The sequence below is a fragment of the Phoenix dactylifera genome, chromosome 12 (genome assembly GCF_051530095.1).
Source record: "Phoenix dactylifera cultivar Ajwa chromosome 12, Ajwa_hap1_PhDact_Kaust_v1.1, whole genome shotgun sequence".
In the NCBI taxonomy this organism is placed as follows: domain Eukaryota; kingdom Viridiplantae; phylum Streptophyta; class Magnoliopsida; order Arecales; family Arecaceae; genus Phoenix; species Phoenix dactylifera.
Genome location: NC_143201.1, coordinates 28,438,434 through 28,574,884, shown reverse-complemented (window position 1 = coordinate 28,574,884; position 136,451 = coordinate 28,438,434). Strand labels below are relative to the sequence as shown.

The 136,451-nt window shown below is 37.6% G+C and overlaps 8 protein-coding genes and 2 pseudogenes across 20 annotated transcripts in view; 5 read left to right on the top strand and 5 right to left on the bottom strand.

Moving 5' to 3' along the window:
• The window catches only part of LOC113461809 (BTB/POZ domain and ankyrin repeat-containing protein NPR1-like), an 8,340-nt gene extending 444 nt beyond the window's left edge, over nucleotides 1-7,896 (top strand). The window contains exons 1-4 of the mRNA XM_088707978.2: nucleotides 1-1,486; nucleotides 3,036-3,783; nucleotides 5,631-5,831; nucleotides 7,461-7,896. The exon at nucleotides 1-1,486 is cut by the window's left edge and continues 444 nt beyond it. Of these exons, the coding sequence (XP_088564104.2) occupies nucleotides 941-1,486; nucleotides 3,036-3,783; nucleotides 5,631-5,831; nucleotides 7,461-7,687 (1,722 nt within the window). The 5' untranslated portion in view covers nucleotides 1-940 and the 3' untranslated portion in view covers nucleotides 7,688-7,896. The remainder of the gene's footprint in view (nucleotides 1,487-3,035; nucleotides 3,784-5,630; nucleotides 5,832-7,460) is intronic.
• An 11,618-nt stretch (nucleotides 7,897-19,514) lies between these two features.
• On the top strand, nucleotides 19,515-22,641 carry LOC103709621 (IQ domain-containing protein IQM1-like). Its single transcript, XM_008795064.4, has 9 exons — nucleotides 19,515-20,242; nucleotides 20,350-20,464; nucleotides 20,583-20,648; nucleotides 20,922-21,010; nucleotides 21,107-21,194; nucleotides 21,336-21,473; nucleotides 21,718-21,810; nucleotides 21,917-22,018; nucleotides 22,189-22,641. Exons 1-9 carry the CDS (start codon nucleotides 19,773-19,775, stop codon nucleotides 22,639-22,641), a joined length of 1,614 nt encoding a protein of 537 aa, XP_008793286.4. The 5' UTR covers nucleotides 19,515-19,772.
• A 1,100-nt stretch (nucleotides 22,642-23,741) lies between these two features.
• Nucleotides 23,742-27,116, top strand: LOC103709563 (protein IQ-DOMAIN 6-like). Of its 2 annotated transcripts, XM_008794992.6 has the most exons (5): nucleotides 23,742-23,962; nucleotides 24,056-24,319; nucleotides 24,781-25,008; nucleotides 25,773-25,886; nucleotides 26,024-27,116. In XM_008794992.6, exons 1-5 carry the CDS (start codon nucleotides 23,897-23,899, stop codon nucleotides 26,744-26,746), a joined length of 1,395 nt encoding a protein of 464 aa, XP_008793214.1. In that variant the 5' UTR covers nucleotides 23,742-23,896; the 3' UTR covers nucleotides 26,747-27,116. The 2 variants fall into 2 exon arrangements, with proteins under 2 accessions (XP_008793214.1, XP_038986329.1); XM_039130401.2 differs by lacking the exon at nucleotides 25,773-25,886 and having other exon boundaries at nucleotides 23,781-23,962; nucleotides 26,024-26,884.
• Nucleotides 27,117-32,867: 5,751 nt separating this feature from the next.
• On the bottom strand, nucleotides 32,868-36,557 carry CYP711A1 (cytochrome P450, family 711, subfamily A, polypeptide 1). 2 transcript variants are annotated; one of them, XM_008794990.6, is made up of 5 exons: nucleotides 36,183-36,557; nucleotides 35,106-35,258; nucleotides 33,934-34,702; nucleotides 33,546-33,641; nucleotides 32,868-33,324 (listed from the first exon to the last, which is right to left on the bottom strand). In XM_008794990.6, exons 1-5 carry the CDS (start codon nucleotides 36,416-36,418, stop codon nucleotides 32,989-32,991), a joined length of 1,590 nt encoding a protein of 529 aa, XP_008793212.4. In that variant the 5' UTR covers nucleotides 36,419-36,557; the 3' UTR covers nucleotides 32,868-32,988. The 2 variants fall into 2 exon arrangements, with proteins under 2 accessions (XP_008793212.4, XP_088564102.2); XM_088707976.2 differs by lacking the exon at nucleotides 35,106-35,258 and having other exon boundaries at nucleotides 36,183-36,548.
• A 13,882-nt stretch (nucleotides 36,558-50,439) lies between these two features.
• LOC103709559 (casein kinase 1-like protein 2) lies at nucleotides 50,440-68,261 on the bottom strand. 6 transcript variants are annotated; one of them, XM_088707974.2, is made up of 15 exons: nucleotides 67,803-68,261; nucleotides 67,594-67,695; nucleotides 67,429-67,469; nucleotides 64,215-64,284; nucleotides 63,979-64,127; nucleotides 63,806-63,901; nucleotides 63,647-63,717; nucleotides 61,464-61,525; nucleotides 61,208-61,271; nucleotides 61,037-61,121; nucleotides 60,824-60,950; nucleotides 60,660-60,742; nucleotides 60,329-60,392; nucleotides 59,936-60,078; nucleotides 50,440-51,412 (listed from the first exon to the last, which is right to left on the bottom strand). In XM_088707974.2, exons 2-15 carry the CDS (start codon nucleotides 67,667-67,669, stop codon nucleotides 51,359-51,361), a joined length of 1,185 nt encoding a protein of 394 aa, XP_088564100.2. In that variant the 5' UTR covers nucleotides 67,670-67,695; nucleotides 67,803-68,261; the 3' UTR covers nucleotides 50,440-51,358. The 6 variants fall into 6 exon arrangements, with proteins under 6 accessions (XP_088564100.2, XP_088564101.2, XP_008793207.4 ...); XM_088707975.2 differs by having other exon boundaries at nucleotides 67,594-67,679; nucleotides 67,803-68,260; XM_008794985.6 differs by having other exon boundaries at nucleotides 50,440-51,420; nucleotides 67,803-68,255.
• Nucleotides 68,262-76,410: 8,149 nt separating this feature from the next.
• Nucleotides 76,411-81,464, top strand: LOC103709558 (uncharacterized). 2 transcript variants are annotated; one of them, XM_039130399.3, is made up of 3 exons: nucleotides 76,411-76,997; nucleotides 79,716-79,834; nucleotides 81,157-81,464. In XM_039130399.3, exons 1-3 carry the CDS (start codon nucleotides 76,636-76,638, stop codon nucleotides 81,177-81,179), a joined length of 504 nt encoding a protein of 167 aa, XP_038986327.1. In that variant the 5' UTR covers nucleotides 76,411-76,635; the 3' UTR covers nucleotides 81,180-81,464. The 2 variants fall into 2 exon arrangements, with proteins under 2 accessions (XP_038986327.1, XP_088564096.1); XM_088707970.2 differs by lacking the exon at nucleotides 81,157-81,464 and adding an exon at nucleotides 79,926-81,150 and having other exon boundaries at nucleotides 76,413-76,997.
• An 870-nt stretch (nucleotides 81,465-82,334) lies between these two features.
• LOC103709557 (diacylglycerol O-acyltransferase 1-2-like) lies at nucleotides 82,335-109,926 on the bottom strand. The gene is made up of 16 exons (XM_008794981.6): nucleotides 109,261-109,926; nucleotides 105,664-105,744; nucleotides 105,418-105,491; nucleotides 105,261-105,336; nucleotides 100,559-100,626; nucleotides 97,168-97,291; nucleotides 94,581-94,679; nucleotides 91,306-91,407; nucleotides 91,039-91,175; nucleotides 90,588-90,669; nucleotides 90,465-90,485; nucleotides 85,905-85,967; nucleotides 85,275-85,322; nucleotides 84,273-84,335; nucleotides 83,056-83,109; nucleotides 82,335-82,866 (listed from the first exon to the last, which is right to left on the bottom strand). The coding sequence occupies exons 1-16, from the start codon at nucleotides 109,771-109,773 to the stop codon at nucleotides 82,762-82,764; spliced, it is 1,710 nt and encodes a 569-aa protein (XP_008793203.1). The 5' UTR covers nucleotides 109,774-109,926; the 3' UTR covers nucleotides 82,335-82,761.
• Nucleotides 109,927-119,131: 9,205 nt separating this feature from the next.
• On the bottom strand, nucleotides 119,132-119,960 carry LOC103709620 (eukaryotic initiation factor 4A-6-like; annotated as a pseudogene).
• Nucleotides 119,132-126,057, bottom strand: LOC103709556 (glycylpeptide N-tetradecanoyltransferase 1 pseudogene; annotated as a pseudogene). 3 transcript variants are annotated; one of them, XR_015971632.2, is made up of 4 exons: nucleotides 124,551-126,057; nucleotides 121,695-121,764; nucleotides 120,988-121,581; nucleotides 119,132-120,588 (listed from the first exon to the last, which is right to left on the bottom strand). The product of XR_015971632.2 is annotated as a glycylpeptide N-tetradecanoyltransferase 1 pseudogene, transcript variant X1 (transcript). The 3 variants fall into 3 exon arrangements; XR_015971634.2 differs by having other exon boundaries at nucleotides 119,132-119,852; nucleotides 121,719-121,764; XR_015971633.2 differs by having other exon boundaries at nucleotides 119,132-121,581; nucleotides 121,719-121,764.
• Nucleotides 126,058-127,270: 1,213 nt separating this feature from the next.
• LOC103709555 (RNA methyltransferase family protein) lies at nucleotides 127,271-136,227 on the top strand. 2 transcript variants are annotated; one of them, XM_008794976.6, is made up of 11 exons: nucleotides 127,271-127,674; nucleotides 127,759-128,001; nucleotides 128,079-128,243; nucleotides 128,575-128,684; nucleotides 130,140-130,248; nucleotides 131,542-131,697; nucleotides 132,924-133,039; nucleotides 133,170-133,336; nucleotides 134,216-134,346; nucleotides 134,448-134,589; nucleotides 135,923-136,227. In XM_008794976.6, exons 1-10 carry the CDS (start codon nucleotides 127,339-127,341, stop codon nucleotides 134,553-134,555), a joined length of 1,641 nt encoding a protein of 546 aa, XP_008793198.4. In that variant the 5' UTR covers nucleotides 127,271-127,338; the 3' UTR covers nucleotides 134,556-134,589; nucleotides 135,923-136,227. The 2 variants fall into 2 exon arrangements, with proteins under 2 accessions (XP_008793198.4, XP_008793199.4); XM_008794977.6 differs by lacking the exon at nucleotides 135,923-136,227 and adding an exon at nucleotides 134,934-135,336 and having other exon boundaries at nucleotides 127,274-127,674.
• The last annotated feature ends 224 nt before the right edge of the window (nucleotides 136,228-136,451 follow it).

Sequence of the window (136,451 nt, the reverse complement as noted above, 5' to 3'; positions counted from 1 at the left end):
CGTAATAAGGATGGGCCTGTATGTTGTTACCTGTATATATCAAAAAGGAACATATATTATCAAATATATCCATCATTGTAGGAAAATGTGCCGATAGTTTTTTTGCTGTTTATAATCATGATTAACAACTTAGAATATCAGTTAAATCAATATCATGATCATCCAGTCTAGCTGCATAAAAATATGAATTATGTTGCTCCGAGGAGTAATTGGAACTTATATGTTCCAATTTCATGCATGAAAATGAATGCGATGATAGAACCAGTTAAGAAAATATGAGAAATGATCTATATCTATCATTTGTGCTTACTTGCTAAGTTGCATATTTTATTTTTTAAATATTTTTTATTTGTTTTAAAGCATTTGATATGCAAAAGTGTGGATAGGATGAAGTCCATTTACCACCAACATTGCACTTTCATTTTATACTTACTAATTAGTCAGAGAATATATCACATTAAATAAAATAATTGATTGAGCTACTTTCTTGGATAAAAAGTGCAATCTATCCAAAAAGCATCAGAATCTTACATGGCCTCCTTCTATATAGCAGAACATTTTGATGAAATGTTGTGGGTCAATTTGGTGATTGCCTCTTTATATTTTATCTTCTTATTTTGTTGGATGCATTTATCCTACATCAAGGTAGGAGCGGGCTTATCAAGCGAATGGGAGAAAAAAAAAAAAGTTATGAGAATAATTAGTTAAATACTTAAATAGGCTGACCCCTTTTCCGGGTGCCCATGCATGCACTATCGGTTCATCCTTCCCTCTTACGTTTTCTGTCCTTAGCTCTTTTCTTTCTCCGACCAAATAAATCCAAATCGTTTCCGTGCTCATTCTCTCCAATCTCCCCCAGTTTCCATTACCTTCCATCCCTCTCACTCGCTTCTCTTTTCCTCCTGTTCCATACAAATCTTCCGCTGTATAAACGCCGCACATGGAAGTGAGCCACCTCACCGCGGCGACGGCTTTCTCGGATTCCGACAACGGCAGCACCGTCTGCTTCAGCGACGCCATCCCCGCGGCGGCCTCGGTGGTGGAGTCCGCCACCGCCGACGTGGAAGCCCTCCGCCGCCTCTCCGACAACCTGGGCTCCCTCTTCCAGTCACCGGACTTCGACTTCTGCGCCGACGCCAGCATCGCCGTTGCCGGGAGCCCCCTGCGCGAGGTCCGCGCCCACCGCTGCGTGCTTTCCACCCGGAGCCCCTTCTTCCGGGAGGTGTTCGCGAGGCGGGAGAAGGGGGTGCCGGCGAAACTGGAGCTCAGGGAGCTGGTGAGGGACTTGGAGGTCGGGTACGAGGCCCTGGTGGCGGTTCTTGGGTACCTCTACCGCGGGCGGGTGGGCCCGCTTCCCAGGGGGTTTTGCTCGTGTGTCGACGAGGAGTGCTCCCACGAGGGCTGCCGGCCCGCCGTCGATTTCATGGTCCAGGTGCTCTATGCCTCCTTCACCTTCGAGATCTCCGAGCTGGTCAACCTCTTCCAGGTGAGGCCACAGAACTGGTTTGTTCGATCTTTCTCTGGCTTCTTTTCCCTGTTTTCTCGAAGTTTTTTCTTTTTTGTGTAGCTTCGAGCAAAAAGATGAGTTCTTGATTGGGTTCGGAGTCTGTTTTGGCTGGACATGGGTTCTCTAAATATTTGATCTTTACTTCTTGCGCTCGCAAGGTTCTCGGCTGTGTTAAGTAACGGTTTGCTTACAAATGAGTTCTTGATTCGAGTTTTAAGTTATCTTCCTGTTTTCTTGAAGTTTTGCTAGGCTTTAACTTTAGATTAATTGATTGTATGCTTTCTCTGTCGGGTCTGAGACGACCATGGAGTTATATTCTCTAAAATTTAATTTTTCTTTGCTCTACGCTTTTATTTACTTCTTGATTCTTTTGTGTGTTGGGCGGTTCGAGATTTTAAGCAATGTTTGCAAAAATGAGTTCTTGTTCTGATTTGCTTTCCCCCCCCCCCCCCCCCCCCCCCTCTATTTTCTTGATGTTCCCACTGTTTCTATGAAAATGTTGTCTTGAGAATGAGTTCTTGATTTGGTTTCGGTTGATTTTGGAGGCGGGTTGTCTTAAATTCGATCTTTGCTGCTTGCTGCTACTTGTCTTCCTTCTTTTCTTGATGTTTTAGTAGTTTTAAAATAATAGGTTAGCTTAAAAATGAATTCTGGATTGGGTTTGAGTTGAATTAGAAGGTGATTTATCTGAAAAACAATTATCTTTTTCTTAATTGGATTTTAGTAAACAGTGTTTAGATGGAAGATGATCTATTTACATCTTTGAGGATCGAAAGGAGGAGGTGGACATTGACTAACAATCTTTACAATGAATTGGAGAATGAACTTTATTGATAGTTCAATTTGTTTCAACTTTCATATTGCTTCATCATTTATATAAGCGCACTCCTAACACTGGTCACAACCAGCAAAGATTATGAAATTGGCATCGTGGCCCTGCAAACTTTCCTATCTGAGATATATGCTCTGTCACTGCAAAGTCTTCTTTCTTTTTCACAACTTGTATTTTTGTTTAGATCTTCTTTTTCTTGACCCTTCTACATCTGAACCCCTTATCAATCTGCATCCTCCTCAAATTAATTGATCAATACATTTGGATCTGAAGCTGATTGCAGGGCTGTTTGACATGGCAATATCGTCGCTTCTGGATTTAAGCTTGACCTTAAGGCAAGCTTTGCAAGCTCCAAATAATGTCCTTATGAACTTGTATTAGTGAAACCTATGTTGCAAGTATGTCTTAAAAGATATTGAAATGACGTTGTAATTTACTGAAGCTGCACTATTATATGGAAATTGCAAGTTTGGTTTTGACTAAGGTTCTAGTTTAGCAAAGCGTGTGTTGGGCCTTCCTGGGTGGGTTGAACTAGCTTAACCCTATTCCTGGAACGTAGGTTTCTTGATTGATTTTATTGTAGTGGTTAAGCTATTTTACAATGTCTATAAATTTGAGCAGTAGTTTCTCTTTTTGATTGTTGTTCAGGGCTTTGAGAAGATGGTAAGCTATCATCTTTTTTTTGTTTCATTGCAGAGACACCTTCTTGATATTCTTAAAAAGGTGGCTATAGATGATATACCAGTGATTCTAAATGTTGCGAATATGTGCAGTAAATCTTGTGCCAGATTGCTTACCAAATGCATCGAAATAGTAGCCAAGTCAGACCTGGATTTTATCACACTTGACAAGGCATTGCCTCCAGATATTGTCAAGCAAATAATGGATTTGCGTTTAAGTATTGGAATAGTTTGGCCTGAAATCAGTGGCTTTCCTAATAAACATGTCAAAAGTATACATAGAGCTCTTGATTCAGATGATGTTGAATTAGTCAGAATGCTGCTAACGGAGGGACACACCTCTTTAGATGATTCGTATGCACTGCATTATGCTGTAGCACATTGTGACTCAAAAATAACAACGGAGGTTCTGGATCTTGGACTTGCAGATGTTAATCACAGAAATCTGAGAGGTTATACCGTACTTCACATAGCTGCGATGCGTAGAGAACCACAAATTATTGTGTCCCTGCTAACAAAGGGAGCTAGACCATCTGATCTAACATTAGATGGAAGAAAAGCACTTGAAATCTCAAAGAGACTTACCAAGTCTGTGGATTACTATAGGTCTACTGAAGAAGGAAAGGCTTCTCCCAAGGATGGGTTGTGCATTGAAATATTAGAGCAAGCTGAAAGAAGGGACCCACTAATAGGAGAAGCTTCTGTTTCTCTTGCGATGGCAGGTGATGACCTACGTGGAAGATTATTGTACCTGGAGAACCGAGGTGATTTATTTTTCTGCCTGCATAATTGTTTTGCATTTTTATCCTTTGGGGAGGAGTTTTGCATTTTTATCTTATAACTGCAAACTTATGTTTTGATTGTACTCTATTAAATTGATACGCACACATTCATGTAAGTTGTTGCTTTCACATTGCATGTCATATAGGATATAGTACTAATATCTGTTATTTTTGTTAGGTAACATTGCAAGCAACCAGTATCTTATATTTCTCATCTGTATGATTCTGAAGATAAGTTAGCCAGATATTTTAGCTCTGTTTTCAGATTGTCAACTGAGGATTGGCAATCTTTGATCCTTGCAAACTACTGTTTGCAAGTCCCCGCACTAACTATACCGCATATGAATAACAAGAAATTCTTAAATCATATCTTGGAGCATAAAAAGTGAATTTTACATAAAGAAAATTGATCACCGATTACCGATTAAAACTAACAATATTTGTATGAACATGAAAAGTAGTGCAGTAGAACGATGGAGAGCAGCGTAAATTATGATGTTAGGTTGGTTTTTATTGATTGATGATGCACTTGATTATTCTTGTATAATTAGTTTACTAATAAAATGTCGAATTGCTTATGATTTCTATAGGAAATAGTTGTCAAATGTGTGGGTTAAGTGTGGGAATAAACATGCTTTAAGGTGAACAGTGTGATGGATCATACACTTAAGCTTTAGGTCTTGGTGTTTGGGTCAAGGATCCTGAGCGAAGCATTTTGTTTCTATGAACTTTGTGTATTATGGACCAAAGTATGAATACTAACAAAATCATTTTCATTTACATGATCAGGCAAAATTATGATATTTTAAAGAAAAAATGGCAGATTATGTAATAAACATATGGTACATAGGGTGGCTATAGTTTGGGTCAGGTCTAGGTTTGAATGGAGTTGATCTCGCATACACATAATCGAGTGCTTCACCCAAACCTGATCCAACTGGCTTGTGGGTTAATACTTTCCACCTTGAACATCTAATGCTCCATGAGCACTGCCTGACCCATCTGTATATACCTGGTAGACTCAACCCATAGTTGGATCTTAAAATTGAACATGATACTCAACAGTAAGTAACTAAAACTCTCCTATGATTTATATTATCAAAAATAGAAAGAAATATAAAACAAAGTATAAATCAGTTTGTAATTAAAATCACATGAACAAGCTCCTACTTATTAATTATAAAAGAAAACCTCTAATATCAAGCGATATTTTGAAGCATTAACAGGGGTGTTCTTTCCCAAAACAAACTTCTGAGAAGAGGAACAGAAAAAAAACTGCTATAGTCTTTTTTAGGCTTTAATGGATGCAGGGAGGCCATTTAAACATAAATCAAACCACATACTTATCATTGTATTTGAGAAATCATACACAAGACAATTTTGCTGTCTATCTATAAACTAGTGGGAAAGGTGAAACCTTCTCTCTCTCTCTCTCTCTCTCTCTTCCTCGATCTTATTTTTGTAAATGTCCCATCGCTGGCGATCAAATCAATTTTGAATAACAAAAAAGTGTGTTAGCTAGGAATTTGAACATCGTGAAGGATTAGTTATGGTGGAACCCTGTGACGGTAGTGGTCCAACATTGTGGTAATGTGGAAAAGAGTGAGTGATCCATCATTTGATTTGTCACCAAAGTGGCATCGTGGAACTACATGATGTGCTATGTTGTAGTAGATGGGGCGCAGGGGTCAATTGGGAAATGAGAACATATTAACAGGAGTAATGACTGCTGCAGAACTTCTCTAAGCATATAAAGGCATCAGCTATCTGCTGTTATTCAGGAATCCAATTTTGTGATATTTTTTAATGTTTGTTGCATGACCATGCAGTTGCTCTTGCAAGGGTTTTGTTCCCCATGGAGGCAAAAGTTGCCATGGATATTGCTCAAGTGGATGGCACTATGGAATTTACCCTAGGTTCTACTTCAAACCATACAACTACAAATCAGAGGACATCAGTGGTTTTAAATGAAACACCTTTCAGGATCAGGCAGGAGTACCTAGCTCGAATGATAGCACTCTCTAGAACAGGTACTTATATCAGCATCTTGATCCTTTTCTCAATATTCTTTCTGGTTTGATTCCTAGAAAGTAATGAAATTAGTAATTAATTTATGGTTATCTGGCTGACAACTGGTAACATAGTTGGCTGGTTCCTCAGCCCTAATGATTTGCCTGAGGTCCAGAGTTCAAATCCTGAGCATTGCTCTCTTAAAAAAAAGGATTCTTTGATAGGAAGAGGTGAAACAGTATATAGTTTACAGGTGCCACATTAGCTTTTAACATGTACTCTCTCTTTTTCATGCATACACCGTACAATAATGTGCCAACAAATATGTCACTTGTATAGAATTTGCCAACAAATATGTCACTTGTATAGATTTTGCCAACAAATATGTCACTGGTATAGATTTGTCGCCGAGAAACTTTCAATCAATAGAAGGAAAGCATAGGCCACACCCTGATATCCTAAGGGCATGGCTAAACTATAAGGAGGGTTACTACTCTCATGGTGAATGACATATAGGAATAGAAATTGTCCATTTTAGACCAGGTTGGCTGAGGCTGCCACATAGATCAGAATTTATCTTGGAGGGAAAGAATATAGACGATGCTCGACAATGAATGTTTTTTTTATTTTTTTCCCTGGAGAACTTGGACATCTTTAAAAGAATATAGGCAATTGTCATGGACAGACTAATCCAGGGCCATGTAATGTTAATCAGGAAGAAGGAGAATGTTGTCTTTAGTGTGTGACTACACTAAAGCTTCAGACTGGAGCTGCAGCTGTTAAAGCAAGCAGTTCTTTTGCACCATCATTTTCATGCTTAAACCAAAATCTTTTTTGATAACCTTTATTCAATCAACTGATCTGAATTGATAGTGTATTAAAATATATTTTAGATAATAGATGTTCACCAAATATCTTATTTCATATCCACACTTGATCTATTGGCAGAAGCGACTTAATAAGAGTATGTTATGTTCAATATGTCGTTTGTGTTCTTCAAAAGATAGAGTCTTATAAGTTTTGTAGGGGTTGAAAAAGGATTAAAACCAAGGAATGGTTTGACAAACTTATGAACTCATACCTCCGCTTGCCCGACTCTCTAAGAAATTAATTGAAAACAAAAAACACCCACAGATGTTTTAACATTTCATCACCACCGGACTCAGAGACAATAATTCAAACAAATTAGGATGATCTAGTTCTTTTTGAGTTGGAGTTTGAAACTGTATTCACATCACATAGAAGCTGAGGAACAAGTTTCTAGACCATTCCTCTGCCATCTTCCTGCGAGACAAACGGATAATGGACGTATAAACACATATACGTACAGACATAGATACACACATACATGTTCTACATACTTGCATGTATCTGTTTATTTTTTTATTACATTAATTTACACCATGATTTTATTTTGATTTTTCTATCATTCTAGGACCGAGAATAGATTAGAGTAGATTTCTTTTGGTGGTAAGGTCGGATCTGATACTGCAGCTTGTGCCAAGGGTCTGTTCTTAATGCATGAGTAGAGAATAAACAATTGTTCCTGGTCAAACACTCGCTGTAGAGTGCATAAAGCTTAACTGAATAATGGGGGAAAATAATCCTTTGATGAAACTAATGACGAGTTAAATAATGACGTTTGCCAGTGGAGCTTGGCAAGCGATTCTTCCGACGGTGCTCAGAGGTTCTTAACAAGATCATGGATGACGACTATACAGAGCTCACTTCTCTTGGGCAAGACGGCTCAGAAGAGAGAAGGAAGAGATACCTTGAACTGCAAGATGCACTGATAAAAGCGTTTAGTGAGGACAAGGAGGAATTTGATAGGTCTGCACGCTCATCTTCATCATCAAAATTGCGGTCGAGAAGATGATGGTGTTCATGTCGCACTGATCTTGTTTGTTATATTTGTAGTACTTTTCTTTGTTTTTTTTCTTTGAACCATGCTTGTTCATTGGCTTTTCTTGCCACGTGAAGGGGATTTTTTTTTTTTTCTTTGCCCTTTCCTGTATTCAAATAACTTGAGCCTTCGCTCAAATGTTGTAAATATATTTGTTCTCTAACTTTACTCACTTTTAGGTAGATTTGAGTAGTTACATATGAACCTCTACCCCCAGATTTGCACCTTGGGCTTCTGATTCTTTCTAAAATAACTGGGCTGGGAATGTTTGGTGGACAAGATTTGAACTGGCCCAACAAATATAACACCTATATTGAACTGGTCTGTCCTTTAGGCTGGCCCAAGGCGCTATAAAAGCACATCCGCAGCCTAATCAGAACCCAAACGCGTGGCAAGTGTCATTGCCAATTTTAAGCTGCTCTCTCTCTAAACGGGATGCGAAATTTTGAATTCAATCTGAATTTGATAAATAAAGATCCTCAAAGATTTGGTTATGTTATGTGAAATTGTAAATGGGTTATCAATCACATTATCCTTATCCTTCTTGCTTCTGAATACTTGTTATGTTTCATGAATCATGATTGCCTCATTTTGGCCACACTAATCCTCGGAAATCTTACATAAAACTAGCTTATATTTCTTGTCTGCCTCACATTGATCTTAGGAAATCTTAAACAAAATTTGTTCTCCAAATAGATCCTCCAATAGGTCGGCCTTGGCTGGGCTGCAGGTTTTATTACATCTGAAAATAATAATTAGATATGCTAATTAAATTATTGGACCATATTTGTGCAGGATTGGCTAAACGGGATCATTATCGAAAGTTACCGCATAGCTCGAATTATTATAGAAGAGTAATTTCAATAAAAATTGATAATAAGTCATCCAGATTTAATATACAAACTATTAACATGATTTATATTATAAAAAAGATTTACAAATCAGAATTTATATATTTTGATGGTTCTAACCTAATTATTAAGTATGTGATGGACACTCCTCATCACGATGTCCTATGTGACCGGAAACAAAGAAGGGGGACATTCTCAAGCGAACTTTCGCTAAAAAATCTTTTTTTTTACCCGCTAATCAATTTCCCGGATTAAGGGAGTTCGAGATGGTAGGTTTTGTTCCATATTACTTGTGACGAGAGATGGAAATGGCCAAGTTCTTACTCTACCCAGGGCAAGGCCAATCAGGAGGTTAGCAAAAAGTCGAGTACATAAATGTTCACCCTAACCAACTCTTGATCAACTAGGACAGCTGCACCACCGAGTCCTCATCAATGAAGGAATATCCAAGCCTTCATCTAAAGTAGATTGATATACATAATCCCAAGAAATCAGATGCACCTTTTTTATAATTACCATCAGAGAAAATTGGAATGTCTCCATGTAACCCATGTCCAACATTTTGTCAACTGACAAAAAGGGGGATCGAAAAAGAAGGGACCGGACATTCCTGCTGGTTCTTTTCTTCAAACTACTGCCTACAGGTCAAGATATGCCATTATCCAGCAACACTACATGCTTACCTCAGATACATGTTTAACTCAACTAAACATTAATTCCAAACTTTCATATTCATGCAATATTGTTGCTGCCTACCTAAATCTTAGGTTGCTGATGTGGACCATTTTCGTGAATCTGCAACATAATAGGAGAAGGGTTAGAGAACTTATCGAATTGGCTCCAATTGGACCCTCCGATGCTTAAACCAGAAAGGTTTTTTTAATGGAAAGTAAGGAAGAAGAGAAAAATGCCGGTATTCAGTAGTAGGGAATTAGACGTTAGGGCAATAGGACATTAGGAGATCTTACCTTATGCAGAGGGTCTGTGGGCTTATTTATATCTGGAATTCTGAATCTTATGGTTATGGGATCATATTCTAACAAACGTAGAATCATGTTGTAACAACCTGCTGATGTGGTGTAATAACCTAGGCACATGATGGAATTGTTGGACCATGTGTGTTCCTAGGTGAGGAGATCGAGCTATCTTCACTACAAGGGGATTTTGCTCGGCTCCGATTGAAAAATCCTTTGGTGCCCACACCAATGAAAAACTATGAGAACATTCTCTCCATCTATCACATACTTTTTCTCATATAAATCCTAAAGCATGTGTGGGAAACAAAGGAGAGGAATTCTCTTACTAACAAAACCCCTGTTGAACGGCGAGAAGGGAAAAAACATCCCAAGCACCGATATCTATCCCATTCCCTCGTCTCTCTATCTCATCCCTTTGTCTCTTCGAAGCATCACTCTCTCAAGTCTCATCTCCTCATCTTTTCGATTCTAACCATGAAAGACAAAGCTCTAGACAATATGTATTGGTTTACTTGGAGGTGTATATTGATCACTGTCAAATATATATATCAAAGAAGCTTTTGGTATATAAGTGCATCGACTTTACAAAAAATTTGTATCACATACATATTTGAAAGCCTGCGCATACATCCTATAATTTGAGAATTATATTTAAACATTCATTCTTTGACCATGGTTTTATTTTCTAAATGTCAAATTTCAGCTCATTAATAATATGTATCTTTCAATACATATGAGTCCTTAACATCATGCAGGTTATAATGAGAAGGGAAAGTGATAGAGAGAGCGGCGTTTCCCATAGAAAGGGGATGGGATACAAAGAGTGGCACTTGGGATTTCTTTTTTCCCCTTCTTCGATGGAGACTCCATTAGTGAGAGAATTTGTCCCGCTTCTTTCCCACACATGTTATAGGATTTGTATTGAGAGTGGGACGTGGCAGAAGGGGAGAGGGTTCCTGGAGGATTTTCTCTGGTATGGACACGACAATTTTTGCCTGAGTTGGGAAATCAAAGGCCCTAAAAAGGCCTAAAACAACGAGGCTGCCCAAGCAGAGAATAGGCCCAAATCACAGGGCCCAGTGCTGCGATGGTGTGCCCATACCCTGCTTGAGTCCCTTGTTAACTGAGAATTATTTCATGCACTGCATGCACCATGTGGCCGCACACACAGCTAATCACAGCCATTCATTTCTGCAGTAGTATACCAAAATGCGTGCTTGATGAATGGGGTTTATAGTAGTATACCAAAATGGTGCATTCAATATAGGAAATGATCTTTCCTTATTAACTGAGTGAGGCTAAAGATGGGGATAATTTTTTTTCAGAACACCCACCTTCCCACAACTTTTTCTTCCTCTTCTTCTTTTCTTTTGTTTGTTCTCTGTTTTTGAGAAGAAAGGATGGGGAAAATCCTCCAAAATTTGATCTCCATGAGAAGATGAAGGCAAATATAGGTATAAAACCCCGGCCTCGCTTATGTTGCTATTCACATGATAAACTATTTCTAAACTAATATAAAATTTTAATGTTTCTCAAATGAAATCACTTGAATTGTACTAAAAATAATAGTTGGTTAATTATACTATATATATATATATATATATATATATATATATATATATATATATATATGTTTGTATGTATGTATGTATGTCTGTATATGAAAACCATTACTTCTGAAATTTTAGACCATGGCAGCACCCATTTAGGACCAACGTCATCCTCCACAGCCCCTGGCCACTTACTGCGGACATGAAATGATCACGCATGCATGTGCTCATGCTCATGGTCATGAACTCACAAAACTGGGGTCGTACTCAACCCTACAATTAATCACACCAGTCCACGTGCTACGACTTTTATAGACAAAATGGGAACTTGCTTCTTACTTTCCTACCGAATCAAAGTCTCAACCGCGTTACAAAACTGAAGAAAGTGTGGTTCTTCCATTCGCCGCTGGTACCAGCGCGGTCGCCGCGGTCTCAAACCGAGAAATTATTCTCCACGCTGCATGCAGCACGCAGCGAAAAATCACAGCTATTTATTTTTAAAATAAAATAAATTATAAAAACTTTTTTAAAGTTCATATTTATTACATTTATACTCACTAGTTTATAAAATTTATATTCACACCCAATTAAATTAACGGTATTAGTGAATCCGTTTACCTCATATAAAAAGTCAAAATTGCTCTTGTATGATGAGTAAATTACAAAAAGCCGCTAGAATTAAGGATAAATTATATTTATATTCAATAGTTTGAAAAATCTATACTTATCTTTCTGAGGTTTATTTTTATCCAACACTTTAACTTATAATTTAACAAAATGTTAGTTAAACCATTAACTTAAATGGAACTAAATGCCACGTTAGAAAAAAAATTAAAAAACAACCAAATTATCTTTAAGTGATATAGCATTCACCCAAGGAGGAGAACAGTCGTGAGGCGCCATAAATCTGAGCTTGATCTTGATGAATTATCAAAAAATAGCCATGTGCCAAGGAACAAGCAATTTAGATCTCTCAAGCAAGTAGATGCCTCTAGAATTTTCTGCCGCAGGAAACTAACATCAAGAATTGTTGCTTGAGCCAGCCTATCCATGGTCCAAGCCAAGCTATGGAACCGCAACTGATGCACCTTCCAAAAAGAAGAGTTCTCATGCACGTACTGATTTGGATTCTCTTGATGATAGGTTGCCAGTGCTATTATAGCTCTATGTAGATATAGAAATCCTCACTCACAGGAATCATGTCTACAGTATTGGACAAGTAGAACTCAAAATTAACAAATAATACACCAATATCTCTGATCTCTATGATGTGGTGGGCTGAAAAACGAGAACAAAACCATATCAAGAAGGATGAAGGTTGATGGAGAAGGATGCTCGTCGTTGGATGTCAGTTGGAAAGGAAGTTTGTTGTTGATCGCTCGTCGGAAAAGAACGCTCATCGGGAAGAGACACTCGTGGTGGGGTGGTGAAGCAGGAAAGAACCCCTACCCACTTAATCTCGAAGAGAAGAAGACTCTTGAAAATGTAATACTTTGAAGAATTCCGAGAGTCAAAAAGGTAAAAGAGGAGCTTTATTTTCTTATAGAGGTAATTTTAACTTTTTTACAATAGATAAATAATTTCACTAATGTTGTCAATTTAAATGGGTGTAAGTGTAGGTTCTTACAAAATATTAGGTGTAAGTGTAATAAACATAAACCTCAGGAAGGTTTTTATAAGGATATGTTGGTCTTTTTTTTTTCTGATGTGGTATTTGGTTCCCATTAAAAGTTAACGGTTTGACTAACTTCTGTTAAGTTATGGTTTGAAGTATTTGATAAAAATAAATATAAATATAAATTTCTACATCAGACTCATATTTATATTTGTATTTTTTAAATATGAATACACTAATATTTGACCAGATTTTAAGTTTCAGCTCTATCTCAAACACATGCCAAGGAATCCACCGACCGCAATCACAAACCAAACCCATAAAGTACGGAACATTTCCCATCTATGGCCAAGTGGTTGAAGGTCGGTCATCTCCTTTCCGCGGCCAAAAGACATAAGAAATCAGGGAGTCAGAATGACCCTTCGTGCTCGGTTTGTACTTCGTATTGCTGCCGCGTAAACGTGAAGAGCCTTTTTAATTTGTTCATATCCGCCCACACCAACATTATTTTAGAAATAAAATAGATTACATCATTGTAAATTTTGAATTTTCAAATACTTGAAGAATGATTTTATTCTATAAAAATTAATAATTGAAACAATACTGCCAACTGAACTTGTTCCCACGAGATGAATCTTGAGCATTGAAACAATCTATTATTTTATTGTTGCCATCTATTATTATTATTATTTTTTTTTGCAACATCTACGATGAATCTTTATTTTATTTTTGAAAGTTTATTTATAATTAAATTGGTGAATAACAGTAATTACCTTGGTCTAGCGGCTAATGCAACAATTATCACTACTTTAGCTGCCGATGTTGTTGGGGGATGCAGTAGTTACTAGATTTTTTTTTTTGTTCTATATCCATGCAATGCATTGTTGAGAACTATTAACAAATCAAAAAGTAAAAAACATCTATGGCCATCTTTACATGAGGGATTACGCTTAATCTTTGACCTTCATGAGTGGTATGATCGGGCTTGCATTGAATCTTTGGAGGAGCCACACAATATGGTCGTGCATTATGTCAATCGGCTCATCTTATTTCCGTAGATCCTATTCACTATACGCCTATCTTGGAGATTGATCTATATAAATGAGGCAAGATAATTGGCATGGTGCATGGCCATATTGGTGCATGTGTTGCATTTTTTTCTACTATTCTACCGAATTTGGCTTGCTCTTCCCTTCATTGGTCTTCTTTTTCTGCTATGCGAAGGAATGTGACTAGCTTCTTCGTCTTTCTTTGGTAGTATTGTTTTGAAAGCGAATAAATTATTTATCAGGGACACTTCGTTGGAAACAAATATACTAGAGGTGGGTCCTCCAAGCGGTGAGTTTCCAGCTAGGCACGCACTTATAAACATATCATAGGTTCTCATAAAGGATTACAAAAATAGTTTTGTTCAAGTCGTGAATGTGGGTTGATACATCTCTTTGCTTAGCAGTAGTCGCTGATTCTAGATATATTTAACATAGTAATTATAGCATAGATAGATTTCCCTCACTTTTTCTTGTAAAAAAAAACATGAGGTGATTTTTGCTCCTTCAACAATACAAACAAACAATTGAAAAAATTGCATTACCTTATGTACCAAAACAAGATTGCATCACCTTCAATTATAACAATCACATTTGCTCTATTCAGCATTGCTCGCCTCCCTCTCAACTATTAAAATATTTGCAGAAGAAGAGAAAAATAAAAAAAAGAGAGAGCGAAATCTCTGTTCCGTTATATTCGGTATCTTAGAGCTTATATGTACTCAAACTACATGTAAGAAAAATAATATAGGCTGATATATAATTAAGCTAACAAAAAAAAATTATGAGTGATACAGGTTATTATGTGATCCCTAAAATCATCCTAATAAAATCATGCTAACAAAGAAAGATAATACAGGATGATGCATGATCACGCTAATGAACGAAAATATTATAGATAATGTAGGTTGTCATGTGATCCTTAAAATTATACTAACACCAACTGCTCTCCAGCTACTGCAACTTGGTTTGGCGATTCTTCTAGCGACTATCTTCTGTAGCTGGATGACACACGACAAAATCGCAACAAACACCACAAGAATAGTAGCTATATCAACTTAATCTGCCTTGTTACATGTGACTAAAGACACCTTGCGTGCAATTTCTGATATGTTTGAAACATTCAAGGGAGTGAAAGTATAACAGCAATACTTATCAGCCGTGTTTGGTACATGAGAATGCATGGATTATTGACTTATACATGGCAGTGAGATTAGTCTAGTTAAGCTCACGAACAATTCAAAATTTCATGTGAATTGCTTCTAGGTGGAGTGTTTGAATCAGCTCCTTGATCAATCACTACTATGGTGTTCCAATATAAGGCTCGCCAAATAGTTTCCTATCTAAATTGGGTGAAAGGATGAGCGAACAAAAGGTTTATGTGCAGCCAATTCACAACCCTGAAACCTCTACTTCTGTAGAACACCTGAACTTGGACCAAATCCACGACACTTTCTTGTTTAATGAACCTTGTCTGATTTGAGCGGTTGCCAGAATAATGCACAGTATAAGATACAAAACAGACTATTTCTTTTTTCCTAATACATTTTGAGTGGTGAACTCAATCTGATCCATCATCCCATGCTTCAACAAACAGTATGTTAAGCTTCCTAATTGATATACTACTTCTAAATTGTCCAACTAAAACAAAACCAGGCAACAAAAGTATTCTCAAACTAGTCTCCCTTTTTGAAAGATAATCTAAAGGGATTAACCACCCTCACCTAAAAGTTTTTCTTTAAATAGAATAGGGTTGTTTTTGCATGAATACCCTATTAAATATCGAATTTTGTATAAATATCCTTCCAAAATTGATATTTGCATGTATTCCCATTTGAAACACTTGTTTTGCTATTCTATTTTTTTTTTTTTTTTTTGCATATATATCCATGCCATTTAACGCCGTTAAAAAATTAATGATTTCAAATAAAAATGACTAAAATACTCTTAATGGGTAGATGTGCAAAAAAAAAAATTTAAGTATAAATTTTAAGAGGATAAAAAATAAATATAAATTTTAAGAGGGTATTCATATAAATTTAAATTTTAAGAATGTATTTATGCGCAAAAAAAACCCAATAAAATAATCAGTTTCCCTATCCTTATCGGACAATCCGGATGCAAACTATTATAATATGCTGATGGGGCATCATGCCGTTGGTCCAAACAACGCAAAATGGATTAAAGTCAAGTCAAATCAAGGCTGCGAGTTTACCAGTGATATGAAATAATAATAAAGAATCAATATAACACCATCAAAGCGTAGGACGCCAGATTCTGCTCAAATATTCTAGCTAGTTTGATCTTAAGATGATGCCGTGGGTTCTTGCAGTACTAAATTGAAAGCAGAGAGCTTATACAGTGATGTAGGTAGAATAATTTTAATTTTCGTTGGTAGCCTTCTTCCTTTCCTCAATAACGTATTACGTGGGAACGATGTGGGAAAATCACCGTCCTCCAGTCCCACTGACGTGTAGTGATCGGCGACTCGAATCACCGTCCTCCCTGCCGAGCTTCACGTTTATTCCCCGGAAATACGCGCCTGCCGTCAAGTAGATCAGCCGACAGTCGCCAGTCAAGCTGGACCCATGCACCTGGGGCCCTCGGTGACCGCAGCGTGTCACCACGATTTGCTGCGGAGCGTGCTCGTGTACAGGCTTCAGAGATCATGCCCACCCACTCTTCAGATAGGCCTTTGACAGCTCAGGGCACCTGGGGCCCCCCTTCTGCTTCGGCAGCTCATCAGATGGTGTTTTTTACCTGGGAGCCCCCACCCCCAAGCTTCCTCAAGGTTAATTTTGATGGGTCGGTGCTGAATGGTGGCACGCGAGGCGGTGCAGGCTTTATCATACGAGACTCGCACTCCAGGGTAGTGGCAGCAGGTGGCTGCCAGTTGTTTGACATATCAGTTCCGGAGGCAGAGCTTCGAGCTGCCTGGGCGGGTGTGCGCCATGCGAGGATGGTCCTGCAGGCTAGCTCGATCTTTTTGGAGGGTGACTCGGCCACGGTCATCAGATGGATCCAGAGGGGGGAGACGGCTGATGGTACAGACCACCCCTTGATTCGTGATATACGGATGATGATGGGAGATGGGAGGGCTTTTTTGGTTAAGCATGTATTTAGGGAAGCTAATGGGGCGGCCGACTGGGTGGCGACCTATGCGGCCCACCACTCAGGGTACACTCTGTGGGGAGGAGAGGGGGAGCTTCCACAGGCTCTCCGTGAGTTATTGTATTTTGACTTTCTTGGATGTATTCGTACACGTATTGTATGAAATATCCGTTTTCAGCACAAAAAAAAAAAAGCTGGACCCATGCAACGACGTACCGGCGCTCAACGGTAACGTCTTGCCTTCACTTCCGGGTTTCTATTTTCATACTTATTTAAATAAAAATTTTTAAATATATTATCTATATATTAGTATTATGTTAGTATTATGTTAGTACAGTATTGATATATCTAATATTGGACTCAGGCCAGCCTGCATTGAAACTCAGTATATCCCGATATAATATCGTAGATGCAAAATGCACGATTAATCTTTTGCACCACCAGAATGAAACAACTTTGGTTGCTTCATAATCTTTAGTATATTAACAATTCCTACTATCACATGGTATAAAATGGTTAGCGCCTGTTTTATATTTTTCATACTTTAGTTTTGTCTTTCGAAAGGGATCTTATTCGATGGTCTTCACTTTCGGCAACATTGACTGAAGGACTTTTCTTTATCTCAAGATATGATAATCGCCAATTTATAGGCCTCTTCTCTTCTTATAGGCTCTGTATGGCTTCATGCATTAGGGAGTGAAGAGAAGTCGCAATATTCTGATAGATGCTGGTTTTTTGGTATTGCATTACCCTTTCTTTATGGCATCTCTTTTATCTATATAACTAAATTAAAGTTAATATTCTTTTCTCTTCTGAAAAATTAAAGCTATTGTCATGCTAAGATTTGTGCATCTTTATCGGTAACCCTTTTGTTTTTTTAGTTATTAAACCAAAAAAATTCCGATCGACAACATTTTATGAGCATGGCTTCATTTAGTTTTGATTAGAGTGAAAGGGTCTTGTTGGTAGGAAATGTATGTAGTTGAAAATTTTTTTTCTTTTAAAGTATATTTTACGTAGCAAGAGATGTTGACCTGCATGGATTACTTTCTTTTTTTTTTTTTTCTTTCTTATGCACCCAAATTATGAGAATGCAACTTCGTCCCTATATTTTTCAAGTAATATATTTTCTTTTATACAAATAAATAGTTTTACCACTGTATAAATAAAAATACACGTGTACGCCATATAGTAACAATAACAACAAATAACATGAACCACTTACTTTCATCTCCATGCCATAAGCAGTAGCAATTAATTAATAGCTATTGTGTTAATCGTGCATAAATAATGCTCTAACATTAAAAAAAAAAAAAAAGGAAACATGAGTTATAATTTAATTTGACGAGTAGTGGCCTTCTTCAGAAAACGGCCAGAAGAGAATGCTTCCAATAACCGTTGGACACTCTTCCTCAGTGGTGTGTTCTTCTAGATTTCTTGGGAGGTGGAAACCCGAAAAACAGTGGAAAATCCAAAAACGTATAGATTCTGAACGAGCATGTTGACTACCAAAAATCAAATAAAGGACCGGCATCATAGAAAGCCTCTCTCTCTCTCTCTCTCTCTCTCTCTCTCTCTCTCTCGCTCTGAGATCAAAATCTTGGAACTGTTCAATGGTTCAAATCCTCGTGTGGGCTTGTTCTCCATTCTTCCCACCAAGGAAACTACATCTTTGACAACCAAGTCAATCTTTAATTCCAAATTCAAGAACTCGAACTATTTGATTCGTAGGAAATTCGCTTCATAGCTACCAACTTTCTCGTCCGTCTTCCTCGTGTTTGAAGGGTCCAAAAGACTTGTTTCCTCTTGGCCCACCCTCAGTTTTGGGTGTATATATAGGAAACGGTCGGCCCCTGGCGGAGCATCCAGTTGCCTTCGCCTTCAGTGTGCTTTCTCAACTGTTCTCTCTTCCCCCGCGACTACTAAATTTCTCTTTTACGAGTACCTGCAGGTACGAAGAAAGGAGCCCATTTTTTTTTTTTGCCTCCACAAGATTGGATTTTTATTGCTTTCTGTTTTGTTTTTCTGGGTTCTAACAATTATACCATGAGTCCTGGAGTTCTTGTTTTGGTTCCTGCCTTTGCTCTTGTTGTTTTTAGGCTGACGGTTTTGGTTTATGGATGTTCCGTATTGCCCTTGTTTCTTTTCCTTGGCACCATTGATATCTTGATCTTTGATATGGAAAATTTCAAAAGTGCAATCTTTATTAATGCCTGTTTGTTTGGTGTTAAGATTTGGATTTCTTCATTGACTTTCGAATGAATTGTGGTGAAGAGATACATGGTTTTATCGATTGGATCATAAAGATGTTTCTGTTTTAAAATTGATTATAGATTCAGTCAAGCTATATTCATTTCTGCTAAGAGACAGGATTGATGTTTCGTATGTATTATTTTTCCTTGAGAAAGAGACGCTTCATGTGTTTATCGTGCCCTTTACTACCACCATCTGTTCCCTTCGTCTTCTAAAGAAAAGGCTTAGCGGTATCCCTGTTTTAGATGTAAGAACTACCCATACTACTAAGGCTTGCACCATCTTCGGAGAAATTTTACGTGGCAGGTTTATCAACGCCATGTAAAGACAATCTAGCCATAAAATAAGATCACCACTTAAGTGGTAGATGCCACTTTTGTACAGCTGCCAGTCTCATAGATACAATTGACAGATAATAAAGAATCCTGCTTCTTATCTAAATTTTTTGGTCTGTTGGCTGGAAACTTTGTGACTACTTCATAGGAACTGTGCTATTGTTTGAACTTTTGACAAGGCTATTCTTGGGAACACTCATATAGACTGGAGGCATTAATTTAACTTCTGTTGGATCACTAAAATTTGGTGATTTGACAATATATTTGGCAGGTTGAGTTCAAGTTCAAAAAACTAAGAATTGGGAGTCACTTCTATCGGTATGTCTCTCTGGGCACGGGTCATAAGGAGCAAGAATGTGGGCTTGACAGGAGATGCAGAAGATGTTTTGGTGAAATCTTTTAGCATTGGTGACAATGATGTCAAGATGACTTTGAGATTAGATAGTTTCAAGAGAAGCAATTCAGGGACCAAGTCATCATGTAACGGTTCCTGCAAAGCGGTCCCGGGAGAATCATTAAGCTTTATAAATTGGGAATGTGAGAAAACTAAGCTGGACATGACTGCTGCTTTCAAGATTCAGGACTCTGAATACTGTAAGATGGAACCTACTTCTATGAAGAGCAAAGGGAATGTTAGAGTTCCTGAACTGAACCCGCCCATGCGTCCTTTAGTATCCCCGAGGCCTAAGTGCGAGCTTGATGCCGCAGCTGTTAAGCTTCAGAAGGTATATAAGAGTTACCGGACCCGAAGAAATCTGGCGGATTGTGCAGTTGTAATCGAGGAATTATGGTACTTCGTCTCAAAATCTCTTAAACTTATATCATAACAGATTATGGCTGGCAAGTCTTTGATCCTATTAACCTGTTTTCTCCATTTATTATTCATTTCAAACACAGGTGGAAAGCAATGGATTTTGCATCCCTCAAGCACAGCTCAATTTCCTTCTTCGATGTTGAAAAACCAGAGACAGCAGTTTCGCGCTGGGCCAGGGCACGAACAAGAGCTGCCAAGGTAATATCAATGAGATCAGATATTGAAAGCTTTGGATGCTTTACAGTGAGTTTAACAGAGGATTAAAGTTTGTCTTTTTGGACTTTCTGTAACAGTCCATTTTCCTCTTTTTCTGCAGGTTGGTAAGGGTTTGTCCAAAAACCACAGGGCTCAAAAGCTGGCATTGCAACACTGGCTTGAGGCAGTATGTTATCTTCTCTGTAATGAAACTGCATGTTTTTTTTTCTTCTGTCAAAATATCAAGTCCCAACTACCATCATGCATAGGATAGAGGATTTATAAAAGCATTAAGACAAATCAAATGCAAGAAAAGAAAAATAGCATGGAGGATCTTGTCCTGCCAGAGCAACGAAATAGTAGAAATAAGATTGGTTGTAAATTGTTGAACTACTTTGTTAGGTGTACCTGTTGGTTAATCATCTGTGCTCATTATTTTTTTCTCTATCATGCTGGACAGATCGATCCACGCCACCGATATGGGCACAATCTGCGTTTCTACTACGATGTCTGGTTTGAGAGCGAGAGCGCACAGCCATTCTTCTATTGGTAGGAGCTAGAATGCAATTGCACCTGTTCTCTCATTGTTGTTGAGATCAGTGAATCTTACACATGTACCAATATTCCTTTTGGGTGAGAATGAAGGTTGGATGTTGGCGAAGGCAAGGAAGTGAATCTTGAGAAGTGCCCAAGAAATAAACTCCAACAGCAATGCATCAAGTACCTTGGACCGGTATAATCCTTAATGCTTAACCAACTGAAAACTTAAATTAGGACCTCAGCTATTCAGAATTTAATCTACGTGCATTTTAGTTCAGTATATTATATGTTATTGAAACGTCCATTCATTCATATCTTCTTATTTCTCCTGCAGAAGGAGAGGGAGGCATATGAAGTCATCGTCGAGGATGGGAAACTCATATATAAGCAAAGTGGAGTGCTTGTGAACAGTAGTGAAGGTTCTAAGTGTATATTTGTTCTCAGCACATACAGGGCTTTGTATGTGGGACAGGTAAATATCACAACTAATATCTAAAATTGTATCTTATAAAACAACCATGCTTCAAGCTAGTCATATGCAAGCTGCATTTGCGTGCATGCTTCCATGTCTGGCTTGATGCATGCCTCATTCTTTTTATCATGTTAATTTATGCATTTGGTCATATCAGGCATGTAGGTTGAAAGCCTTTCTTTATGTTGCAGCATGTTTCAATTTATCACCTCTCTCTTTTTCTGTCTTTTTTTCGCACGAGCAGAAGAGGAAAGGCTCGTTTCAGCACTCAAGTTTTCTGGCTGGAGGCGCTACAACAGCTGCTGGGAGATTGGTTGTGACACAGGGGATTTTGAAGGTGCAGTATATTGATTATTTCCTTGATGAGTGCAATTTTATTACGATTTTTCAGCAAAGTTCCCATGGTAACAGACAATGTGTGAATTATATGTTTTTTTTTTCAGGCCATATGGCCATACAGTGGTCATTACCTCCCAACTGAGGAGAACTTTAACGAGTTCATCAGCTTCCTTGAAGAAAACAATGTAGACCTTACTGATGTCGAGGTATAATCATCAATCCTCTTCTTCTCGACTCATATCAGCAGAAAAATAGCTGGTGGGACTGACTGATAGCTAGAAAATAACTTGCCTAGATGTCCATGAGTAATGGAAAGGTGCTTCCTGTTTCTCACTTTGACAACAAAATGAACTGATGTACATTCGTTGTTCTTCAGAGATGTTCAAGTGAAAAGGATGATGAATACCCTCCACTGAAGAAGTCTAAGACTGAGGCAGTGATGGAGGTGGCAGAGGATGCTACAACATCTCAACCAGGAGACTTGAGCGACACCGAGGAGGAAGAGCCTCCTACCGAGCCTTCAGAGGCAGAGTTCAAGGGCAACAACTGTCAGAAACCAATGACGATCGAGTTGAGCAAGTGCTTATCATGCAAATGGACAACTGGGGCTGGGCCTCGCATTGGGTGCGTCCGGGAATACCCCACAGATCTCCAGTTCAAGGCACTGGAGCAAGTTAATCTTTCACCAAGGATCATCCCCTCGCCGGTGGGGAACAAGGGTCCCATCCCTTCTCCACGCCCCAGCCCTGGGATGAGGCTTTCCCTTGCAAACATGGTCCTTCCTACCCGCACCATCACTCTAACTCTTCCCAAGCCCGCGAGAAGATGAAGGCATTTCCTCATGACAAACTGGTGAAGGAAATAGATTTAAGGGGAAACTTCGCTGCGTCCAGCCTACCAATAGTTTCTTTTTATTTTCAATTCTTTTTAACTTACATACATACATACATACATACATACATATATATATATATATATATATATATATATATATATATTTTGATATGATTCATATCTCATTTTTTTACTATTTTTATTGGGCTGCCATGGAACTGAGGACTTCCATGAAAGAGTGTAAAGTTTGCAGGTAGCTCATTCGTTTTTGTAGACAAGGAGATATATACATGTAACACAGTTAAATTGTTTTGAAGAGAAAATAAAGTTCGCCCTTCTTATCCTCCGTTATCTTTTATTTTTGGTTAATTATTACATATATAGGCGGCGGCTTCCCTTGTCACTAACACCAAAAAAACCTACTGGCGTGAGAATGGCAGTTTATCTCGAACTTACTAATAAGATGAAAATGATAAGAGAGTTGGAAAGCCAAGATAGAATGCATCTCCAGATCTAATAACTCAGCTCTAAGATCAAGACTCAGATCTAAATCAAAAGAAAGAAGAAGAACAGGCAAATGCCTGATGTTAGATTTCAAACAGCGCAGCATTTGGAATTCATAGTCTTCTTGGGATTCAATTCAATTCAGCCAATTAATTTGGTTCCGAGATCAAGATAACAGTGACTTCGGTTGTTCCAATCATTAAAGAAGTAAAAATCATACACGTTCATGTAACATTACACTGGACAGGTAATTGTGAGGTGAGAATGTAGGTTAAGCATGATCATAGCCATCAACACGGTAGTGATTGCAAGACTGCAAACTCGACACCCCCGTCCAATGGTTGAAAAGTGAAAATAAATAGAATGCAGCATTTTGACCTCTTTTTTTTTCCCCCATCGGTGAGTCCATGCCAGAATAGGCAGTCATACGAGCAGAAACCGAGGGACACAGGGTGGCAGCGACGTTATTAACTCTGTAAACCCGTGGTATAATTGCGTCGCACTCCCCAACAAAAGTGCGAGTAAAGCATCCAAGGCGGATTTCTTGTCGCTTTGTTTCCCGTTACCATTCCCCAGCTTCTCTCTCTCTCTCTCTCTCTCTCTCTCTTTTGAATTTCAAATTCCAAACGGCTACAAACTCCAATACCTCTCCATACTCTCTCTCTCAAACCAGCATTCTTCAGCTCGCAGGTGTTTCGGAGGCCCCAAGCGGAGAATTTTTCTACGGAAACAGAAGGATTCAAGATATGGGTGGCTCCGGGAAGTGGATAAAATCATTGATAGGCCTCAGGAAACAAGAGAAAGAAGACCACGTAATCATCTCAACACCATTCTTTACTTCCTTTCTTTGTTTTTCGTGATTTATTACTGGCTTTTAGCTGAAGTGGTTTTTGCTTCCCTTCCAGGAAAAGCTTGGTGGTGGCGGTGGTAGGAACAAGAAGTGGAAGAAGCTGTGGAGGAGCTCCTCGGGCGACCATCTATCGCTGTGGAGGGGTTCGAGGGGCAGCAGCCACAGGTCGGCTACGTCGGAGGCGTCTGATGTCTCGTCGGTGACCGATGCTTTCAGCGCCGCGGTGGCTGCGGTGGTCCGGGCTCCTGCGAAGGATTTCATGGCAGTGAGGCAGGAGTGGGCCGCTATTCGGATACAGACCGCCTTCCGGGGCTTCCTGGTAACCAAAAAGAAAGGGGCCTTTTTCTCTTTTCTTTTCGCAAGCTCCTTCTAGTATTTATTAGATGAGTTTCTAGTGTATTCTGTTATATGATTAGAATCGTGTTTTTGTTTGATTTCTCCTATGACCAAGTTTGAGTCTTTTTGCCTCCAAAACTATTTACAGAGGATTATCTGTTCTCTTTCTGCTACATTTTTGCCCCATCTATGACCGTTTGCTACCTTCTTTGCTTCATTCTGTTCCTTCTTGTCTCTGATGTGTTCCTTCCGCTGTTATCGTTGCCGGTTTCCTTCTAGATTGCTGTGTTTTCTCGTCCAGTATGTGCACCTGAGTACATGCTAAATGCAACGATATCATGCTTCTCTGCTGTTTTCCTTCCTCTGTCCTTGGATTTCTTTTTCGAATGTAGAGTGCTTCTTTCTAGTGGTCTATAAGCCATGTTTCATTGATTGCAAGTGTAGGCCAGGAGAGCATTGAGGGCGCTGAAAGGATTGGTGAGGCTTCAGGCGATAGTCCGTGGCCGCCAGGTGAGGAAGCAGGCTGCGGTGACACTCCGGTGCATGCAGGCCCTTGTTCGAGTCCAGGCGCGTATCCGCGCACGGCGTGTTCGTATGTCCACTGAAGGACAGGCAGTGCAAAAGATGCTGGAAGCCCATCGAAACAACATGGATCCCTTAAAAGAAGCAGAGGTATTCGCCATTTGATTTTCCTTGATCTCAGACGTTTCATACTCGCCTCTTAGTCTAGCTCCCTTTGCCTTTTGTTCTGTTTTCTTTGTAGAACTGCTTCCAGTACCTCCCAACTTTTCAATCTTTTAACACTTAAACCTCGGTTCGTTCTCACATAATTTAGATTTCCTATTAAATCAACGAGGAAAACAAAATTATAGCTGACAAACTTTGGATGTAATCTGGTGACAAGTTGAATTATAAGAAACCAAAATTGATATGGAACTGGAATCAGTTGCTCGCATATCAGAGTGGAGAATATATGCTTATGCAAGTGATTTCTTTCGATTTCTAGTGACAGAAATTAAGATGATAACAAGCGGAAAGATATCAGACTATTTTGTATTTCTCTCAATAAGCTAAAAAAACTTTTGATTGTTGGACGCATGGAACAGATTGAATTTGCATGTTAATTGCAGGTGTTCATGGCATATGGACAAGCTAATCTATGCCATTGTCCGACCATTAACCGTCAACTCGATGTTTGGGCTACGCAATGGCAGTTGCATTGTTTAGGATGTGGCATTGCATCATTGTAACTCAATTCTTCTTCTCTTTGTTTTGAGGGGACAAAATTACCTAATTTATTCTTTGGACATCATAGTATCTGAATCTATACGTGTCTTTTTTTTTTTACAATTTTCCTCCATGTCAGATTGCAAAACATGGTCGATGAATTTGTATAATACTGGTAACAGTTCTTGGGGAACTTATTGCTTTCTCAGGAAGGATGGTGTGACAGTCAGGGCACACTAGAAGAAGTAAGAGCAATGCTACAGATGAGGCAGGAGGGAGCTATTAAGAGAGAGAGGGCTCTTGCTTACGCTCTTTGTCAACAGGTGGTTATAGCAGGCATAGAGTTTAGCGCACTGATAACTACTAGGATTTAGTTTACTTTCTTTCTTGTTGCTCCACTGATAACTAGCATTTAGTTTCTGTCATTGAGTGACTAAATCCTTTTCCTGTTCTCCTTCAGCAATCGAAGTCAGCATTGAATGGAGGATCATCCCAAAACGTGTGGAATCTGAAACACCATGATTTTGATAAGAACAACGGAAATTGGAGCTGGTTGGAACGATGGATGGCTGCAAAACCTTGGGAAAATAGGTTAATGGAACAACAAGCCCGGACCGACTGTTCTGAAGTCCAGTCCTCTAAAACCTGCAAAGATTCTTATTGTATCGGCTCCAGGTATTCTGAACCTGGTATGGTACAAATCAAGAAGAACCATGTCACTACTAGGATTTCAGCAAAACCTCAGCCTATGCTTAACAACCATCATCGCTGCAGAGCTCTTTCTACTTCATCTCCAAGCGCCGAACTACATTATGATGAGAGTTCTGCATCATCTTCTTCTATCTGCACATCTACACCGCTATCTGGCATGACCCTCTTGACATCAGAAAGGACTGAAGATAGTAAGAGAAGTAAGCCAAATTACATGAACCCGACTGAATCTGTTAGGGCAAAACAGAAAGCTTGCAACACTCATAGAACAACCATGCAGAGCCTGTCATCAGGGGAGGTACCCCATCATAGGAAGACTTCATCTAACATCGACTCGAAGAGCTGTATAGATTCAGATTCTTCAGTTTTTTCTTCCAAACTGCTGGATGCGATGCCACCAAGGAATAAAAAGGTGATCAGACCCAGAGAGAAGAACTACTATTTTGATGAGCAACCAGTTTCTGAGTTCTAGTGTGTACTTTGGCAGGTGGCTTCTTGTTGTATCAGTGTGCACGAGTTCTTTGTATGTGCTTTTGTTGTTCAACGCCTTGTTGTCATGTGTGAGTAGATTCATGTTCCTACGTCAAAAGAGAACTGCATTGCTTGCTGCCAGTATGTCTTTTTATAACATACAAGTTCTTCAAACAGAAGAATCTGCTTGCCGAATTTAGAAATGGAGAAGGTTTTCTACTTTCCTCATTTCAAAAAAGCTTGTTGAATTATTGGTAAGTGAAATTTTGGTTGTTCCAATCTAAGTAGTAATCGAAAATGTAAGCCCACAAAAGCTTCAGAAATTAAAGGGATTCAAATTGCTCTTTGGATTCTTTTACATTCCTAGTCAATATTTTTCTTTGTGAAGCATGAGGATCCCAAATAACTTGCATATAGGAATAGTTACATGATGATAGTGGCTGCGCGCAGCTCTGTGCATGCATATCCTTTGATTTCCTAAGTAGGACTGACCTGACTCGGAAGGAAATTCTGCTTTGCGGATTTTGCATGGAGGCAGGGGAAAACTAATATCACTTCTAAAACATTAAACCAATTTTAGTCATAGACTAATCAATTCTTTCAATGCAAATTTGGCTGAAAGTACTCATAAATTAATATTGCATTCATCTCATTCGTGTGAGAGAGAAAAAAATCTGTTGCAGTGGACATCCTCTGCATGTTTGTTGAGCACGTTACTGTTCATGCCAACTTATTTTCTTTCGCATGGTGACGTATCTTTTCAAATCATATTCGAAGAAACTCAAAAAATCTTGCATAATAATGATAGGGTTCTCATATTGATATTATATCTAAAATACGCCAATTTTAAGTTATTCCTTATTCTCCTATCAAATCCACCTTAACCAACTTCCACGTCCGGGTTGAATACAAGTACTTGGTTCGTTCGAGACTTTTGATTTATAAAAAATAAATTCTTTACTGCTTCTTCTTACGACGATCAATATTTTATATCTCAATTATCAAATATTTGAATTGGAGCCATTTAGCTTTTTTTTTCTAGCATTTGTTCCTCTCGTCCCTCGATAATATAACTCATTTCTACCCCTCATCTCTGTTGTAAATATGATTAATTTTCAATAAAAATTGGGTAACTCCTTTTTACCTCCCTTTACATAATTTTTTTTCATTAAAATATTTTTTTTTAAGAAGATGTCCGAAAATATGATACTTGAGAACTAGTTTTTTTATTTTTGTTTAGTTGAGCATATACTTTTTAAGAAAAGTTGCAAAAAATATCTGTTATATTCTTAATAACAAATATATTTTATCTTATTTTATTTAAAAGCTGAAGGGCACAATTAAAAAAACAAATATCTTAATTTTTAGTTTATAAAAAATAATTATTATCTCCTACATAGATTTTTTTAATAAAATATAAAAATTTATTTATAAAAAAATATTTTTTATTTTAAAAAAATAACCAAATATAAAATATTTTTTTATATTTTTGTTCACCACTCCGCCGTTTTTTTTCGCAAATCAAAAGAGTCCCGTGAATCTTCTTAGATGTGGTAATAAATTCATAATTTATTGGTGGCTGACACGATGGATAGTCAATCTTCTTAGATTTAGTAATAAATGCAAATTGATTGATGGCTGACACTAGAATATTATTTACCCAATAATTAAGGTCCTAACATTTATGTCTCTCTTAATTCTTAGTCGGCCCCTCCACCCTCAAAAAAAAAAATACAAACAATCATATGCTCATAAAAAAATTTATCAGTCTGAAAGAAGCCAGGCAATTTCATGTGCAGGGATTTTGCTTTACGCAAGGAAGAGAGAAAAAAAAAATCAGAATAATTAAGGGAACCCTAGGTTGAAATGTTCCACTTGCAAATTTTGGGCTGGATAATCTTAGATTAATGGAATTCCTCACAAGACTCTCCAATCCGCTCTTCTATTGGGCAATTTGTGTTTGGCAAGAGTAGAGAAGAGTCATCAAACTCTTAAGAGGATCCGTTTGTACTTTGTTGACAAGAATCTGTCTTTAATTCTTTCTGTATCTTCTCCTTTTCTTCTCTTGTACCATAATTTTCATTAATAAAATTGATGGGGGAAATCCTTCTTTTTGACTTCTCATCAAAAAAATAAAAAAAAACACTTAGACTGGTATTAAACAGTAGATGAGTTGGAGGTGTTGAAAAATAACTGATAGGAGGACTTAAAAAAACTAAACCAACAATAAATAAATTTAAAAAAAAGATTTAATCATATGAACAATCAATGTCTTACTATTAATATAAAATGGCAACTTTTCAAAGTCAAATAAATTTACTACAAAATTGACCAGTGGTCCAATCCATTTGCACAGGTTATCTAATCAGTAAAGTTCAATAAGACAAACGCATGAAAACACTTTTCTGGGAAAGTAAAAACATTAAAAACCTTTATTCATCTGCATTACAAGTAGATTATTTGTCTCTCTTCTTTTTTTTTTTAATTTTGAGCAAGACAGGTAGATTATTTGTTTCGATGGTGCAAGGGTCAGCTCTGCCGTTGTAACAGAGGAGATAATGGGAGCTATTGATAACTGAGGGGACGGGCAGGATGCTGCAGGAATTGGGTGTCTCTACTCTCTTGTAGCTATCTTTTGACCAGCTCAACGTGTCAGGCTGCTAGGAATTTGGTCTTGTTGCTTTCCTTGCCTTCCCCCTCCTCTCTCTCTCTCTCTCTCTCTCTCGCTCGCTCGCTCTCTCCCTTCTTTTCTGGATCATTTCTTCCCCTCTCTTTATCTTTCAGCCTTTATTTTAATACAATGTTGGTATTCGCTTAAAGAACAAAGAAAGAAAGAAAGAAAGAAAGAAAAATCAATTAGATTATTTGTGGGATGCCAAATATCTGTACTAAATAATGGATCCATATGCAGTGATCTTTAGGCTCGAACTATAATATGGCAATTGAATCCTGAGTTGGTCCATAAAAATCAGCAATGAATATTATTATCTTAGGGTGCAAATTGCTTTGATGAGTTTTCCATGTTTTCATTACATTTTTTCATAAAATTACATTTGTTCTGAGGTCTAATTTGGAAGAACATCAATGAAATAGAAAAAGAGAAAGCAATATTGAAATTTAATGTGCACTCAAGATTATTCATTGCAATACATAGATTTGTTATTGTTCTTTACAAGAAGCTGAACGCTATGCTTACATCAATTCAGCATTGTCGCTTAATCGCCGGTAGCTTGACTCCATGTTTAAATCCAAGAACCCAGCCATACTCCAGCTGCAGGAGGGGATTCTATCTTTGAAGCATACCCGAAAACATAATGTTGGCAGAGATGGACGAGATCAAGCTTGATTTATAGAATGCTGAATCTCCGCCCAAATAGAATGTGAATTTCAACTTGCCAACATGTTTCTCTTGCAACCAATGGGGAGAATCTCATTGCCTCTTTCACTCCCTGCATGAATACATTCCTTACCACTAATTAAGGTGTGCAGTCTTTGCAGAGAATGGAACCTGGAAGCATCATTTTTCAGATTCAGCTATAGGAAGTTACTTCCCTAGTGATTCCCATCCATGAGTATTTGCTCCGGAAATATATAGTTAGAAATTATATTTCTCATCGCCTCCTTGTGGAGAGACTAATTAATTTCATGGTTGTGTAATGGTGCAGATGTTAGCTTCATTGCAAAATAGAACATTGCAACCATCTTCATAAGTCTCCAATGTGGAATATATAAATCTAGTACTTGATATATGCGGTGCATGTAAAAGACTCCAATTCCGCATGCAGAAAGTTCTGCAAAGGATTCTCATAAATGGCCGATGCAATTATTTTGTAACTATTGATTTGTTCTAAGATTAAAAATGGTGCATGAAACTCCTCTCGAGAAATCATTCATCCACATATCAATTAGGTATTAGTATGCGTCTTAATTAGCAATATTGATTTAGGGTTTGTTCGATAAGAGATATAGAGACGGAATGTGACTTTTACTCTTCATTCAAGCTGCCAAACATTATTTTTAGCTTGTTAGAATTATATTCTTACAAGAAATAAATAGGGGAGAGAGTATAACTCTATTCTACCATTTGGGGATGAAAATTACCTCTTCAATTATATTTTATTTTTTAATAAAATCTGAACTATCATAAAATTTAATATATATTAAGTACATGTGATTATTCTTGTAGTCGAATATATAAATTTTTTATCTATAAAATAAAATATATGCCTTCAAATTTATTCAAATACTTTTTTTATCTCTTCAAAATTCATTCCGCAGCTAAGCCTGCATAAGCCCCACTGGTCAACGGAGAAACGGACAAAACACCATCAATTTGCCGTCAGCTTTAAATGGATTCCTGTTTGCGAGTCTGCGTGTTAGGTGTTAGCCCAAGCCCAAGGCCAGGTAGAAGCGGACCACCAACGGGATCCTCACAAACTGATGTCGCCATCTAGGGTTGCCGAAGTCAAGAAGGCAAGAAGGGTAGGACCCACTTCCATTATGTTCTGATATAATAAGTAACTTGTCATTGATTAGTACATGGACGGTTACAGGTGATTTAAATTGAGCAACTACGGAGAAAGATCTACTTCTGCCTTGGATGTATAATCTCTTGCTGTCAGCCACCTTGAAACGTGGTATGGTTGGTTGAAAGAACAATACACATTTAGCTAGAGTAGCAACATCATGATACAGTGTATATATAAGAGATATGGTCAGAGAAATTAAGACCGTTTTATCTTTGAGATCTTCTCTACAGTCGACTGGTTTAAAACGAACTCATAGAAATTTTTTTTTTATTTTATTTTATCTTTGAAGTCTTTTCTATAGTAGATTTTTTTTAGATTGGAGCCTTAGAGGATCATCTCATAAAACAAAAGCCTCCCACTTCCATCTAATAAAAAAAAAACATCTCATAAAACAATGATGCACCCTATACTTGTAGGCCTTTGTAGCCTCTCCTGGAAGATGCTATTGTTTCCTTCAGAAGTGATTCATGAGGTGATGGGTGACGCATTTAGCTTGGATACATTATTGCTACTCTTCCCTATAGTCTCTTTTATTAAATTGTTTGTGATGTTTTGGTGTGTGCCCACCCATCACCATGGATGTACCTATCGATCCCAGGCTGATGTGGCAGAGAGGAACATTTTGATTAAGAAGAATGTGGTCTCGTCTTCCGTAGAATAAATTAATGGTCGACTGTTGATTCCATTCAAGGTGGTAATCAGCAGTTTTTTTCTCTTTATCATATTTATGTGCAGAGTAGCACACAAATCTTTGGACTGGTATTTGAGTGATAGATGAGAATAATATACAGAAGATCACAAATATGGTGGCCATGAAAGAGAACTTACTTATCATCGGTCGAGTTACTCTTCAAATTAAATTTTGCGATTAATTGCAGCCTGACATTGATTAGTTATCCACCATAAAAGAAATATTTCGATTTGGATTTTGGATTGTGATGGGAAGACTGTCTAGTGCCTGTTTCTTTTTATTAAATGTTATAGAAAGCTAACCTGACAATTTGCATTACACATTACTTGTATAGTTATATTAGTTATAGCTAACTAGTTAATTCATAATTCATAGGATTTGTTTTATAACTGACACAATTGACAACTGCATGAGAAACTTATATTAGACATAGGATTTGTTTGCCAACTGCAGTAGTATTACAGTGCTGGCTTCAGATTTAAATCATCAAAGTAAAGCACAAGTTCAATTACGTCAATCTTTCTTATGAAACATTAGCAAGAAACGTAAGGATGTTTCTCATGAAATGAGTTTTCAACGCCAAAACTTTGCCAACTTAGGTTAGATTTATTTGAATTAGGTTTCGTTGTTCAGTTTCCTATGCAATTTGGTCTGGTTTACTCTGATCCCATTAGATTGCCTTGTTGCAAGATATAGCTCTGTGAGCTTCTTCTCTTTCGTTTTCTTTTTGTTTTGGCTGTGTATATATATATATATATATATATATATATATATATATATGCAAGAATAAGACTGAAAAGGCCTTATGATTCAACTGAGAACTTTTTCTCCTTTTTTTTTGCACAAGGACCCATGGATTTACGTCTAAGATGTATTTTGATTTGAGTATAGACACTCCTACGAATCAACAAAAGCCTACTGATGATTACATTGATTATAGGTTTAAGAACAATAATACTGAACAAGTTGCACAGTCTATGATCCCAGAATCGAGCAACAAACAACCAACCACAAATCCAGATGCTACAAAGTGGATCTCTTGATGACTTGAAGCTTGACGCCGTGCTTGAAATTAAGCACAATGCCATATTGGAATTCCAGTGGGCTTTCCATCTGAGGGGAGTGCCTGAAAACAAAGTTGCGGTAGAGATGTATGACTGACAGCTTGATCTCCTGCAATGAGAACTTCTGCCCAATGCAGGCCCTCGGTCCGATCCCGAACGGAATGTGTGCGTAGGGATGTCGTCGCTTTTCTTCATCGCAGGCAGGGTCGAACCTCTCCGGCCGGAACACATTGGGCTCCGGGAAGTTCTTGTGGTCTTTGGCCAAGACTCCCAGTGCTAGCCAGACCCATGTACCCTGTAGTGTTTACACAGACACCATAACATATAAATTGTTGTTTTGGAACATACTCCAAACTTGATTGATTATATGTAGCATGGTCCATAGAACCAAGCCCAAGTAGATGGGATAACAGTTGTTGACTAAGATTGAAGGTTAATAAGACATTGCAAAAGCTTCTCTGAATGTCTTCTTTCAATTTTAAGCAAATTTTGTAGATTTCCTTGGATTGCACATACCTTTGGGAGAACATAGCCGCCAACTTTCACTTCCTGAGATGCTTCCCTTGCAACCAATGGTGACACTGTAAAAAACCTCATTGCCTCTTTTATCACCTGCAAGAACAAATTCCTATCTGTCAGTCGGATCTTTGACGAGCAGTCCATGCTATGTTTCTGGCATCCAATTAAGATCCATCTGGACTAGTTCTAAATCCACTAAATATAAATCTTTTTTCTTTTTTCCCATGATTGATACTTGTTCATGCACATCGAATAGTTACGACTGCAGGCATCTAGATATCAGTATGACAAGTGATGGTATTTATCAAGCTTACGCCATGCTATAAGTTGACTCAGCTTAAACCAGATGGCAAAGAAACTACTTTTAGTTTGGATGGATCTTTGCCTGATCAAGGTAGGGGAATTTGTGCTGAAGGTCCTCCGCAGCAGGAATCAGATCACACGGCCCAAATGCATCAATTTCCTGAAGCAACTTTTTCTCGACTTCTGGATGTTGGGAAACCAAGTAAAGAATCGATGACAGCGTGAAGGAAGTGGTTGCCGACCCGGCAAGAAGGTGCTCGTAAGTCAGTGCACTGATGTACTCAGAGGTGAAGAGGTCCCTCGATGCACCGTCCGACTCCCTGGCATTTAATATGGATGACAAGAAGTCGTTGCTCCCTCTTTCCTTCTCGCAAGCCCTCTTTGCGACAATCTTGCCCACTCTGTTGCTCAGTTTTAGGTTGGTCTGGTCCATCTTCCTGTCGGCGGCTCCTGGTATTCGTCTGAGGAGTTGCCTGAACGGCTCTTGGAGGATTGGGATAAGTAGGCCCAATATGATGGAGAAAGAACCAGAAAGATCCATTTTGAGGGAGGTGGTGGAATATATGTGCTCTTTGATGAAGGCTGAGACTTCATCATCTCTGTTAGGTTTACCAGGGGAGCCTTCTTTGGAAAGGCCGAAGTCGACACCGAACGCTGCCTGGCCGATGACGTCGGTGGCAAGTTCGAGGGAGAGATCGGAGAAAGTGATGTCTTCTTCTGCTTCTACTGCTTTGGAGAGGTTTCGAGTTGCAGACTCTATGTAGGATTGCATAGTGGGGATGAGGCTAGCTAAGTGGGAAGGTTGGTACATGGAGATTATGGTGTTTTTCATAGCTGACCACCTTGAATCCCTGCAGACAAAAATGAATTCTTGTTCATTGGCTGGCAAGCTTGAGAACTGTGGTTATGTTTGGACCGGGAATAAAGCAGGAATAAGGTTCGGAGAAAAGTTCTATTCCCGCCAAATGGATTTAAAACAACAGGAATAAAGAAGGAATAATTATTCCGGTCAAACTTGTTTATTACTGAAACGAACTAATTTAAGGGCGAACTGGTATAACTGTATTACTAGAATAAGCCCTCTTTTCAATCTAGCTTTTTCTTTCTTATGGTCAACAACAGCCTCGGACTTGAGCCACTCCTCAAGTTTGAGCCAAGAAAAAAAATCTGGAAAAATTTGTGACATAACTATTCCCATAAAAAGAGCTACTCCTATTCCTATCCTGTGCGAATAGTCTCTGGAAGGTGGGCTACCTTGTGAAGAAAAGGCCTTTTTGGTGGAGAGGAGATCCAGATATGGGAGAAGGCAGGCTTCGGTTGGAGAAGCTCTTGAACTTCTTAATCCCGACCTCTTTGCACAGTTCTGCGTCCGCGACTATTATCAAAGGCTGCCTACCCATGTGGAACCTAAATTCAAAATTTTCAGTAAGTTTAAGAAAGTTCTGAAGAAAAGTTAGAGAAAAAAAAAGAGGCTAGACGTCAGATAGCATATTAATTAACATACCCTACAAAAACAGAGCAAGAATTGAAAAAAAAAAAAAAGGAGAAAAAGAAAAGGACTCACAAGTGGTGAGTAGAAAGGAATACACTCCAGAAAACCACCACAAAGTCCAAGAGAATTCGAGGAAATCAAGAGTAATAGCAAAAACTAGGAGCAAAATGGACTCTTTTGCGCCCAAATGGGCTGTCATTGAATTAGATTCTTGCCTTCACGACCGGTCAAGTACAGTGTTAAATCCTACTTGAATTTTGGCCCGTTAGTAGAAGACTGCTTGTTCAGCTGACCAATTTCTTTTTGGGATAAATATGGTCCGGATGCCACCTTCAAACCAGCAGACCCAAGTCTTGTTGGCTTTTCACGTTAAAAAGCTAGGCAAAACCTGGATACTTACATCTATTCCTCTTGTTGTTATTCTTAAAATAAATCTAAAATTTTGTTTGGTTGGACATATGGAAACTCAAGTTATTGTAGAGAATTTCTTTTTCGAAAATTTAGAGGAATTGAGACTTGAGAGGACTGGTGCTCATCCAATAAGTCGAGTATAGCTCTTTGGCCTCCATCAGAAATAGTGCACTTTATCTGGGTTAAAGTGGTTATTCGAATTATAAGTGAAAGACTGAAATAAACCCCTTGTTTATCACTCATTCCAGACTTGCTCACAGGCTAAAGAAAGGAAAGGATACAAAAGTGTACAATAGTTCCTCCTTTTTTCTTCTCCCTCAAAAATAAATGATCCAATTTCCAAGAGAGGAAGACCATAACACAAACGCAAACAAAGGCAGATATAGAGAGGAGGAGGGAGTGAAGGAGGGAGGGAGAGCATCATATACCTGTAGATGGGACCATAAGTCTTGGCGAGGATACTGAACACATCTGGTCCATGCTTGGCGAGCAAGGGAAGGTGCCCAACCAAGAGGGTGGTGGGAGGTCCGGGCACCTTCCTCACCCCCCAGTAGGGAGCATAGAAGTACACCAAGAACCCCACAACCAAAGCCACCAACGTGAAGAGATACGCTGCCCCTGACTCCATGCCTCCTCCGAGGCTCATCTCCATCTCCATCTCCATCCTGGCTCTTGCCCACACCAAACAAACAAACAAAGAGCTAGAGGGAAAGACGCACACAGGGCTCGGCTGATGGCAGCCCTGCACTCTAAAATATATAGGACGGTGAAATCAACTAGGGGCGCCGGAGTTAGAATCGCCTCCTTTTAGAGTCACCTCCCTCCAGCCTCTCAAAAAGAGCATCTTGCCCTGGCCTTATTGATTTGGACCGGCGTTCTCTCCATAGCCACCCATTGTGCTTTCTCTTTCAAAAAGCCCGTACTTCGGTTGGATGTTTATTTCGTTGTTTGTCGGAACGAGAGGCAGGCTGCCGGCTTGGGTGGTTGGATGGAAGCATCGGTGCACTGCTTCTAAGTTCTCACCGAGAGGTGCGTATAGCATAACATATTCTTTCTCTGGCTCTCATGGCCAACTTCTTTTTTTTTTTTTTTTTGGCGCATGTGGTTCTTGAAAAATATATCTTTCTCCATCCAAATGATGTTGGGCATGACTAATACGTAGTAACTAATTACGAAAACTAATTAATAATATTGTAGGTATGAATGCCAAAATTGAAGGGGCGAGATTCTCATGTTGCCTGGTTTTGGCCTTATTAGCTGATCACATCCCCATGAGAGATAGTCCTATGGATTTGTTTCGGGGATATATTAGCATGTTTCATAACGTACGTTTTTGATTAAGGATGAAAATAGACCGGATAACATATGTTTGCATCCATGTTTCATCCGATTTTATTCAAATATAGATAAAAATTTGAGTATTTGACTAATATTTATAATCTTATCCATACCCATAAAAAAATAAATATGGATATGGATAGACAACTGTTCGGTTATAATTCTATTTAATTTTCTATAACATTCATAAACTTTTAAGAAAGTAAATGATCATATTAATATACTATTAACTTGATTTATCTCCACTTAATAACATCTTTGATTTTATGGTTATGAAGTTTAATTATCCAACTTATATCCATATTATATCCATGCTTCCACTATTTGATTTATAATTGTATCCGTTTAACAAATAAGGATGTGAATTTTGCATTCGACTAGAATCTATATTCATATCTGTATTCATCAAATAAAATAAATATGAATATGAATATATTACTATCCGATTCTTATCCAGTCCGGTGTTAGTCATGCTTTTGATAAGGTTTGTGCCTGTACATTTTGTTGGGAAAATGCTTTTTGAACTATGAAAATCACCACTGGGAGCCATAATTATCATGGCCATGCATGCCAATCTCAACAACTAGTTGAGTCGGTATAATCTTGGATTCTTATTTTTCAATGCAATCTTTGTCTTGTTATATGACCAGCAAGCAACTTTGAATAAATGCACAATTGGACCATATCAATTATAAATTAGAAGGTCTTGAGCCATGTCGCTGCAACCTAAAGGTAGATGCACTTGGATAGATGATGGATAGTTTCTATAGATAACATTGAAAATCATAATATTAGAATATATTATATTTTTTATTTATTATATATTATTATTTTTAGGTTTTTTCTATCGATTTAACGAAGGGGGAGAGTCAAACCTGTCAAACTTCCTTGTTCTAGCCCCAGCTGCTGGCTTAGATGTTCAAGAACTGGTTGGAGGGGATGAAATTTTATTTTTGATCAATTGAATGTCGAAGAGAGGCTTCTAACATTAAAATTCATACCTCTCCTTTTGTCCCACATCAGACAAGAGAAAAAAAAGAAAGGAGACTCACTTATATGGGTAACAATTTAGGTTAATAAATATTGCAGTTAGATAGGGGCCTCGATTCCACACCCCTGACAATTATGGCTTCCCCCTAAGTATTATTACATTAATACCTCTCACCCCTAAATCATGTTTTTTTTCCTGGTTACCATGTGCAATAGTTTCAAATTGACTAATAAAATGGGTGTCATATGCATGTATTAACCTAATTCGATCCTTCTCTCAACATCTTAAGATTTTGGACTGTGAATTCTTAACAAATAGTATCAAAGTTAGGCCAATTATACGTCACTACCTTTATCAGTCTTATGAGGAGGACCTAGTAGGATCCATGCCATTGATGGGCCTCCTCTCTCGAGTAGAAGCTAATCATGACGAGGATATCACAAGATGAGGTGGAAAAAATTGTCATAGTCCTTCATTAACTAATAAAAGAAGTGCTATATGGATTTATTATCCTGGACTTAAGCTTCTAAACTTAAGCTCTCTATATTTCTCTTTGGTCTATTTTTGGCCAATCATCCAAACCTTTCTATGCATAGGACCTTTGCCTAGCCTACCATCTCATACTTGCACCTGATTCTACGGATGATTGATAAACTAACTCTCGCTCTTCCTAACTAAAGAAAATCTTTTTTTTTTTTTTGCTGGAGTGGGTGGATCATACTAACGAGTATGAATGCACCCAATAAAAAAAACAAAATGCTCCGAAATGCTCGGGGTATCTCACCATCTCCAGCCCATAGGGTACCTCCGGAGTGACTGGCCATATAAGTAGCTACCCAATCCGCAGCCCCATTGGCTTCTTGGAAGGTATGCTTGGTCTGAAAGGCCTCCCCTCGCTATAGCCCAAATGTCATGGAGCAGTGGGTGGTCACTGCCGTCACCCCTAGGACCCTCCTGAATCTAACTAATAACTGTGGTCGAGTCCCCATCTAGAATAATAGAGCTGGTTCGTAAGCCGCGCCGGGCATAACGAAGGCTGCCCACGCGGCTCTCAACTCCGTACCGGAAACCGAGATGTCGAATAACTAACTGTCCCCAGCGGCCACAATCCAGGAGTCTGGATCCCGAATAACAAAATTCGTGCCATCTCTCGTGCCTTCATCCAAGATAGACCCATCTAAATAGCAAGCTAGTCCTGTCCTCCATGACTTCCTTTCTTCTTTTTTTTTTCCTCTGCCATTCATTCTTTTGCCCCTTTTTTTTCTTCTTTATTTGGATTTTTTGTTGCAAGCCTTCATTTAGACCTTTGGACCATCTCTTTTTCATTTGCTTTTATCAGACGCATTAAAAGGAAAAAATGCTGGATTCGGTTATTTTGTACTTGACCCGAATTGCGGTATGGGTTCTTGAAACGGGTGAGCCCAGGCGGAGCGATCATTTATTAAGCTACCCGACCCGATTCGGAGAGCCAAAGTACGGAGGAAGAGAAAAAGGAGTGGAAGGGGCGAGGGAAGGTCTTCCGTCGCTAATAATTTCTTCCCTTTCGCAAGGCGATCTGCGATTGATCTTTTCTTGGTTCGCTTCCCTTTTCGAGGCCTTAATTTGGTCTGAAGTCTAGGCTGATGAGGAATTTAGCGATGCATGCGTATTGTTTGGCGATGCGAGTTCTTGTTTTTCCGTTTCTTGGTTTTTTGATTCTTAACGCGACTTATTGCTCTCCGCTTCTTGGTTTTCTTAGACTCTCGCTAAGAGTTTAGAACTGGTATTAGGTTTCTTGATTTTTGTTTATTTTTTTCCGATAATAAAAAAATTAAGATGAGAAAGCTGTTTCTATGTTCCATTTTTTTGGGATTTTCTTTTCTTGATGCTTTTTGTTCCTTTTCTTGGTGGCAATCATGGGTTCTTTTTGTTCTTTTCCTATTTTCAGATACTTTTGGGGTCGGCGCAGTGGAGGAGTCTTTGAATAAAGGGTAGCTAGCGGGCGCATTGAAGTTTTTTGAATGCGATCAAGAGTTTAAAACTGATCGAAAAGTTTGATTCCTCTTCTTTTTTTTTTGGCACTAAAGGGCATGGTTTAGCCATTAATGGTCGGGGTCTGCTCGATTAAAGGGCATTCTTGATTTTAATTGCTTCCTGTAAAAGGAACAAGAGATGAGATAAGGCTTGCCTTGTGATCTCCTTTTCAGGATTTTACTTTCTTGATATTTTTGCTATTTTTCTTTGTGTCATTCATATTTGTCCTCCGATTTTCAGATGTCTTTTTGGGTTGTGAGCTTAATTTATGAGGGTTATTCGCTAAACAAAGATTCATTGGGTACACCTAGCATGACTCTTGGAGAGCAGGTAGTGAGCACATCAGAAAATCGATGGCAATTAGAAATTTAAAAACTCATAAAGAAGTTTGATCCTCTTCCCGTGAAGTAGTGCAATTGATCATTGATGTTCTGCTTCTATGTTGGTTAAAGGGGGTTTCTTGACTTGAATCCTTTTTCGAACAAAGGAATGAAGTAAGAGAACCTTTTAGGATGTTCTTTCTCTTGAAAATTAGGCATCTCAGTTCTGAGCTTTAGGGATATCCCTAGCACATAATCTATTTCAGAGGTGCCTTGGTAAGCAAAATTTGGGTCTCTTTATTTTGGAAGAAAGCATGAAATTGGTTAATTGTCTTGTCCCAAAGGCCACGCTCTTCCAAGTTCGTTCATGGTGATGTATTCTAAATTATGAAAATCTCTGGATGTATATTTTAGAGGCTCAGACCAATATTTTTTAAGTAGAAGAAAATAGAAATCTAGAGATATGGATAGATAGATAATTTGTACTTTTTAGAAAATAGATTGGACCTTCAGACAGCATTTTTGTTGTAATTTATTTTATGGTGAAAATTTTATACACAAAATATATGGTTCAAGTTGGAATTTAAGGAATTCCTAGATTGAGCCATTTGAAAGTGGAAAAGAAAATTAAATACATATTATTTTTTGTGATATTTTCCTAAATTGATTTTATTATATATAATATAACCTTGCTTGTATCCTATCTGAATGTACTAAAATGGTCTAAAGTTTTTCATCATATGAAGCTTTTACAATTACATGTGTTTATGCATGCTTTCATTTACATGCATATTTCTCCATCAGATATAAAAATTTGTGGTATGCATATGCATCCTAGACATTTCACAGAATATAACATCATCTTATTGAGCCCTTTTCAAGTTATCTACATTTTATTAGCCTGCTTTTATGCAGCTAACTACTATATCTCTTTTGTCTTTCTCATTTCCTCGAGGCTTGTGATTTTTTGTTGATTTTCTTTCATTAACAATTCACATTCCATTCAGATTAGTAGAACCGTAACTTTTAAAATTAGTGTGTATATACAAAAGAAGATTATTTAGTACATCTAGAAGAGATATATTTTTCCCTAGGTCTTATCTAAAAATAATCACAAAAAGAAACCACCTAAGAATGATGAGTAATTCTTGTAATCTATGAACAGAAAGCAAAAACTTTTTCCCATTACCTTGTTATCTATTGTTTGATTTAATCTGCCAGTCCATATTTCTGCCATTTATTTGTTTCAACCCGAGAAATGCAACCATATTTGTTACTTCATCCAGCTTGTCGGTTGGACATCACTCATAGAACTGAAAAAGATCATGATACAAGAGGAATAGACTTTGGTTGGTTGGAAAGATTGTATCATACCCAACCTCTTTCCCCTGTTAAGGATCGTGCTGCTCTCATATTTGCGAGTGAATAATCTACCTATTCTTTTTTCTTTTTTTTTTTTTTGGGGGGGGGGGGGGGGCACACAATCTTTTTCTCTAGGGACCACTTTATTTCTAGTCTTTGTTATTGTTTTTGTAGCACATGGTTCTAGCTTGGAATTTCATCTGTGATGTTTGTTTTTCTAATATGTGTATTTGAAGCCTTTATCTTATCTTAGGTCCTCTTGCGGTCTGAACCAGTGGTATGTAGATCTAAATTAAAGCCAAGCTGTTAAACATTCCAGGGATAATTAAACAAGATTAAAGGAAACTATTATCAACTTTCATGTTGTATGGCAGAAATTGTTTCAGAATTTTCCCCAATGAGACATCACCTTACTCTTAATACTTAAATGTCCTTTATGCAGAGCATATTTACTAGTTATATGTTGGTTAAAAGATTAAAAATTTCATGACTTTGACAACCAATTTATCTTCTTTGCACTTTTTTTTGGAGCAAAAGTGGCAGGTCCACAAGGTTACATTTCATGAATTGTCATTCCATTTGCTTTTGAGTTTTGACGTTGCAAAGATAAGCTCTAGTTATTCTTCTAATGTTCTGATTCTAGTTTTTCTATTGAGACCTTTCTTTTACGTGTTTCCAGTATTCTAGATCCTTATAAATCAGATACCACCTGAGTTCATTCAAAATCTTGTATGCCTTGAATCACACAAGGTGCACTAGCATTTTAGGATGACCAGAAATGTAGGAATAAAAGGTGGTTATAGAGTATCTGGAACCTTTTTGTGAATTCTACTGACTTAAAAATCTAGGCCAACTTGTCTTTGACCTCTTCTCATGTTTGGGATATTTTGTACTCGGACCCCTTGAGTTGTATCTATTCTAGGGTGATTTAGTCCACCCGTCTTGTAAAAAAAAAAAGAAAGAAAATGTTTGCCATAATGATTGGGATGCTGGTGAGAAGTTGAAGACCAATAGCATAGAAAATCTTGGTGAACCATGGAAACCTTTATTTTTTTTTTCCTCTGTTCTTACCCTCTTTGGTCACTATTTGTAATTCAAATTTAATGGAGAGTTGTCAAAACCAGAAAACATGCATAAAGTACTTGTGGAGACTTTATGGATTTTTCAGTGCTAGTTGGTCTTTTTCTGAACATTAGTTACATACAAGCTATTAAACATGCAACTCTTTTGCATCTACCTTTGAGTTGAGGTCTAAAATACAATAAAAATTTAGTCTAGAGATTCCCTCGACAGAGCATCTTCACTACCTTGAAACGAAGAAATGGAGAGGGGGAGTGGAAAAGCAGTGAGAAAGCTGAATTGTTAGAAAGCAGTGAGAAAGCTGAATTGTTAACATTATAAAACCAAGAAAAATAAGGTTGAAAAGGATTACATTAGCGGAGATCAAGGGTGCAGCATAAATAGAAATTAAATATGGACAGTTAATTTTGATGATTTGTCATATATTTCTCAGGCCATGAATCACGCCATCCTGAAGGAAATTTACCTTCACGAAAAAGAAGAGGGGTAGAGAAGACTTGCATGTCATCGTCTAAAATGTTTTGAAGACACTTTCTGGTTCAAGAGCTTACGTTCATGATGATGAAGGCTATGTCAGACATAAATGCAACACTGTTAGGTGTGATATAATACATATTCTGCCTCCTTTTGTTTCAGCAATCCATTGGAAATTAACAAATTATATCGGAATAATGTACTATAGAGTGAACTGAGTGAGAGAAATCATAAGGTGGTTGAATGCAGAGAAATCTAGAAAATATAACAAAAGCTTCAATTAAGGGAGGGACAAGCACTTTGTGGTTGCAAATGTTTATTGAAGTGCCTCTGCTGCTATTGGTTGGATGTAACTAGGTGCTCCTTTTTGTTGTATGAAGTCTTGTTTTGCATAATGATAGAAAATGCGGAAAGAAGGGCCTGATTACACCTGGTATTACAACATTAGTAGAACCAGCTAGCGGAAATCTTGGGATTAGTTTCACATTCATTGCTGTTCAAAAAGGTTACAGGTTCGTTGCAGTTATGCCAGCTCATTTTTTACTTGATAAATGGATTTTGTTGAGATATATGGGTGCCAAATGTTTCTGACTGGTAAGAAAGCAGACCACAACTTACTTGAACTTGAATGGAGGCTTGCTTATCAGCATATATGCCAGTTTAGAAGCTAGTTTAAGGGTTGATTTTATCATTTCCTGCAGATCCTGTTATCCATTTTTCACAGTTTGACTCCTTACTGTTCTTCTGACTGAAATGTTTAGAGGCTGCAAGTAGAGAGGAAAACAAAGGGAAGATGATTGTTACAATGTTTCCAAGTGGTGGTGAAGGATACATGAGCACAGAACTCTGACAGATTGAAAGAGGAAGTGTATTAATCTGAATTTTTTGCAGATAATATCCTTGGGTCATACATCAAATCACTACATTCTCCCCCACTGCCACATGTATGTAGACATAGTTCATTGTAAACTTTGTATTGGATCGAGGTTTAATAAGAAATACTACTTTCAACCATCTCATGGCAACTCATCGTTTTTGTTATTAAATGTGAAATGAAAACTTCACCTTTCGCAAGCTCTAGATTGTTCTGATAGCTCTACTCTTGCATAAGCACATGGTGGGAAAAAGGATAACATGGTATGCTGCGATTTAGAAAAACCAAACCAATCTTCTGGTCTACTGGCTATGACTTTATGATTTGTTTAGTTGTTGAGTTTTTTTTAAGGAGAAGAACATGGAGGAGGAGAAGCAGAAGAAGAAGGAGAAGCAGAAAAAAAGTAGGAGAGGGATACCTTCACCATTCTCTTCTTGGTTCGCTCCTCATTGAGCTGATGAAAGATTTTTAGCAATGTATTATATTTCCTAATGAGGTTATTCTTGAAGAAGAAGAAGAGAGGAGAGCGATCCCTTCACTAATTTCTTCTTGTTCTGTCCTCTTTAAGCCGAGGAGAGATTTTTAGCAGCGTATTATATTTTGATGAGGTTCTTCCTGCTTTTTGTTTCTTGTTTTGTTTTTTTGAATGCTTTTGGTCACTTTGTTGGTTGGAGTTCCATTATTTGAAGTGTTTCCAGTATAAAGAACAAGAAGAGAGAACCTGTTCAGCTTTTATTTCAAGAATCAGAGAAAGCAAGTTGGTGTTTTAGCAAAAAAAGCAAGTTGGTGTTGGTGGAAGTTTATGACCTTTTGTAATGATTTTTCCTTAATGCTTATTACTTTTATATGTTTTGTCTTTCTCATTTCCTGATGACTAGTAAGTTTGAAGAAGGCGGCTAATGGAGGCGATGATAGGGATCCCTTTGCTATGCTCTTCTGAAGAGGAAGACGGGACAGAGGACATGGCCTCTGATATGGCTCAGGTGTATGTGGCTCATCGTATTGCTTCCATTTTTTACTCTTAACCTTTCTTGGTTCACTCCTCTTTAAGCTGAAAAGAGATTTTTAGCAATGTATTATATTTCCTGATGAGGTTCTTCTTTCTTTTTGTTTCTCAGTTTGTTTTTCTTAACGCTTTTCATCACTTTGTTGGTTGGAGTTCTGTTATTTGAAGTGTTTCCAGTATAGAGAACAAGGAGAGAGAACCTGTTCAGCTCTTCTTCCGAGAACCAGAAAAAGCAATTAGGTGTTGGTGGGAGTTTATGACCTTTTGTAATGATATTTCCTTCATGCTAGTTATTTTGTATGTTTAATCTTTCTCATGTCCTGATGACTAGTAAGTTTTTATTATACAAATACACATTCTATTCCCCAATGACTAGCTAGTGATCTATGTGTGATTGTTGATGCAAGGCCATACTTCTGCCATATTAATTTCTTCCAAGTGGACAGACAGACTTGCTTGTGTTACTTTATTCAGCTCAGAGTTTGGGTGTGTCGCTCATAGAGCTGAAGCAGATAACAGTAAAAGATGGGATAAATGTCCAGTTGGTTGGAAAGTTTTAGCCATACCAACCCCTTTGCTTTGTCAAGGACATTCCACTCTCCAGTTTGTGATTGAATATTTTCGCATTTCATTCTGTTCAAAAACAAACCTTTTTCTCCAATTATCTGCTCCTTTATGTATTCTACCTTGGAGTTCTGTGTAATGAAGAAGCAGATAACAGTAAAAGAAGGGGTAAATGTCCAGTTGGTTGGAAAGATTTAGTCATACCAACCCCTTTGCTTTGTCAAGGGCATTCTTCCCTCAGGTTTGTGAGTGAATATTCTCGCATTTCCTTCCGTTCAAATGCAAACATTTCTCTCCATTTATCTGTTCCTTTGTATTCTTTTTTACGCTAGCAGTTGATGTATTCTACCTTCGAGTTCGTGTGTAATGATGTTTAGTTTCTTTCTATATGTTTGAAGCTTTTATCTTATCATGCTAGGTCCTTTTGTAATATGAACTAGCATAGACTTAGATTAGAGCCACAATGCTAAAATTCAAAAATATTTAAATGAGACATAAGGCATTTGGAAGCATGTCTTCAAAGGTAGAATTGTCACAAACTATGCCATAGGAGGATGGTAGAGGGGATTTATGAATAAAATAACTAGTACAGGAGGTTGAGTTGGTTAAAGCTCACAATTAATTTTTGCTGGCTAGATTTTGAGCTTACTAGAAGTTTTGATCGTACCATCTTGTGAACCTTAAATTTGTCTTTCTCATACATGATTACTTTTTCTATTTTATCTATGTTAACTTTTCTGAGATCTTATCTATGATTCCATTCATATGTATGTGCAACTTATATTCATATGATAGTAGTTGTTTTTTTTTTTTTGCTAAGATAGGCGATTCACACTAGATTCACACTACTCTAGTATGAATACATTCAAAAAAATCAGAAAACAACAGGTTCTGAAAAGCTCTTGGCATTTGCGCCTCACTGTACCAAAGAGCTCAACCGGATTAATTAGCCACAAAGGAAGCCATCCAATCCGCTTCTCTATTCGCCTCGTGGTAGATGTGCCTCGTCCCAAAAGAGATGCATCCTCTCGCCAAACTCCAGATGTCCTAAAGTAGGGGTTAAGTGCATACCTCCGTCACTCGTCCTTGGCTCTAACCAATCACCGTGGCCGAGTCACCTTTCATGAAATTGACGTTGACTCTTAAAATGTGTCGGGCGTGGCAAAGGCCGGTCTAGGCTGCTCTCAACTCTGCTCCAAAAATTGAGATATTGAAGATTGGGCTCCCGCCAGCTATAATAAGTCTAGAGTCTGGGCTTTCCTCAACCTTTCTTGCCATCATACATCCATCGAAGATGACCTTGAAAAAACTCGAGGGTGGGGGCTCCCAAGGGATAAACACCATTCAAGACGCTACAAGAGCAGAGGTAGAGTTTCAGGTGCCCCGAGTTATGATAGATTCTCCAAAAAGATTTGAGTGGATGATTTCAGTAGCCTGCGCTCGAGATCTCTCCAGGATTATCCTTGGTGGTGGAATGCTCTTTTCAAAGATTCAGGTATTCCTGGCTATCCAAATGTGGTAGGTAACAAATGCAGTCATAACCGCCTTGGATTTGAGGTGAGGCCTACCCAACCAACTCCTTAGGAACTGAAGGAAGGAGTCAGCCATGGTTGTCATATGGAGCATACACGCCCTGTTCTCCTGCACTGGAAGAGAACATGATTAACAGACTCCAGCTCACAGCAAGGGCAAGTCCGTGGGATGCTCAACTTGCATTTGAAAACATGTCTTAAAAGTAGAATTGTCACAAATTATGCCATGGAAGGATGGTAAATGAGATTTATGAATAAAATAACTAGTACATGCAGGTTGAGTTGGTATATAAAGCTCATAATTAATTCTTGTTGGCTAGATTTTGAATCCACTAGAAATTTTGATCATACCAGCATGTGAACCTGAAATTTGTCTTTCTTGTACATGATTACTTTTCTGATTTTATCCATGTTAACTTTTCTGAGATTTTATATATCATTCCATTCATATGTATGTGCAACTTATATTCATATGATAGTAGTTGTTTTTTTTGTTAAGATGGGCGATCCACACTACTCTGGCATGAATACATTCAAGAAAATCTACAAACAAGAGATTCTGAAAAACCCTTGTTATTTGCGCCTCACCGATCCAGAGAACTCCATCAGAGTGATCGACGACAAGGAAGCCATCCAATTCGTCTCTATTCGCCTCTTGGTAGATGTGCCTCATCCCCAAAAAAAAACATCCTCTTGCCAAACTCCAGACGACCTAAAGCAGGGGGTAGGTGCATACCTCCCTCACTCATCCTTGGATTCAGCCAATCATTGTGGCCGAGTCACCTTTTATCAAATTGGCGTCAGTTCTCAAAATACACCGGGCATGGCAGAGGCGGCCCATGCTGCCCCTAACTCTGCTCCAGGAATCGAGATATTGAAAATCGGGCTCCCGCCAGCTGCAACAAGTCTGGAGTCTGAGCTCCCCTCAATCCCTCTTGCCACCATCCATCATACATCCATCGAAGTTAATCTTGAGAAAACTCGAGGGTGGGAGCTCCCAAGTGATAAACACTATTTGAGATGCTACAAGAGTAGAAATAGAGTCCCAGGTGCCCCGAGTCATCTTAGATTCTCCAAAAAGATCTGAGTGGATGATCTCAGCAGCTTGCACCCAAGCTTTCTCCAGGACTATCCTCGGTGGTGGACTGCTTTTCCTAAAAATTCAGGTATTGCTAGCTATCCAAATATGGTAGGCAATATATGTAGCCATAACTGCCTCGGATTTGAGGTGAGACCTACCTAACCAACTCCTCAAGAACTGAAGGAAGGAGTCAGCCATGGTCGTCATATTGAGCACCTTCGAAGGGATGGTGGTCAATCTCCACGCTCGCTCCGCTCTCCCACACCAAAAGAGGACATTATCAACAGACTCCTCCACCTAGCAGCAGGGGCAAGTCCGTGGAATGCTCAACTCGCGTCTGCTCAAGACAGCCCTGGTCGGAAGGTGTCCTTAAGTCATCTTCCAAAAAAGCAGAGCAACTCTCGGGTGAATACTTAACTTCCAAATTCATGCACAATCACGTTTATGAGTCTGCTCTCCTTTGAAGAGGCCAAAAAGATTCCTTACTCTGACTCTCGGACTGCATGTAGTACTCCATACTTTCACATCAGGAGTACTGCACTCTGGAAACTCAAAAGACTGCACCCTCTCGGCCAAGTACATTCTAAAGAAGCGGCCAATCTGGCTGATATCCCACCTCTTTCCAAGAAGAAGCGGCCGATCCGGCTGGTAAGCCCACCACAATAGTAGTTGTTTTGATTTGCGTTTGACTTTATCATTTTGTGTCAACAGTCTTTTATTTGACATTCTGCTTTGATAATGTGTACTAAAATGTCACTCTTGCAATAAATTGGTGTATCTAATTGTTCTTTCTTATCATCTGACGTGCATTTGATTTCCAAGATGATAGGGGATGCAGAGAAGGGCCTGACTACCCGACATTACTACATTGATAGAGCCCCCTAGTGAAAATCTTGGGGTTGGTTTGGCTTATGTTTCTGTCAGAAAAGATATAGTTCCTGTCATGCCAGCTCATTTTTCACTTGATAAATTGATTTTGTTGAGATTTTTGGATTCTGAAGTGTCACTGGGTGGTAAGAAAGAAATCCAGAATTCATTTGGCAATGGATTGTTATACTAGTAGTAGTTTCATTAGATGCTTCAGATGGTTATGGGTCTACTTCTGTACTATTTGGTGTTTCAAGTTTCAATAACTGCACATCTTGTGGTGTTTCAAACTACCATATGTGGGGTTCTGTGATGCCTATATTGTTTACTCAGGATATTGCTTTGGATCTTACTGTTGTTTTGTTCTATTTTAACTTTCTTCCACGATGTTGCCAATCCCTTTGAAATGCATGTAACCAAAACTAGAATCCATCAAAACAAGTCCCAACCCTTAGAGATCCAGAAGGAGGACAACAAACATCAGGCACATACGGTAAATATTTTTCTGTAGCTTGTCGTTGCCCAGAAATAATTTGTTGGTATGGCGCAGATCCTGGCCTTTCCGTTGAAGAAAGCGGTCTTTATAATTGCACTCGAGACGGAACAAGGGGGGCGGCTATTTTGTTGTCACTTTTGTTCCCACTTGTAAATAGTAATAATGCTTCCATACATTGCAGTTGAATATGTATAAGAATATTTTTATCATTTAATAGATATAATTAGTACACTAAAACATAAAATAATCATTACAAAAAAATTGCATTCATCAAATGATAAAAATAAATTAATGCATATACAGCTACCTTGTAATATTATACATATGGAATATTTTTATCATGTAGGTGAGAACAATTAGTTATTTCCTTGAAATTAATCATCTCTTGGAATGGTTGTGTTGTAATATTGATCCGATAATGAATGTTAATGTTATCTTAAAAGGTCTCAAGAATTGGCTTTCCTTCCCCATTTGGAGAGATTTTCTAAGGCGTCAGTACTTTCGAGTCAAGATCAAAGACACTGCAGAGTGCCCTCCGGGACCTCCCAGATCACACTGCCAAACCAAGAGCCTGTCATCGGCATTTGGCCAACGCTCTTCTCAGAGAACCATGCGCCTCGCCCTTCAATTGCTAGCGTCCGATAAATAGAAAAAAAAAAGAAAAAACAGAAAAAAAACACTAAGACATAGTATCTAAAAAATCTTTATTCACAAGAAGCTTGAAATCAACACTTTGAATAACAATTCATTCAGTTTTCACAACACCAAACTTGGAACTGCAAATATAATGGTCTCAATCCAATACAATATATATGACCCTTGAAAGCCTTGCATCCCAAGTTTTTCTCGCCACTTGCAATAATTCAAGGACATTGCCCCGCAGTATTTGGGAACTACACTTTGCTCTTAGAACCAGCTTCCATACTCTTTATGTAGGTGTACAAAACAAATAACATTACGAATGCAAATAGCATTAAACATTTCCAACCAAAAAAAACAGTCCTGAATTCAGACTATGGCTTTCCATTGACAAACATAACATCACCGGTAATACAAATGACAAGATTTACAAACAGAAACAAAGGAGCCACAGGGCAACTCGGTACACATATGGACTAAGGCTTATCTAAGGCCTTGGCATGGTAAGGCTTAATACCTCCTTAGACCCCCTTAAACCCCCTTTTTTAAAAAACATTTTTTTTATCAGGGGGTATTTTCCTGAATCAGCAGTTAAAGAGTGCTTGCCCATGGTAGCAATATTTTTCTTCAACCAAACTTGAGAAAAGAAAGTTTCCTGGTTGCTTTATCCTACAGATTTTGAATTTTATGGAAAGAAAAACAATATACTGCAGAACCTCATTAGCAGCCTCACTACAAAAGCCTTTCATCATTGTTGAAATTAAGGCGCTCAATGCCTTTAAGAGTAGACTCATAATTCTTGATTTTAGACAAGTACCTGCCAGAAGAAGTGTGCCTCTGCTGTGCTGATGCGACAGGGGAACTTCTCTGAGCACTTGAAACTTTGTGGAAAGTTCCAGGGCTAGCTTCTCTGGTGCGAGGGCATGATAGTTCCACCACGCTGCCCATTATCATCGCATCTGCAGTGCTAGAAACAGCAGCACGCCTGGATGATCCGTTTGACCGGCCCAAAATAGTTAAACTGGATAACTACATGGGAGATGTATCCATGGTCAGGAATGGAACAACAAAAAAATCTACATATTTTATTTCTTTAAGTATTTTTTTATGACAAGATCCTAGTCATGATTCATTGTATAATGAACAGGATGATGCAATAAAAACAAGTGTTCCATCACTAGAACAGCTCAAGACCGTCCTGTAAGAAACAAGAAATCGTGCAAATGAATCTCATCCCTCCCAGGGGCGGCAAACCACGTACATGAGAATGCCAGTGCACATATACCATTATCTGACAGTAAGTAATGCAAAACTCTGAACATCATATGAGGCTTAATGAAAAAAGGCCCTCTGCCCTCCTATCAGTCCCAGAGGTTTACTGAAGATGCATGGTCAGACCATTAAGAACAAATAATATCATCGTCAAGATTTTCTTAAATTATTACATCACAAAATTTAAATATGTTATCTTTTGGAAGTTGAATAACCACCTGGAGCAGAATCGTTGAGCAGCTTTGCCAGAATTAAAACTTAAAAACACCGCTCATCACATTTATATTTGATACAAGATGGAAGCCAGAAATATGACACAATCTAAACGAGACATAAGTTCAGTAGCCAGCTGCAAATAGTGCGTACTCGTTGCATGCAGGTTTCTTTATTCTTGGATTTCATATCCAAGGTTGTAATATCATATTATATTCTATTATATTCCAGAAGTTGTAAGTGGATGACCCCTTACCAATTATACCTTGTAGTGTTGGAAGAGCACCAAACAGGAGTAAGATGTATCATAGAACATGTCCAAAAACAAACCAAAAAAAAAAAGAAGCAGTGTAGGTTCAAGCAAAGAAGTTGATGGAAGATGATAGAAATATAGTCACATAATATACATCTCCCTATATTTCAACAGGCCTGGCCTGAAACAAAATGATATCAAGCTTTGGACACAAAATTAGGTTTCAGAGTTGGACTTTGGAAGCAGGTCACAGATCTTGTATACTACAAAGAATTGTTAACTTGCACTTATTTGTAATGATTTGCACCAAATGCATGTATGGGCATATTTCTGGTTTATACAAATATCCAAACCGGTGAGGGCAAGCCTTGGCACAACAATAAGATTGCTCGATTGTGATCTTGGTCCCACGGGTTCGAAATAGAGCTGATCATAGGCCGGGCCTTGAGCCTAAACTATATTAATTTTTAATCAGGCATCGGGTCAGGCCTATTTAAAGATATTTTCCATGCCCAAGCCTGGCCCATGATCAGATAGTCCGAAACACGGAAAAGCTCCATGCATCTGACCTTCCATGGACCCCACAGTGGTGGGGGCCTCATGAAACGCCCTTTTTGTAAATATCTATACCAGTATCCTTTTTTGTAATCAAATATTAGGGCCAAGCAACAAATAGCATAAAAACTAGGAAACATTCATCATGGAGAACATGACTCTTCCATCAAAACATGTCCATTAGAACCCCACCACCATCTATGGATGGTCATAGACATTATCATTGTTAAAGGTGCGACAGAGGCACCAGGCGCAACCTCAAAGTGAGGCGGCTTCATCATACACACATGCACATTCATATTTACACACATACATATACATATACATATAAACATACATATACATATATAGATACATACATATATAAATATATATACATATATAGATAAATAAATATATACATGCATATACATATACAGGTACATTTATGTATACACATATATATACCTACATATATATACACATGTATTTACACACAGTTAGTTAAAATTTTCAAAATAATTATTCTGACAAAATCATGGTCATTAATAACAAATTATTTTTGAAGGTTTTGCGCAAATGGATTGTTATTAAAGGGTGTCTGATACGATCCAGGTTTTTAGGTCCATGATATTGTATGACTAAACGTTTGAAAGTATATTCTTCTCGATGCTCATATGAAAACACTAGAATGATGTGGGACTGAATTGCAACATAAAGCTTGTGAAGGAATAGGAAGACCATCTGGTCTTACCCTGATTCACCAGAAATCCGGTAATGCAATAGAGGCACCATATCCTTACGTTGAACCGATTGCTGATGTGTGGCAATGGCAGACCTGTACAGGTCTGTAATTGGTGAGCAGGAACTTGACCTGACTTATCCCAGTAATGTATCTAGCACATACCATGAATCTCTAGGTTATTTGGAATAAGATTCCAATCAATTATTCTCTCAATAGATAATCTTTAAATTGGATCAAGAAAGATCCGAATTTAATTGGAGAATTGATTGAGCTCTAATTGGGCTAAAGCCTAAGGTTAAGAAAGATCATACTGGGGTTTAACCTGGGCCAACTTGGACAAGGTCCAAGTGGACAACCAACCGTGTGGGGCCACCCCTCCCTTATTTTATTTGCCATATGATGGCACACTCCCTATAGGCATAAGGGCGGCCCCTCTCTTATTTGAGTTTGATTGGGATTCTAAAGGGCACAAGTGGAGGCGCCCCAGGAACCCCTAGCGCCTCCTATATATAATCCTAAAGGAGGCACCATAAGTTGTAGCAGAAGTGGTGGCAGGGGCCAGAGAGAGAAACCCTATCATGAGGAAAAATAGAGGGTGGCTAAAGAGAGATTTTCTAAGAAAAGAGAGGAAGAGAAGGCTTGTCTTTTAAAGCACCTGAACAAGTTCTTGCAGAGCAATCCCTTGGCCTACGATGTAGGGCTAAGCAAAGCCTTCAAAGATAATGGATGTGGATTGAAGCGGCCATGAGTAATAGTATTCAAAGGGTCATGTACTTTTGTAGCTTTAGTCTCTCCCTAAGAGGATAAAATCGACTCTAGAGTAGCCATAATGGGAGAGTATAAATTTTTTAAAACTCGTATGCATGCTTTGTATATGAAAATATCATGACCAAATGTTCTAACATTTCGTTGCAAATCTCTAACAATCATCCACATGTTCATCATGTACATGATTACCAAACTCAAAATATTACACAAGTATTTTTTATTTGAAAAATTACATGAATTTACTTCTTAATAATGACTTTCTAGAAAGTAGAAGCAATGCCAATGTACATCCTACATCTCAAAAACCAAATTCTAGAGGTAAATTCTGCAATATTTTTATACCTTTGAACCTACTTATCATGGGCTTATCATCTACTGTGAGAAAGGAAAGGAAGACATATGGATACATTCCCAAGAAAGTTGGGTACATAAGATGAGAAAGTTTCGAAGTACTGGCATGTACCATAACATATGCAAGATGTTCAATATCATTTTTAGGCTTACCAAACTACCGAACAATAACCAACTCCCCCCCCCCCAAACACACACACAACCCAATCATATATTTTTCGCTTCTTCACCTCAAGGTTGGTGGAACTGGAAATAATCAATAGTAACAATATGTTTAAGGAAAACATAAAGAAGGTTAATAAAAAGGAAACGAACATGGAAAACAATGACACGTTAAACCCAACGTTTTAAACACTGTGGAATGGGGTTGTCTAAATGGGGCTCTAAGGGCCTCTTCGCCACCAAGACAACTCGCAAAATGATAGAGTGGTGATGAGTGATGCAGAGCAACATTCTTTGGTGCCCCTAAAGACCAAAGTTTCTCGCTCACTTTTCAAAAATATAATACTAACCACAGATAAATTCTCAGATGCAACAAACAAAACCTCCGTGATTTGTTGATCATGTGGAGTAAAAGTTGAAAGAGCCTCCATCTCTTCCTGAAATGTCGCTTCATCCAACAATTACGTAAGGAGGTATCCAAAGCTTTCAAATTCAAAAATTAGTGTTGGAATGCTTCAGAATCATCAGAGAGAGTAAGGTGAGACCTAGAATGCACCCCACATGGAGCATATGGCTTGAATAGGACACACAATCTTCTACAAGCAAAACAAATGTCATAGAGAGCCCGTGTAGTCTTTGTCTTCCTCCTGGATGTTGGTGATGAGGGAGACTCAAAACAAGATAGTACAAACTCCATGTGAAGCATCGCTTTTCCATAATATTTCCATCTTGTACACTATTTACACCTCCTTCCTCAGCTCCCTTATAAAGGGGCTCTGTAATTTTTTTATGTAACCATTTTCATGATTCCAATGAATTATGTTGACAGGATTTCCCATTCTTGCACAACAAGGAGCAAAGTCCAACACACTTATAAAAAGATAATAATAATATAGAAAATAAAAAAGGCTTAAAAATAAAAGAAATAGAAAATAAACTAAAAATAGTATAAGAAAAAAACCATATATACATTACCAAAAAAAATGCTGAGAAATAAATTACAAAGCAAAGTAGAATAAAATTAAAAACAAAATGAGATTAATACTTGCTTGATATGTTTGATCCACTAAATTATTGGCATTCTGGAGTATTATATTTATATAAGTAGTTAAATACACTCCCATATTCGTTCGACTTGCTTTTCTTATGTATCTTCGAGAAAAAGAGGGAGACAAAAAATTCATATCTATAAGAGAAAAGGGAGCTGATAGTAGTGTACTAATTAATAGTGCTATAAAAGAGAAATCAAGTGGCAAAGTAACAGAAGGGCAAGATCTATTGAAGAAAGAGAGAGCTGAACCAATTAAAATGAAAGCACAATATCAGATAAGAGAAAATAAGCAAAGAGGAACGTGGATTAGAAAGATGTGGCAAACAAAGCAAAAAATTATAAAAAGATAGACATGAGAATTTGGAAATTGGATTACATAAGGACTATTTCAACTCTTAGATATATTTTTTAAAAAAATTTTAAGATTAGATGGTCTTTAATCAGGAAGGACCGAGAGTAATTAAGGGTAGGATATCATTAGTTAAGATCTCTTCCAACCACTGGTTAAGGGCTGGAGAAGATTTAATAAAATTCCTTTTGTTTTGTAATTGATTTTAAAAAAATTTCATATATAATTGGTTGAGAGAGAGTGAAAATAGGGGCGAAGGCTATAGAAGGAGCCCATTTAGTTTAGGGCTTTCAGCATATTGCACCCAATGTTTTAACAATATTACGTATTAAGCCTTCCCTTATTCCTATTTACAAATCAACCTAGATGATGTTATATTTATTTGCAAAATGACTCTTGGGTTAGCTTAACTTTAATGATTAGTGGATGGCTTCTTCATTCATAGTTTGCTGACAGAGTTACCCCTTCCTATCTTAAAAGAGATCTCCATGTATCTCTCTCTCTCTACCCTTTCCTTATCTTCTAACACTAAGGGTAATCAAAAGAGTAAAGAATCCCTCCCACGACCTCCGTACTCCCCCTCCATCCAAGGTCAAGAGCCTCTGGCATAGGCCCCAAGTTTCCTCCACCAGTGAATCATATACGTTGCCACTGTTTGCCACCATGAGAAGTCTCCCAACAAAGACAATGCTACCATGCATCCACTTCTCAGAGATTGTGCAGCAGACTAGGGATGGTTCTGCCCGCTGGGTCCATTGTCTCGGCCTAGGCACCGACTGGAAGGAGGCATCTGCTGATGCCGTAGATCCAGCCAACGAGGGCACCTATGATGGCAAATTGACAGAAGGCAAGCATAAGGTGTTGAAAGACCAACGGCAAAGACTGTGTTGAAGAGCTGAATGTTGGCGGAGGGGATGTAGAGAGGGAGCAACCAAGGACGGCACAAGCAAGGCTGACGTTGGGGAGTGATGGAGGGAGGGATTAGGGTTTCAGTGGGAAGCAGGGTCTAGGAGGAACTAGTGAGACTGGTCAGGGTGCAGACATTGAAGCAAAGGTTCGGCTAGGCAAAGCCAAGATGAGATTAGACAGCGAAGAAGCGTAGGGAGTAGAGAAACGCCATGATTGCTACACAAGGGCTAGGGCGAGGTAGGAAAATCAAGGACCTTGGTTTAGAGTGTACCCACGGATAAGATAGTTATTTCTTATCCCTGGTTAATTTAACAAGAAACCATCGTTAGTATGCAAGATGGAAACCTAATTACCATTTTGCAAACAAATATAACATTATCTGGAAAAAAAAAGAGAGATAAAAAATTAAAATACTTTCCTCATAGAAAAGGCATGCACATCACTCATTAAAAGAAAATCATAGTGAATGACATATCAATTAATTTCATATTTTCTTATTCTCAATATTAGCCAAATAATAATAATAACATAGAAGGCAAAATAGTTCTACTATAAGAGCTTGAGGTAATTGGCAATCATGAACAACATTTTGTGCTCGCATCACGAATATATGGAGGGACAAAAGCATAGCTGATGGTGCAATGAAGAGGACAGGTGGGAAAGGGAAAAGAGACAAAAGTTGAGAAAACTTCAAACTGGCTGTGTTTATTAAAGGAATGGATGGATAAGAGTAGGCCCATTTAAAAGTTTCAATGGACATTAATAATTTTGCTCCTTTGTGTGTGTATCTATACACATGCACACACTTAATAATAGGGAATCATTTTAGTAAATTGTCAAATTTATTAAGTACTGCCTCCAAAAAATGGAGATATCCAAATAATCTGGTATCTAGGGTGATATAAGGGTTGAGATTAGCAAAAATGCAAAGATAGAGAGAGTAATGACGGAAAAAGGGAAATGATAAATGATAATAGAAAATAGTGTGGTAAATTTTCAGTCATGCAAAATATTTAATTAGCCAAATAAGACCGGAGAGATCCACAAAATAATGCAATGTATAAGATGATAATATATAAGAGTATTTTGGGAAAAGGTTTTAACCAACATTTGCCAAACCAAACCAAACCAAACCGACCAGTCTGGCACATACCGCACTAAACCGACAAGAAATCAAGACGTTTCAGCCATTTGTATTAAATTCAGCTTATAAAAACCCTCTGACACTTTCTTCGGCTGCTTCAATTGCTCTCGCTCACTCTCCTCTTTGGTGCCGATCGATACTGGCTGACATCAATGCCATCACCCTCAATCGACGCTAAAGACGATGTTGTTGCCTTCTATTGAAGCGAAGACAACACCATCACCCTTGATCGACGCCATGGGGGCCCTCACGGACATCCCCAGCCATGATCAACAGTTAGAGCCTGTTTAGGAATCCAGTAGGATTGGATTGGATTTTCCATTAGATCATGAATTACACAGTCTATTCAAGTAAGGCTCATATCAAACCAATCCCCCTCTAGCTCAAATCCTGTAGGAGAAAAAAAAAAGACTTCCATACATCCTTTTTCATCCTACAGTTCAACAGGCCCATAAATAGAATTTAGCCCAAAACTAGAACGGGTCTTTAGAAAAAAAATGAGTTGGGCAGGCTAACAAGCTAACAGGTCCAATTTCTATAGAAATCCAATCCAATCCTACTAAATTTTCCAAATAGGCCCTTAGGGCTACGGTTTTGGGGCTCCAACTACCACCACTAATGAGGTACACCTCTCTCTCTACCCCCTCCCTCTCTTCCTCCCTTTCCTTCCTCTCCGTAAGCCCCCCCCCCCCCTCTTTCACTCCTCTCCCTCCCTCCCTACCTCCCTCTCTCTTCCTCCCTCTCCCCCCTCTGCATAAGCCCCTCTCCTCCCTCTGTCTTCCTCTCCACTCTCTCCCCCCTCTCCCTTGCACGCACCCTAGTTCTGTATGCCTTGGGTATAGTCTGTACCGGTACCATACCAAACCGGTTGCTAAAATGGTACGACCCATGACATCGGTCCAGCGAACCTTGGTTTAAACAAATGAAACCTCTTGAGGTGTACTCCAAAACTCAGAGCTCCCTACTTATAAAAATGTAGATGTGCACCTTTTCAATCTATAGGTTTGTAATCTTGAGACTAAACTTGAAATCTACAAGTTCTAAGAACATTTCGAAGCAACATGACAATTTCTAAGATATTCGAGCAGGTCGGGTTGGGTCGGGTCATGGGTCAACCCGACCCATTTGCAGCCTTACATATCATACAAAAAATAGCTTTAAATCATTTTGAAAGACATTCTTGCAAAAAATGTTGCTCTATAAAGGAAATCACATATAAGTAGTTATACCAAAGGCCACAGTTAACAGCCAACAAAACCTGTCATATACAACAAATTTACAATGGTGCAGTATATGTTGATGCAGGTGATGATCCCCTTACCCCCAGGTTCCATTCCATCAACAAGTTATATTCCTAATTTCCTACCCCTTCGTATTCATGGAGATGGCCCAATTTCAACTATCAAGAAAATATGAATGCTGACGATAATTAATCTAGATGATCAAGTTAGCAATCAGGCTCCTGCTGATCGCATAACCATGTGCAATCTGTGAGCACCAACATTTTCCATGCAAATTCAAAATATCATCAACAGGTCTCTGCGATTTTTCCTGTTTTTCTAATGACCTTTTACTCCAGCATGCTATGGTACAAAACAATTAATGGTTCGGCATTCACAACAACTTTACACGGCATTTAAAGTCTTTCTATATGAAGACTAAAGCAATAATCATAAATATTAAGTGACCCTCCAGAAGAATAGATATGCTGACCAAGAAAACCTTTATCACACATTCAACCATCTGAAATCAGACAAAAGTTGCATGACAAAAATGAATGAAAAACAACTCACCATAGTTTCCTTAGTAACACCAGGATCATTTCCTTCTGAATTTTTTTGTCTCGATAAGCTACTGGCATTAATAGCAGGTGCTGAAATTCGCCGACGAGAAGGATCCATTGCTGACCAACCACTTGGTCTTCCTTCCTCACCACCTGAAACATTGTCATAGGACAAATTACCACTGGGTAAGAAACACCAAGAGGCAGATTCATTCAGAAAGAAGCAACGCAACTAACATTAAAGCAGTAATACTAAAGATTTGTGATAAGTCGATCCTAATTATGATATGAACATGATTATAAGAGATAGGTCTGGATGATATTGGAACTGGGCAGTTCAGCAAATCTGATAAGGTTGAGCAGAAGGCAACATTAAACCCAGCTAAAAAGGTAAACAGATTACCTGATTGCCTATCAGCATGCACAATGGCCGGGGCCAACCCTGAACTAGGTCCAGCACCAGGTCCCTAAAAAGAAAGCATAACCCACTTACTGCTAATGAATAAAAAAAAGCTTTTTAAACCATGGTACGTTATACTAGCCCAAACCGAGCGGTACGGGACATACCATACCGGTTCGGTATCGATACCCGGTATAGGTGGTGTACCAAGTACGCAAAAAAAATTCTGTACCATACCGTACCGACACTGTGCTAGTGTGGCACCGGTATAGGGTCCGGTACCGAGATGGCGAACATTGTTTTAAACAACATATTTTTTTTCTATGCGACTTACAAGAGCTCGTGGAGGAGCACTTGCAATTTGTGATTGTTGATATTTCAAAATGGTCCAGTCGAACACATAATCAAATTGAAAACCTGCAAACGTAAAGGTTTGGATATCAAACTTACAATATCCCAGCCAACATGGATCTATTAAATAAACACTTTTAAGCCTACCTTCACGAATAAAAAGATCACGAAATATTCTCTTAAGATAGGCATAATCTGGCTTATCATCAAAACGTAGCGAACGACAGTAGTGGAAGTATGATGCAAATTCTGAAGGATAACCCCGACACAAGGCCTGAAAGAACAGACCTCTATCATAGTTTTATCAAACTGAGCAAAAACTTGTAGCAAATAATCTTAGTTCATAAAAAGCAAGCTCACCTCAATCGGTGTGGATACTTTCTTTTCACTAATTTTCTCATACTTCTGTTTCTTGGTTCCTGCTTTAAGACCCTGCCATGGAAGACTGAAAAGAAGACAAAGGTTAAGTTTCCAAAATGGAAAAACAGTGGGGACAATATCCTTATTAATCTTTGTCAATGGAAACCACACCTTCCTCTTAAGAAATATATGAGAACATATCCGAGAGACTCCAAATCATCCCTCCTGCTTTGCTCTTAGCAACCAAAATATGCACAGCAGTCAGATAAACAATCAGGCGTTTCAAAAAATAGCAGAAAGTATATATGAAGAACATTTTCTGAAAACAAAATTCTTCTATCAGCACTGAGACACATAACAATATCAAATATCTTAAAGAACAAAATATTATTTTTGAAAATAAAGAGTGGGAACATATTTTATATACCAATGCCAAGGTGTGTATTCATGCTTGCATATCTTGCTGTCCCAGTCAAATTCTTATTCTCCCTGTAATATTAATTAACAGGTCAGAATGTAGGAATAGAGAGGCCTCCAATTTCTATAAAACTTGTTATCATATCAGGGAAAAAGCCTCGTGATAGAATTCAAGAATAATGTCCCATGAGGAGTTGCAAGCCAGCAGCACTAAAAGCTTCTAAACAGCAAATGCAGGCTCAATAAAATAAAATGGACCGTGATATGGAGACATAAGTGGATATAAGCCAAAAAAAAATTCCGGAATACTAATCTCAGTATAGAGTCTGTGGTAATGAAATGAAAATTAGAGCAGAGTATCATATTTCAGGCTTAGTTAACAATATATTCTTAGCACATAAAGCCATCACGTTGGACTTAGTTATAGCATATTATGTTGAGCAAAAAATGATCATTTTGGGTATAATTAACGTCTAATATCTTCATTAACTGGCTAAACACTCATATAGATGAACATCAAAATAGAGTGCATTCCTGCCATCACTTTATCAAATAAAAAATAAAGCAAAGATGGTTTCGCAAAACAAAAGGGAAACAAAAATGCAAACTTACAAAATAAAAGCTAAAGTATCCCCTGCCTCACCCATCCAAGAAGGACATAACATGAGCGTGGCAACCTTGTTAAACCAATATATGGAAGAACTTCTTTCCAGCTCATACTCATAGGTGCAATAAGTTACTTTATCAGCACTGCCATGTTAAGAAACTAATACTATCTCTGCTAATTCAAACTCATTGCAAAGTTTTAGGTGCTAGTTCAAACAGTCCAGATTTGCTACGTCGGGTCATTTTCTTTGCATGATAAAGTTCTTCCCCAATAACTCTCTTTGCGTCTTTCTTTATTGTCACTGCAGAACTAAAATTACAGTCTGAATCAATTACAGGATGAATACAAAACAGGATTGACTCCAATACTTCCCACACAACCCTCTCAAAGAACCAATTTGAAGTGAAAATAATAGTAGTATTTATAGCAGCAGCAGCAGCATAATATACCATCATCTCCCTATCTCAAATCTTACCCCAGTGACCCTTTCATTAACCATTTTTCATCTAAAGTAAAAGCTTGGTATTCTTACCCCTTTATTCAAATGTATCTACTTTCTCCAAATTTAATTCCAAACCAAGGACTTAAGTCCTTGCAGGATGTCCCGCAGGACACGGGAATGGGGTACCATCCTGAGTGTCGGGACAGTACCATCCCACCATTATCTCAGCATCCTGATCAACACATCTTAGAACATCCTCTATCCCAACCATCGAGACAAGGAGGGACGGTAGTACATCTTGTTCCATGGGAAAACCAGGACAACCCCGTCCCGCAAGATTTAAAAGCTTGTTCCAAAATATTAATCAACTCTCTATAATCCAAATTTATCTCTTCAACATCTCATTATAATTTATGGATATTTTGCTATCATTCTCATTGGTCGATCTCATAGATTTCAAGAAAAATACAAAAAAATGTTAGCAGATCTTGACAATTTGAAAATGTGATGATTAAATCATGTCATCTCAAGAAGGATATGATCTCTGACCAATCTTTATTCACTGTTGTGGCTGCCCCTTGTTACCAATCTGCCATCTTAAGGAAATGATTAATATTTTTGCCCCTTTCATTCATAACTACCAAATTAAATATTTGCTACTTAATTCTTAACTATAAAAACCTAGTAATTTACTTATAAACCATGTTTATTTATGTATTAATATGTACATTACACAGCATTAGGCACCAACTATACTGGGTAATGGGAATCCATACATGTCAGGTACAGTACCATTATGTTACAGGGGCTCAATACACCCCCCTACTGAAACATGGTACGAGTGTTATGGGGGCTCCAACAGTGTGGCATGTATCATTAGTGGGGTATACTATACTGTGCCGTATCAACCCAAACACTGACTGGTAACGGTACCAAAACCAATACTTGAAACATTGCATGTATGTGTATTTTTGAATTGTGCTTGTCTAGGCAGGTATATTGAGAAAAAAAGCACTACACATCCAATTGCAATAGATTCTGGTCAAATGACATGCCACTCCCAGACACCCATACATCAACCCCCAAATGTAGACACCTAACTGTATACGCAGATGAGCTTCATAATTAATATTGAAAAATTTACCTATATGGGATGTGTTGGTGAGTTGAAGTGTCTCTATACTTCTTGGCAAGACCAAAATCAATAATATACACCTAAAGTAAAAGACATTATGTCAAATGATATGCAGATTCTGATGTAATCCTTATAAAAGAACAGCATAAGAATATTTTTGTGGTATACCTGATTTGCTCGCCTTCCCAAGCCCATCAGAAAGTTATCCGGTTTAATATCTCGATGAAGAAAATATTTAGCATGAAGAAATTCGACTCGGTTGATCTGATGTACTATCAAGGCAGATTAGGAATGGATGAAATAAGTTATGATAAAAACTATTAAAAAATGTAAAATAATACCATCTGATCTGCTATCATAAGCACAGACTTCAAAGAAAGCTTTCTACTGCAGAAGTTAAAAAGATCTTCAAGGCTTGGTCCTAATAAATCCATGACAAGAACATTATAGTCACTTTCAACACCAAACCACCGCACATTTGGAATGCCAGCTGCCAAAATAAAAGGAAGAAAATATAATGTCTCGGCGAATAATATGAACATATTTTCACAAAGGGTTAACAGGAATTTCTAATTACTTCCTCCTTGTAAAATTCTGTACAGCTTTGATTCATATAGCAGCTGCGGATGCTTTGTCTTGACATTTTCCTGATAAAAAGATGATGCATCATACCCTACTCTATAATAATACAGAATTAACTAAAACATGAATAAACATTTCATTAAATGACATATCCACTACTAACATGTAGTAACCTATTCTAATTTCTGGCACTGAAGATGGAGAAATCACATAATCATACCTTCAACTGATCAAAATAAAAAAAAAAATAACAAGCATAATATTTTACTGATAAAATATATACACATGTGTTGAAAGTTTATTAAATTCAAAGTACAATTAAAGGCCTCAAATGGAATCTCAATAAATCAAGTATGCTGTCTAATAGCAGTGCTCGTTATAAAATTATCAGCAAATTAATAAAAAAATAATCTCTATCATAGGTTCTATACCACTTCTGTACATTTGAAGGGGTCCAATTGATTCTATAAGAAACGGCAAATGGAACATGATGTAAAGAACTAACAGGAGATCAAGTTAGAGAAGAGGCTTTTTTTTTTGGCAGGGCCGGCAGTGGGGGCTAGCAGGACAGCAAACTATTCAACATACTGCTTTCTTTTAATATGCAGAAAAAAAAGGGTTTGAAAATAGACAGTCCAGCGCAAAAGAGGATTTTTTTCCCTGCCCCATACAATAACCATTGATTGAAGATCCAAAACTTGACTTTCCCACCAATGCAAGGATCCAACTAGCACTCTTGCACTCCATCTTAAACACTCTTCCAAGACTGATAACTACAAGGCATCCAGTACTAGGGCAACTTCTTGGGCAAACCAACTTTTCCATACAAGGAGTAGGTCAAGATTGTATTTCAGCATCCTCAGGAGATTCTAGAACATCCATATCTTCTCCATATGGTTCACACTTCCCAATTCCCTAAAAGAATACTTATCCCTCTAAAGAAAATTGCAAATGAAATTTTCCTAAGAAAAACACTTCAGAAATTCCACATAAACCTCAGGTTTGCCAGCACCATGACATGAAGCCACCAATGCAAATCTCATAGCTAGTGGATAACTCACTCCAAACAGTGTCATTCACACTCAGTCTGCTCCCCAAATTTGGATAATGATAAAAACTTGAACAAGAAATCAGTTCTAAACAATTTAACTTGGAATTTGTGGGTCAATCCAAAACCCCTGAACGCTAACTTCATGTTCCAATTTCATGGCAGTTGTACCTTCCATAAGAGACCATTAAAATGAAGGTAAAGAAGGGACTTAATTGAATTGCTGAAACTAGGGCAGAAGACTGCTCAAATTTCTTAAGCAAACATCCTACAGTTCATGTTGCTATGCTCAAGTAGACCTCTTGATTCCAATAAGATTTGTAGAAATGGAAAATAAAAGGCCATCAAATTTCAGTCTCTATGTAGCTCTAACAATACTCGATACTGCCAACACATTATCACCAAACGAACCACCATATTGCTCTCATTCAGTAAGTTGCTACTTTGATTTTGCAAGCATTGTTATATTACATGTAAACATCCCACTAGATGGAGCAGGGTTTGTTGAATCACATAAATGGGTGTGATCTATTTATTTGTAGATTAAGTTACATTATACTTGGTCATCATTGAGTAAATAAGAAGGCAGTATCACCAAAGGAACCACCATATTGCTCTCATTCAGTAAGTTGCTACTTTGATTTTGCAAGCATTATTATATTACATGGAAACATCCCACTTGATGGAGAAGGATTTGTTGAACTACGTAAACAGGCGTCATCTATTTATTTGTAGATTAAGTTACATTATACTTGGTCATCATTGAGTAAATAAGAAGTTGCAATATTTACTTCTGCACATCTTCGACTTTCACTGAAGGTCCACCTTGCAAAATTTTTTTTACCTAAATGCTATTTGATAATATAAAGTGGGTATTTTCATTAAGTTATATGCTAATAATCAGCTAAATATGCCATACTTATGCTAGGTTACTTGTTCTTCATCTTTCTGCAATTTTTTAAGACAACACAAAGCCTACAGCTAAGTCACATATAGGTCTCAAATTCAAGTGAATAAATGTATGCTATGAACCAACAGCATACAAAAATAAATGTATAGAGACACAAAACTGTCTGCTAGTCCAACTAAATTCAGTGCATAAACATGATGAGGCTTCTAGATCAAAAACATTCAAATTTCAGCCAGCTACGGATTTAATCGAACCTTTCCCTGACCAAGTTTGCCAAAAACAACATTTCCAAATCTCCAGCTATTGCAAAGAAATTGATGGCAAAGCAGATTTAATATAACCTTATATAGATAACATTTGGTGTAGATTTACTAATTAGGAAGACCAATTATAGTCAAGGTATGACCATCACGGCATGATACTTATTATGAGCAGAAATTAACAATATGACAACCCTCCAGCAGATTGGTGCCCAATTAATGGAAAAGGAAGCTACATGCAAGAAAGGATTCCAATATGTATGCAAGAAAGCTGGTGAGCATGTTTAAGGCCTATCTGTAATTCTGTAACATAAGCTGATGTTAACACGGTAAAAACTCTTCAAGGCTCCCTAGAGTTGATAACAAGTTTAGACAGAAGTGGGTGAAGTCAAGTATGACTTAGAGGATTGCACTTTATAATTGATTAATTTCAATTCCCGGGCTTGAAATATCATTACTTACTTTCATATAAATAATATAACCAAGCAAATAACAAGCATTACCCTTGCATGCCTCTCATGTTTATGTCACTCAAGTTTGACACCACACATCTTCCACAAAAATTAAAGTAAGCCTATAACAGAGAACTATTTGTCATTTTGAAAATGAGCAAGGCTCTTAAATAAGGCTAATCCAAATTGCCAGTCTGCACTTAGACTTCCACAAAAACTTTGCAATTCCAAATGAGTTTCTCATATTCAACTAAATAAAAGGCAACAAGTATCCTAAAGGAGGGCCAACAAAATTCACATGAACCTAATGGCTCAAAAGAGGTTCCTTGTAGCTACCAGAAGAGACTAAAGCCAAAACATTCAATGACTTGTAAAACCTAAACCTCCAAGCAATTTCAAATTTGATAATCATAGCAAATACCAGATAAGAACACTATCAAATGCAAGAAACTCAGTTACCCAGAACAGCAATGGCATTAGCAGACCATGATTAGCCAAAAGCAATAACACACGAAGGAGAAAATCGATCAGCAGCTTACAAGCTTAATGGCGACTTCTTCATTTGTTTGGATATTAGTTCCTGCAAGCAACAATTCAAATATAAAGGAGGGAAAATCAAGAACCCTAAAAGCAAGAAAGAAAATCTTAATCTTGATAAACAAAAATCAATAAACAGACACAAGAGTGGCGTAACGATCACAGACCTAAATAGATCTCCCCAAAGGAACCACTCCCGATCTTGCGACCGAGCCGGAACTTGTTCCCGACGCGAGGCTCCATCACGGCAAAACTACAAACAACGAACCCTAAACCCAAATTCACAAACCAACCCGAAAAACGAGAAAAACATAAGGTGGAAAACGGAATCGGAGAAAGAAAAGGAAAAGGAAAAGGAAAAAAGAAAAAAGAAAACCTTCTCCGATCTGATAAAGCCTTACAGCTCACCCCCGACCAAAAGAATAAACAAAGAAACGAGTTGCTTGGGAGCAAGAGCTCAGATCGCCTCCCATTGCTCCAGATAATCGATCGCAGATAAATACAGATCGATTGATAAACTAGCGTATACAAGAAACGAAATGGAGGGATTCTTTTCTAGGGCTTGATTCTAATGGAATGGTTGCAAAAGAGAAAGTTGGGGGGGTGGAGGGGGGAAGACGAGAAGGGGAAAATAATGGGAAGAAGAGGTCATGATATCATGCTGGGGCAGGCTTCAATCCAATCGATAGCCAAAAGATATTCTAAGAGCTCTTTCTCGCGCTCGCTCTCACTTCGGCCTCGACCCTCTCGCTTTCGCTCGCCGCTTTCCCTTTCTCTTTCGGCTATCTCTGCTTTTAATTTGTCGTGTTCTTGGCCTTGGTGAATTGACGTTGGGACCCGGTGACCCCAGAGCTCGGGGCAAACGGGAGGGAGGCACGACATCAACGCCCCCGAGCGCTCGCTCCTCCAGTTTTAAGGCTTCCACTTATTTCCCGTAATACCCCTCGATGCGTGGCTGCCGTCAGATCTATCGGATATTTCGTGTGGAGTGTGATTAATCATCCTACACCGCTAACGACCCTCGATATTTGGCCTGACGCGATCCCGATCGAGGTACACTGTGCCGCATGGACTACTTGACCTGGTGGCGGTAGGCAACAGGGATGTTGGGCGTTGAAATCACCAATTATTTCAAAACTTAAATTGGTAGGATTAGATAGAATTATTTATATATTTTATTTTTTTTTACTCATCCCTCCATGTGGGTTGGATTTTTGTTTACTGATATCATGTTAAAATCACCACTTGTCCTAAAAATTTAAGCTGATAGCATGAGATAAATTTATTTATATATTTTATATTTTCTTACACTGAAAATGCCATATGGAAGGATATGCATACCTGATGAATATATCATGCAAGTTTTTTTTTTTCCTTCTACTTCTTTTGCCGTGTTATGTTAATGGCATTTGCAAATGACTTCAGCTAGCTAGATGGAGCAGTAAGTCAATTCCAGCACAGTGATTACATTGACTGAGAATCCACGCCAAAAAGTACTGGATTAGTTTGGAGATTGTTTTTTAACCTTAGCATTAGTTTTGATTGCAGCTCTCTAAGCCTAGGTTTCCATCATAGCTCTTTTAAGTGGCTTATTTTGTTGCAGGTTCTGCATTTTTCCCCTTAAAATTGTCGTTACAGGTTCATGTATCAGGTTAGATCCACCAGCCACATACACCAGACCCCATCAAAATTAGTACAATTTCGTACTTATGGTGATAGGATGTATTTGAAAAAAAGAGACTTTCAATTTGGATTTTACAAAAAGTGGAAAACTAGCTACTTAGAAAAGTGACCAAAGTTTTTTTTTCTGAAAGTGGAAATATCAAACTACAGTGGTTGTCTTTATGTTCGCCATGCATGCCTATATATTAGGGACCACCATATAGAAAATTGACTTGTGGAGGATGGCATTATGAATAAGAATCGAGAAACAAAAAATCAGTCTGATGGGAGGCAAAATGGACCGTCCTGATCCAGCATGGAGCCTCTCAATTCCGATTAAGCAGACTTCAGAGTCGAGCAGGCTAGACCTCGGTCTCGCTAAGAGTCAAGCCGACCTCGAACCCCGCCGAAGGCTGAGCCGACCTCAAACCCCACCAAAGGCCGACTTCAGCCCCCGCCGAAGGCCGAGCCGACCTCGCATGCAGCCGCACTCGCTCGCGCGCCCACGTCCGCACATGTGGCCGAACATCCCAGCCATGCTTTCTGCCAAAAGCCATATCCTGCCATACTTGCTAAGAGCCATACTCTGCCACACTTGCCAAGAGCCATACCCTGCTGCAGCAGTTAACACCATGTCATGCACAAGAACTGCCCAAACCGTATGCCTTAGCAAGCTCTGGCCTTGGCCACACGCCACCTGGCTAAGATCATCTCCTTTCATGATGAGGACGGATCATACCTCAGCCACCTGAGCACCCTTATGAGGACTATTAATAAACCATATTAAAAATACGTAGGGACTTTTTTCCAAAAACTCTGCTAACGTAGCCATCGGAGGGCCTTCACCGAAATTCCCGGCCAAGACTTTGTGCAGGTATCTCCGAGTGCAGGAGGTGGCTCTCTTTCCTCCTTTTTTCGGTCCCAACTGGTGTCTTCTCGGCTTCCTCCGGCGTGGTCACCCTCGGGCCAAATTTCAACCACAACACGGTCCAAAATTTCCAATGGGTTTCAATTTCTATGTAAGAAATTTATTTCACAACACAACAAAGCCAAATACCCCAAAATAATCATTATGAACTGTTGGCATCAGTTGTATAATAACGCTCAGTTGTATAATTTCGACAAGCTCACCGACGGACGTGAGACTGGCCAAGGAGCGTCTTCTTTGCCGTCTTGGCATACTGTGTCGAGGGTGAAATCTTTGGTCCCAAGTGATTCAAAAAGTCCGCCCCTTCCATTGGGGGGCTTCTAAAGCGATCGACAACGAAATCGCGACGCTTGAAGCTCGTTTCAACGATGTGGTTGTGTTTTCAGCGAAGGAGATTGAGCGCTCTTTCCGTCTCCATTGGGTAAGTTCTTTGGTCGTGGCTTTTCTTTGACTTTAGTCACCGCGAGCAAAGTAGGATGTGGAAGGCGACTTGCATGTTTCACTGCTCTCGAAGGGGCTGTTTTTTTTTCAATTTCCAATTGAAGAAACTAAGGAACGAGTCCTAGAAAGCCTAGAAACGTTAGGGTTATGGGATAAAGTAAAATATTTTGAAGATTGCTTCGCTTACTGGAACTCCTCTATTTTTGGTTGAATGGACGGAGACATCGTGTCGGGGGGTTTGCTATAGAGTCTGTGCGCTTTGGGGAAATTAGTTGACTCTTGTGGTTGCCGGGGCAGTAACCTTGATACAAAGCCAACAGGCTGACCGTAGACCATCTCCTACTCTGCCTCGCACTCAAAATCAACCATCGGGGAGTTGGGTCCCACCAAAAAAACTGTTAAAAATATTTTATCTAAAAATTTTATATTTTATTTTATAAAAATATTATAAATAAATAGCCTACTAAAATAAAACAGAAAATTGAAAAGAGCTTATATGGATGGAGATATGTGATATACAATGCCCTAACAACATGATTCGCCTCCTACATGCAGGTTTACGATGATCTCATCCCTAAAGTATAATAACTCGACTCAGCTCAGTACTTTTCTAATAAGCACGATCGCTGTGGAAGCTTGACCCGACTAACTCCTTCAAATATCTAAAAACTAAAAGAAGACGGAAAGTAGAAAGTTGAAAAGTGAAAGAACTCTCTGTCTGCAGAAGACTTAGGAGATGAGAGACAGAGTACTAGCAAGAAAGAGAGATTGGATTGAATTATGAACTAATTCCAGATTCTAGCCAAAAGATGTATAATATTTCGGAAATACCATATTTTTACGATCTTTTCGGATAAAGTCTATAAATAGGCTGCTATAAAATTATTTCAAAAACAATCTGATCTCTCTCTTTCACTGGTACAACAGGAACCATCTGAGAGATCTTCTCCGACAATGCCACTGCAATTAGTAGTTGTATCACACAAGACATTTGGGTGTCGGTATGCGCCATTGGTTGTTGATCACCATGAGGAGGCTTTGGAACCTCAAAAAATGGAGATTGTAGTGGCATCAGCAGGTGGTGGGGCTTCTTCACAGTGGCATCTCCTGGATCTGAATCCCCTCCTCAAACAAAGGTGATTATACTGGAAAAATACAGTGCAGGATCAAGCTAATCAGAAGTCCATGGGCTCTACATCTGTTACTTCTCCGCATTGTCTCAGGTAAAGTTCAGAAAGCAAGCTGGCGACCGGTGGAGACAAAGACTGGTACATTGGAGATTAACTCGGCTGAGGGCACAATGGCCGGCTCTTGGAATCAGGAATCTGGTGAGTCTTCTCATTCTCAAGATACCTATGTTCAGCAACTACAATCTATGCTCAGTCAAGGTACTGGTCAGCAAGGTCAGTCTATGAAGCCTTCTATGGTTTCGGAGGACTGTTTCTTGGACCTTCAATGTAATGAAGATCGTAGGGCCCTTGTTATGGGGCCAGTTGATCCTGCCTCAGAATCACCATGAAAATTCTGGTTTGGAATTGTCGGGGGGAGATAAAACCCCTTTTGTGAATCATGCAAAACTTTAATTTGACATCATAGGAGTCAATAGATTGTTTTTTGGAAACTAGACTTTCTGAAATGGTCCTGAGTTGTTACAGGCTAAAGCTAAGGGTTCAACTTCATTCAAACCTAATCAGAAGCACTATGATCGACCCGTAGTCTGCCTCAATGGTTCCGTGCTACAGTGTCTCGTAGTCTGTATAAGTTATGTGCCAGATCTATTTTGATATTATTTGTAACAACGTAGGAACTCATCAAAAATGGCTAGTCGGAATGTATTATTTGGATTTCTTGATCCTATATAAGTATCCAAGATCTACCCAATGAATAGCTGATGTGAGACTAAATATACGCTCGCACGACTCCTTGCAGAAATACATTTTAAGCTCTTTCAGGTATTATAAATTGCTTTCAGATTTTCAAAAATGTATAAGCTTGCAAAGTCATGAGGAAGTTGAGAGAGAGAGAGAGAGAGGATGAACGGTACCAAGAACTATACTCCCATTCCAAATGACAAAAGTTAAAATCACAACAATACCATGACAATTGGTGCAAAGCAAATCAGGAGTTTCCACTTTAAACACCATAACTTTAAAGCGGTAACCATGATTTCAATAAAACCTGCCACATGCCCCTCAATTACCAAGATCCATAATATCAAATAAAGAATGACGAGTGCACTTTTATGAGCTGAATGAATAAATCGAGTATGCTTTTTATCTGGTTAAAAGAGTCAACATGAATAAGATTATAGCTAGTAGAAAGTGGAGTGTATCAATTGAATTCAGTGTAGAACGCTGGAGAGGGAAGTGAAGGTCTCAAGTCTAAGCAGTTAAAACAAATATTAATTAGCATACTATAGAACTAACTTTAGCTCAAAACTAACAATGCAAACAGAGTTTTGCTGTTTCCCATAATGCACCACCTATTATGCTTCATACAAGCTGATGACCAATGAAGATCCAAAACAAGGTTCCTTAAGAAATAGGTGGTCAGATAAAAGCGAAAAAGACTATTATCAATTGATACAAAAAAAAAAAAAATGTTCTAGTTATAATCAGAGGGCTTGCTTGGACATTAACATGCAACTTATCTGTCCTTCTGAAGGGTAAATGTAACACTATTTTGATGATGAGGTGAAAAGCTTTCATGGGAAATGATATATAACACATAAGGAAGGAAAAATAAATTTGTTTGAGGAAAAAATCATGTCTTGGGTACAATAATAAAGAAAATTAAACGGATCCTGTATATCACATGCAGTTCTAAAAAAATTGTAGCACCGAACACACTGTTCGTACGCCCAAACTCAATTCTGAAGCAGCTGAATAGATAATCCAGAGCAGTCTTATATTGGCACAGAAATGAGGGCCATAGTGGGACAGCTATGTTGACTTCATACATTACCTAATTGATGCCTTTTCGACAGCACAGATGTTTTGATCAAAATGCAGAAATTGAAGACTTTTAAAAGTTTTATTGATTGGGCTAACAATCTAGGGAAAGGCTCCATATGGATATGCCTCTGTATGAAAAGAATCTTTTTTGTAGGTGATGATATCTTCTGTAGGAGAAATTATACTCGGCAGAATAATAAATATAAAATAATTTTTACTGACCTCCGGCCATCGCTGTTCAGGTACGAAGACGCCACATGAGAGAGAGAAGAGACTTGGATCTTTTAACCTATGTAGGACTTGAATGCTTGAGGTGATGGATCCACGGGCTATTTATAATGCTAGGTTAGAAACCCATATTCTTATCTATAAAGTTTATCTATAACAATTTCCATCCACCACGAAACCACCAGATAAGATAACCTCTTTATTTGAGTAGATTTAATCCCCATTTAAATGAGGTTTATCTTGATGTGGGATAAACTGATCAAGTGGGCCACATCAGTCTCCTAAAATTAAGGAGACGTGCTAACAATCTCCAACTCATTGACTTAGTAATGCCAACAAAATGGGGGAAAATTGCTTAAGAAGGTTTGGAAAAAAAAGAAATATACACACTATAATCTACTTTTTCTAATTATATAATGTCGAATTAAACCTGCCACTAAGCAAATGGAAACGCGGGAATGAATTACATATTAAAAGCAAAGAAAACACATATTCATCTTCATTATCTCGAATAACAAGTTCAGATGGCATTTCAGTTGCGAAAGGAAGCTGATTCTCTAGTAGGTGGGGCAATGCTGAGATGCTTGATGTTCAAGAAAGTCAGCACTTTAACAAATAAAATAGAACCGGATGCTATAAAATGTTTGATGTTACAAGGCACCTTGGAGCGCGCAAAGCACAACGCCCACCTTTTTTTTTTGCTAAACAAAGGGGAAGGGAGAGGAAGGAATAAGCCCACCCCGCATAGCAGCTTCCACTGGGCCTCCACCCTACAAGGAGAATGTTCGATGCGAGCAGAAATAACCGTATAGTGGGCACTCCAACCGGTTTTACTCATACCCTCCCCACCTGTGGGTCCGACTCGGTTACTCTTCTGGGCTCCGGCACGAACTTTCCGTATGAGTACGTCACACTTAGTACCATTGAGGCTATTAGAGGACTAATAAGCCCTCCCGCCCCATGTGTCCGAGCAGGAAGCATTCGGTCTCTGTATTTAATCGACGTCCGCGCTTTTCGGACTCAGACCGCGTGGATGAAAGTAAAGGCTCAGTTCCACTGAGGTGGCAGCACTACGCCCACCTACGAGAGATGAATGATGCTCCATGCCCGTGCTGGTGACATGATGCACTTTTGCAATAGCACAGCTCACGAGCAAATGAATTAAATAAGACCCATATCAATCCAATCCAGCTCTAACCTAAATCCTATAAAAAAGGAAATAAAAAAATTTCACAGATTTTTTTTTTAATGTCCAACAAACCTCTAGATGGGATTTAGGTTAAAACAAGGACGGGCATTCAGAAGAAAGGAAACAAAGGCCGAGCAGACTAACAGACCTAATTTCTATAGAAAATTCAACCAAATTCTGCGAGATTTTCGGATGGACCCTTTAGCAGCTTGGAGGCCTGCAAGAGTTGTGTAGATAGAGAGTGGAGAATGCAATCATGCATGTCAAAAAGCAAGAAATGTAAGTGGAAGCATAAGCATGCATTATATCCAGCGCCAATCTTGCAATGGAAGACGAGTTGAAATCCTTCACATGCTTTACATTGAATGACATGAGATATGTTACTCATAAGAGACTAAGCCAGATGATTAGCTAAGATTTTCATTTGCTCAACATTACATGTTAATAAAGATTTAACAACTCCATTGAATTATTAGTTTTTATCTAGATGGAGCAGTTAGTAGAACTAGTATGCGGCATACGTAATGCGTTTGACCTAACAAAATGAAATGCCAATTCAAGCAAGAAAACAAGAGGGGAATAACGACCATAATCCCCACAATTGACAGTTTATATTACATGTAAAAAAGATATATTTCTTTCCTATAGGGAAGTTGCTGGGTGATAAATAAGGGCCCTATTTATATCACCAACTACTCTCAACTGACAACTATTACAACTCTTGACCCATGATCATCTCAAGGTTGGGTTGGGGCAAACCAAACCATAGTTCAATTAATCTTGTTACAATCGACTACTACATCCCAATGTGTTACTATTCAATTAAAAGAAATCAAAGTCTTGCTACTTCATTAGCCATATTAATATCTATAAGCTGCGAATCTTCGATGAGTTCCACGAAAGTAGCCAAGATAGCTCAATCATGAGAGCAACAGATGCAGAAACAACCTTTGCTAATACTCTACTTAAGGTACTAGATGGACAAGAATACAGACTACACTCCAAGTACCCACGTGTATTCACCATGTCAACCAAATTCCTTTGAGCATAAAGAGTAGATGACCCTTTCAAGAAAGACTCATACGACTTAAGATTCTATAATAGAATAGATGGCCTAAAAAAAGAAAAAATTGTTGCTGCTACCTACCCTATGGAAATGCATCAAGAGAATAGTCTCTATATAATGCCATATATGGTAGACACTGGCATTAGAATGCCTCTTATATTATCTTGGTTTTACCAAATTATATTAATTGAGGTATCCCAGAACCGTCAGTATTGGCAGCATCAGACAACTGGCAACTAGTCCAGTTTCATCTTGCATGCAGGCAAAATAAACGCCACACTTGGTACAGCCCGCAGGGGATGATCAGCCGCAAATCATGGAAGAGCAATGGAAACTTATCCAAAGAGAGTGAAGTCAGGGAGAAAAAGGAAAAAAGAGAAAAAAAAGGGGACCAGCGCCCACTCGCCCACGCCATAATCCACATTCCCTCACCCTCGTTCCTCTGTGGACCCCATCAAGGTAAAAAAAAAAAAAAAGGTGGCGGTGACTCCACGCTCACCTCACTAATTCTCTCTCTCTCTCTCCACAGGGAGAAGTTAGAGCCCACAAACGACGGAAGAGAATGGGAGGAACCCCACGTTGAGCTGTTCCCAGCTGAGAAAAAATGCAGTAGCCGAGCCCCCCACCTGCCTCCACTTCGAACCTCGCCCCCCCCTCTCCTTCTCTCTCCCCCCCAGTCTCCACACACACACAGAGAGAGAGAGAGAGAGAGAGAGAGAGAGAGATTGAGCTTTGGCTTCCATGGAGGAGTTCAGATCGAGGTCGTGTGGGGACGGGAGGATGGAGATGGAGGTCTACGGGAGCCGGACGGCGGGACCTCCTGCATCCGGCCTCCACGACCTCCGGTGCTACAGCGCGTCCTATGCGTCCTCGCAGCAAAACGGCTACCAGGTCCCCAGGGAGATCAAGCTCAAGAAGGGGAAGACAACGGCGGGGTCGTCTTCCTCCAAGAGTGGGTGGAGCCTCAGTGATCCGGAGCTACAGAGGAAGAAGAGGGTGGTGGGCTACAAGGCCTACGCCATGGAGGGGAAGATGAAGGGGTCGCTGAGGAAGAGCTTCAGGTGGCTCAAGGAGAGATACACCCAGGTGGTCTACGGCTGGCGGTAATTCCTCTTCTCTCGGTATATACCATACCATCTCTCTTTCCCCCGCTCCTGGTATGGTGTTATGTTTTGGAAGTATTCTTTTTTTTCTTCTTCCTTTTCCAGTCTATCAATACGATCTCATGAAAAGGATTGATTTTTTTTTTAAAAAAAAAACTTTCTCGGCTGTCTTGTTTTTGAACATCGCCTTTTTCCAGGTTCATGAATCTGATCTTATCAAACAAGAAAAAAAATGATTTTTTTTTCTTCTTCTCTCCTGCTATCATGTGCTGAATGTAACCTTAATCCAGGTCCATGAATCTTACTTCATCACAAAAGGTGTTTTTTTCTTCAAAAAAGATTCTGTTTTTTCTTTATTAGGATCATTGGATCAATTGTCTTTTTTTTTCCTCCCTTTTTTATATGTCGTCAAGATGTAATGAGCTTCTGTGCGAGTTAATAAATTCTGGTAGCTATAAATTCTTGATATGATAAGTTGCATCGATTTCACTGACGTCTGTGTTTGTAAATAATGTGATAAATGGACAGTTCAAAGCTGGGTGCATGGTATGTTCCTCTATATGAAAGCTGTAAGTCAATAGTATCGTTGCTATTCCTTTTGGAGTTTGAAAAAATGGTATTTTTTGAACAGAATGCTAAATCTAAGAAACTGAAAACCACTTTCAGTCCTTCAAATTGTTGTTGTTTTTCTTGCTCCTGCTGCTGGTTCCTGTTATACAGCCAGCTTGGCTAGACTGGATAACACATAACTAATTGAGCAATAAATAGCAATATAAATTTACTGAACAAAGATATCACAGGAATTAGCATGGTATATCTTTCAGGTGAGTTTTTTTCTCAATAAAAAGGAGTTAGACTAATCTGTCATTCTGATGGCTATTCAGTGAAGTGTTGAGAAATAAGTTTGGGTTGATTAGGACCCATCATGGCTAGTTGAATATGAAACATAGGCAAATAATAACTGTACTTTTTTAGCTTTTATCATGTGTTATAATAGAGTACTGGGAAACCAAAAACCCATTTATCTAATTTGTCTTGCCTTGGTATGTTTTGTATTTTTCTAGGGAGCTTACGTCGTCATAGTTTTTGGATATTAGCTTTTTCCCTCCTATTATTTGGGAAGCCAGTGACTTGCAAAACCATTTGCTTATGCAGAATTGTTTTTGCATATATGTGGAATACAACTTGTGCACCCATTGTTCTCTGTTCCTACTGTGGAGGTAAAGTGCCCTTAAAACGAAACTCTCAAGTGAACTTCGGACCACAGTCTTCCTTTAGGTCCTTCATGGATGATGAAAGCCTCTTTGCTATATTGTGCTGTTCGCTTTTGGTGGTTCTTTCCCTTTGGCTCCGCAGAGCTGAGCAGTGTTCCATTGCACTTTGTAGGAAGTACACACGGCCCTCTTGTAGATTACTTCTTCCCATATCCAATGAACTCCTTGAATGCAAGATATTGTTGAGATTATCTATTTGTGTGATATTTGAATAGTTGTTGACATGCATTAGGAATGCTTTCTGAAAGACTAGAAAATTTTGTTTCAAGGAGGTTATCTCTTTTTGATTTTTGTGAGGTATTTGTATTGATGAGGGTCAGGAAAGCAGGTTCTTTTAGGATGATGACTAGGGCTGCAAGTGGATTGGAACGACCCATCTCCATTCTGGGACAGGTCTGAAGTTAATCAGGCCCAACCCGACCAGAAGTTATTTGGATTAGGCATGGATTCAAAAACATAATGCATTTTAATTATGGGTTGGACTTGGATCACTAAATTCCTAATATGAACCTGAAGCATCCTGATTCAATCGCAAACTGATATAATATATACTTCAAAATCCTCCTTAAATATAAGAACTTAGTTTTTTTTTCATATTTCTTTTTTGTTCCGGGTTAGAAAGGGCCCCTAGGCATTCTTTGTAACTATGTTAATAATTTATTTTGTTAATTATAGCTATATATAGTTATCAATCAAATCATATGTAATTTTATAATGTCTACATGTTGTATACTATTATTTTATTTGATAATATGTTTGTGATATAATTAGCTAATTAATTTTTATATTTTTATTATGGTCTGTATTTAGATTATTTTTGACCCGATTTGATCTAAAAAACCTGATGGATTGGTAAATTAATATTATACCCGATCTGATCCAACTAGAAGGGAATTGGATTAGGTTTAGATTTAATTTTTTGACCCATTTCAAACATGGATTGCTTTTAGGTTATGCCTCTGCCTATTCAACCAGACCTGCTTATAGCCCTAATGGCTGGAAGTCTTTGCTTGAGACAACTTGTTTGCCTCTCTGCCTTTATCACTATGTCTCTTGTCTCATTCTTTTTCATATTTTCTTCTTACTTCCATCTTCCCTTTTAATCCTTTATTTGTTGATCAAGTCTTGCTATAGTCCGAATAACATCTCGTCTCATTGATTAAAAAAAAAGGGGTGCTTGATGATTTAAATTCACTCAATGAGCAACAAGGGATTTTCTTAGGAAGTCTATCTCCAACCTTTTGCAAGTTTGAAAGCAAAAATTGGTAAGAAAAATTTTTAGACATGCTGATGCCTCTGACATATATTTGTGATATAAAGATTGTATTGCAATACATTGGGTGCATCATTGGATCTCAATTTTCTCGTTCTCGTATATCAATTAGATAAAGGCAGTTAAGTCATGAAATATGTTTTCCGCTGCTTATTAATATATTGATTTCAGGAACATGACTTATATTACGAAGTTAAAGCAAGCTGCTGGGATTGAGGTTGGGTTTGGGGGAGGGCGGGGACGGAGGGGAATTGCATACATTACAAGCCTTGTGCTATATTCTCATCAAGGTTTTTTTTCTAATTTTCTATTTCCCTTAAAAGGTCTCAAAATTTTTGGGTTGAAGGATTATACTTATGTCATATTTTCCGTGGCCTAAAGAGGAATATTTGGCAAATGTGGATTGATGAAGGCAATCCCAAAGGCTTGGGACAAGGCTTGGTGGTCGTGGTTGTGTTTTCTGTATCTAAAGAGGAATATTGTGCAGAGCATATATGTTGCTTGAAAAGAACATTTGATGGGTGATATGCTACTGATTACCAAATAAAAAACAGAAAATATTTTTTTTATGATACCTCAGTGATGCTTGGCTATGTCATATCAGAGTTCCAAGTCTGTGAACTGTCACATAAAAAAAGCCATATGACTTATCCTTTCTCAATCTTTCTTTGTTATGCAGCTAACAGGACTATTTGGAATACTTTGATGACCTAAATTGTATAGTTGTCTTCTTTTGATTTGTATTAGCAATCTTAAATAATTGGGTCCCGGTTAGTTTATGATACTAGAAAATCAGAGAGAAACTTTGCGCTATGGCTTCTAGATTTGTAAATCTATAAGAGTGAGCTTGGCCATCAAGAAAGGCCAAAAAATAGCCCCGGAAGCAAATTCAGATCTGGTATATTCTAGTCATATCGAGTCTATCCATCCTATAAATTGGTCTGGACATTTTTACTGAAAACTAGTTTCTTTCAGTTATCTAGGTTTGAACTGTATAGCCTGTATATGACCAGTCTGCGAATTGCTTATATTCATATCAGCATTTTGCATTGTTATATTTCACATCTCGTCTTTTGACTTTCTGCTCTTTTCATTGTTATGTTGTGGATCAAGTGCTAGCCTGATTTGTTGAACTAGTAACAATGCCTACTGATCAGTTCATTTTAAAACACGTCATTACAGTCCGATAATGTTGTTCTGCAGTAATAGCATCAATTTTCTCTAAATGCGTTGTTGTGTTTATAGGATGCTAATGATCCTACACTAAGAAATTCCCGACACCATTGTAACATTAATTTTGGGGGACTGATATGCAAAGAAGAATGTGGACATTGTAAACTCTAATGGATTCAAAATGCTAGATTTTGAATGTGCTGGTTGGCCCTTTTTCAGCTTAACGCTGATATCAACAAAGAAATTCTAGCTAAATCAAACATAACTACAACATTAGAAATGTTATGTTCAATAAATCCTTTTCCCACTCTGCATTGCCTTTTAGTGGGTCTTGATGACTTTGAAGTGAAGAACAAGACTCGGTAACTTTGAATTTTCAATTGATTTCTTTCGAAAGTGAATTTGGAATTTTGATTCAATTCTTATGATACAATGACAGGTGAAGAGTTTGACATAGCCTAGCTGCAGGTCAAATCTTATCGTCAATGAGTCAAGGAGGTTCTGCATCACATTTCCTGCTCATAATTGATGGCAAGGGGGAAGGATGTCAAAAAGCCCTTCCCAGCCCTATCTTATGTGTTTTCCTTTTATTTAATTAAAGTCTGTATGCATGCTTAGATGGGTGCTTTTAGTATAAGATGTCTGCCAGATATCATTGTATCTACGAATCCTCAATGCTAAGTCTAGCAAGCTAATGAACCATGTCCTCCATCCAAATCTTCAGGAATGTCATGCGGCATCCGTAAATTTCAGTGTTGTTCTACAACAAGCCTATAATTTCAACATTCTGCAGCAGGCTGCCGGGATCAAATAATAGCTTTCCTACATCCATGTTCGTCAATGGGGATTGCGACTTTGTGACATATTCTGTTGCCATATATCAATCTCATGTCAGATTTCAATTCCTCAGAAAGCTTAAAGAAATCTGCTGGGATAGAGCTTCAGTTGGTTGTCGCTGCTATACGTCCAGCCATTTTAGTAGGCATGCTACTATCAAGGCTCCCAGGAGAAGTATAATACTACCTCACCTCTGTCAGCCATTAGATCAGGGCCTATTTGGACCCTAGATAGATGATACTATAATCCGTTTCCAGATCCCTGATGGATTCCGGTGGTACCTCAGCTCACTTGGCCCTGCCTTCTCCACAGTTCCCACTTGCTCGGTCGATAAATGCGATCGGGGCTTCCAAGCTGCCAGAAAATTCCAATTAACGTTACTTGTCTTCAGTTTTTAGGCCCAAGGAGAAAAATGAACTAGACGGAAGAACGGGGACGATGAAACCATTATTTTTTATTATTATAATTTTTATAGAATATTTGGTAGTACTCTTCTTTCGGTTTCAAAAAAGAGCGAAAAGGGAAAAAAAAAGAAATAGAAGTTTATGAAATGCTATCTTACATCAATCTCCATCGGGTATTTTACTAATCTGGAGAGAAACAAAAAGTAAAAAAAAAAAACAAGTATCCCAAACAGGCCATTAGTTTCATTACATTGTAAAAGCCATGTAGAAGATCAAGCACATTTGAAATACAGAATATCCTGAGTTCCGATTTCTGAATGAAGTAATAACCCCATGAGGCTTGGTAACAGCATTACAGAAGATTTATACGCTAGAGTACAAAAAAATAGTTACGCCTGTCCAAGGTCTGGAATTATTATGAAAATCTAATCGGTTTGGAGACAACATTACAGAAGATTTATACACTAGAGTATTATGCCACCCCAGGGCCTGGAATTATTATGAAAATCTAATATGTTACACCATTCCACCTGTTTGGGTGTCCACTAAAAAAGGCTCATTTTGGTTTTAAACATCATGTCGTCCTTGTCATGTTCCAAATGAGAGCTTAAAGGTGCTTCGCGGAGCTCAATGCCAAATGCGTAGCAGCGAGAGTTCCCAATAAAAATATTGAATCTAGACATAAAGATGGTGCAAGATACCAGATGGAAGTGGCGTCATATTGCCGTTTCCGTGCTCAAAAAACCCTGGTTCAGCTGTTCCGCGGCAATGGCATAATGGCTACGGTGGAGAACCGCTTGAGTCTATTCGGTCCTCACTTTCCTGTTCATCACATCATGGTAGTATAGGAGGACGCACATGGGCTGCCCAAGAATGCTGAAGAAGAACCAAAAGATCATGTTCCCCACCTGGCCAAGCTCAAAAAAGTAAAACTTCAATTAAAACCTTCCACATGCAAAATGTTAGTAACATGAACATATATACCTAGAGGATTAAAATGGGAGACGGACAATAGCACCACATAACTGTTAATTCTGAGACAGATAAATTAGAAATACAATTACTCAATCAATAATTGCCCTGAAATGAGAACATACCATACTGTTTGTGAATTTATGCTGGAGGTACTTCGTCAGGATGACCAGGGGAATCTGGCACGGGATTTAATATAAGCACATGAGCGAACAACACAGTCATCTTTCTTCAAATAACTTGAGAACATGAAATAATCCACTGAGTGTCAAGACGGTGTTATAATATATTATTTTTCATTGATGAGCAAGATAATATTCATATTGCTGTGGTTTTCATTGCATGAAAAAGGGAAGAACCTACCACAGGAACCTACAGCTAAATGACTGACACAGAAATTTGAGACTCCAGCAACTAAGACAACCAAACTCCGGAATTTAATAGGATCAACCTGGTCCTTTATGGGCTATTGTACTAACAGTGGGCTAACAATCACTAATTTCAGCAAGAAAGATGTAGATAATGCTTGGACATAATTATTGATCCAAGTAGACGGATAAAATGCAGCTCCTAACACTGATATTTGTTAATTTCTGCAGACCATAGATAGGTTAAAAAGGGTGCAGAGATAAAAATAGACGATACAACTATATGCATATGCAGATTGCACAATTACACAGTTGAACCTGGCTAATTAAAAAAACAACAATAATTTCCTATGAGTCACTTTTACAGACATGTATAACCTGCACATTGCAAATCCTCAAGCAACTAATTATTCTTAATCCATTAACTTTCCATCTACCATCTGTATTGTTTCAAAAGCAAATGCATTTGCATATAGTAACTAGTGCCGACTTCAATGAAGCTGTCAGGGATTCTCTGAACTGAGCTAACTTAAACAAAGCAACCGCAGAAATTGTGAAACTTCAAAGTGGAAAACATATAAAGAACAATAATTACAGCGACCGTTGATAAGGATTTTCTAATAGCTAAAACAATTTAATGACCAGATACAGGTACCATGGCACACAAGTATTTACTGTATGAAAATTCTAAAGGTACCGTATCCTGGTGGAACATGTGTCCCAAGTCATAAAAGACCTTGCCAATGAACTATTAGATTTATCATAGGATTCTGCCTTCTATCAGAACTAGAAAGAACTCTGACAAGGTCAGCATAATTCATTCAAGTTAGAAGTTGACAATCAAATAGGAAACTTAATTTACTAATGCAGGCAAACTGTATTAGGTAAATAATAGAATTCCTTCAAAAGAAAGTATAATGCTGGTGTGTTCCAAAAGCTGTCACCAAAGCAAGGTATTGTAAATTGACAAATACCTGAAACATTATCCCTATGAATGCCCAAAACTTGAATATGTGGCAGGGAACAGCAATGCATATCTGTAGCAATCAAGTTGATGCCAATAAATAGACATTGTATATAACATGTCGAGTAACTAAAATTTTACAGTAGGAAAAGCAATAAACAAAACAATAGCTTAAGAATGCAACCTATGTCACAAATGGCTTAAATTTCAAGGTATAATAAAAGGCATCTTGTGCACAGTGCAAAACAATGTATACAGAAAACATAAGAGAAAATATAACCCAAAAAGGGGGAAAAAAGATTGCTGACAAGAAAAAAGGTAAATGAACCTATATGATTCTTGCTTCAACACTTTTATTTTTTGCACATAGATTAGGCACCATATAAAAGCACCAAACAATGAGAAGACACAAGGCAAGTTATAGTCACATCCAATATAAAACTAGAGACCAGTGCCGACACAAAAGGCGATCCTTTTCTTTAACTGGCACAACTTCTATGGTTCCCTCAAAACCAGAAGATAACTTGAATCTTTTATTTTGTGTATGCCACATCCACCTCAAAGTCCTTGCTTCTACAATGCTAATGTTGTATTCCTAGAACTCTTCCATGGCCCAGTAATCTAGCCGGTGCATCATTAAACTCTACTCTCAACAGCAAGAAGTTACCACACAACTTTGGCATCCTCTCCAGTCATTCAATATGCTCTAATCCTTTGACTTATTACTTCACTTAATCCTCCTCATTTCACTTTGTAAGATATATCTGATAATAAAATTAAATTATCTCAACATAATTCAATGTATCCCAAGCATACCAAAAAAGGAACATAAATCAACAATATAGGCTATAATTGTACCATTCAACAAATCTAAAAGCTTCTTTACTACAAATATTGTATAGAACTTAAAGACGACGCGTTACATGATGATGAGTGACATCAAAGTCGCAGATAGTTAATAAGACAACATCCATGTTAAGAATGATGTAAAAATTAAGAAAATGTAATATACCTCGTGGAATATAGCAGAAACGAGAAAGGAAATCAAAATAGCAACAGCCTGCAATGAAAAAGTCCAAAAAAATGCATGAAAATATAATTTAAAAAAAAGGGACCAAGTTAGTTCATAACCTTAATTAACAAACCCAGAGAGAGAGAGAGAGAGAGAGAGAGAGAGAGAGAGAGAGAGAGAGAGCTCATTCCTCTATCGTAGCAACAATACCTTTTCTTTCTAATTAACAAAAACAATTCTAGTCTTCATTAAGTTTATGGTTATTGTAGGTCACTTGTGAGCAATGTAGTCTGTTATTACTTGCTTCAAATTTTAGACATTACAAAACAATAACAGTGACCTTGTATAGCATAGATGACAAAAACAGAATTACTATTAAGTATTAACCATGGATTGTATCACCATAAGTTTCTAAAATCCAAGCATACCGACTGACAAATTGACATAAGGATTCTTTTTCATGATGTATCTAAGCCACAAATATCCCTTGACCAAGAGGAATCGCACCACTAAAGAAAGCTACAATGCAGAAGGGACATATATATATATCCTTCTTTATTTATAAATTCAAAAGTTGCAAAATTAGCTGGATGAAGATACAAACTGAAAGAGTAAAGAGAAAATCATTACCCTTGGCAAGCCATTACGTAAGCAGGGAAAATATATATGACGAATCATCCATCTATGGACAGGCTGCAAACAATTGGATTATCATCAATTGTCAGCAATTTGTCTTCCGCAAATCCACATTTCAGGGCTACAATATTAATGAGGCAGATAGCAGCATAAAGAAATGAAAGTTCAAAGCTACAGTACATCCACATAAATATCGTCGTAGAAAGCAGCAGATGGAAAGGTGGGTCATATCTCTGGAGGGGCAAGTTAGGGAATGAATGTATAGCCAAACCTGAGAGCATCAATAGAAGGTCTTTCATGAAGGCTAACATGCTAATTATTTCAGTTTCACAAGAGAAGAGAGATCTATGGCATCTGGCACGATACACCACAGTGGGCTTTATTCTTTTTGGTAAAAGAACAATTCACAAAATATGAGTGGACAACAAAACATCCGGAAACTATAAATTGACAGATGAACATTCTCACATGTTATTTATAATCAGTCAAATCCTAATTAAAACTACAGTACTTAGAAGTCAGTGGCTGTTTGCAGATTTAAATGCAAGCCTCCCATTTAAGGAAAAAGCAAGGATAATAAGGCAAACACATTGATAAAATCAGAAAAATAAGAAAAACAAACTGAAGAGCCTAACTGCTTCATTGCTTTTATATATAAGCACTAAAAGTTTTCTCAGGGGGGAATGATGTGCAGAAAATGAAATAATTAAAGAGAAAGAAGAATGCAGAAATCAGAATAGAAGATGTCATTTTACTGAAAATAAGGAAATCAAAACTACATATAGATGGATATGATCAGAGCAAATTTTATGAACGAAGTAATGAACCATCAAATAACAATAAGCCTCATCCCCTTTAGTAAGAGTGTCACTGATTTTCACCCTATCACTGAAGACCTATGGCCACATCTTTTGTCAACAGAAGATATTCCATACCTTTTTCCTCAACCTCACCCAGCTGTTTGGCATGCCCTTCCTTCTGATGGAGATCGAGAACAAGTCGTGATGCATTGAAGGACTGCGATATCCGATGTTTCTTAAATGTAGTTAAAATTATCAATTTTCTGTTTTTTCTGTCTAGTTCCAGCTATTTTTAGTTCTAATTGTTAGCTTGATAAGACCTATTTACTGCAGCATTACTGTTCACGATACTGTTCATACTACAAGTAAACAGTAACCATGCGTTGTTAGGGGCAGTTTTCGGATTTTAAAATAGAGTTGAATTAGAATTTCTGTTTTGTTATAAAAAGGGACTCTTAGTTTGATATAGTCAGACTTTACGTAGATTATGAATAAAAAAATGGGATATTTGGTTTTCTTTACTCCTGTGGTGTAATTCCACAACAGACGTTCAAGCCCTTCAAAGACCTACACGTGATTCTTAGGTCCCGAAGTGAGTTTAATGTTTCTCTTCCTCTCCTTGTACTACTTTCTACTGCCTTCAGTTTTGCTTCTGTTTTTTATTTTCTATAGTCAGGTTGTTCTATTGTTGCTGCTGTGAACTAATCTGCGGTATAGCCACACTAATGTCATCACAGTAGACCTTGTTCTGGTATTGTAGCAAGCCTAACAGCCTTCCACCACAACTTTCAGGTGATCTTTGCAAACCCTAACTTTGCTGCCCCTGACTAGTTTCTCAGATCTGTAATATTGCAGAATGAAATCAGTTGTTACAATCTTTGTTATTTCTTCTTGAATCTATCCTTATAATTCACCAACAGACCTCTTACTAGCCAAAAGCATAGCTGGAATTTCCAGTTACTTATAGGTTTAACCCTTGCTTCCATGGTCTGCTGAACCGACTGGTACCGGTACCGACAGGCATCGGTATGGTATGGCTATTGAAATCGGTTCCGACCCAATCTAGATCGGAACCGATCGGTTCATGGCTTGTACCGGTGCGAACCGGCTCAGTTCGCACCGATACATACCCATGTCGGTGCGAATCGGCTCGGTTCGTGGCGGTACATACTCGTACCAATCGGTTCGCACCGGTACATGGTGTTCTTCACAAGAGACAATGCGTGGCTAAAGCCATGCGCTAAGTACCATGCGTTGTGGCATTTTTGGTACGGTACCGGTACCGGTACCGGACCGCACCGGTATGTCGGTACGGTCGGTACGGCGAACCTTACTTGCTTCCCTAGACCCTATAGACCTCTATTGTCTAGACTATCCTACATCACATTCTTTCCAGAACATTACAAAGTAAATCCTTGTTCTGTAACCACATCAACTCTGCATCCCAATCTTTCCTATTAGGAGTTGCAATTTCTGTAAAAGCAAGCTTCTCTAAGTTCCTTTTCACAATGTCCATAAAGAAAGAAAGTTACCAGATAGAAGAGATTAGATTCACTCTCTTTAAATGAGAATTCTAATTTCTAACACTGCAACATTATGAGCTGTACTTCCTAGTTATATGTAAAAAGGATATGTCATGCACAATCTTCTGTTGTTGGCAAGCTCCATATAGTGCAGTGGTTTTATAGGCTTTACTATCTTCTACCATAGAGTGTTATACAATATGGACCCAAAAAAACTCAAAATTATGGAAACATCAAATCTTATAAATGTAAACAGATTAAACTAGAATTGACGGAAAACCTACCAATGAAAACTATTAAAAATTGAAGTATTATTTTCAGTTTTTCACGGAAAATCAAATGCTAACTACCATAAAGACAAGAAAGGAAAAGGGTAAGAAGCTTCTAAATACTATATATCTTGATGAAGAATCAAAATACCAAATTATTCACTAATGTTACACAAATAAAATGACAATAATCCCATGCTGAACACCTGAACCCATAACCAAAGGTTCCCTTACAAAAATCAAGTACCAGCTACTAAAATACCTGCTTGGAATTTAAATCTAGAAGAAAAGTATCTACATAATAGAATCCACCGAATTCAGCTATTAAGCTTTATAGAATATGCATTATTGTTCCACTAAATTGAGCCTTTATATTTGATTTGTGGTTACATGCAATCGATAGATGAAAGATGGAAAAAAATTACAAATAAGACTGTTGGGGTAAAAAGGACTTCTGAAGATACAGAGCAAGTTGGGATAGAAAGGAATTCTGAAAATACATAGGAAGTTTCATTTAAAGTCAAAAGCAATTTGAGTCAATCTAAATGTTTCTAGCCTACTGCTTTTCTGATATCACAACACATATAACAAAGTCATCAGACAGGACCATATATATATATATATACGATTGCATGTATATGCATGAAGTTTCAGCCAAAACCAATCCTTGAGCTGAAATCAGATCAGTTTCAGTCTCTGCTATTTGGTCTTAGCAGAGAACGAACTGAAACTGGCTGCCAGTTTAGGGATTCGGTCTATTTCAGCCGAGACTGACAAGTTTTGCTGGTTTTGGCTAGTTTCAGATGAAACTGACTGAAACCAAAAGTATATGCTTTTTATATGTTTTTACTTGGTGTTTATGTTATATTGGGACCATTTTGTTAATTACATGAGTACATAGGCTATATATTATTTATTTTCAGTGTTTTTCTAATGAACATGACTCTTGATAGTTTGAGGTCTTCAAAACGGCCTTTACAATAGTACTCTACAGAAGACTAACGTTAACAATTAAATACTACTCATTTCTTAGGAAGCATCTTTTTAATATAAATAAATATAAAATTCCATAACTGTAACTATCTGAGTACATACTGCTTAACCATGGAATCATGAGTACAAGTATCTAAATTTAATATATGTGAGTTCTGAAAATGCAAAAAAAATAAAAAAAAGAAAAGCATTAGGAACCAAAATGCTTCACAATTTCCATTTGCCTATATAATGAATTTTCAACCAACTGAGGTTCAGGAAGTAAATTATACGCACATGAAATATAAAATATTAATATGCTCACGAATTTCACTTTTATGCAATATTAACTTCAGCCTCAAATTTTACATGTATAATGAATCTATATAAGATAAAATATTCTAAAATGTTAGGCAATAAATTTCCCTGACTTATTCATTTTTATGATATTTTCTCGATTTTTTGATTGAAACTCTGAAACACAAAACTTTGAAATCACCGAAACCGCTGAAAAAGAAACTCCACAACTCCACACACCCCAAAACTGAGTTTCAAAACCTAGACGCATACGTATGAGACATACTTTTCTAGTAACACTAATGGAATCCCAATAAGAGTTAATAATTGATAATATATGTAGTTTCAATAAGAGTTAATAATTGATAATATTTATAGTTTTATTCCTAAACATGAAGAAAAGTTGATTTCTCAAGAATATTGACATCTAAACTTATTGATTATAAGAGGAGTAACTTAGCAGATAGGAAGAATAAAATAAAAAACATCCAGAATAAGTTTTCACAACTCTCTGAATGAAAGAAATGGCTGACTAAAAAGTGATTATAGAAGAACATATTAATCTCAAATCGAAGCATATGTTTGTTTTTTTGTAACTAAAGTAAAGTCTTAGGTTCACAAAATAAATCATAGTTGATATAAATAAGGAGCTATGTGTCCATAGAGGAAAGTAAGAGTGAGGAAGAGATGTACCATGTTCCACATTCTCCAATACTGATGCAGTCCCAAGAAAGCAGCGCATGCAAAAGACAGAACATATTAAGAAAGCAGTGTGTTAAACTCTTACATTAGTTACCTATTTACATTTGAACCTACCTCTTCAATTGTTTTCGCATTCCACCAATCTTTGTAAAACTCACGATCACCAAAGCAAAGGAGTTCAGCAAGAATATTCAACCTATATTCATATAGAAGATGTTTAAAGTCAAAACTGTCAAAACAAACAACACTATTATTCCATATTTGAAACTGCAAGCAGCTCTGTACAGTTTTAGAGTGTAAAAAGATTCGGTATAAAAAAATTCCGATTATAAGTTATACTAAAGATCAGAAGACACTGACTACTTGGTACTCAATCTTTTTAAAAAATGAATGGAGATTTTATTTTCTAATGAGAAATTTACTTTTTATCTTAGAAGGTTTGCATCTGCATAATTCTGAAACTTCAAAATAATCTATACTTCTTTTGGAGAGTAATAAATGATTGGCATTCCTTTAGATGATAGGAAATCAACAGATAACAAGATAAGCTTATGCAAAGCCTTACCATAGATGGAAAAAGCAATAGAACATACAAAGCCACACATATAAAGTTGGTACTGATAGCTTCAAGACTCTCTCTATAGCATTCAAAAAGTTCCCTTTCAATGGATGCTGAGAATTCTGGACAATCGGGTTTATGTACTGCAAATATTTTCCAATAAATCTATCTTACAATCGGGTTTATGTACAGTAAAATTTTTCCAATAAATCTATCCAACTATTGCTCAGTTTATTATTTTTTTCTTAAAGAGAGGAAGCCAGAAATGCTTACTTGCTCAATGATGAAACCCATCAAACCTGTAAAAATCACCAACTTAACAACTTGACGAATCACCCAACCTTTTCTAATGCATGTTGTACGAGGATAGCTTGGCTACATTTAACATGAAGAAGTATGAAAATCCATGTAAAAGTGAAATCATGCTTCATGATTGAATGAAACTAGCAAATACAGGATCAAACCTACAAGAATCTAACCAAAAGTACAAAGTGAAATGAACAAAAATAATAGGGCAATTTGGTAATATTCAAGTGAAGAAGGAAGCAAATTTTATGGTTGGATATTCAGCCCAAAAGGTTTTGAATGGCATACAGAGCATCAGAATAACATATAACAAAGTTGATGAAATTTAAGTAGAAATTTCCTAGAATGCGATGGTCACATGAATTTAAGAAGCTAAAAAATGTAGAAGAGAGAAATGCTATACAAAGTAGACCTTTAAATAGTATCTTTATTTTGCTAACAACCAGAAAAGGTGCATGAATCTATCGAGGAGGGATGAAGCCTTATACAACCATATGATATAGGGATGCTCTCACTAAGTGGACAAAGCATCATATAAAGAATACAATAGTAAAAACTAAAAAGCATACATGGAACAAATGTTATACAGTGTTATGTACAGCTCTTCATCCTAGTTTTCCTCACAGAGAGTTCATGAGGGAGAAAGATATGTGTTCATGTGGTAGGCGACTGCATAATTAGTAATATAACAAAAAAATTAAAGTAGAGAGAACATAGGTACAAGACAATCATGACAAATAAAGACATATGCTTGGTGCAACATCGATTGCCAACAAACATTGTGAGTGCCAACAAACATTGTAAAATACAGGTAATGACACCAAAATTGAACCACAAGATGACTCTTTGCTTCTTGGCCTGCTATGAGATAAGGAAAATCACAAGGCATATCCAGCTGTTGATCAGTGGCACTATCACAAATACGCTTCAACTTGTTCTTGCAGAAATCAAAGAGTACGACAGACAAATAGGACAAACAGTACTTCAATAAAAATACATCTAACATGAAATATCACAGTGCTACGAGTTGTGACAACAATTAACTAGATGAATTTAGTTAGGAAGAAATGTACTGCAGAAAGATTTTGTCGGATAAACTAGACAACCGACAAACTTAGTTCGCGGTATTATGTAGGTTCGATGTATAAACTGGCCAAAGCTTTGAGTGAAAGTCATTTGAGTTACTCAGATATTTATGCTGTAATAGGTGGACAATGTATGTTTGCTGAGCTAGTAAATACCCTCAAGGATATGAGATCACCGAATAGGCAGATGGAGATTCTTCTGATGTTCAACATCAATTCACTATAATAGTTTTTAATTGAATGTTTCATCCTCCAATTGTGGCTGAGCAAATTCATTCGATACAAAAATTACCAACGGGAAAGAAGTGTTTTAGTGTCTACAATTTAGCTAACACATAATCAAAAATTACTGCTACAAAAGTTAAAACTGTTAGGTACTCGAAGTACACTTTTAGTCGCAAAGGTTAGTAAAGAGCTGGCAGGTAAATACATACACCTTAAAGGCAATGCTGAGGGCATCTGAATATATGCCAACAAGCACAATTAGATTTTGGGTTGCTCCTAAAATCTTGGAACTCATAGGACTTTTATCATTGAACAGATTTTCACATATGAAAATCCTGAGATTAGAGGTTGGGCAATTCAGTCTCTAATATATCTACAGGCTCGGTTAGATTTTGCATCGACCGCAGACTTGGTTTTCACAGGCCTGTTGCTTTGAAAGGATATCACATACTATAATCTGCAGAACAGAGATTACGCATTGCAATCCCCAGTAGTTCATATGAAAATTTTTTATTGTAACAGATTGGACCATGTAGGTTCTCCATAATAATTATGCCCCAGAACCAACAGGTTGTAAGTGAGTGAGCACAAATTAGTGCAAAGTGCAGATCTATACTAGACAAGGAGTGATTGGACCAGCTGCCAAAGGTAGAGACAGTTTATCAGGCCAGTCCATTAAGCAGCCTCTTATGGGTGCATTCAAGATCAATCAAATCTTTTAAGAGAAGCAAAGCTATAGCAAAATAGTATTTAATGGCAAGCAAGAGAAAATCTTTGAGATCTCTAAACATCAAGGTATGGTTAACATATTTGCGGTGGCATTCTATGGAGAAACAACAATCATTTCTGTGTCAGCATTTGAGGGTTACTCCATTGTGAGTACACTACATATGTTGCTTAGAGCTTAATTTATTATCTGGAGATAATGAGTTAGAAATATGTTGGTATTTTACACAAGATGCAATAGAGGAGGGAGAGAATTACTGAAAAGACCATTTTTTCAAGCAGCATTTTTTATCATTTTCAGTAGACTGATGGCATCTCTTGGTATATATGAGGTTACTTCCAGCATGTGAACTTTCAATTTATGTCTGCTTTTTTTTTAACAGATTCACCTCCATTTAATTATATCCATCTAATCCTTGTGGTTTAAAATAGCGGTTGTCATTAGGAGCGTGATTTAGGTTTGCTGCATGATAGAATTTGAGTGTTCACTTCAAAACTGCCTGCAGTACATGGTGAGGATTTTGAGATTTGCAATGTCCTTTGCAATAACTTCTCAGTGCACTGCTGAGCAGGCGATGAGAAGGATGAATCTCAAAGTATGTTCTGTATAGCAGGCAGACCCAAAGTGGAAACTAAGTTTTCACTTTGCAGCGGACCTAAACCACATCCCTGGCATTAGATCATCAGGCATCATTTTCATGTTTGGATGACATTATTAAAACCAAGTTAAGTGAATCTGAAAAAGAGAAGTCAGTCCTTCACATATTTATTTTACATTAGTCTCATACAGAAAGTTGGAAACACCTTAGAGATATATTTGTCCCTTTTACCCTCTTGAGAAAGCAAGGAGAAAGATGCCCTTAAATCCTGTGAAGTGCTCTGTCATTTTCTTACCTGTAAATGTATTCTTTTTAGATTTTTTAGAGGAAAGAGGATCTTTTCCAACCTTGATTTGCTGGTGGTATTTTGACAGTTTGGCTTCCCTCTAATGCTTTTAGCTGCATTCATATAACAACTGATGGGGTGTGAACATGCGAGCAGTGTGTGTACAGAACAGCATAAGGGAGGATAAGCAGTGGTTAAATGAATAAGACTAGCGCAAAGAGATGCCAACAATTTCTCTACACACACAATAGAAGATACTGGCCTCCATGATAAAATAAAAAAAGGAACAAATTAAAGTCTTAAGTCAAAGAAAAAAAAAACCTGGTAACAAAGTGTGGGAGCCACCATGAAGTATACTAAACTTTTAAAGCTGTCACCTTTCAGGTTATCAATCTCAGGACACTTTGAATACATATCCTCCTGCCAACAAAAGAAAAGAACACCATAATTGCGAAAATGGTTGACTACTTGCTTCTTGATTTATCAACGCTAAATTTATGGACTTCCTAAGCTACTCAAGACAACAATTATCCAACCAATTGCAGCCAGCAAAAGAAAGGAGAACAAAGAGCGAACACACTTAATTATTGCAAGAAAAGTTTACATAAAAATATATTTGGAAGAATAACTTTCATCACATATGTCATTTAATATATCCTTTCATAAGTAAGAATGAATATATCCATGACATTTACAGTCTTGCCAAATAGAGAAAAATGAAATTGACATTCTTGTCCTTAACAGGGTTGTAAATAGCTTATCGAACATAAGCCTAAAGATAAAAACAATGACTGAATAAAGGGCTTAGAGAAGGAAAGAAAAATTTTGGAGTCATGGACAGAAAAGAAAGCATGTTAACTTTCAATTTTCTTTCATAGGAGACCGATATATCAGACAGTCTAAAATCTAGTTATTCCTTGAGAAAAGGAATCAATATGGTTTGATCAGGACAAGGAATAGAACCTTCCAAAGCTGAACAGCAGCATTGACCATTAATAACAAAGCATTTCTTTCCCATTATCTGAAAAAGATCCTCAATTCTTGTCGGATTATATATTAAGTTTCTTAGCAGGCAAATATTTTCTTGGATCAAAAAAATGATATTTTCTCATCCTTGAAGAACCCATTATTCAAAAGTTAGAATTTACTCTTTTGAAAATTTTATTAGACATCATTTGTTATCTTTGATGATCTTTAGTATCTCACTTGTAGTGCAACTAAGTTTAACATTCTACGTAATACATGTGAAAGGCGAACGATGGGGAAAATCATACCAAATATATCAATGTCTAAGATTAGATGGGATGACTATGGGGTTAGGGTCCAGATCTGAAACAAGATCTGATCCTGATATACGGGAAGCATATAATAGACTCAAGGAAGAAAAGGGAAAATTTAGCTACTCAAAACCTTTTACAGGGTCTCTTACATGGCACAGCAGCGATATATATATATAACTTGACAATGAACACTATAATATTGTTGTCCAAGGTATACAGTACTAGTATCAGCACTTGTTTTGGTTAGCTGGTGGTATGGTATGGTACTGTGTCGTTCCGCTCCTATGCATACCGACAAAGGGAGAGCCAGCAATGGAGGGGGAGAGGGAAAAGGAGAGAGAGGAAGAGAGAGAGAGAGAGAGAGAGAGAGAGAGAGAGAGAGAGAGAGAGGAAGAGGGAGGGAGGCCGAAGGAGGGCTGGGGAGGGCCGGAAGAGGGCTTCCGCCCTCAGAATCGTCTTTACTTAAAAATTGTAAAAATAAAAAAAAGGCCTTCATATCCCAATTTCGAATAAAAAAAACCCACCCCGACCCTTGTTTCATTCGAAACAGAGGAACCAAGAGCAGAAGCCTCGCCCTCCTTTCCTCCCTCACCCTCCCTCCCTCCGCCTCGCTGGTTTCTCAAATGGAGGGGTGGAACCATGATGGTCTGCCTCCCATATGGCTCAGTACGCCCTGAATCGGATAGTTTGGGGCAGTACAGTATTCCAGGTTGTCATCATTTTATGAAGCTAGTTGATTGAATTGCATGTTTTTGGTCACATTAGATTCAGATATCAATATCAACTGTTTGCACAATTAATTATAGCATCCACTACAACGGTACAACCGCATTCTAATTAGAGCTATTACCAACATAGAGTATGTTAGCAGCTAGTGATTGCACTCTCAAAAATAAATATCTTCATACATATTTTGAAGTCAAAGAATTAAAAATTTTCAAAATATTTTTATGCTATAAGCGAACGTTTGCAATGCAGGGACTAGCTTTATAACCTAATTAAAGTTAGGAATATATTTGGGAAAGGAATTTTAAGCTGCAAGAGAGATATGAAGCAGGTTTATCTTCAATTTGAAGACAGAGATAGTACCCTACTATCCTCCTTGTGTTTAACCATCGGGGTTCCTTATGTTACCAGAAAGAATGCTACCTACTACTCAGGCTATAGCAAGAATTCCATACATCAGACTCTCCTCTGTAGGTACTCCGCACAATTTGTGTGTATATACAGAGGTATGTGTATGTATGTGTAGAAGTATATATATGTGCATCAATATCTATGTATGTTTATTTATCCACATGCATATATCTATATATATGTAGACATGTATGGATATCTATATGCATGTCTATGTGTGTGTGTGTGTGTGTGTGTGTGTGTTTATATTATATGTGTGTGGGATTCCAACTGCACCTAGTTGTTTGGGCAAGTGATTGTTTTTTGCATTCATGCTTTATACTTGCAAGTAGTCATTCTGTAATCAGTGATTAAAAAAAAAAACTCATGAGCTTTACTAAACAATTCTCACCACATCAAAAAAATTAGAAAAAAAAAAACTCATCCAGGTAAAAACATCCACTGAACTATGGTAGTTTATTATCGATTAACAAACAAGATGGGCGTTTTACCTTATCAATAGATTTAGACAGCGTCCTCATATCATAATTAGTATGTGCATATGACACAAGCTTTAACCAAACAACACTTGCAAAGAGCATCAATGTAATGCCAGATAAAACAGCAGAATCACACCTGCAATGTCATCAGAAACAAATAATAATAAAAAAGATAAACAAGAATTTTGACAGTACAAGTGAAGAACATTGTTACTAAACTAAATAAGTGGACAACAAGAGAGCTGTCTTGAGCTATTCTGTTTATCTATTTTGTCACATTCTTGTAGAATTTCTTTAGGATCATATTTAGATATAGAGAGTGCTTGAATGAACCACAATTAAGTCTCCTATGTTGTAGGAAATATCAGAGATCTACCTAATATACTGATGCATTATACAGAAAAAATTGTCCTTGGCAGATCATATATGCATATACATTCTTATATTGGTTATACTTTTCTTTTTCTTTTTTCTTTCCATTCTTACAAGTGATATATCCACCACCATAGTTCCTACATCACTACAAATCATATAAATTTGGGCTTTCCTTCCCTACTTCTTCCTGTTCAATTAACGGTCCGTTTGTCCATAAAACATGAAAAAAAAAAATCATGATCGCAAGCAAGGTTCGCCGTACCGGTACCGAACCCCGTACCGGTGCCGCACTAGTATAGGCGTACCGAGTGTCGGTACGGTACCGTACGCTCGGTACCGACCGTACTGACATTGGTGTACCGATACCGGTACCCATCGGTACGGGTACGGTATGCTCGGTACCGACTAGCACCGACCGGTACAGCGAACCTTGATCGCAAGCATACTTGAAGAAGAAGCCATGTTCAAACCATTTGGAGGTTAACAAAAAAACTATGTCATTGTTGGTTTTGTATTCAAGATCGAGTCCTCCAAAAGATCTTGAACTTCTTCTTTGTTGTCCTTTCACAATCCTTCAAATTGAACACATGGCACGCAACATATTAGAAGTATATCAGACCAATGCTGCACATGGACAAGTCATTTGAATTTCAAATTTTGAAATGATTATTTTCCTTAATCTTTTCCCTTGTTTGTGTGAATCTCAAGGATTAACATAATCATTTTTGACACATTAAGTTGAATTCATATAGTACGTCTAGTACTTGCATCAATTGATAATTAGTGAAACATCGACTGAGATGGTAGGAACATGTGTCAAAGAATAAACGAGGCTTTATCATGACCAAGATGGATTTCTATAATCATGTAGGCCAAACACAGAGCTAAAAACCAGATACAAAAATCACAAAAAAGGATTATATTTTCATAGAAAAATGAGGTAACTCTTACTAGAAAATATAGTACAAGTTTTGTTGCCTACGACATGGCCTGTGTTGTTTCATTGACTTATCGACATCATCTAGCAGACAACAAATTCATCCAATAAGGAATAATACATATATCCTAAATATGACTATACAAAATTTAATTGAACAATTACTGTTCCTTAAAAGATAGTCTCCTAATGCATAATTTGTATCCTTCTCTTTTTTATTAAGTGGTGGGGAATTGATTGGGGGCATTATCCATTTGATACTAAGTAATCCAAGAATCACTGCACTCTGCCCATACAGAAAAAAAGGAGTCTGCCTTCTTAAATAGTTCCTAGTGCTGCACGAAAAGAAATACGAGAATCAGATTCGATCACGTATCCAAGTGCCAGGCTCAGCAAAAGGGGAAAAGAGAGATATAGTGATATGTAAGATAACATATAAGTTTAAGTAAATTAGACATTTATACCTTTAAAATTATCTATTTAAATACTAAAAAGAAAATGTTAAAAAGATCGTTCAGTGTTGAAAAGGAATAACTATTCACTCCTAATATCAAATTAGAGGATCAAACTCACTGTTGGAAGAATACAACTTACTCATTATTGGAAAAGTTCAACTCTTTTTAAATATTTAAAAGTGGCTAAAACTTTATTAGTATCGAAGTATCCAGTATGTATCTGACTTGGTTAAATATCCAATATGGATTTTTCGAGCTGGATATGAGTGTCCAGGTAACACTAGTAGTTGACCCTTCAATGATGCTTGCACATGTTTGTTTTATCATATGGTCACAAACCCACACAGCTCCTGATTGCTTATATACCAAAGTTCATCCTTCTATGACAGAAAAAAACATAAATTTTCTTCTAGAATAAAATTTATTTCATTTTTTGGCTTCCTGCCTCCTTAGCCATCTAGAATTCCAAAGGTGTCTAGGAGCATATGAAATCATGGCGTGTGTGCTTGGTAGCAGCGCATGCATGTGCCATGTAAGCATATCCACAGTGAGGATGCAGAGTGCTTGTTACATTTTGCAAGCAATTTCTCTCAAGCATATGCATGATAAGAGAGATGACACACTCAATGTTGCACATTTAAGTGATTGTCGTCCCTTCCTAAGGCAGAGAAAGCCAAAAAGATGGAAGACTAGCTGGAGTTCTTAAGGGCACAAATTCTGCAAGGTTGTCGTCAAGGTTCTTACAAAAATTCAAATATCTTTAGCTGGCTCTAGTGCATGACGAAGTGTGTCGAAGATTCTATTGCTCCTAGCCACTGGGTGTTCTATTAAATGCCACCATCTTATGTAGGCTATTATATAAAGAGGTAGATACTGCATATGCAGCCAAGCAAGAATTAACTAGTTGCAAAAAGAATAAGGACCTTGTATTGCAATATGCCAGTGCAGTGCTTGTATGGTGTAAGTCTTATTCCTAAAGGTGAACCTTACAACCAGAATTTCTTCAAGTCTTAGGACAAGGATGTTGAGCAAGTTCCACTCAAGTATAAAGGACCTTCAGCAAGTGTCACATACAAGTGGAGCTAGATGAACTTTGAGTTCTTTGCATCAAGCTATGAGGGAAAAAAATTATCATCATGATTCTGTATTAATTTTTATTATGTTCCTTCTGTGATCTAGTTTTAGTTACTCTAGCTGTAAAGGCTTAGATATACAATTCTATGCATAAATTTTGAAGTAAATACTTCTATTGCAAGAGCAAACAAATAGCAACTCATCGTGTGGCAAGAAGAGTGGCATCTCCCTTAAAGCAAGGGTAGTTTTTCTGACAAAAAAACAATAGACTATTTAAGTTGAGGCAGATAGATAATCTACTAAAATCAAGATTTAATTTCTAATATAGATTCTGAATATGCATGATCTCTTACAGACTACTTGGTCGGATTACAAAATGCAAGAATGTTGATAAACTGAAAACAAGTCAACCTCAAAATCTTAGGTTTTTCATATTTTTATTCAGGCTAACTACAGGCAATAGCCACAGAAAAAGATAAATATTATTCAAAAAAAATCATAGTAATCCAAATCAACTATATATCTTGAAATTAAAAACGGGAAAGAAAAAAAAAATCCACACCTAAGAATCACAATAACTGGATATAAGAGTTCAGCTGTTGTAATTATTACATGAAGTGAGATAACAACCTGAAAACAATAGTAAAAAAACACAAGGGAATTAGAACTGCAATAAATAATTGAAAATAAGACAAATTAATGGTTACAAGATATCGTGGCATCATCATTTTAGAAATAAGGACATACTGCACAGAGATTTAAGGTGATACCACTAAATATTGCACCAAGCTCTTATAGGAACATACTAACCAAAACAAATTAATGATATGAGGCTACATAATTGATATCAACAGCATACACTTGCATGCACAGGACAAATGACAAGGCTATAACAAGTGAATTAAAAAAAAGGAGTGCAGATGATAAACAGGTGGCCACAAAGCCACCACAGTACCTACATACTAGGAAGGAGCCTCGGCAAGCACCAGGTAGGAGCCTCAGTGAGGCAGCCATCTTCTAAAGCATTGATGTCAAGCAGATATTTTGGAAATTAATTAATATTGCAAAATGAACATTGTACAAATTCATAAAAAAAATGATTTAGTAACATTTGAAATATCTCAATAAGTAAGGTTCAGGAAACATCTGGAAATTATCAAAAGAAAAATGTCCAATACTCGGAGAGGGAAGATTCTCATAACGTAGCTCAAGATATATCATGTGATCAAACAATCACACAAGAATCAATTCGCCGGAGAATGGCTCATTGGTGTCAAATTTCACATGCAGCTGTGGAAAGCAGGCTTGAACATAGTGTCGGTCAATGTTGTCTTATAAGAGCTTGTTGAGCGACCCAAATAGATCCATAATATCTTGTGGATGTGTAACAACTATCTTGCGCTAAGACCTGTGTTGGCATGCCTTTAATCCCATATTGGGTATATGTGGAGTAGATCTTGGGTAAAGGCCAAGGATCTAAATAATAAATTTTGGCTAGCCCTATCCTATGGCCCATGTCGATTAAGAGACAATGCAACACGGGCCCTTTTGTGGTTGACCACAAGCTAGTCGTGGTGCTTGCAATTGTGTTTTAAGATTGGACACATAGCTTCTCGAGGATGCCAAGGCTTAATTGGGGAGTGCATGATGACCCATGCTAAGTCCCACATTAGGTATGTGCTGGATAGATCTTGAGTAGTTATACAAGATCAAGAATCCAAATAATAACTTCTGCCTAGCTCTTTTGGTGAGGTCCCAAGTTGTTACATCTTGGAATTTAGATCAACATGTTTGGGAAAAAAAATCAGAATTGGAGGAAAGTTTGGTCAGAATTAATTTGGATCTAAATGGAGAAGGGTTCATCCATCAGTAGACATAAAATGCCTAAGTGCAAATCCACAATAAAATTTAAGGAAACAATGGAGCCAAATAGGATTTTTTTTTTTTTTTAAGAAAAAAGCTTGACTAGTTTTCTAGCCAAATGAAATATTAACTCTCAAGTCTTTAATCAGCCAAATGAACCTTTTTCCCTCTCCTAACTGAAGTATCCGACATTTTCTTAAAAATAATCACTTCTTATTAATTTAGTGATGATGAGCACACCATTGAAAATGTCAGAATTCAAAAGGAATCAAAACGGAACATTCAACAATCTTATGGTTGTTGACCACTTAAGTACCCCACCCATTCAGTTCACTCTCTTAACCCCTAAACAGCTGACTTGAAGAGGATCACTTTTTCATTGCCTCTTTTCTTAAGTCAAAAAATCCTCATCCCGCTCTGCATAATGTCAAATACATTCCTCATCAAGGTGAACTGACCCACAATTCCCCACATGCAAACTCCCTCTACAAAGATGAGGATATAGAATAAGCCACCAAGCCCCATAATCCATGTTTCTAGTGACAGGTAATCTGTCACAATAGAATTCAAAAGAATATATATAAAATAAAGATCTAAAAATGAACAACTTAGAACCCTCATGCCATCAAAATAAGAGAAATCTTGTTTGTCACTTCCAGTGATCTCACTTTAAGATTTACTTGATTTTGAAATGAGAACACCATCACTGGATCTCCAAAAAATTATAGGTACCAATTAAACATCTGGTGGTTGGAACATAAATTCAGGGACATGGATGATTCTCACCATTATCTTGTTATGACCAATCAAACATAAGATAAATGACGACACAATTTAGCTACTGAAAAGATATATAATTTAATCAACCATAAGATGAATGACGACACAATTAGCTACTGAAAAGAGATATAATTTAACTTACCGACCTCTCTTTACAACCCCATCCTTAAGCCCAAGGTTAAAGAAAAAATGCTATTTAAGAAAGAATGAACATCTATAATTGCATCTCCTATTCAAGATATACTGGCAATCTCAGTAGTCAGTACCTTACAACAGTCAGGGTCTCAAGGACTTAAGAGTTCTACACAAATTTGCTCTAGATAACTCTATGCATTCCAATGTTAAAGAGCTTATATATTTGCATCAACGAAATAGGTCATGTAACGAGATTGTGCATCATCAAGTCTCATGCTAAGGAATGCATTATACCATCAGACTCAAGATGGCTTCTATTCCCACTTGAGGTCGAGTTATAGATTTTTTCTTATAATGTTAAAGAACCCACCCACTTCCCCTTTCATCAACAATCCCTCCACCTCAATGAGCCATATTGCAACGACCCGGAACCTCACCCAAAAAGGCTAGCTAGAAAGTTATTAATTTGGATCCTTGGCCTTGCTTTAAGTGTCTAAGACCTTAGTGCATGCCTGATGAAGGACTATGCATACGCATACCATTTATAACAGCCCAAGATCTCACCTAACAAGGCTAGCCAAAAAGTTATCAATTGTGGTCTTTGACCCTGCTTAAGTACCGAAAACCTTCCATGCACTTCCACTAGCAAAGACTATTGCCACTGGTGGTTACATATATCTAAGCAACAACAATTTGGCAAATAGAAGGAAAAGAAGAGGAAAGGGCAAGGAGAGGTGAACAAAAACAAAGAAGAGGAAAGGGCAAGAGAGGTGAACAAAAACAAAGAAGAGGAAAACAAATAGGAAGAGGAGGCGGTAGATTAGGAAATACAATAGTTGGTGCCAGATTCTGCCACCAATGCCACTTGATTCTCCTAGCTTTGTCCTATAGTTACTGTCTCCCTAAGTCTTCTATATTCACTTAAGGCATAAAGGAAAGAAGACGGACAGAATACTTACATCAACTCAACAAACTCAACCTGATTCACCTACACTGCCCAACTTGCCTCCAATTAAACAAGCTAGATGTTTCAAATGCTAGTATTGGCACCCTATCAGTAAGGGACTGCTATGTTATGGCACCAATACATGCGTACCTCACCTAAACAACCGTACAATCGCTGTGTCAACATAGCAGAGGTGATTCCAAGCAAGCCACCTGGGAGCCCACCTAGTGATCGAATGCCTCAGTAAAACATCTAGGAGTGGCACCACTTGAGGTGAGCAAGCTGCATCCTAGCCACCACCTAGAGCAATTTCTTAAAATTGTGTTGACCATTAAAGAAATTGAAAAGAAACATAACATAAATAACTGTTGGGAATCATTAAAAATAAATTCAAAGCAGAAAATAACTTAGAACTTTGTAAACACGGATGATAGTCATAAATACATCCATGCCTACAAGAAGGTAGGCTTTGTTTCAAGTAGAAAATAAAACAACTGAGAACCAACAAAACTAGTAAGATGCAAGTGCAAGGAAGGGCAAAAATAACCAATAATCAAAGAAAGGACTCATTGTGCAAAAATTAGTTGGAGAGAAGTGGAGGATTTCCAACGATGAAATATTGGAAGTGGGGTGTCATAAAAACTTCTCATACTGATGCAAGACATGACCCATGAAAATGTGTCAAAGCATCAACTTTTTATAGCATAGATAATTTTGTTAATTTTATGTTAATATCCTTTTGTGAATGTTGTTTCAATCATTATTTGATTCATGTAAACTACCAAGATCAAGAAAATATAGTTGTTTCCCAAAATATGATTTCCACATCGGCAGTGCAAAAGCTTCAATAAAATTTGAGGATGGATGTGTATAGGACCAATATCCGCAATACCGACCGTACCGACGTACTAATGGGTGTCAGTACCTGTTCGGACCGGTACAGACGAGTATCCGTACCGGTCCGAACAGGTACCACTGGTTCGGCTTAGTTCATGTATCCAAAAGCTCCAAAAAAATTTGGAACCGGTACCGACCGGTACAGGCCGGCGGTACTGGCCGGTATGGGCCCGTACCAGTCAGAGCTGGTACCAGTTCGGTACGGGCTGAACCGGCCGGTACGGGCTGATTCAGCATTCCTTGTATAGGACCAATCACAAACATTTTAAATGTCTTCTTTGGCAATGTGCATCTTATGTTTCATCAAGGTTTTAAATACCAATGGGATGGCAAGGGCATCTTACCACTCTAAGTACTAGGATGGGGCACTATCGTGAATGTTGGCACAGGATGAGTCGGGAAATGGACTAAAACAGGGCAAGACATCCACTGTCCGAGTATCGATATGCGGAGCACCCCATTGCATAAAAAATATGGGAAAGCTTCATCCCACGTTATTTAAAACCTTGTCTCATACCATTCAAGTATGCTTGATCAAAGACAGCAGCCCATATAAAAATAATCCAAGAAAGAATCTATCATAAGCTCTGTGTTGAAAGATAACTTGAGACATAGATAAGATGTACATCACGTAACTACTTACTGATTCAGAAATGAAGTTGTGCTGGGCCAGCTTTTCAACCATGAAAGCACCAAGAGGAAAAGCAGGCAGCGTGAGGCTGCAAATCATATAAAGTAAGAACAAAATGTAAAACCATGTTACGAAATGCCAAAGTCGGGGGAGAAGACAAAAGCATTACCAACACATCAGGAGTGGCCAATCTCTGAGTGATTTTGAACTGAACCAATATCCAGCTCTAATTAATAGGCCATACTGAAAATAGAAACAAGATCATGTCATGCAAACAGCAATTGCTAAAATGGATGAGTATGCACCAGGGAGAAACACACAAAGATGGGAGGGGATGGGGGGCGGGGGACGGGAGGGGCGAGAGAGAGAGAGAGAACACTGCTTTGTTAAAACTTAGAAGGAGAAATTGGAAAACCTTCATCAAGTTCTCAATAATAAGCCTGCTGTTCACCGCAATAAGCACTACTATACAGAGGTTCAAAAGACCTGCATGGCTCTGTCATGAAGCATATTTTATAATTAGTGCTACAAGGTTCCAGTACAAACATACAGAGAAAGAATAAACATAATAGATCTTGCCAAAACAAGCAATTAGTGTTGTTAATAGAATCCCCATACCTAGCCTCATCATGTGTGTCCAAGTTAATTGGAAAAAAATTCACAGAGCACAACAATTATGTAGTATGATTCGCTAATGACATGGATGAATCCCTATGCTTCTCAAAAAAAAATTCATAATAATATAGCTTGCTAATGCAAGCATAAAACATTTATAGTCTGTGGAACTTCAATATGGAATAGATGCGGGAATATAGTTACACATGGGTTATAAATATATTTAGATGTTATATAAACATCCAGCAGGAACACTTGATAAACCCCTAGACAAGGTTGAAGGACAAGGCCAAACAAGAATTTGTAAAATTTGTTGCATGTCAGGATCAGATTTGATCAGTTGGATCAAGACTCGGCAAAGGAAAGAAGATAAGTGTTTTATGGTTTCTGGGTTTAACTTTAAATAAGTGGTCCTATAGTGGGTCATATTTTTGTGGGAGCATACTTAGAGATGTAGAATATCAAGAAGCCTAAATTCTACCAAAGACACTTTCGGATCATTAATAACAAATTTCTTTGTATATGCACTACATTTTCTGAAGTAGTCTACATAAAGCAGTCTAAGACTTCCAGGAACTTAAAAAACCAAGTAGATTAAAAGGTTAGTCTACAAGCAGTTTTGCCACATTTTTTTTCCATTGAGTGTTAAAATTTCTATTAGCAAAATTCAGCAATCATATTCCAGAAGGAAAATAAGCATGGTTCTAGAGCTCTTCTTATCAAGAGATGGAAGGAGAAAGACTGTCATGAAGAAGAAGAAGTTGAAGAATATGATTATGATAATAAAAATAATAAACTCAAATAAGCCAGCATAGTGCATTTTATTACAGTACTAAAACAGCCACTGTGATACCATAAGTATTTTAACAAATCATGCCAAACTTTACAAACCAATTTGACACGGTTAAATAATAAAATACAATTACCTATATACAGATTCTAGACTACAGAGGCACCTGCAACTTCACTCCCCAAATCTCCCTAGAAACTCAGTGCAAAATTGTAATCCACATCCTCAGTTCTTCAAAGAAGATTATTGCAACAGATATTTGTTGCTCACAAACCATCATTTATGGGAAACAGAGATTGTATAAGAAGGCAGTAACACCAAAAACTTTAGACCAGTGAATGTACATGAAGATGATGAGTACTAGCATACTCTGCCCCAACAAATAAAGCGACCATCAATCTCCACCACCTCACCTACTCACACACGCATACATGATTATCATCAAACGTCTTTATTAAGTCTTTCAGGTAATGATTATATTTCAAATAGAACACCCAATTCCAAAATTTATCCTAAATCCATGGGTCACTTTGCTGTTATCCAGCTAAACACCAACTAAGAAGATTGTAACCCCAAATAAATGCATGACCTATTCCCTTTTAACCAACTTTGTAGTCTACAAAAAGGAAAGAGAGAGGTCGAGTTAAGTAGTGTAGAGAACATGATTCAATCTAGGTGCCCATGCTAACAGCATTGAATGGAAAATATAAATCATTAACAACAATTTTCATCAGATTTTGTTAAGACGTAGAAACAATGTTGCTTAATAAGATTGCAATGCAAAGAGACACTGAAATTTAATACATGAACATAAAAACATAATCCCTAGAGGTACCACACTAACAGCGGCATCCCGACCTAATCAATGTGCAAATGATTTTGGCAACACAATGCAAATAGATCTTCAAAATATTTGCATAAATAACAAGTCTTGATATCATGGAACTTCCAACACTATAAGTTTATGCAAATATCACCATACTCTGAACTTATCAGAAATTGTCAATGTCAATTCAGATAATGTTTCCGACAAACATTCTTTGCTATAAATACTTTGATTATGTACATCAGCATATAACAAGACAATTAGTTACCTTCATTTTGATAAGCACACTCAGAAAGCAATATCAGTTATTTAGTCCAAGTTTTAGAACTTGAATAATTTCTTCTTTCAAAGCTTATGTAGGATATCAAAGGCTTCTAGAATAAGGCCAGCTTAGAATAAGTGTCCCTGCAGCTAACAACAATGCTATATAATATAACTGAAAGCTTACATCTTAAGAAACTAATCCATTAGTATATTGACTCTTGATGTTTTCGATAAATTGTTAATCCACCATTAAATGTGCTGTATTTCATTAAGAAAGCTTTAACATTAAAGTACTGTGGACTTGTCTAAGCCTCGTGATTTTTCAGTGCATCTAGTTTTTCCCAGTTCGTAAATTTTATTATAGAAAATATAAAGCCTACATATCGACATTTCAATTTACTATTAAACATAGCAAGAAAAACCCCATTCGAATATGGACTGTGCTTTATAAATTGGTTGGCAGAAGGGGAACAGTCTCTCCGACAAATAAATGGTTGAGTTAATGTCTTAATCATCCTAAGAATTGATTCTTGGTGATTTCTTGATAATCAATAGGTAAAATTATTGCCTACATTCATTATGGCTATTAAGTGACGATTTCATTCCAATGTTTACAGCATTCCAAGGATGTAACCTGAATCAATATTATATAACATGAACTACAAACCTCACAGGAAAACATAAAGTCTCATATGAACCTAGACGTATTGAGCAATGTCCTTGTATACATAATGATCAGTGCTGGAACTAGGGGATCGAAGGGATGGGCAAGGTCTTCAGCAAATAGTAAAATAACATAGAAATCCTCAGTCGCATTAAATAAGCAGAAGTGGTTTTTAAAGCATGACACGATTTGCAGAGATCAAAGCTTATAAACTAAGAAAGAAGCTTATCAAAGAAGTCGTACATAACTTCCCGTGTCCTGCACTCCAAATTTACTACTCGATCCAAATGTTTTTGAACGGAGCACTTGTCTTTGATCATAGAAAAATCCGGAAAAAAAAATCAAAAACTATGATCACGAGAAAACAAAGATCATGATTTCCATCTTAAAAGCAAACGTACGTGTTCTTATAGTAAAATTTACAAAAGCAGATCAAGAAAAACCAAGAAGAAACAGAGATTATATTTCTCATCACAGCAAAATTCACAAAAACCAAACAAGTACTAGCTCAAAAGGAAATGGAGCTCATGTTTTCAATCATATCATAACTAGCAAAAACCGATCAAGAACTACGACCAGGAAGAAACAGAGATCATGTTTTCGATTCTAGAAAATTCAAAAAAACCCATTAAGGACTAGATCAAAACGAAATCGAACTCATCTATAGCAAAGTACACAAGAACGGCTCAAGAACGACGATCAGGAGGAAACAAGGGGTCGTGTTTTCAATTATTGCAAGATTCAGAAAAGCCTATCAAGAACTAGCTCAGCAAGAAACGGAGCACGTGTTTTCAATCATATCAAGATTCACAAGAACCGATCAAGAACCACGGTCAGGACGAACCACACGAACCTGTTTGAAAATAGCATCAGAACTGAGCGGACTCTCCTTCACTTTCCGGTGAGCCGGAGCCGACGCCCGATACAAGAACTTCGCCGGAACCCCACCTCCCGTTCCTTGTCCCTGGCCCCTCCCACCACCATCCTCGTATTGCCTACCATTCAAGACGGAGACTGTCTTATTCTCCTCCTCCCGATCAACCCCGTCCACCACGCGATCCCTCGTATCAGCATCGGAGCTCGTGTCCCCGCGGGAGTCCTCCCCGGAATCGGTGGTCAAGTTCTCAGCGCTCGGGGAGCTCGTCTTGGAGGAGGAATCCGGCACCACCACGGCCGCCACGGTGGAGTGTAGCCTCCGCCGCAGAGACGATTGGAGGTCCGACGCTGGAGACGGCTCCGGCGCTCTCTCTAGGGTTTCTCGATCGCTCGGAATCGCCATCAGGGTTCTCTCGCGATGTTTCGCTTCCGTCTCCGTGGTATCTATAGAGACGGGAGAGGCCGGAGCAGGAGGAGGGGGGGAGGGCATCCGAACGAGAGCTTCTCGAATCTTTAAAGGCTGAGAGAATATAAATAGAATTAGAGAGGTCGGTCCTTAAGGTGCCGTCACCTCCCTTCTTAAGTGAACTTACAGAGAGAATATAACTACATTTAGAGGTGTCGGTCGTTAAGGTGCCGTCACCTCCCTTTCTTAAGTGAACTTCCTGTTTTTAATTGTTGGGTCGGACCCCTGGGTGGGAGTTTCTTCGGGGCGAAGGGCGGTGAGCGGATCCATATGGGGATTTCGTTGTCGAAGATCCCTCAAATAATAGAGTAGATAGAACGGAAAGATGGCCTTTCCTAATTAAAAAAGAAGATAGTTTTGAAGGTGAGAGGTCTCCAAAAGGACCGAGTAGGGTCAATGGCGGAGCCATGGCTTTTCAAACGATGCATATGTACAAAAAAGTTAATGAGATTATAGATTAGGTGGCATCATATATAGTCAATTATTTTAAAAATATTTTTTGGATAAAAAAAAGGAGTATGTTCCGATATTTATTATTTTTTTATATTTTCAGCTGTATCTGTGTTCGTACTGAATGATATATCTCGCTTAGCATTAAAAAAAAAAAAAAGAAGAAAGAAAGAAAGAGAGAGAGAGGCAAGCAATTAGCTTTGTCATTGAGAAGGAATTTGTCTTCAGACAACCATGCACCAAGTCATTAGCGCATAACTTTAGGTGCAAACATGGGCATTACAATGCTTCAAATAAAAATAGCACATGCTGCACATCACCTAATTAGGAGTACGGGAAACTTATTGAAAAGATTTGCTCCACTTTAATTGGATAAATGATCCCTGTCACTTCTCGTGCTATCGTTTTTTATTTGTCATTATCAGGGTTTTTGTACCATTTGAATTTTATATAGTTTTCTTAGACCTACGATGGGGTTCCTCGCCACAGGATTCAAACCTCAAAGCCCTTGAAACTCCCTATTTTTAGAGCGGATTGCTGATAAACTAAATTCCAACTTATTGGCTTGGCTTTTACATGATTGATTTATAAAATATTTAACGAACTTATAGGCTCTTTTATCAAATATACTGCACAGAAAAAGAGAATGCTTAAAAATTATTGTTATTGTAATCCTGCCATCCCTCATGTTGATATCAATCCCGAGACTGATTTTGGAAAATAAAAGAAATTCATACTAGAGTGCACAGACATGCGCTTTTTAAAATGTTTCACCTTTTCTGCTTAGAACTTATTTGGTTCACGGAAAAAAAATTTTCTCACTAAAATATTTTTCTAAAAAATTGATGCGTCTAAAAATATCATTTTTTTATATTTAATTTGTTAAAAAAAATTAAATATAAAAAATTCTATAATATAATTAAATTTAATATTAGTAGATCTGTACATTTTGAAATTCTATAATATAAATTCATTAAATGAATAGATTTATTTTGTGATAGAATAGATTTATTTTGCGTTAAAATAGAATTATTTGAATGCCGAATGATTGATATATATATATATATATATATATATATATATATATATATATATATATATATATATATATATATTATCTTTTACAAGTTTCTATTAATTGCATATATAGATTTATTTGTTTATTTAGGTGATATATTGCTAACAATCCAAAAAAGCGTAAGTTTATTTTTTGTTAGTAATATATAATTCATCAAATCCTTTATTACAATTGTGACATATTAGATTTTAATTAAAATAATTGTTTTGCTATTATAAAAATTAATAATCAATTATTCTAAAAAGATAATAATTTGCTTAATATCTAAGAGGTTTATTATACCTCCATTTGGACTCCTCAAGGAGTAATTTTCAGATCCCATTCAAACGAAAAATTTAAAAATTGGCTAATAAATAATAATTTAATTCATTGAATTGATTTATTAAATCTCAATCAATTATTTAATAAGGTAATAAATCTTATAATTCATTGAATTGACATTTTATATCTCAATTACAATAATTGATTTGCTGGCACTAAATTAGTAACCAATTATTCTAATAAGGCAATAAATCAATTCTAATATATATAATTTATTGAATTGACAAATTAGATTTCAATTACAATAATTGTTTTGCTGGCATTAAATTTAGTAATTAATTGTTACTAATTCGGAAATTCAAACGAAAAAATCGAAAATTAGTTAACCCATAATAACAAATTTAAGTTTGCACTTAGGTTTTTCTAAAAATTGAATTTGTATGATTTATAGTGATTATATCCACTAACTAATAGTGTCAAAGAAAATCTTGTCAAAAAGGCTTACGTGCCTAAGAAAGGCTGGTACTTAAGTGAACCTAGTGCTCCACCACCGATCTGGAGCTGATCTGGCTGTTAATTTTTTGGATACATTAATTAAACATCCAAAGTTTAATATAAATATTAGTGCAATATTTTGATATAGACTTTTTACCTTCATTCAGGTTTCTATCCCTTCTATATAATCTTGAACCTATGGCCTCAAATACTAGTGACCACCTTAGTGCCAAACCTGAAAAATTTGATGGCTATAATTTTAGAAGGTGGCAGAACCAACTGCGGTTTTGGCTCACCACATTAGGGTTGATATCAGCCATAGGTGAAAACATTACTGAAGTTGATAATAGGTCCAACCCATCTACTTCACGATATGCTACTAGCCAAAACTCAACCTCCTCCAACACTGAACCTTCAGCTTCCACCAGCACATCCTCTAGGACACCTGATGAGATAGACTATTATTGCATCCATAGAATTCTAGATGCCCTTTTTGAGAGGCTGTATGATATCTATTACACAGTCAAGAGTGCCAAAAAACTCTGGGACACCCTAGATAGCAAATATGGTCTTGATGATGCTGGGGTAAAGAGGTTCAAGGCCTTCGACTTCAATAATTTTATGATAGTGGACTCAAAGCCCATGAATGACCAAATCCATGATTTTGAAACCCTGATCCATCAACTTAGGGCTAATGGAATCAATTTGGATGAATCATTCCAGATAGCCTGTCTGATAGATAAACTACTTACTTCTTGGTCTGATTTTGCTAAGACTCTGAGCCATACTCAAGGAGGTTTCACCCTAACCCAAGTTTTAAACTCCATTAGAATTGAAGAACGGCATAGGCTCAGGAGTAAAACCTCTACTGGACACAAGAATAATGCATATAATGTAGAAGCCCCTCCTAAGAAAAATCAGAACCGATCATTCTGTAAGAATTTCAAAAAGAAACCCTACAACCCTGGACATCCTAACCACCACAACAATGGAAAACCTATTTAATCCCAGAAGCAGAAGAAGAAGAAAGAGGAAGGTGGTGCTCGTTTCTGTTATGTGTGTGGTCGGACGAACCATTTGTCTCCCCAGTGCTTCTATAAGAAGACTTCACCTCTTCAATCCAAGAAGAAAGGTCCACACACAACTAGTGCTCAAGTCAACATGGTGACTTCTGGCGTTGGCTCCTCTGAGATAGCTTTTAGGTCTGTTTCCTTCACTCCTGAAGTTAACATGACTTTACAAGCACTTGATTGGGGGATTGATACCGGAGCTGGTATTTATATTTGTTCGTATCGCTCCTAGTTTTCTTCTTACCAGGTCTCAAGTGGAGGAGCTGTGATCATGGCAAAAGCTCGGAAGCGCGTGTGCTAGGAGTGAGATGTGTGGACTTAAAGCTTATCTCTGAAAAAGTCCTGTTCCTGCACGACGTTTAACATGTTTCAGTTGTTAGGAGAAACCTTATTAGTAGTTTCTTGCTTGTCCAGCAAGGCTATCGTCTTGTTTTGGAGTCCAATAAAGTTGTAATTTCTCATGGTATAATGTTTATTGGAAAAGGGTTCCTAAGTAAATGATTGTTTAAGTTGAATGTAATAGCTCCTTCAATAAATGAAAATCCTTTGATTATGAATATAGAACCTCCTTCTATTTGGCATGGTAGATTAGGTCATGTAAATTATAATTCAATTAAGCAATTTATGAACCTAAATCTAATACCAAAAAGTAATCTTAAGAACCATGAGAAATGTCAAATTTGTATAGAAGCCAAACTCCCTAGGAAACCTTTCAAATATGTTAATAGGGATTCAGATCTATTATAGTTGATCCATAGTGATATTTGTGGCTCAGGTAGTACTTCTAGGGGAGGTAACAGATACTTTGTGACCTTCATAGATGATCTATCCAAGTTTTGTTACATCTACCTAATTAAAACCAAGGATGAGGTGCTCAGCAAATTTAAGATTTTTAATATCGAAGATGAGAACCAACAGAAAAAGAAAATTAAAATCCTTAGATCAGATCGGAAAGGTGAATATACATCTAATGATATAACTCAATTTTGTGAAGATCATGGAATCATTCATGAAGTGACTGCACCCTATTCTTCCCAATCCAATAGAGTAGCAGAAAGGAAGAATAGGACTTTAATGAATATGGTTAACTCCATGCTTGTAAGCTCAGGAGTACTAGAGAATTTGTGGGGGAAAGCTCCAGTTTCAGCCTGTTATATCCTTAATAGGATTCCCTCTAAAAATAATGATCTAACCTCATATAAAGTTTGGAAACATAGAAAACCCAATCTTAGCTATTTGAAAGTGTGGGGGTGCTTGGAAAAAGTAAAAATATCTGATTTTAAAAAAAATATATAACCTAAAACAGTGGATGCGATATTCATAAGATATACATCCAATAGTAATGCCAATAGATTTCTGGTGATTAATTCAGAAGAAAATGATATTAGTAACAACACCATCATAGAAGCCAGAGATGCAATATATTTTGAAGACACCTTTCCACTTAGGACTAGAGTAGATAGTGGTATAGCTAGTAGCTCTAGTAGAATAAGGACAAGTGAAATAGAAGTAGAAACAGAACCTAGGATAGAGAAAATATTTGGAGATGACTTCTATACCTTTCTTATACAAAACTCTCTAACTACTTTTGAGGACGCAATGAAATCCTTGGATTCACCTTTTTGGAGAGAAGCTGTGGACAATGAGATGCAGTTAATTATCCAAAATCATACTTGGAAATTGACTGATCTTCCTCCTGGCTGTAAAACTATAGGGTGCAAATGGATTTTTAAGAAAAAACTTAGGCCTGATGGCTCTGTAGATAAATTTAAGGCTATATTAGTTGCCAAGGGTTTTACTTAGAGATTTGGGGTAGATTTCTTTGATGTCTTTGCACCTGTAGCTAGGATTACAACTATTAGGATTCTTATAGCATTAGCCTCCATCCATAGATTAATAATTCATCAGATGGATGTCAAGACAGCTTTTCTAAATGGAGACTTAAATAAAGAAATCTATATGGACCAGCCAGAGGAATTTATAATTTCAGGCCAAGAAAATAAAGTTTCCAGACTAGTTAGATCTCTCTATGGTCTTAAACAAGCACCTAAGCAATGACACTTGAAATTTGATGAAACCATGATAATATTTGGATTTGAAATCAATAGCATAGACGAATGTGTATATCATAAGAGAGTTGGATACAAATTTGTAATCTTGTGCCTTTATATTGATGATATACTGATATTTGGGACAAATCTTCAGATAGTTGACGAAGTAAAACAATTCTTAAGTTATAAGTTTGATATGAAAGACTTGGGACAAGCTGACTTAATTTTAAATACTAAAATAATTAGAAGTGCAAATAGAATTGAGTTATCCCAAAGTCATTATGTTGACAAGATACTCAATAAATTTAATTATTTCGATTGTCAGCCTATCTCTACTTTCTTTGATCCCTCTACACATCTTAAGAAGAGCTTAGGAATTCCTATCCTTCAAAACCTATATGCTCAAATCATAGGCTTACTACGATTCCTAGCAAACTACATCAGGCTAGACATAGCATATGCTGTAAATAAACTTAGTAGATATACTGTTAATCCAAATAGAGATTACTGGGCAGTATTAGAGAGGATCCTTAGGTATCTTAAGGGTTCCAAGTCCTATAGTTTGCACTTTAATGAGTTTCCTGCTGTTCTAGAAAGCTATAGTGATGCCAACTGGATCAGCAATACCTTAGATGTTAAATCCACCACAGGATATGTCTTTCTCCTAGGAGGTGCTGCTGTGTCTTGAAAATCCACCAAACAAACCTTGATTTTTTAGGAATACTATGGAGTCTGAACTGATAGCTTTAGACACCACTAGCACAAAGGCTGAGTGGCTTAGAGATTTACTTATAGACCTTCCTGTAGATGCATCATCTTTACCACCTGTCTCCTTACATTGTGACTGTAAATCTGCAATAGATAGGTGCAACCAAGAAAATGCCAATGTAAAAAATGAACAGGCACTTAAAAGTGCGTCATAAATCATTAAAATACAAATTGAAAAATAACGTTATTGTTTTAAATTTTGTAAAATCAAAAAATAATTTGGCTAATCAGCTTACAAAAGATTTGTCTAGAACAGTAGTTCTAGAGTCGTCGAGGAGGATGGGGCTTAGCCTATAAAGATAGATCACCATGGTAAGAACTCAACCTTAAAAGGTTCAGTGGGTAGAAACAAACCGGAGTGTGACTAAGAGGAGCACTGTTTTATGTTTTCTTCATCCTTATGGCGCTAGTGCTCATAAAAGCAAGCGGTATGATGAGTTTGTTTGCATAACTCTTAATGAGTTCGAGACCCAAGAGGCAGGAGCTTCTTTGCTAGCCTCCTTATTAGGACTCATCTATATGTGCAGTCGTGAGGCCGCGAATGAAAAATGGGCGATTCTCTAAAAAGCGCATGATAGATACCTGCACATTGCCATATTAGCGCAACCCGCTTAGGACCCAGATTGGGCTATATGATGCGTGCTGTTGATTTATTCTGAGCCATGAGCCGAGGTTCAAGGTTAAGACCACATTGGCTCCACAGATGTAACCAATTGTCACTAAGTGAAGGTTCAAACCGAAAGGTACCTACACCTATTACATAATATAAGATATTCAGCATTTTATTTTGATTTTAAAATTATTTAATTTTTGTGGAGGATTGTTGGAAAAAAAATAAATACGCACGCGGCCATTCTCGGGCCGCGTGCGCAATTGCCAGGGGCGCTTGTTGACGCCCGCTGTGTTTCTTTTGGAATTAAAGTTGGGTTGGCCGGGTCTGCGTTCCACGGACGCGTGCTAGCTCCCTTTTAATTTCGCATTTGAAATCGGGCCACGTGCATTTGAATTCAGCGTTGGCGTTTCACTAGCAGAGGAATTACTGCGGACGTGTCTGCAAAATGACCAAAATGCCCAGATCAAATACCCCAATAAAAATCCCCTATTTCATCCTATTCTAGACACAAAAAATTAGAGAAAAATATTGAAAAAATTCTGAAGAAAAATTCTTTCTTCTCCTAGCCACTTATGATTTTTATTCTTGCACTTTTATATTTTATTTTATCTTTTTTCTTTCGTTCTTCATTGGATCTACAAATCCGATCAGGTTCATTTTGACTTCTTTCGAGACGTCCGAAGAAATTGTAGGATCGTCGTATCTCAGAGGAGAATTATCGGAAGATCCGTACGTGGGGGCAACTCTTCTTTGAGACAACGTTTACGCGCTTCGACCTACCTTTAATCAGATTACTTTCTTCTATCTTTATTTTTAATTTAATATTAGTAGATATAGGATTTGAAATTCTATGATATAAATTCATTAAATGAATATATTTATTTTGTGCTAGAATAGATTTATTTTACGTTAAAATAGAATTATTTGGATGCCGAATGATATATATATATATATATATATATATATATATATATATATATAATTCCTTTTAAAAGTTTCTGTTAATTGCATTTATAGATTTATTTGTTTATTTAGGTGATATATTGCTAACATGATTGACCACATGAAAGTAGCACATTTTAAAATAACTATGTTTGGCTAAACATCTACTTACTTTTCTAAGAAAGTTGTATAAAATACTTGTTATATCCTTAATAAAAAAAAAGATTTTATCTCATTCTATCTAAAAACTTGAAAGCGCTTTTGAAAAAAAAAAAACTCCAATTCTAACCGGTGGAAATTGAACTTTTCTATATCTCATATGATTTTTTTTCTATGAAATATGAGAATCTTATTGCTATGAAAAAAACTACTTTCCTATTTATTTTTTTTAAAAACTCTAACTAAATATGAGATATTTTTTATCATTTTATTGATCACACTTTTCTCCTTCATCTTTGTGCAACCCAACCGAGTTGTTATTGAATCATGAAAGTTCGTCTTGGCATGAAAAAGTAACATCCAAGATGAGCTCTAAAGGAGATTTGGAACTAATTTATAATGATGGTGCAGAGGAGATGAATGGTTTCAGCATAAGAAACGGGATTTAATAAAATTTGATAACGAGTGGATCATACACAGCACATGCTTGATAAAAGGAATGTGGATTAGGGCATAGAAAGACTTGCATCCAATTGAAGATTACAAACATCAAGAAATAGCACATCTTGTTCTCTAAGCAAACTGTCCTCAGAAAACATGCCATCATCAAGAGTGGCTGCTTTGTAGTGACGTCCTTAGTCATCTGCCTCTTAATAAGAAGGAAGAACTGGAACCTCTGGATACAGTTATCATGTAAGAGCTCAACCTATGAAAACCTTGATAAATCATTTTGTTTAAGTTAATAAATAGGATGCTGCTATGTTTACCCAACAACCTACCCGGAAACAATTTTTATAACTAATAATTTACAGACTTAAGTTATATAAAACAGGATCTTTAAGCTAAGTAGATTTTTGCAATGAATCACTTGTAGGCCTATGTTGATGCAAAGGATCATTAAGCATTGTGTTTAAATTGCATTGCAAAATCCAACATAATTATGGCGATGCATTTACAGAAAATATTAGACATCTGTAGTACCAAAAAAAAAAATCATAGAAGCCATTAAGATCTAAAGAGTCTTTGGCACGGGAGATGGCTTGGATTACTGGTAATTCGAGAAAAGAAAACAGAAAGCTTATACCTACTTGAGCAAACACAATAATCATGGACTTATAATGTACTTTGTAAGGATATTGGAATAAACAAGTTACAGAGCAAAGTTAAGAATCAGTTTGGCAATGCTTGTATATACATACATAACTATATGACATAGAGCAGAGATCTTAGCTGATTGCATCATAGTACTATCCAACCACTTCAAGTTCACGCCACATTAAACAGCTCAATTGTTCGTGTCGGAAAAGTTACAGCAGCTTAGCAAAATATGAATGAAGCACATGGTATAGAGTTGATTTCACTATATGTAGCATCCTATATTCACACCACTGAATCTTAAAAACACATCAGTTTTACACTTCTATAAATATGAGAACATTTTGATCAGGTTGCTATAGGATCTAAAACAGGCTCCAATTCCGTAAACAATGTAAACTAAATCCGTTAATCAAGTATTGCCATTAAAACAAGCAAGAAAGTAAAAAGTGGAATCATCATGACAATGAACCATCCCAACATTAAAAATAATAAACAAGGCCAAGCACCAACAAGAAACTCATATCTATCGCATCTATTGTAATGTTACCAGAAATGAAGTAAACCGATGAGATCTGCAATGTTGTAGGGCAGCTCTTCCATCAGCTTAACATTGTAGAACTCCTGGATATCAGGTAGCAAACCCTAAGTCATCGCAAATGAGTTTTCAGGCCAGGTCAGCAGATCATAAACCATGCCAGTGAGACCTGCTGTACATTGATCCGACGAGCAAGGAGGTCAGTGGTGGTGAGAACATGGGAGGGCTCAAATTGGAATTCCCACATTATAATGTAACTCATGTTTGGTCCATGTCTCCGCAGGTGGCTGAAACCATGTGATCCTTGCTCCTCATCTTTCTATAAGCCAGTCCATCCTACATCAGGTATTGATGAAGAACGCACTCTGTGATGGCCAAGGTCTCATAAAGATCAGAGTGTCCAGCTTATAATCTTCCTTTTCAACATCATCATAAAACTGCTTGATACCCTCCAGCCCAGGATAAGTTCCTCTTGCTTCACAAGTATCCTCGCAGGTTTGTTCATGAACTTGCGTATAATCTCGAGAGCCTCAGGAGGCATTGTGGCAGAGAAGACTCCGACCTGAATCTCCGAAGGAAGATGCTGGAAAGTGTCATGGATTTGAAATGAAAATAGATTGTTAGAATGCAAGTACGTACATGAAGCTCCTTTATTAGCATCAAATATAAGAACTGTATCAGGAGACAAAGTTTAAAAACAAGAAGGCATCTGCAGTACAAAACTAACCATACGTGGATGTGATATGGTTAAAAATTCATTGACAACATATACTCACAAGTTAAAAGGTATATGGAGAACAAGCCACAGAAAATAAACGAGTATTATTAACAATTCCTAATTCAGAATTTCTTTAAAAATACAGAAACGGCCAAAGAAGCACTGATATTCAGAAACAGGAACTTGTTCCAAACGTTTGGGACATTGTTCGCTCGTATAGACATGCATATTCACAGGAAGCCTATGGTGTGTCAAACTAGAAGTGAAGAAAAAAGTAAACAAAGAAAACAAATCCTATTATCAAGCTGAATGGTACAAATGAACCATGAAAAGTGATCAATAATGTGCAAACTACTGTGGTAGCATATACAAAATTTTCATATTATCATGTCTATTTTTAGATAAATATGCTTGCTTAGTTTTCCTCTTTTTTTTTTTTAAAGAAAAAAAATCCCTAGACACAGCCACTGTATGGATTGAGTGTCCCGACGTAAGGTGCAACATATCTGGGGCCTTAGCAAGACCATTTTGAAGAAGGAGAAGGAGGCAGCAACTAGTTCTGCAGCAGATGCTTTTATCGCCTTAGAAGATAGACTGTGACCTGCAACAGCAAACAAGGATGATGTGTAGAAAGGATCTTGCAGTTGGATAAATAACCTAAAATATAATGGCCAGGCAATCAGATGATCCCTAGATGCATCTAGATGCATCTACAATCTAATTCGGCCAGAGAATGTCTGAACTTCAAATGGAGCTCTCCAACTCATTGTGATTAAACTTTATGCCTACTTTGAAGAGAGATTCATCTACATCTATCTTGTCCTAACTAGCTCCCTTTAAAGTCTTGTTCTAACTAGCACTTTGTCAACAATATACAATTAAATCAACATAATAACAGTATAAATTATGCAATCTATCAACAACTTAAACAGCTTTTCCTAATAAAGATGAGACCTTTTTGACAATCACAAAGAAATGACCAAGGGACTGAAGAATATACCTGGTCTTTGAAACCACATGAAAGCATTTCATCTGCCTAAAGTAATAACATCTTGATGTAGTCGGGATGGAGGGACTGCCTCCAGAGCATCTCATGTACAAGACCTGGTGTGCCAACAACTATATGAATACCACTTTGAAGAATTCTCTGATCCTCATGAACTCTATTACGCAACACAAGTATGAAATCTGACACCCAGGTAGTCTCCAAATGCTCTCATGGTCTCTCAATTTGCTGTGCTAGCTCCTGAGTTGGAGCTAGAACCAAGGCCTGGCATACAATCAATCCACTGCAGGACACCAGAATGAAGAGTTGCACTTTTCCAGTTCCAGACTGAGCTTGCTGGATAACAAGTCCATTGCAGAAGGGAACAATTCTGCTTTGCTGAATTGCAAAGGATTTCACAAATCCTTACCATATATGAATCAGTCCTCTCACTGCATATAACATGTTGACACGATTAAGGAACAACAAAGTAATATCTTTGACTACCATAGGCATAGATGCCCCTATGAAGGTCCACTTGGAGATCCATGGAGTCAAAACTTTCTGAACTTCATTGCACGATGTAAAGAAATCCTGGCCGTCCTATACCTATAAAAAAAGCCGAAAAAGCCAAACAGTGTGAATAATGACATATATACAAAGGCATGCATCAAAGGGAAGGTCAATCTAACAAAATAAAAGGGAGAAAAAGAACATATTACAATTCATTTATCTTGGCATCATACCAAACAGCATCGAATTGTGATCCTTCCAGTGCCAGTCCTGCCATTTCTGCAAACAAGATAAAAACTAATGATTAAACATTGTAACAAACATCATACCAGCTATCACATAGGCATAATTTTTCAGCAATGCCATAGATATAATTACAATTAAGAGTTTACATGCACAAGTACAACCAAAAAATAGTTGATAAGATTATCCTATATCATATTACATACAAACTAAGTCAAAAGTTCAACAAAGTAATAAACAAAAAGCAGAGGTGTTGTAAAAGTGATGAATGAGAGTGTAGAAGAAGAGGAGAAAGGGAAAGAGCAGAAGGAAATGAAACGAGAGTCACATTTCTGTCTCAGTGTATCAACACTAGACAGGTCAACATTATAATTCCTAAGTGGTCCTTATGACAGCTAATGTGTTTGACAAAAAGAAGCATGAGCACTAGCACTGTGAACAAACTAGTATCAGGAAATTGCAATGCATATGGAATTGAAGTAAGATTAACCAATTGGGTGATGAGGAATGAGAAGGCAACCGGCCATAGAAACTGTTGGGTAATCTTACACAGTGGCAAATGAATAAGCTAGAAGAAGGCTTGAGACATGAGAATTAAGATATCAATAGCACTGCAGGGCAAGAAGAACCTGTAGAAAAGCAGCAGCAGCTTCAAAATTTTTAGGGTGGTTCTTCAGAAGTTGAAAGGTAATCTGCATCCCAAAGACATCAAGGCATTGGAACCTATCTATCAAATCAAACTAAACCATGAACATTATTGTTCTACATTAGAAGTGACGACGACATACCACAGTTGGCTATTAATTGATCTATTGTGCAAAATAATGTATGACGTTTTTCCATACAAACGACTCTCCCTAGTTTAACAAGTCATCAAAAGCCTATAGCTTAGTTACCATGTGCTGTACAGAGCTTTAGTATGATTCCTAATGTAGATCATATGTTTGATTAATTTCCTACAAACTAAAGCAACCTCATAAGCTTGAATTTCGATACAAATTTTACATCTTTATAACAAGGAATTTATATAACATCTTTTTTGGTGCATCAAGAGTATAATATCTACTAGTGAGTTGGGGGTTGCCCCTTTGCTTACCAGCCAAAGGATCTGGGTTCAAGTCTTGGGTGGTGCATCTTCAAAAAGCAGGCCTAGGTAATTATAGTGCGGATGAGTCTCCCATCCCTCACCCTCAAAAAGTAGATATTCTTAATTTGAATGGTAGAGATTTACATGGAGTAATCAGAGAGATAACCCCTCAATGAAAAGATTAGACAGATTGCTAATTTCATTATAACGGGAAGCACTCTTTCCCACTTCAGTACAGAAAGCCTTTGATAATGGCTGGTCTGATTATGTACCCGTTGACCCTAATTAACACACTTCTTTTCAAAAATCTGGCTACTTCCTCTTCAAACACTGGTGGACCCTAGAGGCTGACTTTGAAGAGCAGGCTTTTCATAATTGGATAGTAGTAAATGGTCCCATTAAAACTGCTGGAGCTTGGGTCTCTCCTTGCACATGTTGAGGTTGCTTATGAAATGAGCATTCTCAGAGAGCATATTTTCATAAGGAATTAAAAAAGAAACCTCCTGATGAAATTAACATCCAAAGATTTTTTTACATATATACCTTTGAAACTATGGCTTAATGCATATTTAACCTTCGGAATCACTATTTGCAGACATTTTCATCAAATGAAATCCCTATTTTTGTCTAATGATATTAGTATAATTATTTTAAATGTAGAATGACTTGATTACCATTTTGCATTAGTATCCCTGAAAGACATGAACAGAAATACAACTCTTTACAATATAGATCAAATGTTAAATATTTGTTAGGATTATTGATGCAAAAGGACAACTTATTAGCACCATCAGTAAAAAAATCTACAAGGCGAGGCATCATTGCAAAAAGAAGATAACTTGAGGGGTATATATGTAAACAGTCCTTTTTGGAGGATAAATATACAATAAGCCATATTTAAAGGTATATATATATATATATATATATATATATATATATATATATATATATATATATATATATATATATATATATATATATATGCAAAAAATCCTATCAAAAATTATATCCTCAGAGCCTACTATTAGATGCCGTTTCCCATGCACAACCTTTTACCAAGTATTCAATTATTCATCAAAACAATACAAGCATGTTTTCAAGTATTCATTGTTATTCAAGTCTTGTTAGTAAATTTAAGTGATAACTGAAATAGTGTGACAGGAGAATGCAAATTTTTGTATGTAAAAATTATCACTTCAAATTTGGCTGTTTCATTTGCATAAAAATGCAAACAGGGGATCAGTATTACCATCAACTTAAGAGAATGGTCATCCTGGAAGCTGCAGCATCAAGTACAGTAATAATATTAATAACAGCACACTAGAGCATCCCGTACCTGCGACAGTATAAAACCCTCCACGATAGACTAAAAACATATAATTTTATAACTAGCAAACCCCAAGCAGATAATCAGAGATGAAGTTTCTTGCACCACAGACAAATATCAGCAGAGAACTAACAAGCACATAAGCAACAAAATTGAAAATCAAATTTTAAAATAAGGAATTTTAAGAATCATCATACACTTCAAGCAAGGAGGTGTGAGAACAGAAACATCATTTACCAACACAAACGCAGCCTTTGCCATACTAAAAATTCTGCAAACATGTGGTATGAATGAAAAAAGGCCCCATGCACAGGCCTCTTGATTTCCAAGACAACTGAAGATTCAAAGTTACCATAGATACTTATAAAACAGCAACAACACAGCAAAGTGCAGCAAAGAGAGACGTACAAAAATGTTTAACCCGTCCGCGCCCTCAAAATCATAAAGCAAACAAGAAGCTACAAGAGCACAAGCCCGAGTTCAGAAGGTTTCAGCGGCTCCCTAATCCTATAATTATAAAGATAGTAGTGGAGCTGCCCATCCCCAGGCCCAAACTTGAGCTCCTTGAGGAAAGTCTCGTTCTCCATTACATCCAATGCATTGAACACATCATAATCCTTCTGTTTTGCCACAATCAGCGCATCATTCATCAGCTGCACCCATGGCGTCCTCGTGGCCACATTATAGAATGAGTAGGCAGCCTTCAAGACCGAGTAATTCTGGTTGGAAAGGATTGAGGATGGCAGTGAATAGAAGCTGAAGAAATCGGTGACCTCATGCGTCTCGGGGCACTCCACCAGATAGGACTCCACCACATCCTCCCTCGGGAGAAGCCAATGCTCCACGTCATTCTCATCGAAGTCGGGGGCGGCGACGAACCGACCGAGATACTTCCTCAGCAGCCGGGTGACCGCGGCCACATCGTGGAGCTCCATCTTCCGGAGCCCTGGTGTAGCCGGGGACTCCGGAAGTTTGTAGAGCCGGATGGTCCGGCTCATGGTCATCCGGTCCCCGACCCGGGAGAACCCCACGTCGATGAGCTTCTTGGGGTTCAGCGAGCGGTGCCAGTACTGGCACGTCGCGACCGGTGTCGGGATGACCACACCAGCGGTATACGCCGCCTGCCAGGTGTTCTGCAGATGCACCCGGCGGGTTACCTCCTTGATGAGGACCGGCGCCAGCCGTTTCGAGCGAAGCTTCTTGTGGACGCAGAGGAAATTGACCTCGGCCATCCCGACGACGGCGTCGCGGACGCGAATCCTCGCGGGGACGGCGGTGATGAAGGCGACGAGCTTCTTCGAGGCCTTGACACGGACGCCGATGTGCCAGGCTTTGAAGAAGCCGGGGGGCCGGAGGGCCCAGCGGAGGAAGGGCTGGGAGTAGTTGAAGCGGAAGAGGTTGTCGTCGTCCTCGACGTAGTTAAGGGCGAGGAGGTGGTAGACCTCGTCGCAGGCGACTGCATCGTCGACGTCGACGATGGACCACTCATACGGAGCAGGGAGGTTGTAAGGGTCCGGGCGGACGGCGGAGAGAGGAGAAGGGGGCTCGATTGGGCCCTCCGGAAGGGAGGCGTCGCCCAGGTCCTTGAACTGCCCCACGGGCTGGGTCTCCCAGAAGCGGTGCCGCTTCGGCAGGGCGAGGGATTCTTGGATTCTACGAGCAACGGCATCCACTGAGAAGCCCTCGCCGTCGGGAATCGGGTTAGGATTAGGGTTTTCGTTGCCATTGGAGGAGCTAGGCGCCATTCAACGCAGACAGGCTTGGAAACCCTAGATTCCCCCCTCGCAATTGACGACGGAAGAAGACGGCGGCTCTCGTATTCGAGGGCTTGTTTGTTAACCAATGATCGATTCGCGTCGGGGAAAGCGAGCCTCTGGTCCTCGGTAAGGTGATGCAGCCTGCGGGCGGGCGACGGCTGGGCCGGGCTCAGCCAATGTTATATTTACTACCAGTCATGGGCCGAACTCGACGAGAACAAATTCGACCGATAATGAGGTTGCCAAATTGATGATTCAGTGCTTTGTCTTTTTCTCAACTAGTATTTCTCTTTATGGACAAGTTCAACCTAAACTAGTGATGATTATAAAAAGGTTGCACAAGTCAGATCAAGCATGTCATGGTTTGGTGCCGATCATTTCTACACCTTAATCCTGCATTTGGTTGGGATCATGAGAAGAAGAATAGATAGCCCACATATACTGTTTTGTTATAAAAAAAAAAGGTAACCTTATCCTGCTCATTCAATGCAATTTGTGGGTATTCAGCTGAGGCCACAATAGAAGTTCCATCGACAATCTTAAAAGTGTTTTTCTGATGAAAACTTTGTACCATTACCCATTTTCAGTTCCATCATATGGTCATCGGGTTTTTTTATCAATAAAGCTGCTGCAAAACTAATAATCTGCACCATTTTTTTTCTAGAATCTTCGATCGACAGATTCTTCCATGGATTTAGGGCATACATTCAATATCCTAAAAAAAAAAAGAGATGAATTCATTTATTTGATTATAATAATACATTGTGTTGAAATTTTGGGAAAAAATCCAAAGAAATGATTTCTTTGATAATGCATTGCTTGGCAAGATAATGCTCTTAATCAAAAAAATTCGAATGTCATACTTTCGGATTCTAAGATACTATCAAAGATTTCTTCAATTTTTTTCTTTCCAAAGAAATTTCGCTTGTTTGCTCGACTCATTTCTCCGTCCAAGCTAGTATGAATTCAACCACTATCAGCACCACCATCACCATCACTATATCTACCATTAGTGCCATAATCACCGCCACATACCATTTCATTACATAAATTATATAAAAAATAAAAACTAAAAATATATATACTTTTATATAAATATAAAAATATATAAATAAATGAAAACACAGATACATACATATGTATCTATCAAATTTTTAAACAATAATATAAAAATCAGATGGAGAGAAGTAAAATTGTTCCAGGATCAAAATCCTGAACATTTATTATAATATTTTAATAATAGATTTACTCTGATCTAATATTTATAATAAATTTGATTATTTGTACAATTTTTATTAACAGACACCACTAATGACAGTGCGCTGTGTTGTTTTACTAAAACACCCTTCGACTTTTATTATGCGATGATATCTGCTTTTCCAATTCCCAACCCTACTCGGTCGCAAGGACGGGAGTGCTCTGCCATTCTCTCTTGGTCCATGGCGGTTGCCGCCTTTCCAAGCTGCGGCGCTCGCCGGCTGAACGCAAGGCCGTGGCTGCATGCGGTCCGATCCTCCGCCTCATCTCCTTCTCCTCCTCGGTCTCCCTCCGACGTCGACGGCCTGGGAACTGCACCAGCTTCTACGGCTGCCGCCGCTCGTTCCTTCTTCCCGAAGCGAGGCCAGACGCTGGAGCTCGTCTGCGAATCCCTAGCTTTCAAGGGCAAGGGCGTTTGCAAGGTCGTCGACACCGGCTTCGTCCTCATGTGCGACCGGGCCCTCCCCGGCGAGCGCTTTCTTGGCCGCGTCTCCCGCAAAAAGGGCAACTATGCCGAGGTCTGCTTCTCTTCGACCTCTCTTCCTCTCCTTCCTTATTTTTTCTTGTTAGTATTTTAATCATTTCCTGCCACGAGATTATAGGTAACAAAGCTGAAGACCATCAGTCCGCATTGGGACTTGGTGGAAGCTCCATGCGAATACGCCTCGGCGTGCGGAGGGTGCAAGACCCAGAACCTTGCGTACGAGGCGCAGCTCAGAGCCAAAGAACAGCAGGTCCGTGACTTGATCGTTCGTATGGGGAGGTTTTCCGACGGGGATCCAGAATTTGCTTCTGTGTTGAAGCCCATCGTGCCATGTGATCTCAAGTTTCACTACCGGAACAAGGTCTGCGTGATTGTAAATTTATGTTGTGATTCAGTTCTTTTGTGGGGCAGTGGTGTCATCTTTGTTCTTGCTTTCAGATGGAATTCTCATTTGGTGCTCAGAGATGGATACCAAGAGATTCCTTCATCGATGATCATGACCAGATTGAGAGTGGTTTCGCGTTGGGATTGCATGCACCCGGGTTCTTTGATAAGGTCCTCCATATTGAAAAATGCTTATTGCAAAGTGAAGCGGCTAATAAGGTGATGCTTCTAAGTGATTATAGTTCATTCATTGTTACTCTTGTGGGCACCAAACACATGAAAAGCAAGACGACATTACCAGCAAGACTAAATCGGAACCGAATGTCTTCTTTTTGCCCCTGAAAGATCTGTTCTTCTTGCCTATTGCCATGGTTTGTCCTTATTACATTTTATATGGACTAAGATGACTGGATGATCTCTAGGGTTCTCTATTTTTGCCCTAGTTAGCTGTTTTTGGCTACCCATTTAGCGACATCAGCAATTTGCAATCTGTGTTGTTAACTATAAGAGATTGAATATGTATTTAGTAGATTATTTGCTAATGTTATAGGTTCTTGCAGTTATTCAAGATAGTTGGAGGGATCCAGATCTTGGCCTATCTCCGTATGATGTCCACACCCATGGTGGATTTCTTAAACATCTAATGCTAAGAACTGGAAGGTACCCTTTTTCTTTGATTAATCATCAGCTTTAATGATGCATCTAATCTCAGTTGAGGTAACTATGTATATCAGCTGATCTTTTTATATTTTACTCCATTCCATGATTTCTCATACTCATGCAAATTAACATGTATTTACATGCACTTAAGCCACAGATCAGCCATTTTCTATATATAATTCTCTGATACGATGTTGCATGCCTGATCTGCTATATTTTTTTTTTGGTATATGGCCAGCTGATATTTAGATGGATTTGGACCTTCTCTTCGTACTTTGCTGAAGCTGATATTTTTTTTGGGCACATTTCTTACAGATCTGTGATGATTGTGATTAATTTATGTTTTTATGTATTGTTTATTGATTGCTACATTGCAGAGGGTCATCATTGAATTGAATTATTGTTTATTGATTTCATTTACACTCATTCACTTGAGAGGTTTACCTTTTGAAAAATTTAAATTTGACTGATGGAGAAAGAAAGAATGCATGTATGTGAAGATGAAAAGGAGGAAGTCTGATCTAGAAGTGGAAGACTGAAGAAACTCCCAATTTAATGAGCTTGATATGGCAGGTGCTAACAGAGACAGAATTGATTGCTGAGGATAGTTCATGATGTGAACATTGTTATTGCTTGCAATCAAGCTTATGTCAAGCTTATGGTGGGATATGGTTATTGCAGCTTTTTTTCTCTTTTAGAATTTGTTGCTTCCTTTGTTTTTCCTTTTGGCATACCTAATCCTTATTGATGTACATTTCCTATTTGATATGATAATCCTGAACATTTGTGCAAAATAAGGTTTTGCTTATAAAACTTGAGGTAATTGAAGGGAAGGGAAAGTGAAAGGGATAGAGAAGTGAAGGGGGAAAAGCAGGGGATTAGGTAAACTAGTTCATATGAAATACAAAATGCTGTAGCCAACTAGTTTCATTTACCACAAGTAACAGTACGAAAAATGCTCACTATCTCTTGGCTAAAAACTAAGTTGACTTTGCTCTTAGAGGGCATCCAAAGAGGACCAGGATGTGAAATAGTATGTGTCAGGGTAAAACAACTGTCCATAGAGAGTAATTTGGCTTACATTTTATTTAAAAGACAACAGCATGAAGTTTAAAAATATGTAAAGACAATATTGTTAAAATCGGAACAATATCTGAACCATTTCCTATTTTTTGTTGCGCTTTAACAAACTGCCGCTTGACATTTCAGCATCAGTAGGATTGCATATGTAGTTTGTGTTAGCTGATAAATATGCTGAATTTTCTATGGAATGTCACTTCTTTCAATGGTATTACTTATTTCTGTTCTTTATATTCTGTCTTTCTTTTGTGTTTCTGGTAAAGTTCATAATTTTTCATTGTCTTATAGAAATGCCTTAATTTTGTCAAAAAGTTTAACCTTTTTCTGCCAATGAGGTTTTAGTCACTGTGATAAGCTTCATATCTTTTGTTTCAGAGATGTCAAGACTGGTCTTCCAGAACTGATGGTTAACTTTGTCACGTCAAGCTACAGACCTAAGCTATTCGAGCCTCTTATTAACAAAATCTCAGCAATTCCTGAAGTGGTCTGTATGAAAGTTCATTTTATGTATCATTATGTTCTTAGAATATTCACAAATAATCAACTGATTCTTTCAGTTACAACCCCACTTATAAGATGCTATCATAAACATTATATTCGCAAAAAAAGATTCGTATGAAAAGTTATTATGTGTACAGTTAACTACTTTATATAGGCACATAAATTCATACTCATTCAACTATAATGATCCTATGCAGCTTCTGTTACAATCATTTGCAAAGTAATATGTCTGTTGACTCTAAACTTTGTTAAAATTATTTTCTTTCATTTTACTAGCATAAGTTGCATCTTCATCAGTCTTATGTTTTTGGCAAAATGATTCTAAACTGAAAATGAAAACTTTGAAAATTATTACTCATGTAGTGTTGATAGGTCATAGTTTATATCATCATTGATAACTAATGCCTAGCATGGATAGAACTATGGTATTATAGATTTGTCATACTCAATTTTTAGTTTGTTTACGCTTGCCCTTGCACAAGTCTAGCTCTGTTGATAGCAATAGTATTATGGTAAATTACAGAAGCCTGTCAATTCTGTTGATTTTCTTATACTGATTATTTACTTATCAGCAGTTTGAGCTTTCATGATATGCATGCTACGGTACTAATCATTTTCTTCCTGCATCATGTAATTCAATTAAACTTTTACCTGATCTACCTCTAATCTTTACAATGGTATCTACATTACATACTAGGTCACATGCAGCATAGAAAAATTTCCTGCAAGAATTGCATAAATTTGGTAACATGTACTAGAAATAAAGTTGGTAAATAAGTAGCAAAAGAACACATAATTGTAATAGAACACACAATGAGAGCTGTGGAAAAATTGTAGTGGAACCCTCTGGGAAACACAAAACACGCCTTTGGATAACAAAACCTGTGTAGTTTATCCATATGTTTAGTCTAGTTCTGTGGAGGGTGTTCTCTGGAGGATGCCTTTTCCAAATCTTTTGGTATTACTTTGCAAATGGAATTATTGAGTTCTAAGAAATTTCTGGACACACATCGGGAAGCATTTCTTGATACTACAATTTCATCAACAATTATATATGGCCATGTGTTCTATGCCATAAATATGGCCACAAACTATCACTTGGATGATGTATCCTGTATCACATATATTTTGTAGTTTTAAAAATTCCAAAATGCCACTTTTATGCCATTACAGAATGCTTTTGCTTCCTTTCGCCTTTCAATATGCATTTCCTCAAGTAGGCTTTAAACTATATGATTAATCCATATGCTTGTTTCCCCTCTGCTAACCACAATAGGTCAGTATCATGAATAATGTCAACTCATCTGTTGGTAACACATCTGTTGGGGAGGAAGAGTATGTGTTGCATGGAAAGTCAACTATCACAGAGACGCTAAGAGGACTTACATTTCAGATATCAGCCAACTCTTTCTTCCAGACTAATTCTTACCAGGTTTGCAACTTGATTTGGAATTGGTTTCATTGCCTGCCCCTGCTTGGCATTGAACTCATTTTTCAGACCTACTTACATAATATATTTCAGCTTACTGTATAATCTGCCCTTGCTAGGCTTACCTGCACAATATTCATGTGCTTAGTTTATTGAATTTCATTACTCTTTGCAACAATGTCACAAGCTTCAACCTTACCTTCGCAAATATGTCGGTTTGTTCAAATATATTGATTAACAGTCCAATGCTAGGTCTGGAGTTTTATGCAGTTTTTTTGTCCTTATCCACCCTCAACATTAATTAAAGCTTGACTAGGTGTAATTCATACAGTGTTTGCTGAAGCACAACATGATATTCATAAATCATAATCTTGCATGGGTTGGGAGACATTGCAACTGAGAGGAGGAGGTAGCGGAAGTTCCGAAAATGTAGGTTGGAGATTCAGTGAATAAAAAACCTGTAATGACAGCTGTAAATGCATAATGTGGCATTCCAACACCTCCTAGGGGCTATATGGGTGCTCTTGTATGCTCTCCCAGCAGCACTCTACAGCAGAGCATCTTTTCACTGAAAAAATCTGTTGGCCTGTAGGGCTTTTTTTTTTGTTAAAAAAAATTCTTTTTTTTCCCCTTGCCCTGGAAGGTGGGGTGTTGGCATGAGAGTAAGACAAGTTCTGCATTCCTATCCTTCAAAATCAGGGACAGCTTACCTTAACAAATAAATTCCAAAGTTCAAGCGCATGAACCATGTATCAATATTAGAGAAATATAAGTATATTCAAGGGAACAATGAAGAATCTAGTTAGGATGGAGCAGCCTAAGCTATTTTTGGTTGGGTTGGATTCCTTTTTAATGTTAAGGGCCCTCGGACAACTGAATTATACTACTTCTATCATGCAGTTTGACTGACAACTTCAGACCAACTTTCCACCTCAATATCAAAGACTGAGCAAACCTATGTATTTTATCCTGATTAAAATATCTGATCTTATAAAGAACATGAAGCCCCACATTATTCTCACTATCTAAATTTTTATTTATGCTACCTAGTTTTTGAATATTAGCCTTGTTCATATGTTATTTAAGACAAGGACACTATTAGAAGTCATCAGATGGCATTGACTATTTGGTGGTGTTGATTTGCTGATTCTATATAAGTAAATGTCCAGTTTTCATTTTTAGGGGTTACAAAGTCCTGCGATTTATAAAATTGTGTTTAATTTATTCAGGCAGAAGTTCTCTATAAGCTTATTGAGGATTGTGCTGGTCTTAGAGGAGATGGCTCAGAGATTGTTCTGGATTTATTTTGTGGAACTGGAACTATTGGTTTGACCCTTGCAAAAAGGTAATCTTTTCCCTTCAAATATGCAAGAAGGGAATGTCTTCCTGTTTGGAATTCATTTGTTATAAATTGATCATTTTTTGTTTCTTTTAGTAAGGTATTTTGAAGCAGGAACTCTTTTAATTACTTCCAGGGTTAGACATGTTTATGGTTATGAAGTAGTGGCTGAAGCTATATCAGATGCTCGAAGAAATGCTGAGCTTAATGACATCCATAATGCTACATTTGTTCAAGGAGATCTTAACAAAATCAATGACAATTTTGGGAGTGATTTGCCAAAAGCCGACATTGTCATTTTAGGTTTGTTTCTGTTGAAAACTTCTTTCTCTTGGAATTGCCTTCAAGCTTTTCTCATTTTTCACCAAGAAGATATAATATATGAGCAATGTTCTTGCCTACATTTACAAGTTATCTCCAGTATCTTATACTGGTTTAATAGTGCACTTCTGTAACTGGTGCAGAAGTTCCTCTTTCATGTGGAAAATAGTTTTTTGAGCATGGTTTGCAATATTGTAACTTGACACTCAGTCCTGAGGAGTTGTCTTGTGATACACAATGTCTACTTGGGGTGCCCCTTTTACTTTTAGTTGGAAAAAGTTTAAAGATATAAAATAAAGATAATTTGATGTGTATACAGGCCTAAGGTTTTCTGATTTTTGCATATGATATGTATTTTCTATGCCATAATATTTTAAATATCTATGTAAATTGCATACCTTTTGAAACAGGAAGAAAGATATATACTTTTGCTTGTTGATGAAGCTAAAGATTTCCGTGACACGAGATGCGCATTAGCCTATATATAGCAATTTTAAGTATATCAACTTCAGCTATTTCTTTTTTATGCTCTTGTATTTTTGTTTTTTTTCCTTTTGGATGACTATTTACCATCAAACATCTTTTTGCTTTCCCTCGGACTTTTCTTTTGTTTGATCCGTGACTTTGCATTTCTTTTATCTATGATGAAGATTAAGAGAGGCCATTTGATTAACAGATGAAAGAAAATTAAAGCAATTCTAGCTAAGTAAGAAAATTTATATAATTTCAGAAAGCATTAAGCTAAGTTCAAAAAAGAAATTCTTTCTGATGTTCATACTCTTTTGACTGATGACAATTGAGAATTGCCTTTTTTATGCAAGTGGAACTGTAATTTTCTTGCTGTTTTCGCAAAATCTGCAGATCCTAATCGCCCAGGCTTGCATATGAAGCTAATCAAATATCTAGTGAAACTTCAGGCGCCACGTGTTGTCTATGTCTCATGTAATCCAGCCTCATGTGCGCGTGATCTTGATTACCTTTGTCATGGTGTGGTATGTATTTTCATGTATAAGCCTTCACATGTATACAATATTAGCTTAAGGTATAGGAATGATCTGTTTGTTAACTTTTATCTGCTTATAATTGCATATAGGCTGACCAAGGGATAAGAGGATGCTACCAACTGAAAAGTATCCAGCCAGTAGACATGTTTCCTCACACTCCCCACATCGAGTGTGTCTGCTTGTTGGAGCTCCACTAGATGCTGGTTTTGACTTCTATTTACTAATATGAAGGTATGGATGCTTATCAGTTAGGTGTTGTCTTTAAACTGTAGTCTTGCGTATGGTTAATTGTGTTATGTTTTTTGGGGGCTTTTGCATGTCACCCCTGATAAGACTTAAAAATTACCAAATAAAAACCCACATTTTCCGATGGTTACACATGCACACTATTTTGGACTGTTGTTTGGGGATGCGGGAAGCCCTTAGCTTCTGTCAACTTTTCTCAGGGGGGACTGACCATGATACTTGAACTCAAGTGGAAATAACCATTTTCAACTATATTTTTTCTTTAAAGTGAGGTCACTGTGTTGGTTAACGAATTCTGTGCGCTAAATTAGCTGCTTGGCAAATGGCAGCAAACAACTTGAACTGTTGAAAGTTGGAAAAGAAGGCATGAAGTTTTTAAATACAAAAATGTCAGTAGCAGGTGGGTGTTGGAAAAGTATTCAAGGAAAAATTTGTTGATTCTTGGCGTAACGGTGACTACAAGAATTTTCTGCAAATAGCTGGACTTATCTGCAGTGCATATGTAATTACTGGATGCTGAGGGTGATGGTTATGGTTGTGGGGGTCATTTGCAAAATCCTGTTTCATCTTAGAAATAGATTTAACGAAATAGATCTTTTCCATGCCTTAATTTTGGCTTGAAAGCTTGCAGTATTGTGGGATCATACATTTGTGAATAATGATTTCTAAGAAATAACATTTGGAGTAGGGCAGATTTTTGAAGGTTGCTCTACCACTTAGCAGCTAGCAAAACATTCTGCATTTCTCTTGTTGGCTAGGTGTGCTGCAGGTGTAGAAGATCATTCACAGTTTTGTTCCAGTCTATCCATGATAACTTCAACCATGTTCTTGGCTTAGTAATAACTACTTTTGTTCTTGTGCTTACATTGGACCTTGCAGCTGAGAATTCCAATGTGATCATTCGCTTTGCTTTGTTCCAGATTTTCGTGTTTTATGTTGACTGCTGACAGATTCTTCTGTCTCATGCATTCAGCAATTTATTTCATAATCACTAGTCAAAAATTTTAGAATTCAATCTTGGAATTGGTAAGGAGATACTAGCATGTTGATGGACCATTCAATGGAAGTTAGCTTGTTGGTTCCTTGCTTCGTTGAAGTTAGGTGGCTACTGTAGCTGAGCTTAATCAGTTCCAAAATCATTCGTAGTTTTAAATTCTCATAGAATTACTGTAGAGAAGTTGCTTTCAAAGATGTAGATTAGAGAGTATGAGAGGAAGCTATTTTAATCTTGTATGAAGGAGCTGGAAGAAAACCTATATTTTTGGGTTATAAAACTTCAAGTCATATTATGAGATGTCTCCACTCTGCACTCGTGCAGGTACAAACTTCTGAGACGGAAGGAAGCTTGCTCTCCACAAGACATGAAGCATATTTGTGTGCTTCACTGCAAGAATTTGCAACTCATGCATCAGAAATGGGAGGTGGGGCGTGCTCAACCTTGTAATGGAGAGAGGTGTTCCCTTACGTGTTACGTGCGCACTTTTAGGTCATATTGAGCTGCGCACCCTTGTTCTCGTAACTTGTAGTTTGCCATTTTTCATTGCTTAACTTGAATGATGTACTATATTTAATAAGACGGCCTAATCATAAATTATGTTGGACTCTTCTAGGAGAAGATATAAATGCCCGAATTCCTTGTGAATTTAGTAGGTAAAATTTTTTGAACCAGTGTGGATACAAGATAACTATTGAAAGCTAGGGAAAATGAAACAGGATAACTCTCCAGCTTGATCACTCTTCGAGCATGGGTGACGCTGCCATCTTCTTCAATCTCAAAGCATCGAAACGGAACATTTAGGATAATGTTCGATCTCTCCCAAGTCCGTCTCCCCAAACCTCGATGAGTC

Coding starts and splice junctions, on each gene's coding strand:
- LOC103709621 (XM_008795064.4), top strand. CDS start 19,773: ATGTCTCTCTGGGCACGGGTCATAAGGAGCAAGAATGTGGGCTTGACA. Junction 21,474..21,717: donor GGGCTTTGTATGTGGGACAG/GTAAATATCACA, acceptor TCGCACGAGCAG/AAGAGGAAAGGCTCGTTTCA. Junction 21,811..21,916: donor TGACACAGGGGATTTTGAAG/GTGCAGTATATT, acceptor TTTTTTTTTCAG/GCCATATGGCCATACAGTGG.
- LOC103709563 (XM_008794992.6), top strand. CDS start 23,897: ATGGGTGGCTCCGGGAAGTGGATAAAATCATTGATAGGCCTCAGGAAA. Junction 23,963..24,055: donor AACAAGAGAAAGAAGACCAC/GTAATCATCTCA, acceptor CTTCCCTTCCAG/GAAAAGCTTGGTGGTGGCGG. Junction 25,887..26,023: donor CTTACGCTCTTTGTCAACAG/GTGGTTATAGCA, acceptor GTTCTCCTTCAG/CAATCGAAGTCAGCATTGAA.
- CYP711A1 (XM_008794990.6), bottom strand. CDS start 36,418: ATGGAGATGGAGATGGAGATGAGCCTCGGAGGAGGCATGGAGTCAGGG. Junction 33,642..33,933: donor AATTCCCCTACCTTGATCAG/GCAAAGATCCAT, acceptor TTGTTCTTGCAG/GTGATAAAAGAGGCAATGAG. Junction 33,325..33,545: donor GCGGCTATGTTCTCCCAAAG/GTATGTGCAATC, acceptor TAAACACTACAG/GGTACATGGGTCTGGCTAGC.
- LOC103709559 (XM_008794985.6), bottom strand. CDS start 67,669: ATGGAGCCTCGCGTCGGGAACAAGTTCCGGCTCGGTCGCAAGATCGGG. Junction 63,718..63,805: donor TGGGAAGGCGAGCAAATCAG/GTATACCACAAA, acceptor CTTTTACTTTAG/GTGTATATTATTGATTTTGG. Junction 61,526..63,646: donor CACCAACACATCCCATATAG/GTAAATTTTTCA, acceptor TTAATATTACAG/GGAGAATAAGAATTTGACTG.
- LOC103709558 (XM_088707970.2), top strand. CDS start 76,636: ATGGAGGAGTTCAGATCGAGGTCGTGTGGGGACGGGAGGATGGAGATG. Junction 76,998..79,715: donor CAGGTGGTCTACGGCTGGCG/GTAATTCCTCTT, acceptor TATTGATTTCAG/GAACATGACTTATATTACGA. Junction 79,835..79,925: donor TGTGCTATATTCTCATCAAG/GTTTTTTTTCTA, acceptor CGTGGCCTAAAG/AGGAATATTTGGCAAATGTG.
- LOC103709557 (XM_008794981.6), bottom strand. CDS start 109,773: ATGCCCTCCCCCCCTCCTCCTGCTCCGGCCTCTCCCGTCTCTATAGAT. Junction 91,176..91,305: donor TGGGTTTCATCATTGAGCAA/GTAAGCATTTCT, acceptor AAATATTTGCAG/TACATAAACCCGATTGTCCA. Junction 85,968..90,464: donor ATTGGAGAATGTGGAACATG/GTACATCTCTTC, acceptor AATTGTTTGCAG/CCTGTCCATAGATGGATGAT.
- LOC103709555 (XM_008794976.6), top strand. CDS start 127,339: ATGGCGGTTGCCGCCTTTCCAAGCTGCGGCGCTCGCCGGCTGAACGCA. Junction 128,244..128,574: donor AAAGTGAAGCGGCTAATAAG/GTGATGCTTCTA, acceptor CTAATGTTATAG/GTTCTTGCAGTTATTCAAGA. Junction 131,698..132,923: donor TCCAGACTAATTCTTACCAG/GTTTGCAACTTG, acceptor TAATTTATTCAG/GCAGAAGTTCTCTATAAGCT.